Source organism: Patella vulgata, chromosome 5 (genome assembly GCF_932274485.2).
Source record: "Patella vulgata chromosome 5, xgPatVulg1.2, whole genome shotgun sequence".
In the NCBI taxonomy this organism is placed as follows: domain Eukaryota; kingdom Metazoa; phylum Mollusca; class Gastropoda; family Patellidae; genus Patella; species Patella vulgata.
In genome coordinates this window covers 23,892,131-23,994,116 of record NC_065883.2, presented here as the reverse complement: position 1 = coordinate 23,994,116, position 101,986 = coordinate 23,892,131, and the positions used below count along the sequence as shown (strand labels likewise).

Below are 101,986 nucleotides of genomic sequence, written 5' to 3'. Positions count from 1 at the left end.
TGAATTAAGTCTGTGTCCGATGCATAAAACTGATGACAGCATAGTATCTAGTCGCTTCGGAATAAAAACAACCGTGTGGAGGGATTTATAGAGGAGTAGGCTACATGTTGTTATCTTAGTTACTGCCACCACTGCTTAATAAAGTCAAGCTTTACGTTTTTCCTCGTCATATTGAGCGACTGGATTAATCGACTGGATTATTCGACTGAATTATCTGCTATGATTTTTTTTTCGACCGGATTATTTGACTGTTTTTTCGGCTATCCCCGGCCCTAAATACCTATTTATCAGACTACTTTTGCCCCATAAATTGAACTTGAAACTATTTGGCAGGGGAGGGAGGTGCAAGCCCCCGGCTCTTTTACAGCTATGGCTATGGGTATGACTGAACTACTCGGTATTATCTTAGTTCACTGCAATTCCTGCTTATTATTGAACGGCTGTTTTTAACTTCTCATCATATAACTGTCAAAAGCACATTTTGTCAACTTGATCTGGTATGAAGACCCAACTTGATCTGGGATGTGGATTTATCGACAGTGATATTCGTCTAGTTTTATTGACTGAGATATTCGACTTGTTTTATTGACTGTGATATTCGACTGGTTTTATCATGGTATTATAAGGTCCATGGTTTTATCGACTGAGGTATTGGACTTATTTTATCGACTGAGATATTCGACTTATTTTATCGGACTGGTTTTATCGACTGAATTATTTGACTCGTTTTATTGACTGAGATATTTGACTGGCTTTATCGTCTGGATGAGGCCACAATAAAATAGTTTTATTGACTGGGATATTTGACTTTTTTCGACAATAAAATCAGTCAAATAATTCAGTTGACAAAACCAGTCGAATAATTCAGTCAACAAAACCAGTCAAATAATCCAGTTGAAAAAAAACAGTCAAATAATCTAGTCAACAAAACCAGTTGAATAATCCTGGCGAAAAAACAATCAAATATCCCAGTCGATAAAACCAGTCGCTCAATATTAAGTACCGGTGGCAGTGAGCTAAGGTAATATAGAATAGCCCAATCATGGTCGTAGCCAGGGGCTTCACCCCCCGCCCCTCCCAACTACTTTAAAGTCAGATTTTTCGGGCAAAAGTCTTATGATCTAGGTATTTAGTTGATACATGTACTAAACGGAGAGTAATGTTTTTGGCCCGTCATCTAAGTGAGTAGAATCCTACATAGGCCTGTAGTCAGGGGCTGGGGGTATTGGACGAGTCAGGGTTTTTTTTGTGACCTCGTCAAGTTGAATATTTCAGTGTATATTTCAGTCGAAAAAAAGCAGTCGCTTGACTTGATGGTGGAGGACCATACTTTATGAATCACTAATTGGAGTGAACTAAGATAACAATAAGTAGCCTGGAGCCACGGTGGCTAAGTGAGTAAGACACTGGCTCGCTAGCCTGGAGGTTTGTTCCTGGTATTGGCCGAAAAAGTTCCTCAGGATTTTCCGGGTGGTTTCCCCCTGTCAGTGGGGCAGTCGTTTGGATGGGATGAAAAACCAAGGTCCCATGTACACATTGGCATGCATGTAAAAGATCCCCTGTATGGCATATGCCTGACTTTATTAGCTCAGTCGGTGCACAACAGTAGGACGTTAAAGCCCATTTTATTTCATTGAGTAGCCCTTTCATGCTCATAACACGGTTCCACTTTCAGGGAATGTATCTGGTCGAGTGTGTTCTCTAAGTATCGGAAATGAATACAGATTTTTCGAATAGATCTTCAACACTTTATTTCAAGAGCAAATAAATAACAGCAACAAGTAAACAACTTATATCTTCCTATAAATTGGTCCTCCAACTGGTACATAGGTTCCCTCAGCTGGTCTCTCCAACTATAATTCATCTTACATACATTTTTCTTTTTATATAAATTAGTTACTATGAAAGTATTGACATAAACATATAATTATTGAAGGATTAAGTCATTTAAACAATAGTAAAAGAAACTTAACAGACCACCCACTTTAGTTATTTAAATCGACTGACAAATTAATTGCTGTCTGCTTCTAATGACTAACCAAGTGAACCAAGATCAATAAGTAGCCTGGAACAACAGTGGCTAAGTGAGTAAGGCGCTGGTTCGCTAGCCTGGAGGTCGCGGGTTCGTTCTCGGTATTGGAGGAGACAGTTCCTCAGGATTTTATCCAGGTGGTTTCCCCTTGTCCGTAGGGCAGGACGGAGGGTGTGACAAAAACTACAGCTGTCTAGTCTTTCGGGTGGCATGAAAAACCAAGGTCCCATGTACACATTGGCGTGCATGTAAAAGATCCCTTGGCAGTTGGAATTCAATATATAAGAGTAGGCTGTAGCGCTACTGTCGGGGCAAAATTTCCCTTGTAGCACACTGTATGGCATATGCCCATCTTCATTAGCCTAGTCGGTGCACAACAGAAGGATGTTAAACCCCATTTCACTTCATTATGTAGCGGGAGTGATTAAGTGGGTAAGACGCCGGCTCGCTAGTCTGGAGGTTACATGTAGGTGTTTGATCCCTGCATTGCCCGAAAGAGTTCATCCAGATTGTCCGGTGTGATTCCCCTTTGTCAGTGATGCAGGACAGAGGGCCTGACAAGGTTAGCTGTGTAGTCATTCGGATGGGATGACAAAACGAGGTCCTGTGTACACATTGGAATAAACCTAAAAGATTCCTTGACAGGTGGAATTCGATATAAGAGTAGGCTGTAGTGCACTGTCCAGACAAAATTTCCCTCATGGCACACTGTATGGCGTATGCCCGTCTTCATTAGCCCAACAGTAGGACGTTAAACTCCATTTCATTTCATATTATTAAGTAGCCCTTTCATGCTCATAACATAGTTCGACTTTCAGGGAATGTATCGCGTGGAGTGTGTTCTCTAAGTATTGGAAATGACTACAGATTCTTTGAATAGATCTTCAACACTTTATTTCAGGAGCAAATAAATAACAGCAACAAGTAAACAACTTATAACTTATAACTTCCTATAAATCAGTCCTGCAACTAAGTTGGTCTCTCCAACTACTGTATAATTCATCCTACATACACTTGTCTTTTTATATAAATTAGTTACTATGAAAGTGTTGAAATAAGCATATAATTATTGAAGGATTAAGTCTTAAGCCATTTAAAACAATAGTTAAAGAAACTGAAGAGATCAAACACTCTAGTTGCCAGCCTGTCATAATTTATATGGAGTGACAAATTAATTGTTGTCTGCTTCTAATGACTAACCAAGCATTAATGAATGTTAAAATATAGATTTGAAATTAAAAATAGAATTAAACAATAATAAAATAACATATGACCTATACATTAGTCATGTGTATCCACCTTAAAATTATTTCAAACAAAAACATGACCCCATGTTTTAATCATTAATACAATCAAAATCCTTATAATCTATAACTATTTTCACGATAATAATTTCTATTCCTGTACAAAGGATTCCTGCTGTAAGGCCTAACATGTCTAAATCTGTGATCTTGAGTCTTGACGGCTGGTGCATTTGGCACTAAAACTTGAAACATCTCGCATGGCTGCAACCTTTATCATGGCAATTGGCAGGATGACACCATTAACACAAGGTTATTAAAAAAAGATACATCGTTAGTATCCAGAACATTTTGAACACCCGCATCCTTTTTACTGGAGGTCACAGAAACCTGTACTTTTTGGGCACCCTTTGCAAAAAATTCCAGCTGTCGCTGTCTATCCCTTTGTATTTGGACAAAAGAACGATATTTCTTTTCCGGACTGGGTAATTAATTTTCTGAGAAGTCCCTTTTAAAGCCCATTTAAACCCCTGTTTGAGACTCCAAGACACTGATAGTTGATCAAGATTTCTTATTGCTGCTACTGCTGCTGAAGGAAGAATAAAGTTGATATCCATGCCTTCTTCTTCAATATATTATGTACAATTTGACTAGCAGGGAATGTAGCTCTTCGGCGTGTGTTCTGTTAGGATCAGAAATGAATACAGATTCTTGGACTGGATCTTCAACACTTTATTTCAGGAGCAAATAGTGCCTACATAACAGCAACAATTAAACAACTTATAACTTCCTATAAATCGGATCCCCAATTACATGTAGTATATAGGTTTCCTAGGTCTCTCCAAGTAATGATTCATCTTACATAAATCTGACATTTTAACGTGGCCTCGTCCAGACGATAAAATCCCACACATATCTCAGTCGATAAAATCAGTCAAATACTTCAGTCGATGAAACCAGTCGGAAAAACAGCCCATTGAGTAGCTCAATGTTCGTTGCCATAGCTGTAGGAGCCGAGGGCTTGGGCGGGGTTTGGTCCTCACCCGTCGCAGGAGATAATTGTACTTAAGTAGATACTAATATTGTCGGCCCCCACCTCGAAAAGAATAGTCCCTGTATATGACCATAGAAACGGGGTGTTGGTGGATTGGGAGGGGCCCTGTGCGTGGGAGCGAAAATACTAGTATCTAAAGTACATGTATCACTTAAGACTTGAAACTAGTTGGGAAGCCCCCCGGCCCCTACCCAATGCCCCCGGATCCTTCAGTTATGGCTACGAGCATGATTTGCTAATGAAGACGGGCCTACGCCATACACTGAGCTATGAGGGAAATTTTGCCCGGACAGCGGCACTACGGCCTACTCTTATATCGAATTCCATCTGTCAAGGGATCTTTTACGTCCACGCCAATGTATACACGGGACCTCCGTTTTTCGTCCCATCCGAAAGACTAGACAGCTGTCCTTGTCCGCCTCGAAAAGAATAGAGTCCCTATATATGATATGAACGTAGAAAGGGGATGCGATGGGGCCGGGGTGTGTGTGAGGTATTTGACATTTTCATGTGGCCTCGTCCAGTCGATAAAATCATTCAGTTAGTTCAGTCGAATAATCCAGTCGAATAAACCAGTCGAAAAGTTCAGTCGAATAGTTCAGTCGAATAAACAAGTCGCTCAATATTAAGCAGCGGTGGCAGCGGGCTAAGATAATTAGTAGCAAATCATGCTCGTAGCCATAGCTGAAGGAGCCGGGGGCATGGGGTAGGGACCGGGGGGCTTCCCAACTAGTTTCAAGAAATGAAATGGGGTTTTAACGTCCTACTGTTTTGCTTGGAACTGGGCTTATGAAGACGGGCATACGCCATACACTATGCGATTAGGGAAATTTTGCCCGGACAGCGGCACTACGGCATACTCTTATATCGAATTCCATCTGTCAAGGGATCTTTTACGTCCACGCCAATGTATACACGGGACCTCGGTTTTTCGTCCCACCCGAAAGACTAGACAGCTGTCCTTGTCCGCCTCGAAAAGAATAGAGTCCCTATATATGATATGAACGAAGAAAGGGGATGGGATGGGGTGGGGCGGCGGGGGGGGGGGGGCGTGTCGGGATGTGGTATTTGACATTTTCATGTGGCCTCATCCAGTCGATAAAATCAGTCAGTTAGTTCAGTCGAATAATCCAGTCGAATAAACCAGTCGAATAATTCAGTCGAAAAGTTCAGTCGAATACTTCAGTCGAATAATCCAGTCGAATAAACAAGTCGCTCAATATTAAGCAGCGGTGGCAGCGGGCTAAGATAATTAGTAGCAAATCATGCTCGTAGCCATAGCTGAAGGAGCCGAGGGCATGGGGTAGGGACCGGGGGGCTTCCCAACCGGTTTCAAGAAATGAAAAGAAATGAAATGGGGTTTTAACGTCCTACTGTTCTGCTTGGAACTGGGCTAATGAAGACGGGCATACGCCATACACTTTTCTATGAGGGAAATTTTGCCCGGACAGCGGCACTACGGCCTACTCTTATATCGAATTCCATCTGTCAAAGGATCTTTTACGTCCACGCGAATGTGTACACGGGACCTCGGTTTTTCATCCCATCCGAACGACTAGACAGCTGTCCTTGTCCGCCTCGAAAAGAATAGAATCCCTATATATGATATGAACGAAGAAAGGGGATGGGGTGGGGCGGTGGGGGGGGGGGGTATTTGACATTTTCATGTGGCCTCGTCCAGTCGATAAAATCAGTCAGTTAGTTCAGTCGAATAATCCAGTCGAATAAACCAGTCGAATAATTCAGTCGAAAAGTTCAGTCGAATACTTCAGTCGAATAGTTCAGTCGAATAAACAAGTCGCTCAATATTAAGCAGCGGTGGCAGCGGGCTAAGATAATATAGTAGCAAATCATGCTCGTAGACATAGCTGAAGGAGCCGAGGCATGGGTTAGGGACCGGGGGGCTTCCCAACTAGTTTCAAGAAATGAAAAGAAATGAAATGGGGGTTTTAACGTCCTACTGTTCTGCTTGGAACTGGGCTTATGAAGACGGGCATACGCCATACACTATGCGATTAGGGAAATTTTGCCCGGACAGCGGCACTACGGCATACTCTTATATCGAATTCCATCTGTCAAGGGATCTTTTACGACCACGCCAATGTATACACGGGCCCTCTGTTTTTCGTCCCATCCGAAAGACTAGACAGCTGTCCTTGTCCGCCTCGAAAAGAATAGAGTCCCTATATATGATATGAACGAAGAAAGGGGGTGGGGCGGGGGGGGGGGGGTGAGGTTTTTGACATTTTCATGTGGCCTCGTCCAGTCGATAAAATCAGTCAGTTAGTTCAGTCGAATAATCCAGTCGAATAAACCAGTCGAATAATTCAGTCGAAAAGTTCAGTCGAATAGTTCAGTCGAATAATTCAGTCGAATAAACAAGTCGCTCAATATTAAGCAGCGGTGGCAGCGGGCTCAGATAATTAGTAGCAAGTCATGCTCGTAGCCATAGCTGAAGGAGCCGAGGGCATGGGGTAGGGACCGGGGGGCTTCCCAACCGGTTTCAAGAAATGAAAAGAAATGAAATGGGGTTTTAACGTCCTACTGTTCTGCTTGGAACTGGGCTAATGAAGACGGGCATACGCCATACACTTTTCTATGAGGGAAATTTTGCCCGGACAGCGGCACTACGGCCTACTCTTATATCGAATTCCATCTGTCAAAGGATCTTTTACGTCCACGCGAATGTGTACACGGGACCTCGGTTTTTCATCCCATCCGAACGACTAGACAGCTGTCCTTGTCCGCCTCGAAAAGAATAGAATCCCTATATATGATAGGAACGAAGAAAGGGGATGGGGTGGGGCGGTGTGGGGGGGGGGGGGGTATTTGACATTTTCATGTGGCCTCGTCCAGTCGATAAAATCAGTCAGTTAGTTCAGTCGAATAATCCAGTCGAATAAACCAGTCGAATAATTCAGTCGAAAAGTTCAGTCGAATACTTCAGTCGAATAGTTCAGTCGAATAATTCAGTCGAATAAACAAGTCGCTCAATATTAAGCAGCGGTGGCAGCGGGCTAAGATAATATAGTAGCAAATCATGCTCGTAGACATAGCTGAAGGAGCCGAGGCATGGGTTAGGGACCGGGGGGCTTCCCAACCGGTTTCAAGAAATGAAAAGAAATGAAATGGGGTTTTAACGTCCTACTGTTCTGCTTGGAACTGGGCTAATGAAGACGGGCATACGACTGAATTATTCGACTGGATTATTCGACTGGATTATTCGACTGAAGTATTCGACTGAACTTCTCGACTGGTTTATTCGACTGGATTATTCGACTGAACTAACTGAATGATTTTATCGACTGGACGTGGCCACATGAAAATGTCAAATACCTCACACACACCCCACACACCCCGCCCCACCCCATCCCCTTTCTTCGTTCATATCATATATAGGGATTCTATTCTTTTCGAGGCGGACAAGGACAGCTGTCTAGTCTTTCGGATGGGACGAAAAACCAAGGTCCCGTGTATACATTGGCGTGGACGTAAAAGATCCCTTGACAGATGGAATTCGATATAAGAGTATGCCGTAGTGCCGCTGTCCGGGCAAAATTTCCCTCATCCCACAGTGTATGGCGTGTGCCCGTCTTCATTAGCCCAGTTCCAAGCAGAACAGTAGGACGTTAAAACCCCATTTCATTTCTTTTCATTTCTTGAAACTAGTTGGGAAGCCCCCAGGTCCCTACCCCATACCCCCGGCTCCTTCAGCTATGTCTACGAGCATGATTTGCTACTAATTATCTTAGCCCGCTGCCACCGCTGCTTAATATTGAGCGACTTGTTTATTCGACTGAATTATTCGACTGAAGTATTCGACTGAACTTCTCGACTGAATTATTCGACTGGTTTATTCGACTGGATTATTCGACTGAACTAACTGGCTGATTTTATCGACTGGACGTGGCCACATGAAAATGTCAAATACCTCACCCCCCCCCCCCCCCGCCGCACCCCATCCCCTTTCTTCGTTCATATCATATATAGGGATTCTATTCTTTTCGAGGCGGACAAGGACAGCTGTCTAGTCGTTCGGATGGGATGGAAAACCGAGGTCCCGTGTACACATTCGCGTGGACTTGTATGGCGTATGCCCGTCTTCATTAGCCCAGTTCCAAGCAGAACAGTAGGACGTTAAAACCCCATTTCATTTCTTTTCATTTCTTGAAACTAGTTGGGAAGCCCCCCGGTCCCTACCCCATGCCCCCGGCTCCTTCAGCTATGGCTACGAGCATGATTTGCTACTATATTATCTTAGCCCGCTGCACCGCTGCTTAATATTGAGCGACTTGTTTATTCGACTGAATTATTCGACTGAAGTATTCGACTGAACTTCTCGACTGAATTATTCGACTGGTTTATTCGACTGGATTATTCGACTGAACTAACTGGCTGATTTTATCGACTGGACGAGGCCACATGAAAATGTCAAATACCTCACACACACCCCACACCCCCCGCCCCACCCCATCCCCTTTCTTCGTTCATATCATATATAGGGACTCCATTCTTTTCGAGGCGGTCATGGACAGCTATCTAGTCTTTCGGATGGGACGAAAAACCGAGGTCCCGTGTATACATTGGCGTGGACGTAAAAGATCCCTTGACAGATGGAATACGATATAAGAGTATGCCGTAGTGCCGCTGTCCGGGCAAAATTTCCCTCATCCCACAGTGTATGGCGTGTGCCCGTCTTCATTAGCCCAGTTCCAAGCAGAACAGTAGGACGTTAAAACCCCATTTCATTTCTTTTCATTTCTTGAAACTAGTTGGGAAGCCCCCAGGTCCCTACCCCATACCCCCGGCTCCTTCAGCTATAGCTACGAGCATGATTTGCTACTAATTATCTTAGCCCGCTGCCACCGCTGCTTAATATTGAGCGACTTGTTTATTCGACTGGATTATTCGACTGAAGTATTCGACTGAACTTCTCGACTGAATTATTCGACTGGTTTATTCGACTGGATTATTCGACTGAACTAACTGGCTGATTTTATCGACTGGACGTGGCCACATGAAAATGTCAAATACCTCACACACACCCCGCCCCACCCCGCCCCACCCCATCCCCTTTCTTCGTTCATATCATATATAGGGATTCTATTCTTTTCGAGGCGGACAAGGACAGCTGTCTAGTCTTTCGGATGGGACGAAAAACCAAGGTCCCGTGTATACATTGGCGTGGACGTAAAAGATCCCTTGACAGATGGAATTCGATATAAGAGTATGCCGTAGTGCCGCTGTCCGGGCAAAATTTCCCTCATCCCACAGTGTATGGCGTGTGCCCGTCTTCATTAGCCCAGTTCCAAGCAGAACAGTAGGACGTTAAAACCCCATTTCATTTCTTTTCATTTCTTGAAACTAGTTGGGAAGCCCCCAGGTCCCTACCCCATACCCCCGGCTCCTTCAGCTATGTCTACGAGCATGATTTGCTACTAATTATCTTAGCCCGCTGCCACCGCTGCTTAATATTGAGCGACTTGTTTATTCGACTGAATTATTCGACTGAAGTATTCGACTGAACTTCTCGACTGAATTATTCGACTGGTTTATTCGACTGGATTATTCGACTGAACTAACTGGCTGATTTTATCGACTGGACGTGGCCACATGAAAATGTCAAATACCTCACCCCCCCCCCCCCCGCCGCACCCCATCCCCTTTCTTCGTTCATATCATATATAGGGATTCTATTCTTTTCGAGGCGGACAAGGACAGCTGTCTAGTCGTTCGGATGGGATGGAAAACCGAGGTCCCGTGTACACATTCGCGTGGACTTGTATGGCGTATGCCCGTCTTCATTAGCCCAGTTCCAAGCAGAACAGTAGGACGTTAAAACCCCATTTCATTTCTTTTCATTTCTTGAAACTAGTTGGGAAGCCCCCCGGTCCCTACCCCATGCCCCCGGCTCCTTCAGCTATGGCTACGAGCATGATTTGCTACTATATTATCTTAGCCCGCTGCACCGCTGCTTAATATTGAGCGACTTGTTTATTCGACTGAATTATTCGACTGAAGTATTCGACTGAACTTCTCGACTGAATTATTCGACTGGTTTATTCGACTGGATTATTCGACTGAACTAACTGGCTGATTTTATCGACTGGACGAGGCCACATGAAAATGTCAAATACCTCACACACACCCCACACCCCCCGCCCCACCCCATCCCCTTTCTTCGTTCATATCATATATAGGGACTCCATTCTTTTCGAGGCGGTCATGGACAGCTATCTAGTCTTTCGGATGGGACGAAAAACCGAGGTCCCGTGTATACATTGGCGTGGACGTAAAAGATCCCTTGACAGATGGAATACGATATAAGAGTATGCCGTAGTGCCGCTGTCCGGGCAAAATTTCCCTCATCCCACAGTGTATGGCGTGTGCCCGTCTTCATTAGCCCAGTTCCAAGCAGAACAGTAGGACGTTAAAACCCCATTTCATTTCTTTTCATTTCTTGAAACTAGTTGGGAAGCCCCCAGGTCCCTACCCCATACCCCCGGCTCCTTCAGCTATAGCTACGAGCATGATTTGCTACTAATTATCTTAGCCCGCTGCCACCGCTGCTTAATATTGAGCGACTTGTTTATTCGACTGGATTATTCGACTGAAGTATTCGACTGAACTTCTCGACTGAATTATTCGACTGGTTTATTCGACTGGATTATTCGACTGAACTAACTGGCTGATTTTATCGACTGGACGTGGCCACATGAAAATGTCAAATACCTCACACACACCCCGCCCCACCCCATCCCCTTTCTTCGTTCATATCATATATAGGGATTCTATTCTTTTCGAGGCGGACATGGACAGCTGTCTAGTCTTTCGGATGGGACAAAAACCAAGGTCCCGTGTATACATTGGCGTGGACGTAAAAGATCCCTTGACAGATGGAATTCGATATAAGAGTATGCCGTAGTGCCGCTGTCCGGGCAAAATTTCCCTCATCCCACAGTGTATGGCGTATGCCCGTCTTCATTAGCCCAGTTCCAAGCAGAACAGTAGGACGTTAAAACCCCATTTCATTTCTTGAAACTAGTTGGGAAGCCCCCAGGTCCCTACCCCATGCCCCCGGCTCCTTCAGCTATGGCTACGAGCATGATTTGCTACTAATTATCTTAGCCCGCTGCCACCGCTACTTAATATTGAGCGACTTGTTTATTCGACTGAACTATTCGACTGAAGTATTCGACTGAACTTTTCGACTGAATTATTCGACTGGTTTATTCGACTGGATTATTCGACTGAACTAACTGGCTGATTTTATCGACTGGACGAGGCCACATGAAAATGTCAAATACCTCACACACACCCCACACCCCCACCCCACCCCATCCCCTTTCTTCGTTCATATCATATATAGGGACTCTATTCTTTTCGAGGCGGTCAAGGACAGCTGTCTAGTCTTTCGGATGGGACGAAAAACCGAGGTCCCGTGTATACATTGGCGTGGACGTAAAAGATCCCTTGACAGATGGAATTCGATATAAGAGTATGTCGTAGTGCCGCTGTCCGGGCAAAATTTCCCTCATCCCACAGTGTATGGCGTGTGCCCGTCTCCATTAGCCCAGTTCCAAGCAGAACAGTAGGACGTTAAAACCCCATTTCATTTCTTTTCATTTCTTGAAACTAGTTGGGAAGCCCCCAGGTCCCTACCCCATACCCCCGGCTCCTTCAGCTATAGCTACGAGCATGATTTGCTACTAATTATCTTAGCCCGCTGCCACCGCTGCTTAATATTGAGCGACTTGTTTATTCGACTGAATTATTCGACTGGATTATTCGACTGAAGTATTCGACTGAACTTCTCGACTGAATTATTCGACTGGTTTATTCGACTGGATTATTCGACTGAACTAACTGGCTGATTTTATCGACTGGACGTGGCCACATGAAAATGTCAAATACCTCAACCCCCCCCCCCCCCCCGCCGCACCCCATCCCCTTTCTTCGTTCATATCATATATAGGGATTCTATTCTTTTCGAGGCGGACAAGGACAGCTGTCTAGTCTTTCGGATGGGACGAAAAACCAAGGTCCCGTGTATACATTGGCGTGGACGTAAAAGATCCCTTGACAGATGGAATTCGATATAAGAGTATGCCGTAGTGCCGCTGTACGGGCAAAATTTCACTCATCCCACAGTGTATGGCGTATGCCCGTCTTCATTAGCACAGTTCCAAGCAGAACAGTAGGACGTTAAAACCCCATTTCATTTCGTTTCATTTCTTGAAACTAGTCGGGAAGCCCCCAGGTCCCTACCCCATGCCCCCGGCTCCTTCAGCTATGGCTACGAGCATGATTTGCTACTAATTATCTTAGCCCGCTGCCACCGCTACTTAATATTGAGCGACTCGTTTATTCGACTGAATTATTCGACTGAAGTATTCGACTGAACTTTTCGACTGAATTATTCGACTGGTTTATTCGACTGGATTATTCGACTGAACTAACTGACTGATTTTATCGACTGGATGAGGCCACATGAAAATGTCAAATACCTCACACACACCCCGGCCCCATCGCATCCCCTTTCTACGTTCATATCATATATATTGACTCTATTCTTTTCGAGGCGGACAAGGACAGCTGTCTAGTCGTTCGGATGGGACGAGCATGAACTAACTTACTGATGTTATCGACTGAACTAACTGACTGATTTTATTGACTGGACGAGGCCACATGATAATGTCAAATACCTTATCCCCATATGCCCCCCTAACCCAACATATCATATATAGGGACTCTATATTCTTTTGGAGGTGGACAAGGACAGATGTCTAGTCGTTCGGATGGGACGAAAAACCGAGGTCCCGTGTACACATTGGCGTGCACTTAAAAGATGGGGGCATATGGGGATGAGGGAAAAAGTAAAGCATGACTTTATTAAGCCGCGGTGGCAATAACACCTTAAAGTTTTAATTTGAACAATCAAATTTGAACATGAGGGGACGTAAAAAATAAACAAAAACAATGATAAAAGATATTGGAATTAGTGCGTTTTTTCTTTAACTTATACTGATCACAAACGATTCCAAAATTTTAATAAGCCATCGACCGGTTTATTCGACTGACTATTTGATTTGGACTTAGGGTCGACTCGGTAATTGTACAAATAAATGTTGTGTACGACTGGTTAATAAAGATAACGGTTTCCCTCCCCCCCTCCTCAACATTGAAATTAAGGTCATGGTCACTGTTTGCCCTTCACGCAACAACAGTCTCTATATCCGATTTTATAAACATAATCTTTACTTAATTTGAGGAGATATTTTTCTGAACCTCATCTAAACGCCTTAACTAAGTTATGGAATGATTGTATCTGGAACCGTAAACGGTCTCACTGAAAACTCAGTTTATTATTAACAACAAGATATCTTTTCCCGCCCATTTGGCACGTGTGTCGCAAATATAATTAATTAAGTTAAATTCGATATTTGTCAAATATTTTTAACAGTACTGAGAATCTGAGCTAAAGCCGAGCTAAAGCCCTTACTTTAAGTTTACTGCATATTTTTATTATAAAATTGCGACATTACTTTACCGGTAGTTCCGATTAACGGCAGCGTGTTTCAAGATGGTGGGAAAATAAAGCAATTTTAGAAAGGATTATAAAGATTCAGTACTATTTAAAGCTTTCACGCAAGGAAATTACATATTACGCAACACTAATTAGGTGGATAATCCACCGCGTATTCTTTTTGATGATTTAGTAGTAAATCTTCTTGTAAAAGTGAAAAATGGCGAGTGATATGCTGCGGTTATCAACTGCTGCTCAGATCATCAACGAAGAGGATGAAGCTGCTGAACGGGAATCAAATGTGTCAACATATGACAAGGTATACCTAAATGACAGTTATTTTAAACACTCTCGTTATTATTTTAATTTTTCCAATGAAAGAAAAGCCGTTATACGTACCGGTATGCTGCTCTGTAAGGGATGATTTGACACAACCCCAAAAATATGTAATTCTGTGTTGCCCTGTCCCCTTATCTAGTACAGGTACTAGTAGATGAATTAACTTATACACCAAAAGCACCCATGCCGATTGGTTAGCATGTGCGCGTTGTATCATAAGGCCTGTCATTGAGTCAACTGGCGTGGTTTCGAAGGGTGCCAGTGAAGTCGTCCACAAGCAAAGTCGTCCACAGTGAAGTCGTCCACACCCATTGGTGGAGTCGTCCACAAGGCATTGGTGATGTCGTCCACAACTATTGGTGATGTCGTCCACAACTAAGAATAAGACTCGTACACAATTTACTCGTACTCAACTATTGGTGATGTCATCCACAACTAAGAATAAGACTTGTACACAATTTACTCGTACTCAAAACGCCGATGTTATTGTTTGTTTTGTTCGTTTGTTGTTCACCAATGTTTTTGCAATGAAGTATACTTGTATTTTGTATTGTTTGTTAAACATGCATTATGCAAGAGCAAAATCTGCTTATTACAAGTCTTTCTTTAGGCCTGAAATGTTATCTAAATTATCAATTAGACATTAATTAACTTATCCAGACCATAATAAACTCTCGATGTCAAGGCTAGCCTTCGATGTTGGCTGGATTAGATTCCTATATGTCGCTAACGGCCGTTGATAATTAAATCAAAAAAAGCGGATGATCGAGACTAAGCTGTTTATATTAATGATTTTAGTAATGATGACCGAGACTATGCCAAAATTTCACCCGCTTCTTTCTCGACTCATAGTGGATCAATTTGACTGAAATTTTCAGCAAATTACCTTTACACTATCTAGTTTTTAACTATTATAGCGAGAACTGCCATCTCGTTATCTTATCTCCCATAATGTATCTTTAATTGGCGTTACTGGTATGGTTTTAGCATTTTTGATTGATTGATTAGTATTAACGATGTTTTTTTAATAAAGTATATTCGCTTTTAATTGACGTTATGATTGTAACATTTTTGATTAGTATTTAACAATGTTTTTGTAATAAAGTTTATTGTATTGTTTGTTAATTGGCGTTATGATTTTAGCATTTTTGTTTGTTTGATTAGTATTATCGATGTTTTTGTAATAAAGTATTGATTATTATTTGGTGTTATGATTATAGCCACGTTTTGTCGGAAGTTTAAACCAATTAGAACCAACAACGACGTCGAGGGATGGCATCGATGTCGAGGGATGGCAAGGCCGCGAGAAATAACCTTCAATTTTATCTTCTAATCAAACTGTTACATGATGAATCTAAAACGGCAGAACTACAACAACAACTGGTTTCGGAGAATAAATTAAAGAGGCGACAAAGGAAGAAATTTGAGACAGTAGCAGGGAAAATCTTTAAAATATGGGAATTGTATCAACAGGGGGAAAAAAGTGTATCAGGGCTTTTAAAGGATGTGGGTCGTTTGGTAGCGGTATAGGAATTCATTTGTGCATGGGGCTTGTTATATTAATGAAATTGTTATATTAATGAAATTGTTATATTAATGAAATTGTTATATTAATGATTATTTATTGAATTTGTTAAATTTGTTTATGAATATGTTATTTATTGAATAAAATGATTTACTTTGTTGTTTATTTGCCGGGAAAAAGGGTGACCACGCAGAAAAATTATACGAATTAAAAATACATTATGTGTCCCGAAAGTAAACTAAGTCGTGTGGACGACTCCACCAACGTATTAGTATATCCAGAAATTATGCTAAGTCGTGTGGACGACTCCACCAACGTATTACTATATCCAGAAATTATAGTTTTGCCGGGAGAAAGGGTGACCACGCAGAAAAACTATACTAATTAAAAATACATTGTGTGTCCCAAAAGTCGTGTGGACGACTCCACCAACGTATTACTATATCCAGAAATTATACTACACGTAAGTCGTGTGGACGACTCCACCAACGAGTGTGGACGACTCCACCAACGATTGTGGACGACTCCACCAACGGGTGTGGACGACTTAACCAGATTTTTCGTGTGGAAGACTTTGCTTGTGGACGTATTGACTGGCATTCGTTTCGAATCCCCAGTTGTACGTGACAAGGAGTAGGGTCGCCTGTCCAACCTCGTGGGTTTTCTCCGGGTCCTCTGGTTTCTTTCCACTGCTACAGACCCCTACGCGCAAGCGAATTATTGAACTATATATGTTGGTCCCGAAATGACCTAGTTTGTGTCGAGTGGACATTAAACCCCATTTCTCTCTCTCTTTTGAAATGTTAGGCCTACATCTGCACTGTTTGTGACATTAATTTCAGTGAGACAAATCAAGGTAGCAGGTTTGCTGTTTTAGTACAGTATTTTGATAACCTTTCAGTCTTAATATGTTAAATATTAAATATACATTCATGTATTGTATTTTTGATTTACAGGTTGTTGATTTATTGAATCAAGCATCTTTGTTACCGAGAGATTCAGACAAAATACGGAATTTAAGACAGGTTTGTATTTTTATTGTTTTGTCTTGTAATGGAAAACTGAAGACTAAATTAAAAATCCTCCATTGGGTTGGGGATATGCTGGTTTTTCGATATATCGTGATAAAATCCTCAGTGATTTTATCATATCAGACTTACGTAAAAAAAAAACCGGTATATCAAGACAACAAAAATTATCGCGTTATGATAATTATTTTGTCCCAATATTGATGATAATACTTATGCTGTTTCGTCACCTTACCAAGACAAGTGCAGCTATAGTGCACGGTACGAACTCGAAAAGTTGAAATGGCAATGCGAGAGGGCACGATTGATGCAATGTGAATGGATGGATGGTATATCGTGTTTGGTGGACAACATAAAATAAATGAGCGTTGATTGATCATTAATATGATATCTCAAAACTTAAATCCATTAGGTCAATGTACATAAATTTATTTTGTTGATCTTATAAAATTTAATATTTTAATTTAATGTAACCCCACTAGGACTCGTAATCGAGGAACACTTGTTTGTAAATATCCAAAAGTAGACTATAAAACCCTGCTAGTTCTGGTTAGATATTATCGTTATATTAAAACTTAATATTTTAATTTGACTAACTTGGATGACATTCTATTGATAGAATTAAATTCATCTGTAAAAATAGCATTATTACATACCAGCTGGTCTGGGGTAAATATCCATCGTGGCATCTACCGACGTGGGCAACAAAAATTTGACATCATTTTGTTTACTAGCATTTGAGTAGATGTATGCACTTAAGACCGTCACACATATTCAAAATTTGATTTCTTAAGACACATGTATAAATTATCACGATAATATCGTTTATTGTGATATTTGATAATTTATTATCACAGTATTTTTTTTATTATTATTATCGCTCAACCCTATCCACCACTCATATCACTATAAAGTTGATATTATTGACTTATGAACAAATAACTTTACAAATAAAAATATATGACACAAACAGATCTAAGTTATCATTTTATATACACAAATTTTATTAGTCAGTTAAAATTGTTAGTAATCATGCAGTAGTCATTAAGTAGGTATTAAAACTGAGACTATTGGTTAGGTTTGTGTATTCAGTAGTGATGGGTGTTATGATTAGTCACACATTTACACTTGCATTGGTATTGTTTATAGCTAGATACAAACAGCTAGATGTTAATTAATGACTTTGGTATAATTTCTAACAACTTTCTATACATACTGAACAATAAACATTAGTTTAGAGTAATGATCATTTGTATGATGTAATGAAAAAGTTTATGTTAGTAAAAGACCTAGATTCATAAGGCAATGGTATCAGTTTAACAGTGTATTCAGGCCTGAAAATAATTATTTTAACTATTTCAGGTACTACTGAACTAGTACCTACTGTACATTAGTGTTGAAACTACTATTCGGATATTCGTTAACGGATACAAAATAAGGGTTATCCGAATCATTTTACTATCCGTTTACTATTCGTTACAATATATTCTGACATCCCGTATGCTCTATGTCTATATTAAGCCATTTTTCCATCTGATTACTTTGAAATTTTCACCAATGCAATTGATCACGTACGCATCTTTGACAAAGTTTGAATTTGTGCCTTATTTCCATGCTTGTTCATATTACACCTGCAGAATTAGAGTTACAGGATATAATAGCTGTTGGTGGACAGATCTAAAATGATCTGATATTTGATACCATATTAATAAAAAAAAAACCTGGTAAACAAAACAATAAAGTAATGTCTTGTAGTAAGATTAACATAAACAATAAGATTGAACAGAAATAGAGGAACATTTTATTTGTGCAATATTATTCATTTTCTTGGTTTTTATTTTCAGGTTCAAGAACTTATAATTCACAAAGATCCAACTTTACTTGATAATTTTCTTGATGTAAGTTTAAAAAATTCTCCTAAAACTTAAATCTGACTTAAAACTCATTTATTAACTACATTTAATTCTTCTCTTTCCGTGTATAACTATTTATGTTATTTGTCTTTTACTGTTTTAGGAAATGATAGCTTTTATTAGTGATCGTTCTGTAGATGTTAAGAAATTTGTTACAGGATTTTTCGAAGAAGCCTGGTGAGTGGACAAATCTTGTTTTAAAACCCGTCCAAAGTCCAGCTCGCAAAAGATAGTGCCTGGAGGCCTATGATTGTTATTTAGTAATGGGAATAAACGCATTTGACTAAGGGGATTTTTGTTCAAAATGTTTTAAAACATAGAAATTTAGATATTGTCAAGCTAAAGGTCGACATTTAAGCATTATTAATGTTGTTATTCAACATCAAAAATGTAGAACTGTAACTCTACATGTATCTACCATAAAGAAAGAGAATAGGATGAATATATATAGACGTTTAGGTGAGCCGAATAAATAAGATGTTGAAATCCAACCTTGTAGGTTTTCTCTGTAACCTCTGGTTCCTCCCACAGCTAAAGACCCCTACGCACAAGTGAATAATTGAAATAAAATTGACCATATGTTAATCCCAAAATGATCTAGTTTGTGTCAGTGGAGGTTAAACCTCTCTCTCTCTCTCTCTCTCCCTCTCTCTCTCTCTCTCTCTCTCTCTCATGATATCTCTGGTTAAACAAGCATTATTGATGACCAGTAATGCAATATTTATTGTACAGAATAGATTATTCTCTTACTTTTATTTTATTTCAGTAAAAAAGATAAAGAAGTATTATCTAAAGTTTTACCATGTTTTGGTATATTATTAGCTGATGATAATGTTAATGTAAAGAAGAAGGTTATATTAACATTGACTAATGTCTTTAAATATATTATACAGGTACAGTATTATTTATAAAGACATGAGAACCGTCGTTGAAACCTCAACACAAATAAACTTCTAATAGTAAGTGCAGGGGGACTGCACCACCTATAATAACACAAAACAAATCTATGGACAAGACACAATACGCAGAAATCACAAACAAATATACAAATCAGATTAAGTGAAAGGATCCAAGTGCTAGTCGTAAGCATCCACTGCGTTGTACAGTCCCGGGCCTCAAAATTGAAAGACAAACCATCAGGAATATAACCCAGAGAAAGACTTTGTGTAATACTAGTACGAGTCATAATCTGCTATATGCCACATAAAATATGAAAGTAAGCATATTAAATTAAAAAGTTACCTATACAAGTAACCATATCGGTATGGTCTATGTTATAGTGAGAAACGTTTTAAGTGTTCAAAACTATTGAGGTATATTGACTATAAAGTTAGGGCATATGTTCCATTTATCAACAAAAACAGAGGAAAAAACGAACTGAATAAAAAGAAGCAAATAGAGAAAGTGCAAACTGTCTCGAAGAGAGCTGTCTGCTGACTGAATAAGTAACTTGTATTCCATATAATTGTGTCATGTGTTAGGTATAGTATTTAGTTAAGTAAAAATAAAATGCTTACATCTCTGACATCCTTACTTGACTTTACAAGCTTTGATAGTATCTCTAAGGTCAAGTTGTCTAATGTACACATGTACATGCAAGTCGAGGGTTTGATCCCAGGCTTGTACATGTACGTGTCAAAGACTAAGTTGTCTACATCAGTTTCCCTCCACTTTTAAAGTCTCCACCTGAAATGACTTAGATTAGGTAGACTTCTCTCTTTTTTTTAACCATTTTTAAGACCAGCATCTTAATTTATTGCAAAACATTATTTTAATGGTATGTCTTTGTTTTAATTTAAATTTGTTTCAATTCATCAGAAAATATTAATTTAATCCAATTTAATTTTCAGTGGTTAAGCAAAGCTAAGACAACTACACCAGAGATGACGGCAGTATGGGATAACATACATAAAATTAAACAACAAGTGTTTGAACTGTTAGAGTCGAATAATGATGGGTGAGATAGATACATATGTATTTTTATATTGTCTCAATCTAAATGTCAGTTAATCTGACCATGTAAAACTGCCCAATGAAACATAGAGTATATGTATGAATAGTACATACAATGAAATGTCAGTTATTATAAAAGACCTATAAAACAACATGACCAATTTCTTTTCTACTCTTCGGGTGTGGTTTCCCCCTTGTCAGTGGTGCAAGGCAGAGGGTCTGGCAAGGACAGTGTCTTCATTAACCCATTTTGTTTGTGGTCAATCTGAATGTCGAGATGAATAGAAATCTGTGTGAACTTACTGCAAGCAATTCTCCAGGTAATTTTATATTTTTATCATTGATGGTATCGATTTATTTTTTACATATATTAATTTTCATTTCAGTATACGTACCCATGTTGTCAAGTTTCTTGAAGGTGTTGTTTTAGTGTTATCTAAAAGATCTACAGTAAGTTCTTTAGTATTTCAGGGGTCCGAGCCAGTTTGACTTCTCCCATGGCCTGTGAAGAATCCTAGGATTGTTCAAGCCCTGTGCAAGTACAATATTGGCTAGTCAAAGGTTCACCTATCTACACTCTACTCACCGTGTCTAAATTTAGAACTTATTGAAGCATGGTATATTCCAAATATTAAGTACCTTTTACTCAAAATGAACTTTTATCTCCTTACTAAAATTACTCAGTTTTGCATTTAGATTCTTCAAATGTGTTTTTTAAGGATTCCTTGATACCGAAAAACCAAGAAGAGGACATAACTCTTGATCAGATTCAAGATGGTAATAAATATCTAAAGATCAAGAAACTTGATGAAGATGGACAGAATACATTTGTTATGTTATTGCAATTCCAAGCATCTCCTCACATATCTAGGTAATAATGTTTGATAGGGTACTAAATTAACCCGGAGCACCGGTCACCTGTAATTATTGACTCCCTCAGTTCCCTGAAAAGTGGTCTTTTTTTACATTGAGTTTTTAAATAGTTTACAGCTTAAGGTGACACATGAGGTTCTGAGGTGTAGAACCTCAGTTGCTTCATGAGATAAAGGGTTAAGTTAATTAGAATTCTCTCAATTCTGCAATTACAGCTATGATCAAAGTTGAATTACGTTTAATTACGTCATGATCTATTCACGCAAGATTTGTTTTCAAACAAACTAAGTCTGAATTAGTTTCTGTGTCACTCAATGGCAATTATTTCTGGAAGTGAAATTGACCAGCTGGAGATCTTAACTCACAGTCAAGTTACCCTCCTCATTCTGTTCTATTCTACTATACCCTGGGTTCCCATGATCATAGCTTAATACTACGAACCAATCAAAAAACAGTTTACAAAAGAGTCTTAGTCTCATTACTTACGTTCGCAACAATATGGTGGCTTGTTTGTTGCAACAACATAAGAGATACTTCGCTTTGTCAACTCCTGTGTATTTAATGATTTTTATACGCCCACATTTTCATGTGGACGTATATTGTCGTCGCCCCCGTCCGTCCGTCCACAATTGTTTGTGAACAGTCTACAGGTCACAATTTTTATCCGATTTCAATGAAACTTGAAATATAGGTTTATCACCCTAAGATCTCGGTTCCTTTCGATATTGGCATCTATCGGACCGTAACTTCATGGATTATGGCCCCTGATTGTACGAAAAATCACGTTTTTGGCTTGTGAACACTGTAGAGGTCACAATTTTTATCTGATTTTGTCGAAACTTGAAATGTAAGTTTATAACCCAAAGATCTCGGTTCCTTTCGATATTCGCGCACATCGGATGGTAACTTCCTGAATTATGGCCCCTGATTGTACGTAAAAAAGTGTTTTTTGGCTTGTGGACCCTATAGAGGTCATAATTTTTATCCTATTTAAAAAATCGTATTATTATATCACCGTTTAACCCTAAGGACGGTTGAGTTCGAATTTCGTGAAAATCGACCAAAAACTGACAGATAAAATGGCCGCCCTTCGTTCTCAAATAGCGTAAAAATATGGTATATCAAGGTTGTGGACCCTATAGAGGTCACAATTTTTATCCGATTTTGTTGAAACTTGAAATGTAAGTTTATAACCCAAAGATCTTGGTTCCTTTCGATATTCGCGCATATCAGACCGTAACTTACTGAATTATGGCCCCTGAATGCACGAAAAATCACGTTTTTAGCTTGTGGACCCTATAGAGGTCATAATTTTTATCCGATTTAAAAAAACGTATTATTATATCACCGTTACACCCTAAGGACGACTGAGTTCGAATTTCGTGAAAATCGGCCCAAAACTGACAGACAAAATGGCCGCCCCTTGTTCTCAAATTGCATAAAAATATGGTATATCAAGGTTGTGGACCCTATAGAGGTCACAATTTTTATCCGATTTTGTTGAAACTTGAATTGTAAGTTTATAACTCAAAGATCTTGGTTCCTTTCGATATTTGCGCATATCGAATTGTAATTTCCTGAATTATGGCCCTTGATTGTAGGAAAAAATCACTTTCGTTTTATCTTGTTTTCTATCCATCTCTCGAAAATGTGGGCGTATCCTGCCTGGCAGCCGCTGGTTTGATTAATCGATAAAAATAGCATACTCATCAAGGACAGATAATTTGAATACATGTTTCCCCCATGGATGATCCCAGGGGTTAGTGAGTGGAATGGAATGAGACCACTAGGAATACCAAGGATGTCAAGTTAAATGCTGTAAAATTAAATATCTAAAGAATGTAACCATATAACACAATACATACAGTCAGGTTTATAGGTTTTTGTATAAAAATTGGGATAATGCTACAAACTGTCATATTCTTTGAAAGCAATTGACCGTCCAGCAAGTTTTGAAGTGAATGCCCCTATTTCAGAATTTTAGATTAAGCATTCCCTTTTATAACTTTTCAAATGATAAAATGATGGGTTGGGTTGGTTTCTATTTCAGTATAAATTTAATGACAGTAATGGGGGCGTTAACCAATATAGCCAAACAGAGACCAATATTTCTAGATCAAGTTGTACAAGGGTTAGAAGCTCTACATGGTAAGATAGTTTTAATAACTAGATATCTAATCTGATATTGCACAGTTCATGACCAATCTTTCATTGTGAACACAGATGGTCAAAATTTTCATTTGTTGGAAGTTTTATCATATTGTTCCAGGCTTCCTGACAAATTTCACAGTAAGAATACATGATTAATCCCTGTTGGAGTTATGATCTTTGAATACTTATGGATGGTCCGGAGACTTAAGTCATTATTTGATTTATGTACAGTATTAATAATAAATGTTTATTAGACAGAAATATATTGATTTTCAACTATTTTTGATAACTCTAAACACCTATGGATTGGTACATGTTTTGTATAATAAATGTTAGCATCAGGAAGAACTAGAAGTCTATCATTCTTTAGTTATTTATTTTAACTTCTTTTAAATGCTCTCATTACCTTCAAAAGAACAAAAATGAGACAAAAATTTGTGGACTGCTCAAAGGATGTGGGTGGGTGTTGCCTGTCAACGCATTTCATCTTATTTCTGTAAAGACCACCATCTGAGTAATATCAATGTTTATCTTTTTAGTAAATTTACCCCCGACCTTGGCTAAATCACAAGTAAACAGTGTTCGTAAAAATCTCAAGATGCAGATGTTAGCGTTATTAAAACATCCTGCTTCCGTAGATCACCTGACACAGATTACTACACTACTTACAGATTTAGGAGCTAGTCAGTCAGAGGTAAGTGAAACATAACTATACATAAAGAGAGCAACACATCTTTAATATCCTCAGTGGTCCCATTCCGTTCTACTCCACTATACCCTGAGTTCATCCATGGGGTATTCACATATTCAAATTATCTGCCCTTGATCGTAGCTTGACTCAACGAACCAATCAAAAAACAGTTTACAAACCAGTCTTCGCCTCATTGTTTGTTCGTTCACAACACTATGGCGGCTTATTCGCTCGATTATGAGAAAGTTTACAAGAAATTTAATATGAAAGAACTGACATGCACATAAAAAGAGGTTCTAAAACATCTTTTTGATGGGAAAGATGTTTTTATGTCTGTTTTTATGTATTTAACGATTATTTGATTGGTAGATAAAAATAGCATAATCATCAAGGGCAGATAATTTGAATGTGTCTCCCCCATTGATGAACACAGGGGTTAGTTAAGTGGAATGGATTGAGACCACTGGGGATACTGAGGATGAATATGGCAGTGACTCATTGAATATGACACTTTCGCATTAACCAAGAGATCCTAGGTTCTGTCCAGGTGTTGACTGCGAAAGTTTATCAGGACTATCCAGCCAGGTTTTCCCTTGTCAGTGGTGATGAACAGATGGGACAAGAAGCTAGATCTATGTGGTGTGCACGTAAAAGAACCCTTGGCAGTTAGAATTCGATAAAGGGTAGGCAGAATCACTGCTGTCTGGACACCATTCCTCTAATGGCCTGCTGTATGGCGTCTTACTGTACATCTTCAGAAAGCTTGGATGTTAATCCCCTGTTTCAGTTGATTTCATTTTCTTTTATTTTCTTAAAGATAGGTCTTAAGAGGGACATGGGATGTGAAAAGATTTCTGTGAGGGTTTAATTTTCTTCTGGTAATAAGTAATATATTGCATTGTTAAAATGATTATGAATTTGTTTTCAGATTAACAGAAATATGCCTAAAATGGATGAAAGTAGAAAAAGGAAATTAGAACAATCTTCATCCTCAAGTAAAAAAGCTAAAATTGAGGTAAGATGCACACTTGTTTCTGCGTGATTTTTTTTGTATTTGATCAATGACTTTAATGTTTAACCTATTATCCCCTTCTGTCTCATAAATCGTTGAAGATATTATAAAACTTTCTACATACATCAATCTATCATAGTAGTCTTTGCTAATTATTTTTGTGTTTGTGTCATACAAGGGAACAGGATGTTGATGAGCGAGTCTTGGTGTTTATGTATATTGATATACTTCTAAATCCAATATTTCTTCATTAGCCTAAATCCTTTCCTGAAATATGTGTTACTGTTCAAATGTCCAAGATTGAAAGCATAAATAACCCAGTGTTTCATGGTATCTGTTTTTGTTTATTTAGATTGATTTAGATGATGATGATGTGGGTATGACACCATTTGTACCTCAAGGTGAGAAACGACCGACATCCGTATCACAGAGACAGACGGCTATAGATATTACAGCTGAAGATATTTTACCCAAACTAAACTCACAAAATGTAGCTGACTTAGTTTTACTCAGCATGGTAAGTATTGTATTATATTCTAGATGATGCAGAATTTGGGACATGGTTGGAATAGTACGAATATAACCAATGTCCACCTGTGTACTCATTGAGGTGCACGTAAAAGAATCCTTGACATTTGTAATTTGATGCAGGTGGTAACTATTTTTTTTTAATGATTCCCCATTTCACAATATTGAGATAAATTGGATTCTTGTATATTATAACCTGTCCAGGCAAAATTTCCCTCACAACACACTGTATGGCGTATACCTGTCTTCTTTAGCCCTGTCAGTGCAGAAAAGGACGTTAAACCTCATTTCATTTATTTTTTTCTATATTATGACCTATTTATTACAGGTGATGTTACCAGATACAATGCCAGCTCAGTTTGAGTCAACTTATACACCTATAGCAGCTGCTGGTACCGACGCTCAAATAGCTCATTTAGCTCGACTACTTGCCACACAGTTAACTATGGCAGGATTCGGTAAAGGCCTTGGTGAATTACAGAGAAAGGTAAGACTGGATGTATCAAGAATCATTATGCCAGTTTCTTGTTGATAAAGCCACACCAAATTGAATTCTAGTTCTCTGGGAAATTTGCTTCCTGTTTCTTGAGGAAAAGGAGGCATGGTGGCTCAGTGAGTAAGACGTTGGTTCGATAACCTAAAGGTCCCATGTTCAATCCCTTCGTTGGATGAGAAAGTTCATCAGGATTTTCTGGCATGGTTCCTTCTTGTCAATGGTGCAGGACGGTGTCTGACAATGTATAGTCCTGTATACACATTGGAATGCATGTAAAAGATCCCTTGGCAGTTGGAATTTAATATGAAAACAGCGCTGCTGTCCAGGCAAAATTTCCCTAATAGCACAATGTGTGGCATACGCCGGTCTTCATTAGCCCAGTCGGAGCAGAACAGTAGGACGTTCAACCCCATTTCATTTTATTTCATTTCTTGAGGAAAAAACAAAAAATATGTGGTTGCTCTTCTCAAACATTTTAGTTCAAGTATTAAAAGTTTAAACAAAACCTTATTCAAGAGTTTCGAGTGGCAATTTATTTATCTAGACCTCAAAGGACTAGAAATTAAATTGGTTTGGTCTAAGAATTTCTTCATGTATATAACTATGTTAAAAATATGTTGATATCACCCAAATTTTCAGGAAATTAAATTCAATTGAAACTACAAAATTTGCTTCCAATTTTCCACAACTTACGATATCTTGATTCAGATTATCAAAATAAGATGTGAATTTCAACTTGGTATACTATTTGTTTGTGTTTTCTAGTTTTTGGAAGAGGGTGTTGTAGATGATGGAAGTACTACTCCCATGATAGATGTCAGTTTACCCTCACCAAAACAACTTATTCAAACTCTTGTTGGTAAGTTTATCACAAAGGTTAATCAAGAGTTATTAAGCCTTGCTTATGCTGGCTAATTTATTGATATTAAATACTAGCAGGATACCTGGCTTCGTCCAGGGCCCAAATTTGCACATTGCCCAAATTTGTCAGGGGCCAAAATTCACCTGGGGACCAATTCACCCAGGGCGCAAATTCTTCCGGTACCCAAATTCACCCGGGAGCAAATTTGCCTGGAGCCCAAATATGATGGCCTAAAATATGCTGGTTAATTTGATACCACATATGTTGGGGTGGAATGCGGCGACGAAGCTTCATTGGTGAACATACATACACACATACACACATACACACATACATAGATATAGATATATTGTATTTACCCTAAAGAGAGAAGTTCTTGGCAAATTTTCACAAAAAGTTGGATCACAATCCTTATCTACAGTAAAAGCCCTTTACCAAAACTTTGAGTTGGTCGAGCAGTTGTTCAGGATTTTCCAGTCTGGTTTCCCCGTGGCCTGACAAGGAATAGTTGTTCAGATGGGATGTAAAACTAAGGTCCCATGTACACACTGGCGTGCATGTAAAAGAACTCTTTGCAAGTCAAAGAAGAGTACAGCTAGGGCAAAATTCTCCTCATATCCCACTGTATGGCATATTATTCTATTTGTTTCATTGTTCTGGTCTGTGGGAGTCTTTAATTTAACATATTGTACATCCAATACATTGATTGTTTTGCATGTAATATTTTCAGGAGGTACAACAAAATTAGACAGTTTTTATGATAAACCAACAACATCTACATTTATACCACCAACTTTACCAGTAAGTTTATACAATGTTAAAACATGTTTGTAAAATATAGCAGCAGATAATTGTTTTTACAAATCGGTATCATGTAATAAGTCTGCCAAATTGATTTTGCAGTCAGATTTAAAAATGGCACATTCAAAGATTTCAGCGAAAATTGTATGTGGCACTTGTGTTTACAATTGTTAAATTCATCGTATCTTTATAAATACTAAAGAGATTTAAACCATTCTTGTACTGATATTAGGGTGCACCACCATAAATAAATATCTCCAAATATTTTGACAAATATACCACAATATTTATTTTTATAACAAGCCTTAACTTAGTTTCTCACATTTATAGTCCTTAAATAAACACATTGTAAGGCGTATGCCCGTCTTCATTAGCCCAGTTCGGAGCAAAACAGTAGGACGTTAAACTCCATTTCATTTCATTTCATTTGACTGCGTGGAGCACCCTACTGATATTCCTAGTAGAGATTCAACATTCACAATATTGTAGTTTGTAAGAAATTAAAATTCTTTCAACCGATAATCAGATACTATAAAAATGTCTTATTGATTACTTTATGATTGTGTTTTATCAGGCAGTCCCTCAAAAACTAAGGCAGTTCAAATTATCCAACATAACCAGTCCCCTAGAAAAAGAAGAGTTAGACGCCATGACAGTTTCTACGATGAAGAGAGTTCTGAATGCAGAGAGTAAGATATTTTAACATTCTTATAAAAAATTGTTTATAGGGATTGACTCTTTTTTGTTACGTTTCCTTGTGCAGCCTTCTTTACTGAAGTAATTGTGCCAATGGTGAAGGGTTTATGAGTCAGCTTATATTTCTGAGGATGCCCCAGCAGATTCATATGCCTTGGTAGCATGCTGCAGTTCAGGTTTTGTATGCATATAATTTATGCATTTAAAAATTCTGTTGTAAGATCTATGGCATGCCAATGTATGCTGGAGAGAATGGCCGGACTTGATGAATTACTAATTACAACTTAACGTTATTAAATGAATTATTGTTTTTCTATTACAGAGATAGCACATAATAATAACTTGGGTTCAGTCAGAGTAAAGATATTAGCTACTTTAACAGCTCAGTTTGGTGGTGGTCTCAAAGAAAGTAAGTTAAATAACATTTTTGAAAAAATCATTAAAACATAAGAAAACCTATCTCATTTAACAACATTTTCTCCATATATGGCTTAAAATATATCACAACATTTACCTGTAATCTGGTAGCTACGGTAGATAGGTCAATATAGTTGTATTGTGCTAACCCTCAGGTCCCAAATTAATACTGATGTTGGCTCACAAAATTCCTCAGGGTTTTACAATCTGGTTCTCTCTTGTCAGTGGTGCCCAACAGAAGTCCTGGCAAGGAAATACATCTAATCATTTGGCTTGGAGAAAAAAACACAAAAACTCTTAAGTGCCCTGTATACCATTGACAACACAGAATAAATCTACTGACGGTTGGAATTCAAAATAAGAGTGGGTCATTAGTAATGCTATTAGGGAAAAATGTCCATCCTAGCACATTGCATGGCGTATGCCTATCTTCATTAGCCTGTTTGATACAGTAAATTAACCTAATACCATTTTTAAACAGAAATTCTTTTTTAATATGAATTGATATATTTTTATTTGACAGTGTTACAGAATTTTATATTTGATGATTTAAAGAATCGATCTGATATAGCATTTGCTTGGTTATATCAGGAATATGCTAATTGTCAGGGTTTTAGTGTGGCTAATCCTCAGAAAGATAAACAAAGTCTTGCTAGTTATGATGAATGTCTCACTCGACTGTTAAAGATGTTATTAGAGAGACCCGACCAGAAAGATGGGTACGTATTTTTGTGCATTTGAAAATATTTTATTATTTGTTAGGCTACACAAAATAAATGTCTTGTTTCTCGGGCAACTGACAGCTGAAACTGTAGGGGGGGAGGGCGGTTTATTTTTTTTTTTATCTCATTTATGGCTAGAGGATGGTGCAAAATAAAATTTGCCTATTGTTGAAAATTGTTTGGGCGGGAGGGCGGCCTTGTATTTTTTTTTTTTTTTTTTTAATGAGAAAGTCATTACTTGTCTACGGTTTTGCTTTCAATTATATATTATACATACTTAGAACATAAACCCAAAAATCAAGTCTACTCAAACACTGAACACTGACTGAAAGGAAAATAATTTTCCATATTTAATTCACGTAATGTAGCTTACTAATGGTAATGGTGACAATCATAATTGAAATTGGCTAAAATAAAATTCCGTACGACTATTAATAGCCGTCCATAATAACGACAATATTTTAAAGAGTAAACCTCTGTCAGCATGTGTATCAAAAATAATCATCACGGTAAACCACACTGCGATCTAAATCTAGTATCGCTGGTTTATAATGATTGACCTAATTCCAACCAATGTCACGTGTCATCGGGATATGACTGTTTCTCAGGTTATTCGGTGTGTTTCTCAGGATTTATATCGAATGACTATTTAAATTTAACTAACAACTCGTCAGTAAAACCATCAAATGTGTAATCCAATTATTATTTTCCGGATTATCAAAACTACCGTTAAATGTGCTAATGACCCAGATTCTGACTAAGGTATGGTGACTATCATCGTATCGTATTCGTAGCCACAAGTTATAATAATTAACCTGTTCTACGATTCATTGTTTTATAAGTAGGATTTTTTCAAACATGGACCGACTGAAGCCGGCAATAATGAGCCGATTAAGATCGAATGATTGAAATACATTGCATTGTTGTCAATGACTTTCGATGTTTAACACGAATCAAATTCTAGTTCACAAGGGGAGGTAATTAAAATCATGTGATACAAAAATGGAGGTTCTTTCGATATCAATAAAAAAAGACCCGTAAATGAGCGTTTACATCTGAATCAGTTTAATACATTTGAATGGATATTCACGTATGGGGCATGTAGATACATGCGGCATATTTTTTTTATGACTTGCTTATCGATGTTCGGGCGGGCGTTACATATTTTTTATTTTTCATCAAGACTAATAAATAGGCCGCACGCGCAACCAATTTTGCGTGCGGGCGGTGCCCGAGAAACAACTTATTTTATTTGTGTTGCCTTAAATATCAATTATTTAAAATCCAACATAGGAGGTCTCAGGTTTGCTACCAGTGTTGGCTGATAAAGATCCTCATGTTTTTCCGACATGGTTCCCCCTTGTCAGTGGTGCAGGACAGAGGACCTGACAAGGACAGTGTCTAGTCGTTCGGATAGGTGGGAAACAGCGGTCCTGTGTACACATTGGCGTGCAAATGAAAGACTCCTTGACAGTTGGAATTCGTTATAAGAATAGGCTGTGGTGTCGCTGTCCGAGAAAAATTTCCCTCATAGCATACTTTATGGAGTATGCCCGCCTTCATTAGCCCAGTTGGTGCAGAACAGATGGATGTTAAATCCTATTTCAGTTCATTTTTAAACTGTGAATGATTCAAACCTTCTAACTAGATTCTGGTTAACATTTAGAATTGCAAGAAAATAGTGAGAATCTCTGTATATGGTAACCAGACTATGTGAGTATAATATTGACTATATTAACCATGGTTTGTCTGTATAATAGGACATATTTTATATTTTAAGGTTGTTTAGTCGACTTATATTAGAAGCACCTGTTGTAACAGATAATGCTGTAGAAATGTTGAGACGATATTGTTCTAATGAGGTAAGATATTTAACCATTATTGATTAATAAGGACTGACCGATCACATTAAAATAAATATATAAACTGTTGTTAAAATATTAATCTTATGTTTTTTTCTGATGGTCACAACACTTTGAAAAAGATGTAGATGTTCTATAAATAGAGAAGTGTCCTTTGAGTGGAAGCTGTCTTCATTAGTCCAGTCGGAACAGAAAAGTAGGATGTTAAACCCCATTTGATTTCATTTCATTTCTGAGTGGAAGTGGGTATATCTTAGCAAAACATTGCTGTTACTGCTTTAGCAAGATGGTTGGCAACATGATTGGATTAAGACAAAAGAGGAGTTAGAGAAGACAAGTAAAAGTCTAAAGTTTGGAGAAGCACACATGTACATGTTTTATTTTATATTTATAATAGAATCATCTAGAAAGTGGAATGGAGACATTAAAGAAGTTAATATTAATGAGACCAAATCATAGATTACATTTTCTCGATGTTCTCCTGGAATTTACTGGCAATGAAAATGTGGAGGTTTGTTTATATTTGTATTGATATATTACCATACAGAATTGATAATTATATGATGTGCTTGATATTGATGAGAGAAACATTGTTAAAATGTTGTTCGTATTAAATACAGTAGACCTAATTGCATTCCATCAAAGATGTAAGAGCTAAGTCTTTATTTTGGTTTCAAATGTGTATCAGTTATTATTTAGTTATCTATTCACATGATAAGCCTATAATCAACTCTCTACACTATCAGATGGTGGAGATTTAAACGGATGATCAATAATTATGTGTCTATGATTAAAAGATATTAATTAAATGACATGTTTTATTGAATTAAATTTATGTTTATAAAATGGTATATTATTAGGTGAGGAATAATGCTATAACTATAACCAAGTCTTTATTGGGTAAACTTAAACTACAAGAAGCAATAGAGGTAAGTTAATTAACTCTCCTTCATCTATACACTCTCCTTTCCCACCAACTTTTCTGTTAGTTAGTAAACTTGTGAAGTTATGTATCAATCTCCTAAACAGAGTTGTCTTCCCTTGCAGTTCACACTAACGGCTCATTTGACTACGCCACCAAGATTCTTAGTATCGACAGACGATAAACAGTACAATGGAAACTAAATAAATGATAATATATGTATTTTTATTACTATAATAAAATAGCAATGGGGTCATAATTGATGACATTTTCCCCTAAAATTGACTAAAACCCATTAAGAATTTATAACTCTGGAACTTTTCTAACTAATGCTATTGTCAACCGGTGTAGTGCGCTAGCCGATGGCAGAGTCAAATGCTAGATAGTGAGACTTGTGTGGAGAATGGTTATTTATGATTATTCTGTCCAGCTTACCTTTAGTGAAAGATAGGAAGCCAGGCAATGAAACATAGCTATGATTCATCACCTTTGACTTGTCAAAATATGCCAAAATTAGCCTTTTGGATCACACTTTTTTTATTTATCCCACATATACATATAGTTACTTTCACTTTCATGGTCAAAAATTAACACACCAAACTAATCCTTGTTATGAGTGTTTCTATTTCTGAAACCTGCAAGTAAGTGTTCCGGCCATGATGCTTGTGTGTATTAGTATGACAAATAGCATCACTGATGATATATGCAACACTAAATATATATGTAGTAATTACTTTTTTATTTTGTAATGAGTTGTTTATATAATACATTTTTCAGAGATATGCTTTAGGTAATTTACAGAAATTGCTTTTACCTAAAGCTGAAGTTGGTGCTGATGGCCGTGTTAAAGGTAGATACAAGATGAATGTTTACTTATACTTATGATATGTACTAAGTTTGTTCTTTTTGAGCTATTGTTATAAACTTGTCCCATTGGTGGGGTTTCGGAAAGAATCTTTCTTATTTGGTTTTGGCCTTTTATTTCACGTCCCTTGGCAGTTGAAATTCGATATAAGAGTAGGCCCAGCTCCTGCTGCACGGGCAAAATTTCCCTCATAGCACATTGCATGGCATATGCCCGTCTTCATTAGCCCAGTTGGAGCAGAACAGTAGGATGTTAAACCCCATTTCATTTCATTTCATTTTTTATTTCACATTCACTTTTCTTGATTACAAAAAAGTCTGACTGAACTCCCCTGTTCTTCAATATAGATAATATCATGATTTCATGACCTCATAATCCACAACATAACTGCATTGAGATCGGAAACTAAATAAGAGAATATTCCTTGAGATTAGACATTCTTATGTTTCATATAAAATTTTTATATTATAATATTTTAGATGTTCAAGTTAACTGGACTGAAGATTTTATAAAGATGCATCTATACTTATATCTAGGATTGTTGCCAATGAACCATAAACTTATACACGAGTAAGTTTACTTCTTTTTTATACGCTGCTGCCGAGACATAGCTGCTGTATAGGCATATTTCCACGATTTGTGTGGCTATCTTCCATAAATTTAACATGATTAAGTCACCTTCACTCACGAACATATATACGATTTAGTCAGTTTTTGCCATAGACTTATACACGTTTACCATAAATGTATACATGATTGGGTCACCTTTACCATAAAGTTATACACGATTGGGTCACATTTTACCATAAACTTGTACGCGAATGGGTCACCTTTTACCATAAACTTACACACTATTGGGTCACATTTTACCATAAACTTGTACACGAATGGGTCACCTTTTACCATAAACTTATACACGAGTAAGTCATCTTTAACTATTTGAACCCGTATTTTCAAGCATTTTTTAGGGCTAAATGTAGATAGGTTATGTAAAAAGTATCCCTGTGTTAGTTCTAAAATATCTAGTAATTTATTTTGATATTGCAGGTTATCTAATGTTTATACAGCCACATCAGCTGATGTAAAGAGAGCTATATTACGTATGTTAGAAATTCCTGTAAGTTCTCACATATAAATCTTTATATATTGTTGTTTCTGTTCATGGAACATTAAATCAGTCTGTTCATTGAACTTAGTCAAAGATCATGAATGTTATATGAAGTGCGCTAAATTTTGATAGCTATAAGCATATATATGGATATTCATCTTGTCAGTGTTACTTCCCTAAATGATATTCAGTAAAATTAGCCCATGTGTTGTATCAATATATTTGGCAATGTCTCACTTAATTATACACTATCACATATGTGTATTTCTATGAAATCATCATGTAATTGTCACATACTATAAATAATGTACAATTGATAAACTATGAATAATGTACAATTGATAAAGTGCCTGTACTATTATTTGAAAGGATATTACACATGTATTATAGGTAAAAGGTATGGGAATGGAATCACCAGAGTTATTAACAATGGTAGAAAACTGTCCTAAAGGTGCTGAAACTCTAGTTATGAGAGTTATACATATTCTTACTGATAAATGTAAGTTATTAACTATAGAAACCATTCAATCTGTTCCTGCTTTTTTACCTGATTGATATAAATATTTGACTTAGCTGTTTTTATTTCTATAAATTTAAATTATGAATACACAAATTCATGTCTTTACTTTCTTGCTAAATTCCTCCCTCCATTACGTTTCTGATATGATATACTTTGATGCACTTTATACCAAAATTTCCAGTTACAGTGGTAATATAATACTGGATGCATGATCACGAAAGTCTAAAAACTGCTGATCGACATTTGCATTTTTAAGACAATATCTAATTTTTCAAGGCTAAGTCCATGTTAAAATATACCCAAAAAATTGATTATTTAAGATTTAATCAATAAAAGAAAAACCAAACTATTAATCATCCTGTCTTGGATTGAATTGGATTAAAAACAGGCCCTTCTAGGTGATGGGTTTAAAAAAAATTGTTTGCATTGCATTTTAAAGACATTGATGCATATGAAATGTTATACATGTAATAATTGATATCTATATGTTATATAATTTAAGGTGCTCCATCACCAGAGTTAGTAGAAAGAATTCGTGATTTATATCATAAACGTGTACCTGATGTTCGATTCCTCATACCTGTACTCACTGGTCTAACTAAGGTAAATATATATTTTTGATGTGTATTTTGATATTTTCCAGCATGCTTATATTCAGTTAAAGGCAGTGTTTGAGATAAGTTGGCTCGTGTGAAACCAATATAGAGATGGTTTTACTTATGCCGAATGCTATACATTCAGATTTTTCAAAAATGTCCAAACACCAATTTGAAGTTTTGTTCTTCGGAAACACATTAAAAATCTTGCTTACATAAAAAAACAGAAGTATTTGGTTGCTCTCATCAAAAGTTCAATTTGTTTGACCTAACACATGCTATTCTATATTATTTCTATCTTGTCTAATATCATTGTCTAAAAATACCCATATTGTTGTCGTTAAATAATCTAAATGCATATTTTTTATTATTTTTAATAGAAAGAAGTAACAGGTGCTCTACCGAAACTCATCAAATTAAATCCTATTGTTGTTAAAGAGGTTTTTCATAGACTGATGGGTGGACATGGTAAGTAGATTTAAACTGTATAGAACTCTACACTCCCATCTTTAATATCATCTAGGCCTGTCTTGTACTTTGATAGTATGCCAAGTCCACTGGTTATAAATCCCTTTTCATTATCATATCTAGTTTTGTTGTCTAATCAATTCTCGTGTATCTTAGGCCATACAAGAAAAAAATATTCTGGTTCTTAGAAAATCCTGGATCACTTCAAAAGAGCCTTCGATCCCTGCATTGGCCGAGAAAGTTCATCTGGATTTTCCGATGTGGTTTCCCCCTTGTCAGTGACGCAGAACGGAGGGCCTGACAAGGACAGCTGTCTAGTCCTTCGGATGAGACAAAAAACCGAGGTCCCGTGTATACATTAGAATGCACGTAAAAGATCCCTTGGCAGTTGGAATTCGATATATGGGAGTAGGCGACCGTGCCACTGCCCGGGCAAAATTTCCCTCATAGCACACTGTATGGCGTATGCCCGTCTTCATTAGCCCAGTATAGGAGCAGAACAGTAGGACGTTAAACCCCATTTCATTTCAAAAGGGCTGCATGACCTGTTTTTATTTTAAAAAATAAGAACAGCATCTTTAATTACTGCAAGTAAATATTTTACCTCTGTTACAGGAAGTAAATCTTTAAAAGAATTTGAATGAATCCAGCGCACAACCTGATAACTTTTCAAGACAAATAAAAAATCATAAATGATACTGGATAATCATACATTCCTTTAAACAACACAAGATAAATGTAGTGCCTTGAAATTTGATATGTATATAAGAAGTCATTTAACCAAGTAGTGAATCAGTACCCTTTTGACAAAACAAAAATAAAAACCTCCCTCCCACCTCAGATTTTTGCTAAGGATTGTCTGAGAACCAGAATATTTGTTATGTATGGCCTTATTTAGCTGATTTATGCTATTCTTCATGATATTTTCCTGTTTCGTTTGATTTCATTGGTTTACATGAGCATTGTAGACCAATGACAAAAGTCAGATGCAGAATTCAACTTACAAACTTCAAAATTGTTTAAATATTATTTGATAATCAGAAATATATTTTCAGGTGACACGGCTGTTTCTTACACCTCCCCACTGACACCAGCAGAGTTATTGGTAGCATTACATAATATAGATCCTTCTAAATGTGATATGAAAACTGTTATAAAAGGTATAGTGTTATATATAGACAAATCTTTATAGTGTGTTCGTTTGGGTTCCTGAATACTCACCATGACTAATAGAAATCCTGACTTTTGATCCTTTCTATTTTGACAAGAGTTCTCTCCCTTCAAAAAGTCATAAGTCTTCATTGATTTGTCCATACCGGCGCATACTGGCAGTTGTCGCGGCGAGGTGACTTGATTTAACAGAAAATCAACAATATTAATATTAATAATTAATATTAATACTTACTGATAGTCATACTTTCAAGAATACTGTTTTTGATTAATATTATAATATTATCCGACGCCATATTGTTTATAAGTTGGGTCAGTTGATTTGCTTTGATATGGTCACCTGACTGGCGTACGCCGTGGTAGAAACCGGCTTGCCAATTGGCGGACAAATCATGCAGGCCCACTCATTTGCAATGCACTGGGAACAAACAATCATCATTTACAGAACTTGTCTTGTCCATGATTGCCTTCTGTAGGCACTACACTTTAATGAAATTAGTGGCGATCATATTTGTAACACTGTAGTCACAGACACCCAGTTTTATAGTTTACGTTTTTAACAATAGGAAAATAAGATGTCATTTCTATTTTTAGCTGCTAACCTGTGTTTTAGTGAGAAGACTATATATACGACAGAAGTTTTAGCTATAGCCATGCAACAGTTAATGGAGATTAATCCATTACCTACGTTATTAATGAGAACAGTATTACAATCATTATCAATGTATCCTAGATTAACAGGATTTGTGATGAATATCTTACAACGATTAATTACCAAACAGGTCAGTTATAACACACCATATTCTACTTATTGTTAAGACATTTCTCTCTATGCAGGTCTAAATCTTATATCGTCGGTGGGGAGTCAAAAGGTCGTATCTGGATTTTGCGAAATTGTCCAGGAGGGCCAAAAAACACACAGAGGTTAAGAATCAAAATGTCTAATTCACACAGTAGACGCTCAACAATAATTTCTATAATACATATTTGTATTACTTTGGTTAGACACAAAGTTGAATTTTTTTTAAAAAAATACGACATTTTCACTTTTAATGTTTTTTTTTTTGGAACACCCCATATACGACATTTTGAAACAAAATCTATAAAACCTCTTTTTATTGGCTTATCAATATGACAACTAGATGAAAAGATGTGCTAGAAAATCCTCATTCTGAAGAAGCAAAAAAGTTAATTTCGCAAAATATGCCAGATATGACCTTTTGACTCCCCACCGACGATATGCTTCTTGACCTGAAGGGGCTACTATGGCTCAGTCACTATCACCTGGAGGTTTCGAGTTCAATCCCGGTGTTGGTAGAGGAAATTCCTTGGTATTGTCCAGTGTGGTTTCACCTTGTTAGTTACTAAGAACACAGCACTGGGTAGGAAAGCGGCTAGTTGTTCAGATGGGACGTAAAATCGAGGGCCTGTGTAGGTGGAATCACCACTGCTGAGCATAATTTTCCTCATAACACACTGCATGACATATGCAGTTGGTACGACATCAAACTCCTTTTCATTCCATCTTGAAACTGGTTACCTTCTTACAGATTATCATATTGTATCTATTTAATATTTTTATTTTATTCCACGATAGCATTAAAGATACATTATGGGAGATTTTTATAGAGAGTTGGCCATTCTTGCTATAACAGTTCAAAAGTAGATGATGAAAGAAGAATATATTGAAAATTTCAGTCAAATTACTTTATTCTGAACATAGTTATCATCGTTGTAATATTTGACTAGAAATGGTAGTGAAGTGTGCCTTTACCTTGGTCGATCGTTTTATTGACAAGCGTTAACTCCACCTACATATCTCGATTATCAAGTAAAGTTTTCAATGGCATGCGGAAACGCTTTACAGCGGCCTCGCTAAGTACACTCTATCATTTAGCCTCGATCTAACTGACGTATTCTCATCAGGGTGCGCCATATTTGAATTTATCAATAAGTGAAATCCTATTTCAATCCGAGCTGTAGCCGAGCCATCCGTGGGTCTACAGAGTTGATTTTGGGCTTGTTGTTTAAATAAAGATCTAATTTATAATTTCTATAACATCTGAAGCCTAAATTAAGACTTGCAATAATCAGATTTTGCTCTTGCATAAATAATGTATGTTTAATTTTAATTTGCGAAAAATCATTTTTTCTCTCTTAAGGTATGGAAACAACAGAAAGTATGGGAAGGATTTATAAAATGTTGTCAGAGAACAAAACCTCAATCATTCCAAGTTTTATTACAACTACCACCGGCTCAGTTACAAAGTGTATTTGATATTACACCAGATCTACGAGCTCCATTATTTGAACATGTTCAATCTCTTACTCCACATCAGGTAAATTTTGTACTAAATACAGCATCTGAAAATATACTTTATGAAGGTTATCATCCATAATGCAAACATATCTTACGTACTGTCTAAATCCAATATTAATGACAGGCATGTAAACCGACTACTTACTTACACATTTTCCTCTTCTAATTTGTCTTCCGAACTACTTCAGACAATAATCGTTTTTAAGAGTGAATGAGTGAAATTTCAAGCCTGGTTCTCACTTGTCGGCTGGGGTGCCTGGTCTGATAAGGAAAGAGTGCTTAGTTGTGACCCATGTACACATTGGCATGCATGTTCAGGGACTTAAGCAATTGGAATTTGTTGAAAAGTAGGCAAAAATACTGTTGCCTGGGCAAAATTCATGTTTTACACACATAACCCCAATATGACTAAAAGTATTGTATTGATTAGACTTTAATCACCCTTCTATTCTGTTTGTTCTGAAGTAACTAATTAATCCTATTGTTTATATTTTCATTCAAAAGCAAGCACATATACCAAAATCAATAATGACTGTATTAGAAAAAGATCCTCACGAAGAAGAGCGAAAAGTAGAGGAGGAACGTCTCCGTGTGGAAAAACTGAATGCAGAAAAATTGCAGCTTGAGAAAGAAATGGCAAATAGAGAGAAGGCCGAACGAATGAGGTTAGAAAAAGAAAAGGCAGAGAAAGAGAAGGCCGAACGAGTGAAATTAGAAAAAGAAAGAGCTGAGAAGGAAAGGCAAGTGGCAGCGAGGAAGGTTTGTATTTTTTTTAATCTCACAGGATATTAATAATAAAATATCAGGATTAACTATCACCGATTCTTTAAAGGGCCAATCCCGATAATATTTAGGAAAATAAAACTGCTTAATTTTGTGTTAAAATCCCGTAGAATCCTCTACCTTAGGGCCGAGCAACTAACTCAATATAATGAATATACGCGATACGTTTCTAAACAACTTAAACTTGTCAGTCTTCATCTTGAAATGGTGTCCCAAGCTGTATTATATGGCGTCTGGATAAAACCAGACTTTTATTTCATAAAAATAATGTGTAGGTGAAATTTACCTTTCATTATTCAAGTACAGCACATGGGTCATTCGATGTATAGACCTCTAAAGGAACGGGAATCGATTATCAGGTCACCCAACAAAAAAATTGAACCGAAATCTTAAAAGGGTTACGTGTCCGGATAAGCACTTTTGACGTTCACGTCCAAACGACTCAATATTTTGAGCTGAAATTTTGAGACAGGGTAAATACACCATTCCTCTATATTTTGGCGATTAAAATTCATACATACTTGGAATCTAATTTTTGAGACACTGTTCAAATCGGGATAGTCCCTTTAAAACTGGAAACAAATGTAATGTTCATGGAAGTAATCTATGATGATTGTTCTATTATCATCAAACTGTCATTCATGGCCTTCAGGACTGCATGCTCTCACCTATTACTACTACTCACCGTGCATGCTGAGATTCAACTGTGGGTTTGTTGTCGAGTTTATGGTAGTCTCAATTGTCCATTCATTCATAATAACACTAGAGACCACAGTTAGGAAGTAATTTATGCTTAGGTAGGTGCAGGCTCTGAAACGGGGAGGTTTGGGGGCATTTACTACATCTGCTTTATGCATAGTGCACACCCTCATTCTCCAGATGTAACCCTCTTCGTATCTGTCTTTTCAAGTTACCAAATGTACATGTTTTACTCAATCATTTATGTCATTGATTTATTTTTTACAGGCAGCTGAAGAAGCCAAGAAAAAGGCAGAGGAAGATGCCAAACGAAGAGCCGAAGAGAAAATTGCTCAAGAGAGGAAAGAGGCCAAAGCAAAAGCGGAAAGGGAAGAAAGGGCAAAGGCTGAGGCAGAGGCCAAGAGAAAAATGGTAAGGGATGCAATAGCCAAGGCAGAAGCAAGAGCAAAGGAAATGAAGGCAGAACAAGAAGCCAAAGCACAACAGGAGGCAGAAGCAAGAGAAAAAGAAGAAAAGGAAGCCAAAACTATGGCAGACACTGACGCCAAAGCTAAGGCAGATGCTGAAGCAAAGGCAAAGGCAGAGGCTGATGCCAAGGCAGAGGCTGATGCCAAGGCAAAAGCAGAGGCCGATGCCAAAGCAAAGGCAGAGGCCCATGCCAAAGCAAAGGCAGATGCTGATGCCAAAGCAAAGGCAGAGGCGGATGCAAAAGCTAAGGAAGAGGCTGATGCAAAAGCTAAGGAAGAGGCTGATGCAAAAGCTAAGGAAGAGGCTGATGCAAAAGCTAAGGCGGAAGAGGCTGATGCAAAGGCTGCCCAGGTGCAGGCAGAGCAGGCAGCTCAGAAAGCCCAAGAAGCGGAAGAAGCCAAACTTAAAGCTGCAGGGGATGAAGCTCCAGAAAGTCCAGATGAAACCAAATTACTCATCCATACGGAAGATGATCCAGTAGAAAAGGTTGCTGATGAGGTAGACACCCCCCAAGGGTCACAAGATGAGAGCGAGGAAGGTGCAGATGTATCTATGGACAGTCAAGAAGAAGATCTAGATTCTTCCACAGCAAATCAAGAAGAAGCAGTGAGTTCATGTTTGTTTGTTTTTTTAAGATTGTAATCATGCATGAAGTGAGGCTGCTGAATCCAAAAACTTCTAAAAGTTTTAAGTCTAATTCACATTCAGTTCTTTGATCAATGCAATACATATCACATTGCCAAATTATAGTTCAAATGTTTCCTTATCAGTAAGGTAGTTGGTTTGTTTAATGATTTTTTACTCTCATTAGAAAGTTTATTGTTGATATAATGTGACACTGCTTACACAAATAAATGAATATGCATAGTTTTTCAAGGCTTTTTGTAATGAATTTTTCATATTTGTTATTAAATATAAATTAAAATAACGAAATGTTCTTGTCCCCTATGAAATATTTACTAATATTAACTAAAAATTTACAAACAGATTATATATTTTTTTTTGAAAGATAATTTATTCCTTGAAATCGTAAAATGTACCAAAAAAAGTCCCTATATTGATCATTTCAATTGAATATTTAAATAGCGCTAATTACTTAACCCTTAACCGGTCGACGTCATTTTGACGTTATGACGTCAAGAGGTCAGGCTAAATAAAGGCAGACGTGAAATATTTTGTATGCCTATTTCAATCGCCTACTGCCGAATAATTATAAGTGATAGACTCTTGACACCAGTAAAAAAGTTGCTGGGGATAAGTTGATCTATAATTTGCAAATCATTCTAAATCCTTTTCATCAGAAATATCGTCTTCTGAATCAGTGTCATCGATATAATCCGATTCGGAATAATTCATAAGTATTTCAACCACATCGAGCGTCTTTAACGTTCCGACGCCGTTAAATTACGTTTTTCGTCAAAAAATGTTGAACAAAGACATGTTTTTCTCAATGCCCTTATGAAAAAAAAATTTATATTAAGTGTTGCAGATTACAAAACTGCTCAAGGATATTTAATGAGTTGCATGAAATATGTTATATTTTTACAGGAAGCAGATGGTGAAACTAGTGGTAAAAAGCCCACCAGAGGAAGAGGTAGAGGGCGTGGGAGAGGTCGTCCCAGGGGAAAGGGCAAGAGTAAAGCCAAGAAGAAATAATGAATGTGTTTATATTATGTATGTAAATAAACTAGTGCTAGACAATCATTCTTCATTATTCATTGACATTTGCAGAGGTCCGCAGGCATAGCTGAAAGTTCCCATAGACAGTATTTGTGTAGGAATTAGTCTCTGCAATATACACTGGACTGCTGGCTTTAAGTCTACCACAGTTATGTAGGAGTTAGTGTCTGCATTAAACTATACACTGAATTGCTAGCTTTAAGTCTACAGGTGGAAAGGATACATGGTACTGGAATATTGTATTAAAAATAGGTGACATTGTTTAAGTTTTAAAATGACCAAAGGAATATGTTGTTGAGATGTTAAAAGAGACCTCCCAGATATATATATTTAGTCAATCAGATGAGTTAATTCTGTGTGAAATATTCTTAGAAACCTGGGACTACTCCTTCAAACATAATTCCATTTTTGTCACCCACTTCAGTGGTTTATAATCTTGGCTACATTAATTGAAACCAGCAAAATGACCAGTCCTCATTTGATGGCATCAAATCTGAATCCCTATTTTACACTGAAATTGGTGTCAACTTTATATTGAAAACCTCAATACATGTACATTTTATGAAGACATTGTTTCTTATGTCGAAATTCTGTGTATAATGACATCAGATGATTTGTTTTCTTTGATAAATCAAAATATATATATATACGATTTTATAAATTAGTTTTTATAAGGATGTGTTTACACTGTATGGTCAGATAACGATAACTAAATCTAAACCTGTAAAATAGCATTTTTATATGTTTTTGTTTTGACACTGTCACGTTGTTACATCCATGTATATATATATATAGATCAGATCATTGTAAATATATGTAAATAAATCATATATTTGTAAATGTTGCCTTCTAGATAGGAAATGTAAATATATTTGAACAGTCATGGTTATATGCAATCTCCCAAACAGAGTTGTCTTCCCTTGCAGTATAATGTAGGATTCGGCAGTTCTGATGTGCTATTTTGATTAGAGATGAGACAAGATTTGTAGGATTAAATTTGAAAGATAAAACAGTTATTGGTTTGTTACTAGTTTTATTTTGTTTTTGGCTAAATGAATAAAGAGAGAGAGGTTGTAACCAAGATACAATGTTATTAATTAGTAATGTACATTTTATTTTGCGGACAGCATTAAAGAGATATTATCGGATCTGATAGGTTTCTGTTAAACTTACTGTTTACTAGGATTGTAAACTTAACCAGGTTCAGTTGTTTATCTATGTGGCAATGTGTTTTGTGATTTGGGGAAACTTTCATATTTGCTGTATTTATTTAAAAAAAAAAAATTAACTTATGCTTTCATTTAAAATTTAAAATATCCTATTTGGTTGTTGAGCTATTTTGCCATCATGATTATATTCAGTTCATTTGTAATTATTGTACATTTGACATACATTGTATTTATAAGAACATGATTTGCAGTTTGAAACTCAATCACATAATTAATGTGGGAAACACTTTTTGTAGATTGACATTAAATGTAATGATGAAAACAATGTAAATTTTGTTTATTTTATTTTTACTAGTCTCCCAATGTATTAAATTAAAAGAGACATTGTTTATGACTGTAATATGAAAATTAACCATGTCAGATCACATGGAAATTTGTCAGTACCAAATTTTGGATGGATAACTTTATCTAGTTTGATTATATTGACATTATAACAAACATTCGTTAGCTCTATGTAAATTGTCCAGTAGTAAGTGGTATATCAGATGTGTATTGTTTTACATAAATGAAAAAGTTCAGCACAAACAAAAATAATTCCCCATCTAGTAAGGATTTTGGTAGCTGGGTGGTCTTTGGATAATCACTGTGATAAGGATTAGCTTTCAACCCATCCTCATATTCTCTAGGCCAAATCTGTTCCCTGACCTCTGATAAGTTGACATCTGATAAAAATAGCAAACAGAGAAAAACACCTGAAGATTCAGACAACAGGTAATCTTGATCAAAACCACTACCTCTTCTAAAAATCCCAATTACCTGTGAAGACTTTCTTATTTCTGTTTCCAACATGTAAAACCTCATTTCTCAGCTGTTATAGGGAAGAATACCTGCAAGTTTTAAAAGTAATTTTGAAAGCAAGTTTATATTTCTGAAAAGAAGAAATGTGTCGCCCGGAATGCAGCAAATGAATCACATAATGACAAATTGTATATTTTGTTGAGCATATACTCTTTAAAAATTAGTAGGGGATATTGAAATGCAAATACCTATGCAGGTTGTGATATAAATAGTCATGGACACTTGACATGCTTTGAGAGTATGTTCACAGATGGAAGAACTTATCGCCCCAACAGAGCCACTGAGCTGCACATGCGACGCAATAGCGCCATACACGTGGGAGGGGTTCATTGTCAAATTTGACACTTCAAGGAAGGGTTGATGAAAACTGCCGCGTGCTGGTTTATCCTATCCATGTTTGCTTTCCTATCGGTTCTTGCATAAGATTTACTGTTTAACGTATCTTTGCTTATTTAGTGTGTTACGTTTAATTTGATCGGGCTAGACGTGTCCGTCGACATCAACGTCAGATTGCCCCAAATCGTGATTCGACGGTTGATTAGGAGCATGCCACGACGAATTGCTGAACGACCAAGGATTGGTGGAGCAATTACTCATTATTAAGACAAAAATCTCTTTACAAGTGAAATGGGGCCAGCAGATAAGCCGCCCATATGAACTGTTTATGTTCATGTGTAGGCAATTGGCCTGTTATTAACATACACTGGTTACCTCTAATAAATACAGCAGTGCATTTCCGCAGTTTTGTATAGTTTCTGAATATCCCCTACTTTTTTTTGAAGAGTATATATGAACAGACAATATCTTATATTTTAAGTACTTTACAAACAGCTAAGTATGTAAGACTCTGCCTCGCTAGCCTGGAAGTCAGGTGTTCGACCCCTGCATTGGCCAAGAAACTTCATCCAGATTTTCCAGCGTGGTTACCCCCTTGCCATTGATGCAGGACAGAGGGCCTGACAAGGACAGCTGTCTAGTTGTTTGGATGGGATCAAAAACAGAGGACCCGTGCACGTGGAGTGCACGTAAAAGATCCCTTGACAGTTGGAATTCGATATAAGAGTAGGCCGTAGTGCCACTGTACGGGCAAAATTTCCCTCATAACACACTGTATGGCGTATGTCTGTCTTCATTAGCCCAGTTCGGAGGAGAACAGTAGACTATAGGATGTTAAACCCCATTTCATTTCATTTCATTTCACTTTACAGATAAGCCTGCACAATTGAAGGAAAGTAACTCAGCAAATTCACATTTCCATATAACATATATATGATAATACACATATTACATAACCTAATATTATCAAGCAAGGGATCCAGTATTAGTTTTCGCGGATTAGCTCAGTCGGAAGATTAAAGGCTCAATACCACTCTTGTTGTAACTGAATAATATGTCCCAATCTTTATTCTGGTCAACAAATTGTACTATTTTACAATATTCCAATTAATTGATGATACAAATTTCATTTTAACACACCTAATTTAAAAAATTGGAAAAATTCAACTAAATGATTTGAAAAGCCTGACGTAAAAGCTTTTCAAATGTGACTTGGATTTAAAAATATTTTTGAACCCTCTGGACAAGTAAAATATGATTTAATGGATAATTTACACAACAGGTACTAACACATCTAGTACTTAGAATAAGGCTATTTTTTTTTATTTTCTGGAGCTGTCAAGCCAGCAATAGTGTTATCGACTCATGATGCTCAGCACGGGAGAATTATGTTTTCGTTCATAGCTAAAACATTGATAGAGTTCTATGGCTAAAAAAACCGATGTACATGAGGAATATTGTCAGACCACAGTTCCATGGTCAGACGTAATTATGTTTTCCTTGAAATAAGCACCAAATTACAAATAATGCGAAAGTTGATATAAATCGAGCCTGTTGAACGTTCGGAATCGCATTGCTGCATGGAGATTTGTTTACGTAAAAGGCCAAAATGGCGGCCTCCATGTAAGTTTTGAGTCGACCCTAAGTCCAAAACAAATAGTCAGTCGAATAAACCGGTCGATGGCTTATTAAAATTTTGGAATCGTTTGTAATCTGTATAAGTTAAAGAAAAAACGCACTAATTCCAATATCTTTTATCATTGTTTTTGTTTATTTTTTACGTCCCCTCATGTTCAAATTTGATTGTTCAAATTAAAACTTTAAGGTGTTATCTTAGTTATTGCCACCGCGGCTTAATAAAGTCATGCTTGACTTTTTCCCTCATCCCCATATGCCCCCATCTTTTAAGTGCACGCCAATGTGTACACGGGACCTCGGTTTTTCGTCCCATCCGAACGACTAGACATCTGTCCTTGTCCACCTCCAAAAGAATAGAGTCCCTATATATGATATGTTGGGTTAGGGGGGCGATGGGGATGAGGTATTTGACATTATCATGTGGCCTCGTCCAGTCGATAAAATCAGTCAGTTAGTTCAGTCGAATAATCCAGTCGAATAAACCAGTCGAATAATTCAGTCGAAAAGTTCAGTCGAATAAACCAGTCGAATAGTTCAGTCGAATACTTCAGTCGAATAAACAAGTCGCTCAATATTAAGCAGCGGTGGCAGTGGGCTAAGATGATATGGTAGCAAATCATGCTCTTAGACATAGCTGAAGGAGCCGGGGCATGGGGTAGAGACCGGGGGGCTTCCCAACTAGTTTCAAGAAATGAAAAGAAATGAAATGGGGTTTTAACGTCCTACTGTTCTGCTTGGAACTGGGCTAATGAAGACGGGCATACGCCATACACTGTGCGATGAGGGAAATTTTGCCCGGACAGCGGCACTACGGCGTACTCTTATATCGAATTCCATCTGTCAAGGGATCTTTTACGACCACGTCAATGTGGACACGGGACCTCGGTTTTTCGTCCCATCCGAACGACTAGACAGCTGTCCTTGTCCGCCTCGAAAAGAATAGAGTCCCTATATATGATATGAACGAAGAAAGGGGATGGGGTGGGGCGGGGGTGGGGGGATGAGGTATTTGACATTTTCATGTGGCCTCGTCCAGTCGATAAAACCAGTCAGTTAGTTCAGTCGAATAATCCAGTCGAATAAACCAGTCGAATAATTCAGTCGAAAAGTTCAGTCGAATAAACCAGTCGAATAGTTCAGTCGAATAATTCAGTCGAATAAACAAGTCGCTCAATATTAAGCAGCGGTGGCAGCGGGCTAAGATAATATAGTAGCAAATCATGCTCGTAGCCATAGCTGAAGGAGCCGGGGGCATGGGGTAGGGACCGGGGGGCTTCCCAACTAGTTTCAAGAAATGAAATGAGGTTTTAACGTCCTACTGTTCTGCTTGGAACTGGGCTAATGAAGACGGGCAGACGCCATACACTGTGCGATGAGGGAAATTTTGCCCGGACAGCGGCACTACGGCCTACTCTTATATCGAATTCCATCTGTCAAAGGGATCTTTTACATCCACTCCAATGTATACACGGGACCTCGGTTTTTCGTCCCATCCGAAAGACTAGACAGCTGTCCTTGTCCGCCTCGAAAAGAATAGAGTCCCTATATATGATATAAACGAAGAAAGGGGATGGGGTGGGGCGGGGGTGGGGGGGGATGAGGTATTTGATATTTTCATGTGGCCTCGTCCAGTCGATAAAACCAGTCAGTTAGTTCAGTCGAATAATCCAGTCGAATAAACCAGTCGAAAAGTTCAGTCGAATAAACCAGTCGAATAGTTCAGTCGAATAATTCAGTCGAATAAACAAGTCGCTCAATATTAAGCAGCGGTGGCAGCGGGCTAAGATAATATAGTAGCAAATTATGCTCGTAGCCATAGCTGAAGGAGCCGGGGGCATGGGGTAGGGACCGGGGGGCTTCCCAACTAGTTTCAAGAAATGAAAAGAAATGAAATGGGGTTTAACGTCCTTCTGTTCTGCTTGGAACTGGGCTAATGAAGACGGGCAGACGCCATACACTGTGCGATGAGGGAAATTTTGCCCGGACAGCGGCACTACGGCCTACTCTTATATCGAATTCCATCTGTCAAAGGGATCTTTTACGTCCACTCCAATGTATACACGGGACCTCGGTTTTTCGTCCCATCCGAACGACTAGACAGCTGTCCTTGTCCGCCTCGAAAAGAATAGAGTCCCTATATATGATATGAACGAAGAAAGGGGATGGGGTGGGGCGGGGGGGGATGAGGTATTTGACATTTTCATGTGGCCTCGTCCAGTCGATAAAATCAGTCAGTTAGTTCAGTCGAATAATCCAGTCGAATAAACCAGTCGAATAATTCAGTCGAAAAGTTCAGTCGAATAAACCAGTCGAATAGTTCAGTCGAATACTTCAGTCGAATAATTCAGTCGAATAAACAAGTCGCTCAATATTAAGCAGCGGTGGCAGTGGGCTAAGATGATATGGTAGCAAATCATGCTCTTAGACATAGCTGAAGGAGCCGGGGCATGGGGTAGAGACCGGGGGGCTTCCCAATTAGTTTCAAGAAATGAAAAGAAATGAAATGGGGTTTTAACGTCCTACTGTTCTGCTTGGAACTGGGCTAATGAAGACGGGCATACGCCATACACTGTGCGATGAGGGAAATTTTGCCCGGACAGCGGCACTACGGCGTACTCTTATATCGAATTCCATCTGTCAAGGGATCTTTTACGTCCACGCCAATGTGCACACGGGACCTCGGTTTTTCGTCCCATCCGAACGACTAGACAGCTGTCCTTGTCCGCCTCGAAAAGAATAGAGTCCCTATATATGATATGAACTAAGAAAGGGGATGGGGTGGGGCGGGGGTGGGGGGGATGAGGTATTTGACATTTTCATGTGGCCTCGTCCAGTCGATAAAATCAGTCAGTTAGTTCAGTCGAATAATCCAGTCGAATAAACCAGTCGAATAATTCAGTCGAAAAGTTCAGTCGAATAAACCAGTCGAATAGTTCAGTCGAATAATTCAGTCGAATAAACAAGTCGCTCAATATTAAGCAGCGGTGGCAGTGGGCTAAGATGATATGGTAGCAAATCATGCTCTTAGACATAGCTGAAGGAGCCGGGGCATGGGGTAGAGACCGGGGGGCTTCCCAATTAGTTTCAAGAAATGAAAAGAAATGAAATGGGGTTTTAACGTCCTACTGTTCTGCTTGGAACTGGGCTAATGAAGACGGGCATACGCCATACACTGTGCGATGAGGGAAATTTTGCCCGGACAGCGGCACTACGGCCTACTCTTATATCGAATTCCATCTGTCAAAGGGATCTTTTACGTCCACTCCAATGTATACACGGGACCTCGGTTTTTCGTCCCATCCGAAAGACTAGACAGCTGTCCTTGTCCGCCTCGAAAAGAATAGAGTCCCTATATATGATATGAACGAAGAAAGGGGATGGGGTGGGGCGGGGGTGGGGGGGATAAGGTATTTGACATTTTCATGTGGCCTCGTCCAGTCGATAAAACCAGTCAGTTAGTTCAGTCGAATAATCCAGTCGAATAAACCAGTCGAATAATTCAGTCGAAAAGTTCAGTCGAATAAACCAGTCGAATAATTCAGTCGAATAAACAAGTCGCTCAATATTAAGCAGCGGGCTAAGATAATATGGTAGCAAATCATGCTCGTAGACATAGCTGAAGGAGCCGGGGCATGGGGTAGGGACCGGGGGGCTTCCCAACTAGTTTCAAGAAATGAAAAGAAATGAAATGGGGGTTCAACGTCCTTCTGTTCTGCTTGGAACTGGGCTAATGAAGACGGGCATACGCCATACACTGTGCTATGATGGAAATTTTGCCCGGACAGCGGCACTACGGCCTACTCTTTTATCGAATTCCATCTGTCAAGGGATCTTTTACGACCACGTCAATGTGGACACGGGACCTCGGTTTTTCGTCCCATCCGAACGACCAGACAGCTGTACTTGTCCGCCTCGAAAAGAATAGAGTCCCTATATATGATATGAACGTAGAAAGGGGATGGGGTGGGGCGGGGGTGGGGGGATGAGGTATTTGACATTTTCATGTGGCCTCGTCCAGTCGATAAAACCAGTCAGTTAGTTCAGTCGAATAATCCAGTCGAATAAACCAGTCGAATAATTCAGTCGAAAAGTTCAGTCGAATAAACCAGTCGAATAGTTCAGTCGAATAATTCAGTCGAATAAACAAGTCGCTCAATATTAAGCAGCGGTGGCAGTGGGCTAAGATGATATGGTAGCAAATCATGCTCTTAGACATAGCTGAAGGAGCCGGGGCATGGGGTAGAGACCGGGGGGCTTCCCAACTAGTTTCAAGAAATGAAAAGAAATGAAATGGGGTTTTAACGTCCTACTGTTCTGCTTGGAACTGGGCTAATGAAGACGGGCATACGCCATACACTGTGCGATGAGGGAAATTTTGCCCGGACAGCGGCACTACGGCCTACTCTTATATCGAATTCCATCTGTCAAGGGATCTTTTACGACCACGTCAATGTGGACACGGGACCTCGGTTTTTCGTCCCATCCGAACGACTAGACAGCTGTCCTTGTCCGCCTCGAAAAGAATAGAGTCCCTATATATGATATGAACGAAGAAAGGGGATGGGGTGGGGCGGGGGTGGGGGGGATGAGGTATTTGACATTTTCATGTGGCCTCGTCCAGTCGATAAAACCAGTCAGTTAGTTCAGTCGAATAATCCAGTCGAATAAACCAGTCGAATAATTCAGTCGAAAAGTTCAGTCGAATAAACCAGTCGAATAGTTCAGTCGAATAATTCAGTCGAATAAACAAGTCGCTCAATATTAAGCAGCGGTGGCAGCGGGCTAAGATAATTAGTAGCAAATCATGCTCGTAGCCATAGCTGAAGGAGCCGGGGCATGGGGTAGGGACCGGGGGGCTTCCCAACTAGTTTCAAGAAATGAAATGGGGTTTTAACGTCCTACTGTTCTGCTTGGAACTGGGCTAATGAAGACGGGCATACGCCATACACTGTGCTATGAGGGAAATTTTGCCATACACTGTGCTATGATGGAAATTTTGCCCGGACAGCGGCACTACGGCCTACTCTTATATCGAATTCCATCTGTCAAAGGGATCTTTTACGTCCACTCCAATGTAGACACGGGACCTCGGTTTTTCGTCCCATCCGAAAGACTAGACAGCTGTCCTTGTCCGCCTCGAAAAGAATAGAGTCCCTATATATGATATGAACGAAGAAAGGGGATGGGGTGGGGCGGGGGGGGATGAGGTATTTGACATTTTCATGTGGCCTCGTCCAGTCGATAAAATCAGTCAGTTAGTTCAGTCGAATAATCCAGTCGAATAAACCAGTCGAATAATTCAGTCGAAAAGTTCAGTCGAATAAACCAGTCGAATACTTCAGTCGAATAGTTCAGTCGAATAATTCAGTCGAATAAACAAGTCGCTCAATATTAAGCAGCGGGCTAAGATAATATGGTAGCAAATCATGCTCGTAGACATAGCTGAAGGAGCCGGGGCATGGGGTAGGGACCGGGGGGCTTCCCTACTAGTTTCAAGAAATGAAAAGAAATGAAATGGGGGTTCAACGTCCTTCTGTTCTGCTTGGAACTGGGCTAATGAAGACGGGCATACGCCATACACTGTGCTATGATGGAAATTTTGCCCGGACAGCGGCACTACGGCCTACTCTTTTATCGAATTCCATCTGTCAAGGGATCTTTTACGACCACGTCAATGTGGACACGGGACCTCGGTTTTTCGTCCCATCCGAACGACCAGACAGCTGTACTTGTCCGCCTCGAAAAGAATAGAGTCCCTATATATGATATGAACGTAGAAAGGGGATGGGGTGGGGCGGGGGATGAGTTATTTGACATTTTCATGTGGCCTCGTCCAGTCGATAAAACCAGTCAGTTAGTTCAGTCGAATAATCCAGTCGAATAAACCAGTCGAATAATTCAGTCGAAAAGTTCAGTCGAATAAACCAGTCGAATAGTTCAGTCGAATAATTCAGTCGAATAAACAAGTCGCTCAATATTAAGCAGCGGTGGCAGTGGGCTAAGATGATATGGTAGCAAATCATGCTCTTAGACATAGCTGAAGGAGCCGGGGCATGGGGTAGAGACCGGGGGGCTTCCCAACTAGTTTCAAGAAATGAAAAGAAATGAAATGGGGTTTTAACGTCCTACTGTTCTGCTTGGAACTGGGCTAATGAAGACGGGCATACGCCATACACTGTGCGATGAGGGAAATTTTGCCCGGACAGCGGCACTACGGCCTACTCTTATATCGAATTCCATCTGTCAAGGGATCTTTTACGACCACGTCAATGTGGACACGGGACCTCGGTTTTTCGTCCCATCCGAACGACTAGACAGCTGTCCTTGTCCACCTCGAAAAGAATAGAGTCCCTATATATGATATGAACGAAGAAAGGGGATGGGGTGGGGCGGGGGAGGGGGATGAGGTATTTGACATTTTCATGTGGCATCGTCCAGTCGATAAAATCAGTCAGTTAGTTCAGTCGAATAATCCAGTCGAATAAACCAGTCGAATAATTCAGTCGAAAAGTTCAGTCGAATAAACCAGTCGAATACTTCAGTCGAATACTTCAGTCGAATAATTCAGTCGAATAAACAAGTCGCTCAATATTAAGCAGCGGGCTAAGATAATATGGTAGCAAATCATGCTCGTAGACATAGCTGAAGGAGCCGGGGCATGGGGTAGGGACCGGGGGGCTTCCCAACTAGTTTCAAGAAATGAAAAGAAATGAAATGGGGGTTTAACGTCCTTCTGTTCTGCTTGGAACTGGGCTAATGAAGACGGGCAGACGCCATACACTGTGCGATGAGGGAAATTTTGCCCGGACAGCGGCACTACGGCCTACTCTTATATCGAATTCCATCTGTCAAAGGGATCTTTTACGTCCACTCCAATGTAGACACGGGACCTCGGTTTTTCGTCCCATCCGAAAGACTAGACAGCTGTCCTTGTCCGCCTCGAAAAGAATAGAGTCCCTATATATGATATGAACGAAGAAAGGGGATGGGGTGGGGCGGGGGGGGGGGGGGATGAGGTATTTGACATTTTCATGTGGCCTCGTCCAGTCGATAAAATCAGTCAGTTAGTTCAGTCGAATAATCCAGTCGAATAAACCAGTCGAATAATTCAGTCGAAAAGTTCAGTCGAATAAACCAGTCGAATACTTCAGTCGAATAGTTCAGTCGAATAATTCAGTCGAATAAACAAGTCGCTCAATATTAAGCAGCGGGCTAAGATAATATGGTAGCAAATCATGCTCGTAGACATAGCTGAAGGAGCCGGGGCATGGGGTAGGGACCGGGGGGCTTCCCTACTAGTTTCAAGAAATGAAAAGAAATGAAATGGGGGTTCAACGTCCTTCTGTTCTGCTTGGAACTGGGCTAATGAAGACGGGCAGACGCCATACACTGTGCTATGATGGAAATTTTGCCCGGACAGCGGCACTACGGCCTACTCTTTTATCGAATTCCATCTGTCAAGGGATCTTTTACGACCACGTCAATGTGGACACGGGACCTCGGTTTTTCGTCCCATCCGAACGACCAGACAGCTGTACTTGTCCGCCTCGAAAAGAATAGAGTCCCTATATATGATATGAACGTAGAAAGGGGATGGGGTGGGGCGGGGATGAGGTATTTGACATTTTCATGTGGCCTCGTCCAGTCGATAAAACCAGTCAGTTAGTTCAGTCGAATAATCCAGTCGAATAAACCAGTCGAATAATTCAGTCGAAAAGTTCAGTCGAATAAACCAGTCGAATAGTTCAGTCGAATAATTCAGTCGAATAAACAAGTCGCTCAATATTAAGCAGCGGTGGCAGCGGGCTAAGATAATTAGTAGCAAATCATGCTCGTAGCCATAGCTGAAGGAGCCGGGGCATGGGGTAGGGTCCGGGGGGCTTCCCAACTAGTTTCAAGAAATGAAATGGGGTTTTAACGTCCTACTGTTCTGCTTGGAACTGGGCTAATGAAGACGGGCATACGCCATACACTGTGCTATGAGGGAAATTTTGCCCGGACAGCGGCACTACGGCCTACTCTTATATCGAATTCCATCTGTCAAAGGGATCTTTTACGTCCACGCGAATGTGGAATTAACTGACTGGTTTTATCGACTGGACGAGGCCACATGAGAATGTCAAATACCTCATCCACCCCCACCCCCCGCACCACGCCATCCCCTTTCTTCGTTTATATCATATATAGGGACTCTATTCTTTTCGAGGCGGACAAGGACAGCTGTCTAGTCGTTCGGATGGGACGAAAAACCGAGGTCCCGTGTGCACATTGGCGTGGACGTAAAAGATCCCTTTGACAGATGGAATTCGATATGAGAGTAGGCCGTAGTGCCGCTGTCCGGGCAAAATTTCCCTCATCGCACAGTGTATGGCGTATGCCCGTCTTCATTAGCCCAGTTCCAAGCAGAACAGTAGGACGTTAAAAACCCATTTCATTTCTTTTCATTTCTTGAAACTAGTTGGGAAGCCCCCCGGTCTCTACCCCATGCCCCGGCTCCTTCAGCTATGTCTACGAGCATGATTTGCTACCATATTATCTTAGCCCGCTGCCACCGCTGCTTAATATTGAGCGACTTGTTTATTCGACTGAATTATTCGACTGGATTATTCGACTGAACTATTCGACTGAAGTATTCGACTGAACTTTTCGACTGAATTATTCGACTGGATTATTCGACTGAACTAACTGACTGATTTTATCGACTGGACGAGGCCACATGAAAATGTCAAATACCTCACCCCCACCCCCGCCCCACCCCATCCCCTTTCTTCGTTCATATCATATATAGGGACTCTATTCTTTTCGAGGCGGACAAGTACAGCTGTCTAGTCTTTCGGATGGGACGAAAAACCGAGGTCCTGTGTCTACATTGGAGTGGACGTAAAAGATCCCTTTGACAGATGGAATTCGATATAAGAGTAGGCCGTAGTGCCGCTGTCCGGGCAAAATTTCCCTCATCGCACAGTGTATGGCGTCTGCCCGTCTTCATTAGCCCAGTTCCAAGCAGAACAGAAGGACGTTAAACCCCATTTCATTTCTTTTCATTTCTTGAAACTAGTTGGGAAGCCCCCCGGTCCCTACCCCATGCCCCCGGCTCCTTCAGCTATGGCTACGAGCATGATTTGCTACTATATTATCTTAGCCCGCTGCCACCGCTGCTTAATATTGAGCGACTGAATTATTCGACTGGATTATTCGACTGAATTATTCGACTGAACTATTCGACTGGTTTATTCGACTGAATTTTTCGACTGAATTATTCGACTGGTTTATTCGACTGGATTATTCGACTGAACTAACTGACTGATTTTATCGACTGGACGAGGCCACATGACAATGTCAAATACCTCATCCCCCCACCCCCGCCCCACCCCATCCCCTTTCTACGTTCATATCATATATAGGGACTCTATTCTTTTCGAGGCGGACAAGGACAGCTGTCTAGTCGTTCGGATGGGACGAAAAACCGAGGTCCCGTGTGCACATTGGCGTGGACGTAAAAGATCCCTTGACAGATGGAATTCGATATAAGAGTACGCCGTAGTGCCGCTGTCCGGGCAAAATTTCCCCCATCGCACAGTGTATGGCGTCTGCCCGTCTTCATTAGCCCAGTTCCAAGCAGAACAGTAGGACGTTAAAACCCCATTTCATTTCTTTTCATTTCTTGAAACTAGTTGGGAAGCCCCCCGGTCTCTACCCCATGCCCCGGCTCCTTCAGCTATGTCTAAGAGCATGATTTGCTACCATATCATCTTAGCCCGCTGCCACCGCTGCTTAATATTGAGCGACTTGTTTATTCGACTGAATTATTCGACTGAACTATTCGACTGAAGTATTCGACTGAACTTTTCGACTGAATTATTCGACTGGTTTATTCGACTGGATTATTCGACTGAACTAACTGACTGATTTTATCGACTGGACGAGGCCACATGAAAATGTCAAATACCTCATCCCCCCGCCCCACCCCATCCCCTTTCTTCGTTCATATCATATATAGGGACTCTATTCTTTTCGAGGCGGACAAGGACAGCTGTCTAGTCGTTCGGATGGGACGAAAAACCGAGGTCCCGTGTATACATTGGAGTGGACGTAAAAGATCCCTTTGACAGATGGAATTCGATATAAGAGTAGGCCGTAGTGCCGCTGTCCGGGCAAAATTTCCCTCATCGCACAGTGTATGGCGTCTGCCCGTCTTCATTAGCCCAGTTCCAAGCAGAACAGAAGGACGTTAAACCCCATTTCATTTCTTTTCATTTCTTGAAACTAGTTGGGAAGCCCCCCGGTCCCTACCCCATGCCCCCGGCTCCTTCAGCTATGGCTACGAGCATGATTTGCTACTATATTATCTTAGCCCGCTGCCACCGCTGCTTAATATTGAGCGACTTGTTTATTCGACTGAATTATTCGACTGTATTATTCGACTGAATTATTCGACTGAACTATTCGACTGGTTTATTCGACTGAACTTTTCGACTGAATTATTCGACTGGTTTATTCGACTGGATTATTAGACTGAACTAACTGACTGATTTTATCGACTGGACGAGGCCACATGAAAATGTCAAATACCTCATCCCCCCCACCCCACCCCATCCGTTTCGTCGTTTATATCATATATAGGGACTCTATTCTTTTCGAGGCGGACAAGGACAGCTGTCTAGTCTTTCGGATGGGACGAAAAACCGAGGTCCCGTGTCTACATTGGAGAGGACGTAAAAGATCCCTTTGACAGATGGAATTCGATATAAGAGTAGGCCGTAGTGCCGCTGTCCGGGCAAAATTTCCCTCATCGCACAGTGTATGGCGTCTGCCCGTCTTCATTAGCCCAGTTCCAAGCAGAACAGTAGGACGTTAAAACCCCATTTCATTTCTTTTCATTTCTTGAAACTAGTTGGGAAGCCCCCCGGTCACTACCCTATGCCCCCGGCTCCTTCAGCTATGGCTACGAGCATGATTTGCTACTATATTATCTTAGCCCGCTGCCACCGCTGCTTAATATTGAGCGACTTGTTTATTCGACTGAATTATTCGACTGAACTATTCGACTGGTTTATTCGACTGAACTTTTCGACTGAATTATTCGACTGGTTTATTCGACTGGATTATTAGACTGAACTAACTGACTGATTTTATCGACTGGACGAGGCCACATGAAAATGTCAAATACCTCATCCCCCCCCACCCCCGCCCCACCCCATCCGTTTCTTCGTTTATATCATATATAGGGACTCTATTCTTTTCGAGGCGGACAAGGACAGCTGTCTAGTCTTTCGGATGGGACGAAAAACCGAGGTCCCGTGTCTACATTGGAGTGGACGTAAAAGATCCCTTTGACAGATGGAATTCGATATAAGAGTAGGCCGTAGTGCCGCTGTCCGGGCAAAATTTCCCTCATCGCACAGTGTATGGCGTCTGCCCGTCTTCATTAGCCCAGTTCCAAGCAGAACAGAAGGACGTTAAACACCATTTCATTTCTTTTCATTTCTTGAAACTAGTTGGGAAGCCCCCCGGTCCCTACCCCATGCCCCCGGCTCCTTCAGCTATGGCTACGAGCATGATTTGCTACTATATTATCTTAGCCCGCTGCCACCGCTGCTTAATATTGAGCGACTTGTTTATTCGACTGAATTATTCGACTGAACTATTCGACTGGTTTATTCGACTGAACTTTTCGACTGAATTATTCGACTGGTTTATTCGACTGGATTATTCGACTGAACTAACTGACTGATTTTATCGACTGGACGAGGCCACATGAAAATGTCAAATACCTCATCCCCCCCCACCCCCGCCCCGCCCCACCCCATCCGTTTCTTCGTTGATATCATATATAGGGACTCTATTCTTTTCGAGGCGGACAAGGACAGCTGTCTAGTCTTTCGGATGGGACGAAAAACCGAGGTCCCGTGTCTACATTGGAGAGGACGTAAAAGATCCCTTTGACAGATGGAATTCGATATAAGAGTAGGCCGTAGTGCCGCTGTCCGGGCAAAATTTCCCTCATCGCACAGTGTATGGCGTCTGCCCGTCTTCATTAGCCCAGTTCCAAGCAGAACAGTAGGACGTTAAAACCCCATTTCATTTCTTTTCATTTCTTGAAACTAGTTGGGAAGCCCCCCGGTCACTACCCCATGCCCCCGGCTCCTTCAGCTATGGCTACGAGCATGATTTGCTACTATATTATCTTAGCCCGCTGCCACCGCTGCTTAATATTGAGCGACTTGTTTATTCGACTGAATTATTCGACTGAACTATTCGACTGGTTTATTCGACTGAACTTTTCGACTGAATTATTCGACTGGTTTATTCGACTGGATTATTCGACTGAACTAACTGACTGGTTTTATCGACTGGACGAGGCCACATGACAATGTCAAATACCTCATCCCCCCCCCACCCCCGCCCCACCCCATCCCCTTTCTTCGTTCATATCATATATAGGGACTCTATTCTTTTCGAGGCGGACAAGGACAGCTGTCTAGTCTTTCGGATGGGACGAAAAACCGAGGTCCCGTGTCTACATTGGAGTGGACGTAAAAGATCCCTTTGACAGATGGAATTCGATATAAGAGTAGGCCGTAGTGCCGCTGTCCGGGCAAAATTTCCCTCATCGCACAGTGTATGGCGTCTGCCCGTCTTCATTAGCCCAGTTCCAAGCAGAACAGAAGGACGTTAAACCCCATTTCATTTCTTTTCATTTCTTGAAACTAGTTGGGAAGCCCCCCGGTCCTTACCCCATGCCCCCGGCTCCTTCAGCTATGGCTACGAGCATGATTTGCTACTATATTATCTTAGCCCGCTGCCACCGCTGCTTAATATTGAGCGACTTGTTTATTCGACTGAATTATTCGACTGAACTATTCGACTGGTTTATTCGACTGAACTTTTCGACTGAATTATTCGACTGGTTTATTCGACTGGATTATTCGACTGAACTAACTGACTGATTTTATCGACTGGACGAGGCCACATGAAAATGTCAAATACCTCATCCCCCCCCACCCCCGCCCCACCCCATCCGTTTCTTCGTTTATATCATATATAGGGACTCTATTCTTTTCGAGGCGGACAAGGACAGCTGTCTAGTCTTTCGGATGGGACGAAAAACCGAGGTCCCGTGTCTACATTGGAGAGGACGTAAAAGATCCCTTTGACAGATGGAATTCGATATAAGAGTAGGCCGTAGTGCCGCTGTCCGGGCAAAATTTCCCTCATCGCACAGTGTATGGCGTCTGCCCGTCTTCATTAGCCCAGTTCCAAGCAGAACAGTAGGACGTTAAAACCCCATTTCATTTCTTTTCATTTCTTGAAACTAGTTGGGAAGCCCCCCGGTCACTACCCCATGCCCCCGGCTCCTTCAGCTATGGCTACGAGCATGATTTGCTACTATATTATCTTAGCCCGCTGCCACCGCTGCTTAATATTGAGCGACTTGTTTATTCGACTGAATTATTCGACTGAACTATTCGACTGGTTTATTCGACTGAATTTTTCGACTGAATTATTCGACTGGTTTATTCGACTGGATTATTCGACTGAACTAACTGACTGGTTTTATCGACTGGACGAGGCCACATGACAATGTCAAATACCTCATCCCCCCCCACCCCCGCCCCACCCCATCCCCTTTCTTCGTTCATATCATATATAGGGACTCTATTCTTTTCGAGGCGGACAAGGACAGCTGTCTAGTATTTCGGATGGGACGAAAAACCGAGGTCCCGTGTCTACATTGGAGTGGACGTAAAAGATCCCTTTGACAGATGGAATTCGATATAAGAGTAGGCCGTAGTGCCGCTGTCCGGGCAAAATTTCCCTCATCGCACAGTTTATGGCGTCTGCCCGTCTTCATTAGCCCAGTTCCAAGCAGAACAGAAGGACGTTAAACCCCATTTCATTTCTTGAAACTAGTTGGGAAGCCCCCCGGTCCCTACCCCATGCCCCGGCTCCTTCAGCTATGGCTACGAGCATGATTTGCTACTATATTATCTTAGCCCGCTGCCACCGCTGCTTAATATTGAGCGACTTGTTTATTCGACTGAATTATTCGACTGGATTATTCGACTGAATTATTCGACTGAACTATTCGACTGGTTTATTCGACTGAATTATTCGACTGGTTTATTCGACTGAATTATTCGACTGAACTAACTGACTGGTTTTATCGACTGGACGAGGCCACATGAAAATGTCAAATACCTCATCCCCCGCCCCACCCCATCCCCTTTCTACGTTCATATCATATATAGGGACTCTATTCTTTTCGAGGCGGACAAGTACAGCTGTCTGGTCGTTCGGATGGGACGAAAAACCGAGGTCCCGTGTATATATTGGAGTGGACGTAAAAGATCCCTTGACAGATGGAATTCGATAAAAGAGTAGGCCGTAGTGCCGCTGTCCGGGCAAAATTTCCATCATAGCACAGTGTATGGCGTATGCCCGTCTTCATTAGCCCAGTTCCAAGCAGAACAGAAGGACGTTGAACCCCCATTTCATTTCTTTTCATTTCTTGAAACTAGTTGGGAAGCCCCCCGGTCCCTACCCCATGCCCCGGCTCCTTCAGCTATGTCTACGAGCATGATTTGCTACCATATTATCTTAGCCCGCTGCTTAATATTGAGCGACTTGTTTATTCGACTGAATTATTCGACTGAACTATTCGACTGGTTTATTCGACTGAACTTTTCGACTGAATTATTCGACTGGTTTATTCGACTGGATTATTCGACTGAACTAACTGACTGGTTTTATCGACTGGACGAGGCCACATGAAAATGTCAAATACCTCATCCCCCGCCCCACCCCATCCCCTTTCTACGTTCATATCATATATAGGGACTCTATTCTTTTCGAGGCGGACAAGTACAGCTGTCTGGTCGTTCGGATGGGACGAAAAACCGAGGTCCCGTGTATATATTGGAGTGGACGTAAAAGATCCCTTGACAGATGGAATTCGATAAAAGAGTAGGCCGTAGTGCCGCTGTCCGGGCAAAATTTCCATCATAGCACAGTGTATGGCGTATGCCCGTCTTCATTAGCCCAGTTCCAAGCAGAACAGAAGGACGTTGAACCCCCATTTCATTTCTTTTCATTTCTTGAAACTAGTTGGGAAGCCCCCCGGTCCCTACCCCATGCCCCGGCTCCTTCAGCTATGTCTACGAGCATGATTTGCTACCATATTATCTTAGCCCGCTGCTTAATATTGAGCGACTTGTTTATTCGACTGAATTATTCGACTGAACTATTCGACTGGTTTATTCGACTGAATTATTCGACTGGTTTATTCGACTGGATTATTCGACTGAACTAACTGACTGGTTTTATCGACTGGACGAGGCCACATGAAAATGTCAAATACCTTATCCCCCCCACCCCCGCCCCACCCCATCCCCTTTCTTCGTTCATATCATATATAGGGACTCTATTCTTTTCGAGGCGGACAAGGACAGCTGTCTAGTCTTTCGGATGGGACGAAAAACCGAGGTCCCGTGTATACATTGGAGTGGACGTAAAAGATCCCTTTGACAGATGGAATTCGATATAAGAGTAGGCCGTAGTGCCGCTGTCCGGGCAAAATTTCCCTCATCGCACAGTGTATGGCGTATGCCCGTCTTCATTAGCCCAGTTCTAAGCAGAACAAAAGGACGTTGAACCCCCATTTCATTTCTTTTCATTTCTTGAAATTAGTTGGGAAGCCCCCCGGTCCCTACCCCATGCCCCCGGCTCCTTCAGCTATGGCTACGAGCATGATTTGCTACTATATTATCTTAGCCCGCTGCCACCGCTGCTTAATATTGAGCGACTTGTTTATTCGACTGAAGTATTGGACTGAACTTTTCGACTGGTTTATTCGACTGGATTATTCGACTGAACTAACTGATTGATTTTATCGACTGGGCGAGGCCACATGAAAATGTCAAATACTGAAGCGACTAGATACTATGCTGTCATCAGTTTTATGCATCGGACACAGACTTAATTCAAGTTGTTTATATTAGTACGGCCATTGTTTTCAGTTGATGACGTCAGTCGTTGACCCTTAACCCTAGATGACGACCTTACTCGCAAAGAGAGGTCAACACGTTGTTTAGGGTATTGCTATTGGAAGGAAAATCTCAATAAAATTGTGACTTCAACTGTCAGATTTGAACTTGGGGGAAAATAATCAAAATAGACAAAAAACGATGTAATCATATTTGAGTTAGTGCGTTTTTTATTTCAGTCAAACAAACTATTCCCAAATTTTAGCCCAACCATCGACCGAGTTTGTTGACTGGAAATTCTAGTGGTACTTAGGGGTAATTGGATCAACAGAAGTTAGAGAAAGCAAAGGCAGGAAGCATGTCAATATTTAGGAATATTCTTACAAAAACTACTTGTCAGTTAAAGACATTTTCAAGACTAAGTACCCAGGTACGTATTAACAAGTCAGTGCTATTGATAAATTGTAAAAATAATTGAATTTACACGGTCTCCATATCTAAACCGTCTAAAAAAAGGTCAAAGAGGCATCTGCATGATTTCTGGTCCATGACCATTGGTAGTGTAAATAGCATAAGCTGGGCTTAAATATTACCAAAAAATGTCTCATCAAATCATTCCAGTTTGAGACTAACATGTCATGGTTACCATGTACGAAACAGCCAGGTTACAAAACAGCTTGCATTCGCATGGTAAATGAATGGTGAGGAGAATTTTCGCCAAAGTGCCCAAATTGTGTTTATACCTCGTTTAATTTTTAGCAATTTTCCCACAAGCTCGATGAATTCGGACATTCACCAGCTTGCACCCCTTTCATTTTTAATAATGACAAGACATTATTGTGTTAAATGGCTACTACATGTATCTATTGTCACATATATTTCAATACACATGTTCTATTACAGTGGTTCTCAACCTTTTGTTGGCAACGGCATACCTTGGAACACATGACAAAATAACGACACACCTGGCTACATATATGAAAAATATTTGAATTTTGCAAAACAAAAACATGGCAAGTCATAGACAGCATACAACCGTAGACACAGACTAGTCATAGACACATAGAATGACTCAAACTAAATAAAGAAAAAAAAAGCTATGAACGTACCAGTAGACACCAGTGAATACTTGATTGGGATCAAGTGGCTTTTCGCATTTTCTTAGTGTACCGTTTAAAATTTCGTGACACACTGACTGAGAATCACTTTTCTATTATATTAATATTAGCAAATAAAATATGTAACCTTTACTTTGCAGGTCAGAAAATGTAGCAATATTTCTGAGAGTTCCCTACCAGATAAAGGGCAAGATGAGTTAATAGATTTTGAGGTTTCGACAAAAGAAATGAAATATGTTGAAAGGTTAATGCCACAGTTAACAGTACCAGAGGTACCAAAACATTCTTCTTATCCAACACCATCAGGATGGGTTCCACCAAGAGGTATTCATTCATTAACCTTCATTAATTCTTTTATTAACTCATGTCAAGAGTGTGGTTGTATTTTACTGTAAGATTGTTCATGTTTTGCCAATTTATCTTTCCTTCACATTTTGATTTTCGAGGCTTGTGTGATACAGGACAAAGTTCTCAGTTGGAAATATTGTCTGATTCATTCGGGCATGAGGTGAAACTCCATGAAGGCAAGAATAATTTAATCACAGAGTTATCGCCCTGCAAGATTCAATCCGGTTTAGCTTTCTGTTCCCATCTGGTTGGCATATTTAGGGGTCTGAATAGTCTCCTATAATTGTTTAAAACTTATTAAGATTATACAATAACTTGTTAAAATTTTACCCATCTTCGAAATATTTTGGAAAACTTGAGCTGGGATTGGTTGACTGATCATGAGGAAGGAACACCAATATCAACATGCTTGTAGAAATATTTTTAAACACTATAAAATGAATACCCTAAACAACTACCAAAGGAAAACCCAACTTAATTATAAAATGGGTAAAGTCTTTGTTTTGGGGGGTTAAATTCTGTTTGGTCTTCCAATTTGTGGACTGTCTAAAATAAATTGCATATCTTAACATTTTGTAGAAGAAGCCCTGTCACTGCCATATCAAGTGAGAAGAACAAAGAATCATATGTTGCCGGTGTATCATGAACAGACACATCAAAATAGACATTGTGTACACATAAGAAAGGTGGAAGGAGATATTTGGGTGAGAAATATTTTATTTACCGGTATGTGTGTGTTTAAGAATAAGGCCAGGGCAGCAGCAATTTAACCTACTCTTGTATTCGAATAATTATTAATATTGTCTAATTTTTCTGCAAATTCCGACTTCCTATTTAGTAATTCTGGAAAACACTGATCTGCGATATCACCCTGGTGATAATAATAATAAAATAATCTTTATTCCAATCTTCATCAGAAGATACATGAATATATAAAATACATAATAACAAACAATCGGTGAAACTGTGGAAGAGGACAGTAAATGGTTAACTAGAAACCTCTCGAACAGGGCTGGATTATACATTAAGCAAAATAAGCATGTGCTTTTGGGTGAACCATCTTCTTTGTGAGCAGACATATTTAAAATGTGTAATTTAAAAATTAGGAACTTTTTCTAATGAGCTTTTCATTGTTTTTCTCTTTCCTTACTGTTGCCTGCTTTGGCCTCAATCAATGTATAAAACCTCATTTTGAAAAAATACAAATTTATTTTATATAATTTTTTGGTATATTATTTTTATTTGGAATTACATATAGGCCTATATGGGGGCACCAAAATCTGTTGAGTGCTTAGGGCCTCTAATGGTCTTAACCCAAACAAATACATGTATCATCTTCAGCCACTGAGCGGGGGGTTGGGTGGCTGAATGGTTAGCACGTGCGCGCTGTACCATAAAGTCTGTCATTGAGTCAACTGGCGTGGTTTCGAATCCCCGGTTGTACGTGGCAAGGAGTAGGGTCGCCTGTCCAACCTCGTGGGTCTTCTCTGGGTCCTCCCACTGCTAAAGATCCCTACGTGCAAGCGAATTATTGAAATAAAATTAAACCATGTGTTAGTCCCGAAATGACCTAGTTTGTGTCGAGTGGACGTTAAACCCCATTTCTCTCTCCCTCTCTTTCTCAGCCACTGAGCAATTGTTCAGTTGATGTCCCATTAAAGAGAGTGGTCAGCCAGTGTCACTTCTGATGGGTCTACAGCCCTAATATTTGTTCAAAATAAATGGCATTTGAGATCTATATATATTTGTAATAACGCCATGGATATTCAATTAAAATATCAGTTGTTTTACTGACACCAGTGATGTTCAGAATTTCTGACATAGTTATCAATCAAAATGGAAGACATATCAAAACAAGAATTGAATTCAATTTGATTATCTTCAAACTAAAATAATAAAATTGTGCACATTTTTTTTTTTACAGCGAGTAAATTATTAGTCAAGTATGAAGTCACAGGTTTTTTTAACTAATTTTTTCAGGCCTTAGAAGCAGCCCTAAAGGAGCACTTACAGCAACTATATCCTGATAAACAATTAACCTCTCAAGTTCATGAAGTAGCTAGATCAATTAGAATTAAAGGGCATTATATTCATGATGTCGCAGATTTCCTCATCAGTAAAGGTTTTTAACAATGTTTGCAACCGAAGAACAGATACTTTAATTGCAAAGATGGCAGATCAGATGTAGAAGAAATTAACTCGCTTTAGATTGAAAGTATTTAGTTTAAAGTTGTTACTAGGATTTAGATAAATATTTATATTACCATAAAAATTAGTTGGTTTCTCTATGCCTACCCATGTCTGTCCAGAATTGTTGTTAGCACAACATTTGTTTAATTATTCTGATTTTGTTGTTTACAGAATGATTGAGATCATTCAACTTACTGATTTTGCAGAGTTATACTCTTGGGGGTCACGGTGGCTAAGACGCTGGCTTGCTAGCCTGGAGGTCCGGTGTTCGATCCCTGCATTGGCCGAGAAAGTTCATCCAGATTTTCTGGCGTGGTTCCCCCTTGTCAGTGATGCAGGACAGAGGGCCTGTCAAGGACAGCTGTCTAGTCCTTCGGATGGTACGATAAAACTGAGGTCCCGTGTACACATTGGCATGCACATAAAAGATACCATGACAGTTGGAATTTGATATAAGAGTAGGCCGTAGTGCCGCTATCAAAATAATTACCCTCATAGCACACTGTATGGCATATGCCCGTCTTCATTAGCCCAGTTCGGAGCAGAACAGTAGGACGTTAAAACCCCATTTCATTTCATTTCTTTTGTGCACTACAGACTAGTTTTGAATAGATGCAAGAAAATTTTATGGGATAATAAACTTTCTGATTTTGAACAAGTTCTGGTGATCACTGCAAATTGATTTTTAAAAAGTTCTGGTGATCACTGTCAAAGATATGCCTCTTTTGTTCCAAAATCTTGGCCATACATAACCTGAAAACTTATTTTCACATCTTCAGTTCCATGATTCTGAGAGCAATTACTGTAAACTTGTGACAAGATTCTTTTGAATCCACACAAGCAAGCTACTAGTGTGTTTATGTTTTTTTGTATGACAAAAATCTACATTTACAAAATAAGACTTTTTTTTTTACCAAAAATAATTTATTTTGAAAATAAAAATGAAATACATATATTTTACCCTCCTTGAAATGTTCTAGATAACTTTCCAACTTTGGAATACAATAACAATTCTCCAATATTTCTCATCAGGGAGTAAAGTTTTTTTTTTCTTATATAGTGATATGCTTTTTATCTAGAGCATTTCTAAATTATGACATAATATTCTATAGTAAAAAATATCAAGATCTGGTTGAAAGGGATAATAAAGACATAGATAAGATAAATTTTGATATATTTTGTTTTAAAGGAGCAAAACCTCTTTGATTTAGGTCAAAATAGTTTATGGGACAGACTAGGAGCAAGAGGCCTCCAAGCCTATCCCCATGAGGGGCCACAACCTTTTAGAAATACTAACCTTAAATTGTGCTTTCTAGGGTATATTCTGATGTTTCTAGCATTTGCACAGATTTAGTGTGTGGCAATCTTTATCAAAATTTGTCAAAAACGATGTAAGTTCAAAACTCAAAAGACCCCCGCCCCCCAAACTTTGCGAGAATATTCATATTTTTATTGCTCTCGAGTCTCCCATACTGACAGGCTCATTCTCAGTCCTATATGGTAAAGTTTTTGTTTAGAAAGATTTAGTTGGTTTACTTATTCTAGTTCACATATTGCTTTAAACTACTGTCTTTTGTCTCACAACCAAATAACCATATCTAAAAGTGATTTTAAATATTACTGCTGTTTGATGAGTATATGTTTCTCTTATATTACAACATCAGATCATGTAGAAAAGTGGAGCATTGTTGTAACTTTTGAACAACAAGAAATGTATAATATGACATAAAAATACTTTAACCATACACAGATATAAACCTCTAAAAATGTATTGTACATAATCCCCAAAATATATAAACTAAATATGAGCAAATGCCATTATATTATAGTGGATTATGTTTTCAATAAAAAGATGCAAATATATTATAACTAAAATAGCTTATCAACAGTTATACTTAAATCTATAAAACATTGTACATGATATTTGTATTTAAATAAAATATCTTAAAGATGCATTATGTAAGAGGTAAATCAGCCTATTGCAGGTCTTTATTTTGGCTTCAAATCTATTTGTGTATTTGCATGATAACGACTTGTGAAATCTTGTTGAAACATAGCCGTGAAATAAACCATAATAATTAATATCTATAAATAGTGTTTTATTTGATAATTTTCCAATTACAAATGCCATTCAAAAAATAAATGAATGGTTTCAAATCTTATATAAATGATTATTTAGACATTTATCACATAACATGCCAATAATCAACTCTCTAAAACATCAGATTGCTGAGATTTAAATGGATTTGAACATACACAAGATTTTAAAAATTTAACGATAAATTGGATAATCTTAGTATTGGTTGCCATCTACCGATGCTATGATAATAAATAATCTATGTTGCATCTTTAAAAAACTTAGAATTTCGCCCAGAATAAAGTAATTTAAATGAAATTTTCAATATATTCATTTTTCATTATCTTTTTTAAAACTATTACAGTAGGAACTGTCAGCTCTTTATCTAAATCTTACATGATGCATCTTTAAGTGAATTATTAACAGTTTGATATAATATTATTTATATCATGCAATATGCATTTGGTCCCTTCCAGGTTAAATACTGTATAAAACATAAAATAAGACATTGCACCAAGATTTCGTTCCACATTATCTATAAATATATGAATATATATTCTAACTTAAACCATTATCAACTATCATTCTTATCTTCAGAATCCTCAAATACTATTTTAGTAACATCTGATTTGATTTTCTGGAATTCTTCCTCTGGTAGTTTAGCTGTTTCTATTATTGAATCAGCTTCTTTTTCGGTCATATTCTTGTAGGAATTCTCATCTAGAAATAAAATGATTTATGTTATAACAAGGAAAATAAAGGATCCTGGAATCAATTTATACATGTAATTGAAAAAAAAAAATTAATTCTCATAGAATTAAGCTATGATTTATGAAAGATAAATACTTTGACATTGAAACACATATACAATCTATTATAAAACATTACACAATCAAAATAAAAAATGTGACATTTGAAACATACACAAAATTACTCTATTTAAAATGAAAAACATTAAAATACACAATTATTTATTTAACATTACTAACTCCTGGTAGTTTGAGCATATTCTAAATTTAGTCATGATTTTACTATTTTCCTAAAATTCTTGTAAACTACTTTATTATCCAACAAACAATGACAGATTTTTTTTATATCTCAGCCCATACAGCATGCAGTCCGTTTCAAAGTCCAGGACAATAAATTTATGATCAATCATCACATGACCTTGAAGTTCAGTATGATGCTTTTGACATTGATTATCAATTAATAAGTACTATAACTCCCAATCCATGAACTCTTTTAATCTTTTGCATGTAGAGAGTGCATGTTAATTTCTGATGTACTGGAATATATAATCCATACTTGTTCGAATATTGTTTAGAGTATGGACTGAGCATTAACTCCATGAGTATCACATGCCACTTAATTTTGAAGCTTTTGATAAGGGGGTCTTCCTTATGACCAAATGAACAATCTATAATTCAATATGCAATATTTAAATGTTCAATTAATAACTCATAACCAAAATAGTTTGCCATTATTGAAATAATATAATGATTAAAAATGTCCTATCCTTAAGAAGAGATCGCTATCAGCAAGTAAGACTCAGTATGAAGTTAGCCCCACAGAGAGAAAGAGAAATGGGGTTTATAATGCCAATTTGACACATACTAGGTCATTTCGGTTATTAAATATTTCAATAGACATCTATAGCAGTTGGATGAAACCAGGTTGGGTAGGCAATCCGTCTTCTTGTTGTATACAAGCTCGGTATCAAAACCAAGCGACTTGACTCAATGCCAGACCTTATGGTCTAATATGTTAGACTGCTCAGCCACCCAATGCCTCTTGTTAGAACCACAGTGTAAAAATATGTTTAAGACAAGTGGTGTAAGAACAAATTGTTGCTTAAAGCTGAAAATTTCTGGTTCTGGGAATTAATTTTTATTTGATAATGAATAAAATATAAAGCTTCTACAACAGCTGGCTTTCTCCTTTAAAAAAAACCCCAAAGGCCCCCCCCCCCCACCAATACGCTGTGCTGTACGGAATGAATGAAATGGGGTTCAACAATCGGCATGAAGACCGGCATACGCCATACAGGGAAATTTTGGCTGGACAGCAACTGAATTTCAACTGTCAAGTGTGCACACAGGACTTGTTTCTTTGTCCCATCCAAACGACTAGATGCTGTTCCTTGTCAGGCCCTCTGTCCCAGCTTTAACAGTCAAAAAGATAATCCCACACAATTTTGAAAATCGGTAAGGCTCTTCTTTATACCTCAATTAAAGATATATTATATATTATACCTCACTATAATAGTTAAAAAACAGATAATGTAAAGGGAATTTGCTGAAAATTTCGGTCAAATTGCTCCACTCTGAACCAAGATTTTAGCAATTTAAATTTTTGGCCTAGCCTCGATCATCATTACTGAAGTCAGTACAATAATAATAAAAAAAAGTCTGGTCTGGATAAGTTAATTAATGTCTAATTAATAATTTAGATAACATTTCAGGCCTAAAGAAAGACATGCAATATGCAGATTTAACTCTTGCATAATGTATGTTTAACAATTCCATTGAGCTTTAAAAAAAATGTTCTGTAAAAATTTGAACATAAATGTGGGGAATAACACCTCATTTTGCAAGTGAAAAATTCTATAAGTGGTCACAAGAAACTGACTGCTAGAAAACAATATCCATCCACATTAAATGTGGGCTTATAACAATGTTTTCCACAATAAAATTTAGTTAGAAATAGATCTGTTAAATATACAAGTTATTTTAATTTAATTAATTAAAGTTTAATTTTAGAAAGATACATGTACTTTAAAGTTGCAGATATCCATTTGTTGTCTGTCAATGATGCTTAATGTTGGAAAGTTTTGAACTATTTTTGGACAGAAATATTCCTTTCACAAGATTGCATTTTGAAAAGGGAGAGAGAAATGGGATTTAACATCCACTTGAAACAAACTAGGTCATTTTGGGACTAACATATGGTTCAATTTTATTTGAACGGTTCGGTTGCGCCTGGGGCTCTTTAGCTGTGGAAAGGAGTCGATCCTTAATCCTTGTCACGTACACGTGGGGAATCATCGAAACCCCGCCATTTGACTCAATGACAGACCTAATGATCCATTCCGCACGTTAACCATCCGGCCACCCAACCCCCCTAAGTTTGAAAAGGATTCAAAATCCCGCAAATGACAATCAGTGGCTTAAAGGAGTGCTGCAGCTGTTAGAGAAGATTATTATATCATATTTATTATCTGATATTACAATATGATTAAAGGGAAATGATACATTGCAACCATATTCTCAATGCCACAAGTTCTACCCACCACCAGAGGCAGACAGACTGGAACAATACATTTTATTGGCTGTTTTTTTTTTAAAAAGAATATAACATTAATGTCTAATCTGACCAAAATAGGTTGTATTTTACCTTGGAAGTACACACATTCTACTATTGGATTTAAAAGAATGCAACCTCTTTGATTTAGGTTTTAAACAAGTGTTCATTTAACTAAACTCGATTTGTTGATTTATATTTTACATTTAAAATTGTTTGGATGCACAAATGTGTTCATTAGTCGAAAATTTAAGTTCAAAATGAAACTAAAATTAGTAAACAAACCAGCTTCCATTTCATATTTTGAAAAATATATTGATAAGTACATTTCAAATAACACATTTGATACATCAACTAAAAATTAACATTTTATCAGAGACTTTTAGCTGTAATCCTATGTTAGGGCAGGTAGAATATGATTACACTGAATTCAACTCAACTAAAAAGGATAGATGGTTAATATTAATCTCTGTGCAAGCAAAAGCTGTGTAAAATGTAAAATAATATATCAGAAGTATAAAAGAAGACCAACTAGACACTGTTTTGTGTAATAATCATACCTTTAATGGGAAGATGTCCCCCCATTTCTACCACAGCAACATTAAATGCTTCAGGCGGCATGCCTATGTATATATTAGAATAATTTGAAAATGATTTTGAATATAACAAAATAAAATAGAATATTCTTCATTTCTTCCACAAAAATTATTACACCAATCCTGCATTGAGGCAATTGATTATCATGACTTAACGACAATTATTCTTCCCAACAAAGAATTACTAATATTCAAACTATATTCCAAAATAAAGAAAGGATTGGGTTATATTTTGATGGAAAATATGAAGAAATACAAAAAATGAGATACACATCTAGGTATACCGGTATATATAGCTAGATATATACGAATATTTTAAACAATAAAGTTTCCGGGACTACTAGGCCTTTATAAGCTACACACTACCATTTTATAAAACTAAACGTGGTCTTAGCAAATGTATGTAAATATAATAGTCAAATGTTTATAAAGGCCTGTCTAGTCACCAGTGAAACCTGAAACAGGGGCAGATAAATCTGACTTCCTGACAACCTACCTTTTATAGGTAAATGACCCCCTAGTTCAATCACAGCAACGTGCAATTCAACCAAGGACTTAGAACCTATAACAAATATACTATTAGCAAATCATAGTTTACATACAATAATTTAAAGTGCGAGTATGGGCAAGACACAGGCAGGACATTTTCCAGCTTCTAATACAGAGATTATAAGATCTATTCATTTGTCTTCGTATTCTGTCTTGAGATGTTTGTAAACACATGCGTAATATAATATATTCATGGTAATAGTTAAAACTATTTGGATCTCAATCCCTTTATTTACATTCAAGATATCTTGTGTTTAGGGTCTTGGAAGTTCAACATCACACATCATTTCCACATGGGACAGCATCAAGTATTGGTTTTGAAATTTGACCAGAAAAATAAATAAATAAATGTCATATCTCTACGGTACAGCATCAAGCATTGGTTTTAAAATTTGTCTAGAAAGAACATGGAGGATTAGCAATCATTTCTATCAAACACAGCCCAAACGAAATCATTGGGAATACCTCAAGTACTTTGGTTCTGTGTGAAGCAATTATTCACTGAATAAAAGTTGCCCTGAATCTGGTTGCCCTGTAGGATGTTTTGTTTAAAAATTTGGAATTAAATGCTTTTGATCAATGCAATCAAGTACTTTTGGATTTTAAATAAAATTTTTTTTCAGAAGAAATGATAAGAAAATTATTTTCAGGTGTTCAGAAAATCAAATTGGTGTGACCTTTTTCTATTATTTGAATCACAAATAACTCCTGTGCATACTCGCTCTTTAAATAAATAAATTATGAAGGTCTCAATCGTGAAATTGAGTGGCAGTTTAAAAAAATTATGTTGTAATGATTACTGCTAGTCAATACTGTGTTCATGCTTTCAAATACTGTAAACATGTTTCTGTACTAACTTAAACTCTAATCAATAAACAACCAGAAGTGTTTTATAAGTTGTCGAGTATCTATATTGTCTACAATACTTTTTATAAAATATGTCCACAATCTGTGTATTTAGTGCTATTACAAGTTGTATTTATTGTTAGTACTAGCAGCAAACAATTACAGCATAATTCAAAGAAATGGGGTCATTTTAATTCATTTCATCAAATTAACAGACAGGCGGAGATTCAGTACAGTTTAACGGTTGTACCAAACTCATGTGTTTGAATGGGATCAGAAGTCCTCAGTAGTAATGCCTGCTGGGTTGATAGGGAAGGTGTGCAACAATCTTGAAATCACTGTAAGGAAACCTTTGACACCTGCAATTCTGGGTTGAAATGCCACCAACTGGATATGATTCTCCTCACTCTCAAGACATCTATGGCAGTGCAAAGTTTACATACCTAAAATTCCTATATGTATGTAAATCCGATCAGTATTCTTGAATCAAACATTGTGGTTTAAAACAGACTGAATCCACAAGCAATGTGCGTGACATATCGTTCTTGAATCTAAGAAGACTTATATAGATTAAAGATGCATTAAGTAAAAACTAAATCTGCTTATTGCAGGTCTTTTTACTAGCTTTAAATATTATATAAATTATTGTTTAGATAAATATTCACATGATAAGCCCAGAATCAACTCTCTAGATCACCGGATGACCGAGATATTAAATGGATTAGAACATACGCTCCATTTAATAATTTAACGTTAAAATGGATAATCAAGACTTTGTCTATTATTATCGTGGCAATGGTACTTGACAATCGTGACTAGGCTATTTCTTGTCCAAGCTTCAAACACTTGCTCAGGATAAAGTAATTTGACTGAAATTTTCAAGTTATTTTTCGTTATTTATTTTTGAACTTTGATAGCAAGAACAAGCTTTTTATCTTAATCTTACATAATGCATCTTTAATGAATTACTGTGAAATTGTCAAACAAATTAACAAGCCAACAGTGAGGCTGATGTCCCCCGCCGAAATTGCAAAATAAATAGATGACACATATTAATTAATCGCACATTTATTTTTTTCACTAAGTTTCATCACTCTCTATCAGATAGAATCAAGATTATCTTGTCCCAAACCATCGACAAATGAAATCGATTAGCTCTGCTTAGCTTCAGCTCGAAATGTTAATTATTGAACTCAGTCAAGACATTCACCTAATGAACATCTACATATACATCAAGTTTAAACATTCACCTAATAGACACCTATGCCAAGTTTGAACATTCTACCTCAATTAGAAGGAGAGTTATTGTGTTCCAAAGTTTCTACCAATCAAATTGCTTATCACTCTGCTTACCCTCAGCAAAAAATGTTCATTATCGAACTTAGTTAAGGTATTCATATAATAAATCTATACACCAAGTTTCATCAATCTCACTTAATTAGAACTAAAGTTATCGTGTCCCAAAGCATCAACCAATCAAATTGCTTATCTCTGCTTACCCTAAGCGGAAAATGCTCATCTTCGAACTCCATCAAGGCATTGACCTAATCAACACATACACCAAGTTTGAACATTCTAGCTCAATTAGGAAGAGAGTTATCGTGCCCCAAAGTATCAACCAATCAAATTGCTTATCTCTGCTTACCCTAAGCGGAAAATGCTCATCTTCGAACTCCATCAAGGCATTGACCTAATAAACACATACACCAAGTTTGAACATTCTAGCTCAATTAAAAGTTATCGTGTCCCAAAGCATCAACCAATCAAATTGCTTATCTCTGCTTACCCTAAGCGGAAAATGCTCATCTTCGAACTCCATCAAGGCATTGACCTAATCAACACATACACCAAGTTTGAACATTCTAGCCCAATTAGGAAGAGAGTTATCGTGTCCCAAAGCATCAACCAATCAAATTGCTTATCTCTGCTTACCCTAAGCGGAAAATGCTCATCTTCGAACTCCATCAAGGCATTGACCTAATAAACACATACACCAAGTTTGAACATTCTAGCTCAATTAGGAAGAGAGTTATTGTGTCCCAAAAAGTGTGACGGACAGACAGACGGACGGACAGACAGACAGACGGACAGACAGACGGACAGACAGACAGACGGACGAACCCATTTTAATAGTCCCCTGCTTTCTTCGAAAGGCGGGGGACAACAATATGAATGGAACATATTAAGTACCTTTAAATTTTTGTCTGGGCCAGACATATATTCTAACCGTTCTGTTATCACTGGTTTTATCTTCATTAAATACAGCCCCTCTTGTTAATAATACACTATGAGCTATTTCATTTTTCTGAAAATACTGTGTGATTTTATGTATTACTCTGGAATTAAAAATTGAAATTAAGATTTAATATCTTCTCTTTTATTTACTGTCAATGGCTGGAATCCCTGTCTCCTCAATTTATTAATGAATGAACGAACCGTTCATACGAATGCATCTAATTATTGTTTATTTAAAATCAATAGATGGTGACTGGCTTATTATATTCTTTTCATCACTATTCAATTAAAAAAAAATAACAGTTTGTAGACTGGCCTTCAACCTATTGATAATATTAGTTGGTCCTTCTTTTTCTTCATCAGTTTTTGTCTTTTTTTTTGCTTAGACAGTAGAAATCAAATCTTCATTGGAACTTCTTACAACCGTTCGACAAAGTTAGTGTGTTACCTATTCTGTCAATCAAGTGAAGCTCCTCCCATGATGTGCTAGACTACCTTTTTTTGGGTCTACTGTCAGTTTTACAAATCAACAAATCAACCTGACTGAATGATTTTGACCAGATCTGGACAATAAAATCCAATCGCTGCTCAGATGCGATAGTAATTAGCATAGTGCTCTTTTGTGTGAAGAAATTAAGAACTCCACACAGTCATATTGGTACCTTTTAGGCATCCTTGAGATGTATATAGACATCCTTACCCATCAATGGTCATAAGATTATAAGAGAAGGGAGATGTATAGACATCCTTACACATCAATAATCATAAGATTATAAGAGAAAGGATATGTATAGACATCCTTACCGATCAATAATCCTACGATTATAAGAGAAGGGAATGTATAGACATCCTTACCGATCAATAGTCATAAGATTATAAGGAGATGTATAGACATCCTTACTCATCAATAATCATAAGATTATAAGAGAAGGGACTAGGGAGAGGTATAGACATCTGTACCCATCAAAAATTATGAGATCATAAGAGAAAGGAGATGTGTACCTAGTAAGTGTCGATACTGAATTTTCATGTGTTTGAAAGACAAAACCAGGTACTGGCATCACATCTGACTGATATAAAACACCGGTTATATGTTGAACTGGCTGTAGAATAAAAACATAACATCAATTACATCTAAATTTAGGATAATAAATACATAGCTAATTTAGAAATAAAGTAAATATACAATCCCAAGACAAACAAACTAAACAGGTTTATTAATGATTTATCAACACACACACACACACACACAGCATGATCCATACTTTGAATCAGGAAGTGATATTTACATACAATGTTTGTTTTAAATTAGTCAGATAATATGACAAGCTAGCCTGCAGTGCAAAGCTTTACAACAGGAGTTATATAAACATGTGATAATTAGAGCATACAATTAATAACATGAGGTTTACAGGAATAATCCACCACATTCAAATTACTGATTGGCAGTTGTATTTTTCCAGTAACATCTTAATCCATGATAGATGTACTCAAGTTTGTAATTAACATTTAATTAAGAAAATAAAATTTTCAATTCATTATATCATTTAAATTACTAATCAGAATTGATCCATTTTTAGACAGATATATTCCTTTTAGAAATTCAACTTTCACAATATTATAGTTTGCAAGGGATCATGACAATGAAATCTCTAAAATTACAATGTGTTAAAGAAAATCCTATATCTTGACATAAAGAGGTTTTATCACTTTCATCATAAAAATGAATATAATTAATTTAGAATAATATTCAAAATAACATTTGACCAATGAACGAAAATCCAAACATTGATAAACTTGGAGTTAGGAATCTTGAATCAGTGTTCATTAAAAATTTGAATTTCATGATGTATAGCTATATCATGTGCATTTCTTTACCAACTGACCAAGACGTCAAAAACCTCTTTAAGTTTAAAGTAGCTAAGTCTCTAACTCAATATCATCCCAAACCTTCGACATTGAAAACACAAATTAGTTGTCAATTTAATCAACATTGGTGTTGTGATCTTACCGGGAAAAGATGGGCTTCTGATATCCAATATTTAAGACAAAATAAACATTTTACAATTGGTATACGAATCGTGTACCATAATGCGTTTCAGTGCACTTTGTAACAAACGACTCGAAGAACAAGGTTAGACATATTCCACAAGTCATGTCAAACAGTGACCCCATATTCTTATCTGGAGAGAATGCAGAATATATACTATCGGTGTAGACTGGAATAACCAGATGTTAGAGATTGCCATTTGATTGAGACTTCTGGCGTATTTCGTCGAACATAACTGCTTTGAAATTAGAGTAAAATCGGAAACGATTGAATGTAAATCAGTTTATTTACATTCATATTACATTGCGACCCGATTGTATCAATATCCTGGTCCCAAATATTAGCGATTTAGCTCCTTTAAACAGACATTTCTTAGTTTATATTATAGTTTCTTTTCAAACTAAGATTCTACTTACGCCATATTCCACTACTAATTCATGTTCTAGATAATAAGCATGAAAATGTTGATGATTCACTGATGCATAAGCACATAAACTGTTAAAACCCAACCTAAAACTCCTACAATACATAAAATAAATATCACATTAGTATATTGAGGGAACAAGCCAACACTGAGGCTAATGTCAACCGCCACAATCCTAAAATAAATAGACGACAAATAATAATAATTGGACATTTATCTTTTTGAAAATCATCAAGCAATCAATCTGCTTATTTATCCTCAGCCAAAGCATTCATAATTATGGCACTTAGTCAAGGTTTCGATGTAGTAAAAAAAACTATACGCCAATGAAATTGCTTATTTAGCGCAAAATGTTAGTCAACAAACTCAATCAAGACATTCACCTAATGAACATCCACACTAAGTTGGAACATTCTAGTTTTAACTCAATTAAAGTAACGATAAGTCATTTGCATTTTTCGCTAAAAATTCAAATTTCTCAATGCTTGATATGTACTCAGATTGATTATTAAACATTTAATTAAGAAAACAAAACCAAAATACCAACGCTAGATAACCTCTCGGCTTGGATTCAGTTTGTTTTAAAATAGGCTTATCAATTCTGTTTGTCTCCATGGTGGAGGGCTTATTACATAGCAAGGAGCACAGATCGATGAAATTTCAATTTAAAATATCTTTGTAAATACTGAACAGAACTGAACCAGTTTTGAACCGATATTCCTATTAGAGGGTCATCTTTCACATTATTGTACATTGCAAGGAATTCATATTGCGCTAAAATAACACAATGAGACTTTAAAGGCTGTGTTACTGTGTTATAAAGTCTTGACCAATCAAATCGCTTATTGCAACTTAGCCTGAGCAGAAAAATCTGAGAGAGTATTGAAAAGCCAAGAACAATAATGTATTACAATTACTAACCTTCTAGCACTAAGTAAAACTGTTTCTAAAGCGACTTGCAAAGCCTTCCTTGTCAATATCTTAAATATAAAAACCAAAGAAATAAAATTTAACCTTTCATCAACATTTTAAGTCATTTTGACACTAACAACATATGTACAGTAGTTTTCTATGTTTACGTGAGCAATGCAAGGTGGATAATTTTTGCCTGCACTGAGGCGTTACGTCTATTCGTCTTCCAATTCAAAGTGTCATGGGATCTTTTATGCGTACCACCAATTTCTACACGAGACATTGTTTTTATTCCCATCTGAGCGACTTACATGTAAATCATATGTAAGTTATATGCTAATTATGTGTAAATTATATGTGTTTCTATGGTTACCTGTGGTAAACAAGAATCAACTTGAGGTACTACAAGTACATGACCATACTCTAGAGGACTGATATTCACTATTATCAAATTTCTATCCTGAAAAAATATAGTCGTTCATTAAGTCACACATCCAAACTTTTAATAATTATTAACTGCTCACAACTGTTTTCAGGTGTTTTTTGGACAATTTAGTTGAAAGAATCTAGAAAATACTTTTATTTACTAATCTGATCTCTTTGTAAACTGTTGCATTAAAAAATATGGGACATATAATGATTCCTTAAAACAAATTCTTGCCCATATCTCATTTGTTATATGTGCTACCCGCAATACCAAGCAAAGATACATACCTGAACAGGAGTCAGACAATTTTTAATTTCTTTATTATTACTTGATTTTTCATCATCTGTATTATTTATAGTTAACAATATTTCTGTCTCTTTAATTTTGGTAAAATTAAATGTATCTGGATTAAAGGGCTGATTAAGACTAGTAATATTCTGTGGTTGTCGTCTGTCTGTTGCTCTCTTCACATTCAACTAATTAAAAATTAAATACACTATCAGTATTAACTAGAACGTAACTCTTGACATTCAACAAATTAATAAAAAAAAATACACTATCAGTATAAACTATAAAATAACTCTTGACATTCAATTAATTAACATAATAAATGCAGCACACATAATTTACACAAAAACAAATCTATGGGCAAGACCAAATACGCAGAAATCACAAACAAACAAACATATCAAATTAAGTGAATGGATCTGGGGGGCTAGCCGTAAGAGTCCACTGCACTGTACAGTCCTGGACTTGTCATACACCTGCCATTTAAATTAGCACTTTTCTGAGTCCTACTAAATGCCTACATTTGACTTTTCAACAGCTTTTGATGACCACTTCATTAGAATTAATGAATTAATGAAATGGGGTTAACATCCTACTTTTCTGCACCAAAAAGGGCTAATGGAGACTATACTTTATTAAAACAAATCTGTGGTAATTTGTATACAATACCTGAGCTACATATTGCTTGGGTCCATCTAATATTTTTGTTTCAAGGTGACCCATGGTGTATCTAAACACTCCTTCTTCCATGGCTTTATCCCAGCCATTTCTCAATAAATCATCAAACTGAAAAATGAAAGATGACTCTACAAAAACATTAACACGGGTTGTCAGGAAACAAAGACTTAACACCCAGCAGAGAGCTTAGCTGTGTTGTCTTTGATTAAAATATATCACAATTTCTGTAAAACAACTGAACACAGATTCCACAATGTTTCTTGGCGAGGGATATAACAATGAGAGTTATCTTCAGAAATCGTCAAATTGATATACGTTTGTCATTTACACACCCCAAAAAAATTTATCAAAATTTCGTAATATCCAATATTTATGGCCTTCAAAGTATTGAAAAAACATTTTGGATGCACTGGCAGATGGACTGCATGACAATATACATCCATGTTCATATGTGGGAGCATAAAAAGTATTCCATTGAATTGGTATTTATTATGGATGAGCAAGAATTGAATGAATTCATTAGACTGTTGGTTCATCACATTGTTTCTTACCTTACTGTTCTTGTTAGCTTTACTGAGCCAGTTTGGAGTTGATTCAATAAAATCAGCACTTGAATAATCCAGTTTCTTGCTCTGAAAAATTAAATTTAGAACTCTTTTATTTCATTAGACCAGAAACAAAAATACAGAATTATTTTTTTGCTTCCAAATTACAAGAGGTCTTCATTGCCTATTGTTAAATACTACTTGTATAACATACAGTTATAAGAATAGGGATGTCTATAAAATCAAATTTTTTTCGATCATTTAAAGATACATTATGGGAGATTATATAATGAGTTGGCAGTTCTCACTATAATAGTTAAAAACTAGATAATGTAAAGGCAATTTGATGAAAATGTCAGTCAAATTAATCCACTATGAACCAAGAAATAAGCGATCAAAAGTTCCGCATAGTTCCGGTCATCATTACTAAAGTCGGTACGACAAAAATCATAGTCTTGATTATCCATTTAATCGTTAAATCGAGAAGGAAAGTTAAGCAGCAAATCGGATCATAATCCAACAATTACCGCAGGCTAGCGTTGACATCAAAGAGTTGATTATGGTCTGGATACGTTAATTAATGTCTAATTAATAGTTTATATAACATTTCAGGCCTAAAGAAAGAGAGAGAGAGAGAGAGAGAGAGAAATGGGGTTTAACGTCCACTCGACACAAACTAGGTCATTTCGGGACTAACATATGGTTTAATTTTATTTACATAATTCGCTTGCGCGTAGGGGTCTTTAGCAGTGGGAGGAAACCGGAGGCCCCGGAAAAAACTCACAAGGTTGGACAGGCGACCCTACTCCTTGCCACGTACAACCGGGGATTCAAAACCATGCCAGTCGACTCAATGACAGGCTTTATGATACACCGCGCGCACGCTAACCATTCAGCCATCCGATCCCCCCAGGCCTAAAGAAAGACCTGCAATAGACAGATTTAGCTCTTGCATAATGTATGTTTTATATAACCGATTATATAATTTATCATCATTTGGTTCTACTTTAGAGAATCTAAAATTAATTTAAATCAAAGAAAAGAAAAAAAAACAAAAACCTTTCTCCAAACCATAATTTGAATTCTTTATGAAAATTCCAAACAATTCTTTGGACTGACACCTAGAATTTCTAGTTTTCATATCCTGGAGTGGACAGAAAAATTGTTATGATTTTGCAAATCCGATTCCATGGTAGGAAACTTTGCCAAGTTATTAATTCTAATTAGAGGCCAATATTTTCATTTCATATAAATCAAATTTCTTTTTGTTGAATAAAAACAGATGGTTTTATAACAGCTGATCCAATTTCAAAGTCTTGTACTTGCCATATTGAAAGCAATCTCTAATCCAATTAATGGTTTTCTATATAAAATGCATATACTGTACAATACAGTACCAACAGATCTGAAGAAAAACAAGCCAACAGTGAGGCTGATGTCCCCCACCGAAGTTCCAAAATAAATAGATGACACATATTAATTAATCGCACATATATTTTTTCCAAAAGTATCGAGCAATAAAACTATACACTAAGTTTCATTAGTCTCTCTCAGATAGAATCAAGATTATCTTGTCCCAAAGCATCGACCAATGAAATTTATTAGCTCTGCTTAGCTTCAGCTCAAAATGTTAATCATTGAACTCAGTAAAGACATTCACCTATTGAACGCCTACACCAAGTTTGAACATTCTACCTCAATTAGAAGGAGAGTTTTTGTGTTCCAAAGTCTCGACCAATCAAATTGCTTATTGCCCTGCCTATCCTAAGCAGAAAATGCTCATTATCGAACTTAGTCAAGGTATTGATGTAATGAAACTTATACACCAAGTTTCATCACTCTACCTCAATTAGAAGGAGAGTTATTGTGTTCCAAAGTCTCGACCAATCAAATTGCTTATTGCCCTGCTTTTACCCTAAGCAGAAAATGCTCATTATCGAACTTAGTTAGTCAAGGTATTGATGTAATGAAACTATACACCAAGTTTCATCACTCTCACTTAATTAGTTATCCTGTCCCAAAGCATCAACCAATCAAATTGCTCATCTCTGCTTACCCTAAGCAGAAAATGCTCATCTTCGAACTCCATCAAGGCATTGACCCAATAAACACCTAAACTAAGTTTGAACATTCTAGCTCAATTAGAAAGAGAGTTATTGTGTCCCAAAAAGTGTGACGGACAGACGGACGGAAAGACAGACAGACGAACCCATTTTAATAGTCCCCTGTTTTCTTCGAAAGGCGGGGACAAACAGTGATATAAGACAATAAACAATGTTGAGATAATGTATTGCCTAAAGAATATGGCAAGGGAGAGGTCATCACCAAAACCTTTTTCATTGGATTTAAAGTTATATAGTGATTTTCTAATTTGCATGCATTCTGTAAAAAAAAAAATGCATCTGTGGAATCTTTCATCCTACTTTTAATATGTAGATCATTTTGGTAGTCTGAAGCATGGTCAGGGATTAGGGGACTAGGAAGGGGAAGTTTAACCATAGGAGAAATTTTGATTTCAATGGGTTTTAGGGTGCATTTTCTTTATAATAAACTTGAATTAACCTTTACTTATCTAATAATAATGACTATTCATTTTACTGGTTAATGAGGTAGGCCTCCCCCCTTCCCCCCTGGTTAACAGAGAGAGAGAGAGAGAGGGAGGGAAAAATGGGGTTTAACGTCCACTCGACACAAACTAGGTCATTTTGGGACTAACACATGGTTCAATTTTATTTCAATAATTCGCTTGCACCCCGGGGTCTTTAGCAGTGGGAAGAATCAAGAGGACCAAGAGAAAGCCCACGAGGTTAGACAGACGACCCTACTCATTGTCGCGTACAACTGGGGAATCGAAACCACGCTAGTTGACTTAATGACAGACCTTATGATACAGCGCGCATGTGCTAACCATTCCCCCCCCCCCCACCCACACACACAACCCTGGTTAAACTGGATAATATTGCATTATAGAGGTAAAAAACCTACCTGCAGTATGGGATATTGACTTGAGCAGCAGTCTAGTCTAAAGTCAATGCATAACTATTAAATAGCTGAATCACCCATCAACTGAACTTCTCTTAAAAAAAATTTAATTAATATATGTTCAGTTCACCGGTATTTTAGTAAAGTAGCCAACTGCACGCAGTAGCAAGGTATTAAAGGATTGCTACATAGGTCTTTAATGACTTTAAACAGTTGGATAGAAGATTAAATAAGCTTATCTGAATGACCACCTGCTGAGATAAGCTTACATTGTTTATTTATAGATACTGTATTACTACTGGTCACCCGTCTATCAGTCGGTTCATTATATTACTACTGGTCATATGGTCCTATATTTTTTGATAAACTTGTCTTAAATTTTAAAGTACCGGGCGGTAGCCTACCATATCATAATCAAAGCCAAAATTAACAAAATTTCTGCTTTCTGAATCTCAATCTGATGTCACATAATAATGACTTATTCATTTATTAGACAAAAACAAGTGACAATATTCTTGTTGAGTTATGATGTGGTGTTTGCCTGCAATATAAATAGGCCTACTATTTTTGATGTCATACTTTTTTACGTACCGTACAGGTAACATACCGGTACCATTAGGTACTGTAACCTATTTCTTTAAAGAAGGCACTATCATTCATTCATGACTGATTGTCCGGACTATATAATGAAATTTTATTTAACACACGATAAAATTTACTCACAATACTGTTTTAGAAGATCTCGAAAGTGTTAATCCTGTGAATGAATCTATGAATATCATCAGAAATGTAAACAATCAATAATACCGACATACAACGCTTCACACCTTCACACCGGCGGATTTTCAAAGGGACATAATTACTACCACAATCCATTTACCTCCCTTTAATTTACAAAATAATAATTAATAAAACCCCGCCAATACTTCAACTATATTAAAGGAGCTAAATCGCTAATATTTGGGACCTAGAGATTGACACAAATGGGTCGTAATGTAATATGAATGTATATAAACTGACATTCAATCGTTTCTGTTTTTTCTGTAACTTTTAATCAGTTATGTTCGGTGAAATAAGCAAAAAGTCTAGATCGAATGGCATTCTCTAACGTCTGGTTATTCCAGTCTACTCCGATAATATTTATTGCGTATGCCCTCCAGATAAGAATATGGCATCACTGTTTGACATGACTTGTGGAATTATGTCTAGCCTCATTCTTCGAGTCCCTTGTTACAAATGGCGCTGAAATATTGGATATCAGAGGCCTATCTTTTCCCGGTAAGATCACAATATCAATGTTGATTGAAATTGACAAATAAGTTCATGTTTTCAATGTCGAAGACTTTGGATGATATTGAGTTAAGAGACTTAGCTACTTTAAAGTCAGCAATGTATATAGGGATTTCATAATTTCACTAAAATATGCATTCCTGACTTTGCTGAAAATAGCTGGAATAGGGCTCTTCTGAGGAGGCACTACACGACAATATGAAATACACTGGTCACAATTCTATAGAATACAGTTACAATTACTGCTTATTACTTAGTGACGTTTTGACTAGGTTTCTCTGGTCTTTATCAAGCACTGATAAAATCTTAAAAAGTGAAACCAAAATGAAATTTTCAGGAATTTCATGTTGATGGCAGTATTAGAGGGACTCAGGAAGTCATTTAAAAATTCATATTCTCAGGTAGTGCCTCCCCGTATGAAAGAATAAACAATCATGATAAATTTGAAAAAAAAGGTTTGTCAAGAACTCTGACATGTAGAGTTTTTAAAAGAAATTGTGGACAGACAGGTCAACAACAATATATGTTGCCATTAACTCTGGGCATATAAAGAGAAGACTGCTAGTTTTATAATTTTTATTTTAAATATAGCTATATATTTAAATAATAAACATGTTGGAAAGAATTAAAATTTCACAGCACCAAAGAATAAGCATAACAACTGAATATAACTTGAAAACATCCTGGGTAATCTCACAATCAACATAATATTATACCATATTATCTTATAAGCAGTATATAAATATCTTACGTCATAAATAACAAAACTGTTGCCTACTCATGTAATGTGTGTTTGTGATCACAATGCATACAATTTGTAAAGGAGCTAAATTGCTAATATTTCGGACCTAGAAATTGACCCAAATGGGTAGCAACGCTAATAATAATGTAATCTGATTGTATATAAACTGATTTACATTCTATTGTTTCCGTTTTGACTCTAATTTTAAATCAGTTATGTCCAGCGAAATACGGCATCAGTCTCAACATGAGTTGTGGAATATGTCTAGCCTCATTCTTCCTGGTAACTTGTTACAAATGACGCTAAAACGCACTATGGTACACGATTCGTGTACCAATGGTAAAATGTTTATTTTGTCTTTAATATTGGATATCAGAAGCCTACCTTTTCCCAGTAAAATCACAACATCAATGTTGATTTAAATTGACAAATAGTTCGTGTTTTCAATGTGTAAAACTTTGGATGATATTGAGTTAGAGACTTAGCTACTTTAATAATGACCTCACAATAATACATTCAAGTAGTATGTTGATTTGCTTGCAGAAAATTTAGACTGTTTGTGATTGACAGAAACACCTACCACATACTGTTTATCCTTGAATTTACTGGATAAAAATATGCTAAATGGATATTTTACTTGTTAAAGACACCCAGGAATAATATAATAAAATCTACTTTATTCTAGACAAGACACCTGCACGGCGATCTGTATTTTGAAATAAAGCTCTGATCAACTGCTTGAGTTCATTGGCTGAGAAGACTTCGGCTAGTGGACCTTTTCCATCTGCCCACCTATCAGAGATCCCTTGTAAGCTAGCATTCAGTACCAAATGTAACTCTTTAAATTTTGGCCATTTGGCAACGTTTCGTTGAAGTTCTACCAACGGATTGCTATCATCAGACTCCAGTTTAAAGAAAGATTCAGCTTTATCTATCAGCAAAGACATCAACTTGTAAAGTTGTTTAGCATCAACAGATGAAATATCTTCAAGCGATGTGATATTATCAATTATTTCTACAGCTACTGTATTCACCAACATTCCTGAAACAGTATTATTAAAACTCATTTTTACTAAACAGCATATAAATGAAGTTTACCGTTCTGGTTTTCTTCACCAACCATGCTAATGGGATGGCCATATGCTACATGTGCTTTGATTTTGCCTGGACAACACTTGAATTCCAACTGTCAAGGGTTCTTTTTATGTGCAGTCCACCATGTCCTCCAGACATTTGTTATTCGTCCTGTTAGAACTACTAGACTCTATTCCTTTACAGGCTCTCAATCCTGCACCACTGACAAGGAGAAACCACAATGAAAATCCAGGGGTACTTTCTCAGCCCACATAGCGATTGATCCCCAGACCTCCATGTTAATCAGCCATGATAGCTCTGTAAACACTGTATAAAGACTGGTTCTAAATCCAGCACATCAACAGTCTCTCAAGATACTTATGTACCTAATTTGGTCTAAATACATAAAGAGTTTTAAAAGAGCAATAGTTTTAGGTTATGTGCAGTATATTCAACACCACATAGTTGAAGGCAGGTACTCTTTGTTGATTACAGTTATTCTGCACGCAATTTATATTTTACTATAAAACTATTTATCATACAATGTTAATCTTATCAACAAGTACAGGTATACCATGGACTTGGAATTGTGACGACATCCATCAGTCGATGCACAATTGACAAAGGAACAAACCATACACTTATTCAAAGAGCTCCCTTCCCTCCACACACACACATGGCCGAGAAAGTTCATCGCGATTTTCCGGCGTGGTTTCCCCTTGTCAGTGATGCAGAACGGATGGCCTGACAAGGACAGCTGCCTAGTCGTTCGGATGGGACGAAAAAACGAGGTCCCGTGTACACATTGGCGTGCACGTAAAAGATCCCTTGGCAGTTGGAATTCGATATAAGAGGAGGCCGTAGCGCCGCTGCCCGGGCAAAATTTCCCTCATAGCACACTGTATGGTGTATGCCCGTCTTCAATTAGCCCAGGTTAGGTGCAGAAGAGTAGGACGTTAAACCCCATTTCATTTCATTTCCACACACACACACACACAACAAGATGAGTAGCAATTCTTAGTCCAAACACTTAATATATATTTACATCCAACTTAAAACCACCAGTTCAAGGCAGTACACAGCCTCTATTCATTCAGTTTGAGATTAGACAAAATATATGAACAGAGCAGATTCTGTTTGTTTTGTTTTTTATCATATAGGTTACTTTCTTGGCTTTTCAATCATTCCATTTTCTGTTTTCAATACTTTGGCCTAGTTCCAAAATATCCAGAACATAAATACTTATAATGTAAATTTTTTGAAGATTTGGTGATATTACCTATGGCTTTTCTATAGACATTTGCCGGTAAAACATCATGCCAAACATTCTGTAAATGTGTTAACTGATGTAGACATTGTTTTACAGCTCGTTCACCATTACAGTATTTCTCTGGATTAGACATCTCTATAAAACCTGTAATATTCATTATATATTATTTCATGTCATCTTGAAACTACTAAGTACTACTAATTTCCCTTTTAATAACACACCTTATCAACCTACTTCAATACTTTATTGTGGCCTAAATCAAAGGCTAAATCTATTTAAGACCAGCTTAATTTTTGTCAATGTCGCCGAGATGTAAATAAGGTTAGGGCATGTGATTGTTGGAGATATTATAGGTTAGGGTTAGGGTAAGCATTGCGGCTAGGTCCCGGGTTAGGGTTGGGATTAGTGCTAGCCCTGTTTACATCTCGTGACCTATGACGAAAAATTGATGAGTTGGCCTTATCATTTAGCACTAATCCTAATTCACAGCAGTTTATCTCCTTAATACATGTAAGCTCATTTCTATTTCTAATTAAATTCTACAATAGTATTACCATCAGCTGCTTGTAGAAATTCTAAAAGTTGATCTCTCTGATTTGTCATCTGTTTCATGAAACTCTCTGTCCCCATTCCACGGATTTTAGGTATTAGATCAACAAATGTTGCGTTGATTGATTTTGGCAGTTTTGCACTAAATTGGTGGCCCAAAGTCATCAAATGATGGCTGATAAACATACAGTTGTTGTGATGTAAGGCTGAAGAAAAATAGATAAGACAAGATTAAAAGTACCCTAAAATTTTACAAAAGATAAATCTTTATTATGACCTTATGAACAATCATCCAAGTTTTACATGTGTTAAAGATCAAAGCAAATATATTAACAAAGTGTGACTGAAATACTTTTTGAAAAATTTTGACGTTATGAACAATCACCAAGTTTTATGTATGTGTTAAAGATCAAAACAAATATATTAATAAAGTGAGACTGAAATACTTTTGAAAAATTTTGAATTCTATTAGAATACAGAATGCAGTTAAATGTGCAACTCACATTTTATCAGCACAGTTTTAGACAAATGTGACAAAGGGCAACAGAACTTTTATCAAGCATAGGTTATGTGCAAGACAGATAATTTATTATCATTAGATTCATTGGTCACTATAGATAGTGATTACGGTAATGTGTTTTTAATTAAAACTTAGAATTGGATTTATTTAGTTTATATTTATAATATATTATACATGTACTGGTTGTCTGTAACAAACTGATAATGATTTTCCATGATATGGTACTGTCTATTTACTATTATAGGGAGAGAGAAATGGGGTTTAACATCCACTCAACACAAACTAGGTCATATCGGGATTGGGGGGTCAAGGTGGCTAAGTGGGCAAGACGCTGGCTTGCTAGCCTGGAGGTCGCGTTCGATCCTTGCATTGGCCCTTGTCAGTGATGCAGGATGGAGGGCCTGACAAGGACAGCTGTCTAGTCGTTCAGATGGGACGAATAACCGAGGTTCTGTGTACACAATGGCGTGCACGTAAAAGATCCCTTGACAGTTCCATATAAGAGTAGGCCATATTGCCACTGTCCGGGCGAAATTTAGCACACTGTATGGCGTATGCCCATCTTCTTTAGCCCAGTTTGGAGCAAAACAGTAGGACATTACACCCCATTTCATTTCATTTCGGGACTAACATATGGTTCAATTTTATTTCAATAATTTGCTTGCTCGTAAGGGTCTTTAGCAGTGGGAGGAAACCAGAGGTCCCGGAGAAAATCCAAGAGGTTGGACAAGCAAACCTACATGTACTCCCTGTCACGTACAACCAGGGTATTTATTATTATAATAGTATTATATAGGAATTATATATAAATCTTCTTTATGACCCAATGTTCTCTTGTCACCAGACTTGACCACATTTGTAATACTGTTGTTTATTATGAAATATATTTACCTGTAAGTTGAGGTAATGTTTCAAGAGACTGTCTATGATACGTGGGAAACACACTACAATATAACTCAAATATATTTCTAACCGCATAAAACATCTGTATAGCACACTGTGGTTTACTGGCTACAGCTTCATTTAATATTTCATAAGCCAAGTTCATTATAGCATTAATCGACTCACTGAAAATACAGGATTTATGAAGATAGCATTAAAGTTTACAAACTGGTGTGAAATATATTCGTCACTGAGCTTGAATGATACATATTCAACTTTATTACAGAAGTAGATGTTATTCAAAGGTATTCCATACAGATAATTATTACCCAACTACAATTAAGAGGTAACGCCTGCACAGTGTACAATTAGGACAGCTCTAAAACTGTTGAATCATATTGCTAAATTAGTAAATAACTGATAAAAATGACAACAGATACTATTACATCAACAAACATTGCTTTACACTTCAAAATTCTTCACCTGATAAAACTCTAAAACTAGGATAAAATTTTCTTTTACCTTATTTTACAATCTGGCATTTTAAAAGAATCGGGACTGAGTTTTTCTTCTGTTGTTAATTCTATCGCTTGTGTTGTAGTAGAATCACCTTTCTGTAGTTGAGGTAAGGCCTGCAAAGTTACATCTTTCGAAACATCTACAGTATTATGGACATTGGACGTCATCAATTTACGAGCATTTCCAGAGATCTGCTGACATTTCTTATTAGCATACAAAACATTTACATTTTGAACATAAGCTAATAGAGCAGTGTTAGATTCTGGAAGGAACTTAATGTCCATCAGGAATTTCTGGAAATTTTCTGTGGAATTGATAACTTTACGGAATCCTTCTAAATGCTCAATGGTAGAAGGAATAGCCAGAGATAAACATTCTTTAATTATCATATCCACAGCAGAATTAGCAACTTCAGCACCTAACAGTTCTAATAATGTAACCACATTACCATTTCTCGTTATACTCAGCTTCAGAAAGTTCTCGTTTAAAAAGGTTATTAATTCTTCAAATTTACGAAAAAAACTAACAAACAAAGGCGCTGTATGAATATTAGTTTTTAGATTTAAGGTAATTACTTTTTCATTTCGATTAGTCTTTTCTTGAATAGTTACATCTTCATTAGAGAGAAGAGATTTAACTAATCTGGTTAAAAAACGTTCACCGAAAACCTTTATTTTGGAGTCAAGTTGATTAATTTTTTCCAATGCATCAATCATATGCTCGATTACTTGCATTTCTTCTCCACCTGTGACAATTTTCAGCTCAATCAGATCGCCTGATGAAGCAACATTTTCAGGTGATCTCCATGCAATATGCTCCTTCCAAACGTCATTCAGATCATAGATCAACTTTTCTTTTTGCACTTTGATTTCTGTGATCAATGCATCAAATATTTTAATATCAGAATCTTGGTATGGTAGAGGTTTAGAAACAAGCTCATTTATTTTACTTAGGGCATCGGCTGCATGTCCAAACTTCTGAGCCTTGGTTGACTCTGCAACCTCTTCCAAATAATCATGTAGCTGTACTAAAGTTTCTAGAATGGACAGAATACCATTAACTTCAATTAATTCTCGGCTCAGTGACTGGAACTCTGATGTAGACACATTTAGCTGACCTTTTATCTATAAATAAATAAAATAATATGATATTAGTATTGTATTAGTCTTTTCAGCTAACTTTGTTTGACAGTGGGATGTTAAACCCCATTTTATCAATATTGAAAAATGTTTTTTTTTAGGTTGCAGTGAGGCAACATTACATCTCACTTTGATATTTACATTTATCTATGTTGTATTTATGTACAGATGTGTGTTACTGCTACATTTATATATCTGTTCAAAAATACCTTATTTTGTGAAAATGTTGACATTTAAGACCGATTTTTACACTTACCTCTGATTCTATCTTATCTGATACTGAATCTATCTCACTCTTGATTAAATCCACTTGATCAGCAAGATTAGATACAGAATTAAAACAAGGGTAAAAATCTACATATCTTTCAACAGTTGCTGTGTAAATCTCATTCTGAAGTTCCTTAATGTGGTCAGTCAATGCTTTAACTTTCCCATTTACTTCTTTTTTTTCGACCAATCCTATAAATTAAAAAAAAAAAGGCAGTGTTACTGTTTAGCAATAAAACAATTCTCTTTGAATAACTCCCCTATACCATCCGAACGACTAGACAGCTATCCTTGTCAGGCCCTCACTTTTGCATCAATGACATGTGTGAACAACACTGGAAAATCTGGATGAACTTTCTCGGTCAATGCACGGATCAAACACCTGATCTCCAGGCTAGCAAGCCAGCGTCTTACCCACTTAGCCAGCGTGACCCCCACTATTCTATACAGGTTTAGAAATGGTTATCGAATACTGTTACGGTACTGTATATTCCATTATTCTAATTTCCCACAAGCAGATTTGACAAATTTGATGCCAAAATTGGCACACATGGAAAAATATGTGGTCACTAAAGATTACAGATCTAGAGGTGGTGTATAGACAACCTGTATATTGTTTTGGGGAAGTTTTAAAGGAGCTTTATCTCTATTCTTTCATTCTTTGTAACCTAAAATGGGCACAAATGGGCCAAAAAGTACATATTAATGGAATAGGAGTGTATAAACTGATTTACATCCATTTTTTAAAACTCTTATTGTACTTTCTAATCAATTTTTTCGTCAAAATAGGGGCCTAGTTACAAATGTTGCTCAATAGCATAGGGTAAATCAAAATGTCTGTGTGTATTGGTTTAAACATTGTTCACTAACTCAATATCATCCAAAGTCTACGATATTAGAACACAATTTATTTGTCAATTTAAATCAACATTGATGTTGTAATCTTACTTGGAATAGATTGGCGTGTAATATCCAATATTTAAGACAAAATAAACATTTTACCATTGGTACATGAATTGTGTACCACGATGTGTTTTAGTGCCATTTGTAACAATGGACTCAAAGTGCGAGGCTAGACAAGTATTCCACAAGTCATGTCAAACGTTGATGCCATATTCTTATCTGGAGAGCATGTGCAATAAATACTAGCGGTGTAGACTGGAATAACCAGACGCTAGAGATTGACATTTGATTGAGATTTCTGGTGTACTTCGCCGAACATAACTGATTTTAAAACGGAAACGACTGAATATAAATCAGTTTATTTACATTCATACTACATTATTATATGCGTTGTGACCAATTTGTGTCAATTGCTAGGTCCTAAAACCTAGCAATTTAGCTCCTTAAAATATAGTATATATCGAGCCCATATTATATATTCACGCAACTTGTCTGGTAGTAAATTTATGGGCCAATATTTCGTGTTTATGACGTAGACTCTGGATAGTATTATTGATTTAGAGCTTTATATCCTTTAATTATGATGATTGGGTGGAGGGTAGGGGTATGATAATTAACTTTGTAACCAGATTAAGATGTAATCAAAACATTATAACTAAATATTAAAGTAGCTAAGTCAATATCATCCATAGAAGTCTTCGACATTGAAAACACAAATTATTTGACAATTTAAATCAACATTGATGTTGTGATCTTACGGGGAAAAGATGGGCTTCTGATATCCAATATTTAAGGCAAAATAAACATTTTACCATCGGTACACGAATCGTGTACCATAATGCGTTTTAGTGCCATTTGTAACAAGGGACTCGAACTAACATGGCCAGACATATTCCACAAGTCAACGGTGACCTCATATTCTTATCTGGAGAGCATGCGCAATAAATACTATCGGTGTAGACTGGAATAACCAGATGCTAGAGATGGCCATTCGATTGAAACTTCTGGCATATTTCGCCGAACTTAATTGATGTGAAATCAGAGTGAAAACATTGAATGTAAATCAGTTTATATACATTCACATATACAGGCCCGTCGGAGTGGGAGGGCTAGGGGGGGCTTTAGCCCCCCCCCCCCAATAATTTGGCCGCAAGTACTCTTTTCTCCAGGTTATTGCTACCCCTGGACCCACGCCTAAGATAAGGACCTAGGGCTAGGATGGAAGCCCCCCCAATCAAGAATTGCTTCCGCCGGCCCTGCATTACATTTTTATATGCTTTACGATCCATTTGTGTCAATTTCTAGGTCCCATATATTAGCGATTTAGCCCCTTTAAAACATGTTCCCCTAGTCTCTATGTATCCCAGCTGTCTGACAGTGACAACATGCCTGCTGAGTGAAGTGGACAGACAGATGAAAAAAAACTATTACCAGCTGATGTTAGTACTTCAGTAACAATTGACATTTTGAATGTCATATATCAACATTTAGTCAGCTCTGTAAATGTAATTGTTACGTGAAGTAACATAAATTGAAAATCACAAATATTATCGTGTGTTTAATTAATAGATAAGATTCTGGATTTTTACACCGCCAAAACGTGAGCCTCGTTTTCATTCGTAAAATAAAAACTATAGTTGCGTCTTAATTTGTAGCTTCTCTGAGCCATCACATATTCATATATAATCAAATAAAATACCATTGATACTCTCGTCTAAAGACATATCCATCTTCAGCTTCTATTCTCAAAATTCGAGAGGTAAGCTTTGTCCATCAGATTCTCGACGTTTCTGATTTCTTGAGAGTACCCAATTCACGCGGATGGGTCCACGGCAATATTTAATATAAAAAAATTACATGAGAGTTATCTTCCCTTGAGTAAAAACGTAAACAAACATTAACAAACCCCCTTTTCGTGTAAAATTGCAATCTTTAGCCTTTAGGATTAATAGGGGGACAATAAACAATGACATCATTTTCAAGAGAAATAGTAAGATATAATTCATACACACAATCCAAAGACAAATTATACAGGTAGGCCTTCTCTCATCTCATTTTATGTACGCTATCCTGGGTTGGTTGACTTGACTCATGACTAGGCCTAACTCTTCTTGTCCACTCCCGCAGAGCAGTTTTGGTAATAATACAATGGTTGGCCTTTGCCTTCAGCCCCTGAAATCCAAATGTCTGTCCATTTATCTAGTATTTTTAAGTAGTGCAGTGAGTCATGCATGAGCCAGGGTATGCATCACACTCTTTTGCACGTAACTTGATACTTCTTATTTATTATATATTAAAGAAGTTTAAATAGTTGACAAATTTGGGTACTAGGTTAGTAGGAAGACTTTGGACTCCACCTCCCAGATAGTCACACTGCACTTGCAGTGAACATCAAGGTTAGACGTTAGGTCATGCTTGATAACGACAAGAGAATATCATAGTAGATATATAGTGTTCAGAATCTAAGGGATTAATAGGTTCAAAATAGCTGGTAGGGTACTACACCATACCGTACCTAAAGAATAAAGTTTTAGAAACAGTCAAGGTAATTATTTAGGGATATCTTTTTTTTTCACAACTCTAAATACAGGTTCACAACCTAAATTTACAACACACCATGCAGTGGTGGTGGTTTTTAATATTTTTATATCTGGTCATGATCAAAAATCATTTCACAATTTATTTTTCAGAATATTCCAATATGGAGCCAGGTTGGTTTTATGGTATATTCAAAAGGTGGGTTCGAAAAGTGTCCTGGGATCCAAATTGCAAAAAATGGAAGAAACTGTAGCACTCTCAAGAAAATGTAAGTACATGTAAAATGTAACCGAATTGTTAATTATAGGGACAATCACACCTAGGTCCACAAAAGAAAGACACATACCAGTCGCCTCCCACTCCAATTTCCAAGGCATTTTAGTCCAAACCTTGACTGTCATTTAATTAAACTATTTGGTACTAACCCGTATCTAAAAGTATTACCCCCCACCCCCGGGCACCATGTTGAATTACACAATATTAAACTTCAAAAACCTTCAAACATCATGGAATCAACGACAAATCTACTTGGTTTAACTGTATTGTGAGTTTTTGACATCATGCATCTACTATAATAGAATACCTAAATATGGCAAGTTGTACAAGTAAAGAAGTTGTGTGTTTTGTGAGTGATGTCAGTTTAGAATGGGGATACCCTTTTGACATATTGAAGGTAGCTATACCTGTCATATAGTATACATATTTTGGTGGGTTCTAGCAGCATATGCTTAGTTACCAATGACAGCACTGTTTGAAATTCAGTAATAGATCATTTGTTTAATTTAAGCAATATTAATACTTAATATTATCACCCAATAATATAACACATTCTACAGTAGATATCACTTGTGTGATAAATTTCTTAGATGTCGCTTTACATGAATTTGATTGGTCAATTAAAAAGGCACTACTTTTTTTTTCAAAGAACAATTCATATTTTATTAAAAGTAACTTCTTTTTTATTGGGTGATAAATAAAATCTCCTACTTGTCTCTTTGATATCAAAAAAGATTTGTAGCAGATTCCCCATTTCCTTTCCTCACAAATATCATATTTTCAGAAACAAATGACTTTTAGGGGTCAGATACAATGTAGATGACAAAAGATACTAAACAGAATATGCTTTTTTTTAATATTTTGTGTGGAAATCACTTCAAATCTTGGAAGAAAAAAATGTTACCTACTCGAGCCAATATAGCAAGAAACATTATATATTTTAATTCTGTTCAGCTTCAGTAAATTTATTCATGGCAGAGTTTTGAGTTTTCGACCCATAAATAAAAATAGATTTTTGTGGTTGTCAAGGTCAATTATTTGTTTCTTATCATATTTTGCTAACCTTGAAATCAGAATACCATATTTGTGAAAATGTGTATTTCTTTTTAATTTGAAACAGTATTTAGAATGGGCAACAGTACAGAACTGATACATAAAGCTATGGACAGTTTTAAGATGCCAGATACATACCAAGCATTACTGGGTGTTACAACACATTCTTTTAAAGCCTTGTGGCTCATCTTGGATCATATTATATGGTTTGGAAAGGTGGAAGCACTACAGGTATTACTTCAAGATTGTTAGCTAATTATTAAAAGTATACTCATAGACTTCTAGAGTGGGTTACATCACACACCTCCTTTTGGGACTTCCATAAAATCTTTTTAATCCACAAAGTTAAAAACTTACTGGATCAAAATAAGGATGTTTTGAAGTATATTTAATTACATGTAATTGTATTCCATAGAATTGTGACCTGTATACTCTAGTTCAATTACTAAATGCCATTGAAACAGTTTAACTGTCTTTTGTGACAGCTTTTTCAGAAATCCTACATTTGTTAACTTCGAATGAAATATATAGATTATTTCACATATATTGATGCAAGATTCATTTGTTATCCGTTTTTCTTTTCAGATACAAATAAAGACATGGACTGTATGGGCATCCAGAGCATGGTTGGTATCCCTTCTAGCAGCAACGGTAATTAATATTCATAAAATCAACCATGTAAAGGCTCAAATAGCAAAAGCTGGATCAAGGCATGGACAATCGGATCATCAACATAGAAACGATAAACAACTCTTAAAAAGAGACTACCATGGTGCTCAGATGACATTTTTAAAAGACTTTTGTGACGTTTTCATTCCTCTTTCAAGTTTAGGATATGTTAGCCCGGGACTTGGTGCTTTTTGTGGGGTTGTTTCATCATACGTTGGTTTTAAATTAGAATGGGAAAAACATGTAAAACCATTCAAGACTCATGAACATTAGCCATGAATTTAAAGATTTAAAAAAATATATATTTGCCATTATTGCTCAAGAAATTATAAATAATTAGGGTCAGTCAATTCAATTTATATAATATAATCTTGTAGAGGAAATTAAAACATGATTTTGATATAATCATAAGTTTCTATTGTGTTTTATCTGTTTCATTTACCGGTTATCAAGAAAATAACTGATTTTCTAAATAATTTTTCAGTTCCATATAACGTTATTATATAACTTGTTATTATATGCCCATAATTAAATATGGTTCAAACATTGGTATTACTAGCTATCTATATTTTGAAATTACATGTAATTTGTATTGTCTTTCAGATTGAAATGATTATTATTATTAACCTATTTTTCCAAAATGTATATATTAGTTGTCTATCTTATCGAAAGGAAGAATCCTATTGATTTTCCACCATTTTCTTTAACAACTTCCAAACTTATGCCCTTTTGTTACAAAATCCTTTTAGCACTTGAGGGACTTCATGATCTTATTTTTTTAGTTGTTTAGCTCATAAATGCATAGATGACTAAGCTGATGCTGGGTGGGTGTTTTGTTCCCTAGTAACCTATATTTAAGAAATGTTGGATTTCACCTCTGGTTTATTTTAGTATGATTCGAAATAACCGTGCTTGTAGCAGAGAATTAGTTCCCAATTTTAATCATGCATTTTATACATGTACAAAATTGTAATATGCTTAACCAAGATTGTGACATAATTAACAAGCCAAAAGTGAGGCTGATGTCCCCCGCCGAAATCCCCAAATAAATAGATGACACATATTAATTAATCGCACATCTATTTTTTTCAAAAGTATCGAGCAATCAAACTGATTATCAACTATACACTAACTTTCATCACTCTCTATCAGATAGAATCAAAGTTATCTTGTCCCAAAGCATTGACCAAGGAAATTGCTTATCTCTGCTTAGCTTTAGCTCGATACGTTAATCATTGAACTCAGTCAAGACGAACATCTACATCAAGTTTAAACATTCTACCTCAATTAGAAGGAGAGTTGTTATGTTCCAAAGTCTTGACCAATCAAAATGCTTATTGCTCCTTAGCCTAAGCAGACAATTCTCATCATCGAACTTATTCAAGGTATTGATGTAATGAAACTATACACCAAGTTCTCACTCTCACTTTATTAGAACTAAAGTCATCGTGTCCCAAAGCATCAACCAATCAAATTGCTTATCTCTACATACCATAAGCAGAAAATGCTCATCTTCACACTCTATCAAGGCATTAGCCTCATAAACACCTACACCAAGTTTGAACATTCTAGCTCAATTAGAAATGAAATGAAATGAAATGGGGTTTAACGTCCTACTGTTCTGCTCCTATACTGGGCTAATGAAGACGGGCATACGCCATACAGTGTGCTATGAGGTTAATTTTGCCCGGGCAGTGGCACTATGGTCTACTCGTATATCGAATTCCAACTGCCAAGGGATCTTTTATGTGCACGCCAATGTGTACACGGGACCTTGGTTTTTCGTCCAGAAAATGCTCAATATCGAACTTAAGGTATTGATGTAATGAAACTATACACCAAGTTTCATCACTCTCACTTAATTGGAACTAAAGTCAGCATGTCCCAAAGCATCAACCAATCAAATTAACCCTAAGCAGAAAATGCTCATCTTCACACTCCATCAAGGCATTGACCTAATAAAAATCTACACCAAGTTTGAACATTTTAGCTCAATTAGAAGGAGAGTTATTGTGTTCCAAAGTTTTGGCCAATCAAATTGCTTATCGCCCTGCTCATTATCGAACTTAGTCAAGGTATTGATGTAATGAAACTATACACCAAGTTTCATCACTCTCACTTAATTAGAACTAAAGTTATCGTGTCCCAAAGCATCAACCAATCAAATTGCTTATCTCTGCTTACCCTAAGCGGAAAATGCTCATCTTCGAACTCCATCAAGGCATTGACCTAATCAACACCTACACCAAGTTTGAACATTCTAGCCCAATTAGGAAGAGAGTTATCGTGTCCCAAAGCATCAACCAATCAAATTGCTTATCTCTGCTTACCCTAAGCGGAAAATGCTCATCTTCGAACTCCATCAAGGCATTGACCTAATAAACACATACACCAAGTTTGAACATTCTAGCTCAATTAGGAAGAGAGTTATTGTGTCCCAAAAAGTGTGACGGACAGACAGACGGACGGACAGACAGACAGACAGACAGACAGACAGACGGACGAACCCATTTTAATAGTCCCCTGCTTTCTTCGAAAGGCGGGGGACAATAAAACTTTTACTACTGTTATTTATTCAGAATTTAATTATTTTATGTTAATCAGAGAGAAAGAGAGAGAAATGGGGTTTAACGTCCACGTGACACAAACTAGGTCATTTTGGGACTAACACATGGTTCAATTTTATTTCAATAGGGGTCTTTAGCACTGGGAGGAAACCGGAGGACCCGGAGAAAACCTATGAGGCTAGACAGACGACCAAATGAGATGACAAAATGATATAATAGTACTTCACAGCTATAGATAATATTCTGTGTCAAAAAGATTTTAAAATCTGTAAATCTAAAATTCACCCATGGATGCTGTTTTGCTGGAACATGCTGGACATGTCCTACGCAAGTCCGCAAACGTCCGACCAGGAATATTCTGAATCAGACATTAAAATATGGTGAATCATATTCAAAATTCCCCAATATATTAACTGTACAAAGAGTATAACTATTAGTAATCTCAATTTTTGTTGAACACAGGCGAGATTGATGAAGTAATTAAGTTATTAACTCTTTTATGGTGTCATATGCCCATCTTAATACATTAACTAGTCAAAAGATTATTACTTGTTGATTAGAAAGACAATCAACTTCTCACCTAATCTTTAACAGTCACTCAATTCACAATCCAGTTAATTAGTACAAACGTCAAATAATTCAACCCATAAGAAATCTGCCACTTTAATAATTAACAAAATTATTTGCTCCATTGTAGTTGCATGAAACCATTTGTCATATGTAGAATCAAACAAACCAGACAATAACTGAAATACTGTGGTACATGGCCACTTATTCAGTTGCATGCAGAAAGAGCTTGACTTTGACTTATGTAAATAAATTACAACCATACAATGGAATGTGCACTAATGTATA

General features: G+C 37.4%; 5 protein-coding genes across 9 annotated transcripts; 3 read left to right on the top strand and 2 right to left on the bottom strand.

Annotated features, from left to right (window-relative positions):
- Nucleotides 1-13,905: 13,905 nt before the first annotated feature.
- On the top strand, nt 13,906-44,815 carry LOC126821846 (symplekin). Of its 2 annotated transcripts, XM_050550369.2 has the most exons (33): nt 13,906-14,172; nt 16,674-16,742; nt 18,590-18,643; nt 18,762-18,835; nt 19,425-19,551; nt 20,509-20,615; nt 20,998-21,061; nt 21,331-21,482; nt 23,535-23,632; nt 24,175-24,329; nt 25,255-25,341; nt 25,691-25,855; nt 26,195-26,353; nt 27,128-27,221; nt 27,955-28,025; nt 28,600-28,714; nt 29,044-29,130; nt 29,662-29,857; nt 31,641-31,722; nt 32,120-32,233; nt 32,583-32,651; nt 33,422-33,494; nt 33,989-34,079; nt 34,557-34,626; nt 35,008-35,116; nt 35,640-35,740; nt 36,114-36,201; nt 37,257-37,361; nt 37,966-38,153; nt 39,534-39,710; nt 40,196-40,450; nt 41,441-42,247; nt 43,190-44,815. In XM_050550369.2, the coding sequence occupies exons 1-33, from the start codon at nt 14,074-14,076 to the stop codon at nt 43,295-43,297; spliced, it is 4,410 nt and encodes a 1,469-aa protein (XP_050406326.1). In that variant the 5' UTR covers nt 13,906-14,073; the 3' UTR covers nt 43,298-44,815. The 2 variants fall into 2 exon arrangements, with proteins under 2 accessions (XP_050406326.1, XP_050406328.1); XM_050550371.2 differs by lacking the exons at nt 13,906-14,172; nt 16,674-16,742; nt 18,590-18,643; ... (18 more) ...; nt 33,422-33,494; nt 33,989-34,079 and adding an exon at nt 34,417-34,429.
- An 18,633-nt stretch (nt 44,816-63,448) lies between these two features.
- Nucleotides 63,449-67,172, top strand: LOC126821853 (39S ribosomal protein L49, mitochondrial). The gene is made up of 4 exons (XM_050550387.2): nt 63,449-63,738; nt 64,567-64,750; nt 65,354-65,478; nt 66,755-67,172. Exons 1-4 carry the CDS (start codon nt 63,667-63,669, stop codon nt 66,902-66,904), a joined length of 531 nt encoding a protein of 176 aa, XP_050406344.1. The 5' UTR covers nt 63,449-63,666; the 3' UTR covers nt 66,905-67,172.
- Nucleotides 67,173-67,882: 710 nt separating this feature from the next.
- Nucleotides 67,883-85,706, bottom strand: LOC126821851 (GDP-D-glucose phosphorylase 1). 3 transcript variants are annotated; one of them, XM_050550383.2, is made up of 14 exons: nt 85,597-85,706; nt 84,877-84,967; nt 83,218-83,296; nt 81,898-81,978; nt 81,338-81,454; nt 80,668-80,856; nt 80,327-80,413; nt 79,963-80,021; nt 79,034-79,136; nt 77,570-77,670; nt 76,523-76,668; nt 73,434-73,499; nt 72,902-72,964; nt 67,883-69,761 (listed from the first exon to the last, which is right to left on the bottom strand). In XM_050550383.2, exons 3-14 carry the CDS (start codon nt 83,218-83,220, stop codon nt 69,616-69,618), a joined length of 1,161 nt encoding a protein of 386 aa, XP_050406340.1. In that variant the 5' UTR covers nt 83,221-83,296; nt 84,877-84,967; nt 85,597-85,706; the 3' UTR covers nt 67,883-69,615. The 3 variants fall into 3 exon arrangements, with proteins under 3 accessions (XP_050406340.1, XP_050406342.1, XP_050406341.1); XM_050550385.2 differs by lacking the exon at nt 73,434-73,499; XM_050550384.2 differs by lacking the exon at nt 72,902-72,964 and having other exon boundaries at nt 67,884-69,761.
- Nucleotides 85,707-86,725: 1,019 nt separating this feature from the next.
- On the bottom strand, nt 86,726-95,860 carry LOC126821847 (centromere/kinetochore protein zw10 homolog). 2 transcript variants are annotated; one of them, XM_050550373.1, is made up of 7 exons: nt 95,728-95,860; nt 93,115-93,317; nt 91,723-92,843; nt 91,210-91,385; nt 89,804-90,004; nt 89,259-89,393; nt 86,726-87,947 (listed from the first exon to the last, which is right to left on the bottom strand). In XM_050550373.1, the coding sequence occupies exons 1-7, from the start codon at nt 95,756-95,758 to the stop codon at nt 87,577-87,579; spliced, it is 2,238 nt and encodes a 745-aa protein (XP_050406330.1). In that variant the 5' UTR covers nt 95,759-95,860; the 3' UTR covers nt 86,726-87,576. The 2 variants fall into 2 exon arrangements, with proteins under 2 accessions (XP_050406330.1, XP_050406329.1); XM_050550372.1 differs by lacking the exon at nt 95,728-95,860 and adding an exon at nt 95,460-95,643.
- Nucleotides 95,861-95,895: 35 nt separating this feature from the next.
- LOC126821852 (peroxisomal membrane protein 11A) lies at nt 95,896-99,584 on the top strand. The gene is made up of 4 exons (XM_050550386.2): nt 95,896-96,062; nt 96,719-96,834; nt 97,963-98,126; nt 98,481-99,584. Exons 1-4 carry the CDS (start codon nt 95,995-95,997, stop codon nt 98,835-98,837), a joined length of 705 nt encoding a protein of 234 aa, XP_050406343.1. The 5' UTR covers nt 95,896-95,994; the 3' UTR covers nt 98,838-99,584.
- The last annotated feature ends 2,402 nt before the right edge of the window (nt 99,585-101,986 follow it).

Excerpts from the sequence above, each read along its gene's own strand:
- LOC126821846 (XM_050550369.2), top strand. The coding sequence starts at position 14,074 with ATGGCGAGTGATATGCTGCGGTTATCAACTGCTGCTCAGATCATCAAC. Across the intron at positions 21,483-23,534 it reads GCATCTCCTCACATATCTAG|TATAAATTTAATGACAGTAA; the intron begins GTAATAATGTTT and ends TTTCTATTTCAG. Across the intron at positions 23,633-24,174 it reads AGGGTTAGAAGCTCTACATG|TAAATTTACCCCCGACCTTG; the intron begins GTAAGATAGTTT and ends TTATCTTTTTAG.
- LOC126821853 (XM_050550387.2), top strand. The coding sequence starts at position 63,667 with ATGTCAATATTTAGGAATATTCTTACAAAAACTACTTGTCAGTTAAAG. Across the intron at positions 64,751-65,353 it reads AGGATGGGTTCCACCAAGAG|AAGAAGCCCTGTCACTGCCA; the intron begins GTATTCATTCAT and ends AACATTTTGTAG. Across the intron at positions 65,479-66,754 it reads AGGTGGAAGGAGATATTTGG|GCCTTAGAAGCAGCCCTAAA; the intron begins GTGAGAAATATT and ends TAATTTTTTCAG.
- LOC126821851 (XM_050550383.2), bottom strand. Across the intron at positions 80,022-80,326 it reads TTGATTCTTGTTTACCACAG|ATATTGACAAGGAAGGCTTT; the intron begins GTAACCATAGAA and ends TTTATATTTAAG. Across the intron at positions 69,762-72,901 it reads GGGACATCTTCCCATTAAAG|ATGAGAATTCCTACAAGAAT; the intron begins GTATGATTATTA and ends TTTTATTTCTAG.
- LOC126821847 (XM_050550372.1), bottom strand. The coding sequence starts at position 95,505 with ATGACATTCAAAATGTCAATTGTTACTGAAGTACTAACATCAGCTG. Across the intron at positions 89,394-89,803 it reads ATTTCTACAAGCAGCTGATG|GTTTTATAGAGATGTCTAAT; the intron begins GTAATACTATTG and ends TGAATATTACAG. Across the intron at positions 87,948-89,258 it reads TGTCTATAGAAAAGCCATAG|GAATGTTGGTGAATACAGTA; the intron begins GTAATATCACCA and ends ATACTGTTTCAG.
- LOC126821852 (XM_050550386.2), top strand. The coding sequence starts at position 95,995 with ATGACATCATTTTCAAGAGAAATAGTAAGATATAATTCATACACACAA. Across the intron at positions 96,835-97,962 it reads TGTAGCACTCTCAAGAAAAT|TATTTAGAATGGGCAACAGT; the intron begins GTAAGTACATGT and ends AATTTGAAACAG. Across the intron at positions 98,127-98,480 it reads GAAAGGTGGAAGCACTACAG|ATACAAATAAAGACATGGAC; the intron begins GTATTACTTCAA and ends TTTTCTTTTCAG.